This window comes from Sesamum indicum, linkage group LG3 (genome assembly GCF_026168435.1).
Source record: "Sesamum indicum cultivar Baizhima isolate 11 linkage group LG3, ASM2616843v1, whole genome shotgun sequence".
Taxonomy (NCBI): domain Eukaryota; kingdom Viridiplantae; phylum Streptophyta; class Magnoliopsida; order Lamiales; family Pedaliaceae; genus Sesamum; species Sesamum indicum.
The window spans coordinates 4,281,394-4,393,957 of record NC_142659.1 but is presented as its reverse complement, the minus strand read 5'-3'; the positions used below and the strand labels follow the sequence as shown (position 1 = coordinate 4,393,957).

At 33.6% G+C, this 112,564-nt stretch overlaps 4 protein-coding genes, 1 long non-coding RNA gene and 4 pseudogenes across 10 annotated transcripts; 6 read left to right on the top strand and 3 right to left on the bottom strand.

The window, feature by feature from the left end:
• The first annotated feature begins 12,014 nt into the window (after positions 1-12,014).
• LOC105157413 (putative late blight resistance protein homolog R1A-10) lies at positions 12,015-14,933 on the top strand. Its single transcript, XM_088878395.1, has one exon. The coding sequence runs from the start codon at positions 12,109-12,111 to the stop codon at positions 14,719-14,721; it is 2,613 nt and encodes an 870-aa protein (XP_088734521.1). The 5' UTR covers positions 12,015-12,108; the 3' UTR covers positions 14,722-14,933.
• Positions 14,934-24,108: 9,175 nt separating this feature from the next.
• Positions 24,109-31,892, bottom strand: LOC105157412 (putative late blight resistance protein homolog R1A-10; annotated as a pseudogene). The gene is made up of 3 exons (XR_016064720.1): positions 31,257-31,892; positions 24,736-26,991; positions 24,109-24,345 (listed from the first exon to the last, which is right to left on the bottom strand). The product of XR_016064720.1 is annotated as a putative late blight resistance protein homolog R1A-10 (transcript).
• Positions 31,893-40,770: 8,878 nt separating this feature from the next.
• LOC110011758 (uncharacterized) lies at positions 40,771-43,731 on the top strand. Its single transcript, XM_020692926.2, has 2 exons — positions 40,771-41,504; positions 43,217-43,731. Exons 1-2 carry the CDS (start codon positions 40,931-40,933, stop codon positions 43,558-43,560), a joined length of 918 nt encoding a protein of 305 aa, XP_020548585.1. The 5' UTR covers positions 40,771-40,930; the 3' UTR covers positions 43,561-43,731.
• Positions 43,732-56,153: 12,422 nt separating this feature from the next.
• Positions 56,154-59,037, bottom strand: LOC105157411 (putative late blight resistance protein homolog R1B-16). The gene has a single exon (XM_011073821.3). The coding sequence runs from the start codon at positions 58,893-58,895 to the stop codon at positions 56,307-56,309; it is 2,589 nt and encodes an 862-aa protein (XP_011072123.1). The 5' UTR covers positions 58,896-59,037; the 3' UTR covers positions 56,154-56,306.
• Positions 59,038-62,104: 3,067 nt separating this feature from the next.
• LOC148788602 (putative late blight resistance protein homolog R1A-10) lies at positions 62,105-63,672 on the top strand. Its single transcript, XM_088879135.1, has 2 exons — positions 62,105-62,983; positions 63,014-63,672. The coding sequence occupies exons 1-2, from the start codon at positions 62,219-62,221 to the stop codon at positions 63,650-63,652; spliced, it is 1,404 nt and encodes a 467-aa protein (XP_088735261.1). The 5' UTR covers positions 62,105-62,218; the 3' UTR covers positions 63,653-63,672.
• Positions 63,673-72,698: 9,026 nt separating this feature from the next.
• On the bottom strand, positions 72,699-80,889 carry LOC105157409 (uncharacterized; annotated as a pseudogene). Its single transcript, XR_016064941.1, has 6 exons — positions 80,739-80,889; positions 80,444-80,668; positions 78,117-78,349; positions 76,167-78,007; positions 73,193-76,016; positions 72,699-73,119 (listed from the first exon to the last, which is right to left on the bottom strand). The product of XR_016064941.1 is annotated as an uncharacterized LOC105157409 (transcript).
• A 1,353-nt stretch (positions 80,890-82,242) lies between these two features.
• On the top strand, positions 82,243-88,709 carry LOC105157221 (uncharacterized). Of its 2 annotated transcripts, XR_016064952.1 has the most exons (9): positions 82,243-82,387; positions 82,475-82,524; positions 82,612-82,685; positions 83,648-83,781; positions 83,885-83,941; positions 84,037-84,239; positions 84,318-84,415; positions 87,576-88,052; positions 88,334-88,709. It is a non-coding gene; the product is annotated as an uncharacterized LOC105157221 (long non-coding RNA). The 2 variants fall into 2 exon arrangements; XR_847430.3 differs by lacking the exon at positions 88,334-88,709 and having other exon boundaries at positions 87,576-88,138.
• A 937-nt stretch (positions 88,710-89,646) lies between these two features.
• Positions 89,647-98,002, top strand: LOC105157408 (pentatricopeptide repeat-containing protein At3g53170-like; annotated as a pseudogene). The gene is made up of 3 exons (XR_016064950.1): positions 89,647-89,946; positions 96,624-97,692; positions 97,868-98,002. The product of XR_016064950.1 is annotated as a pentatricopeptide repeat-containing protein At3g53170-like (transcript).
• A 726-nt stretch (positions 98,003-98,728) lies between these two features.
• On the top strand, positions 98,729-99,946 carry LOC105157407 (protein ENHANCED DISEASE RESISTANCE 2-like; annotated as a pseudogene). The gene is made up of 2 exons (XR_016064951.1): positions 98,729-98,843; positions 99,103-99,946. The product of XR_016064951.1 is annotated as a protein ENHANCED DISEASE RESISTANCE 2-like (transcript).
• The last annotated feature ends 12,618 nt before the right edge of the window (positions 99,947-112,564 follow it).

The following is a 112,564-nucleotide window of genomic DNA, read 5'->3' as shown; positions in this document are numbered from 1 at the left end:
TTACGAGGAAACACCTTGAGACTAAAAAATTAATTGAGACTAAAACACCTTTAAAGAACTCATCTTCTTCCCAAAATCAAATTATTGAACATTTTATATTCCCGGGAATAGTATTTAATTTTATATTCAACATTTTATTAATTTTATACTCAAAATTGATTATATATTATAATTAATAATTAATATCATATATTTTATTTTAGATAATAATAAATTATGGTACTTTTATTGATGCATTTAATCTTTATACAAAAATAAATTTAATCAACAACTTAGTAAATTATGATATTTTACATAATTAAAAATTATTATTTTCCAGATAATGCATTTGATCGTTTGGTTGGGCACAAAAAGACAAAACTCCGACTGTTAGAAAGTCGAGATTTGGAGTAGCACAAAAAAGACCAAAATGACACCGCTTCATTTCGACACCTTCCAATTTACCTAGGGCTGGCCATGAGTCAAGCTCGAGCTCAACTTGATTTTTAATTTTTTTTATTTATTATTATTATTATTATATTAAATTATGAGAATTGTCAATTTTTTTTACATAAATTTATAAGTAATAAAATCGATTATATAATGTATATTATATTATTATTATTATTATTATTATTATTATTATTATTAGATTAAATAATGAGAGTCATCAATTTTTTATATAAATTTATAAGTAATAAAATAGATTCGATAATGCATACTATATTATAAATATACCAAAATATAGTATGAATTTCTAATTTATTGTTATAAATATAAATTATTTATTAGTTTAGTAGTAATATGGTTAGTAAAATGTACCAAAAAAAAATCATTCTTAACAGTTTAAATTTAGAAAAGTATCAATTATAGAAAAATTATTCTGAACAGCTCGAGCTCGAGTCGAGCTGGCTCGAGAGACTCATTTGCCACCCCTAATTTACCCACCTCTTTTCACTGCAAAACCAGAACTCATCATCCACGATAAAATAAAATCATCTGAGGATATTAATTCATTTTTCTATTTAGTGATAAAAAATTTTATTTTATCATAATTCTAGATTTTAAAGTTTTGATAATAATTATTATTTTATAAAATTATTATTGCTAAGGACTAGTGGTAAAGCCAACAGGGCAGTGAATGCGGACGTAACTACTACCGTCTATCGCGGGGTCGTCCTGTATTGGGGCCCATAAGTCTAAAATGATATGTATTTTAACCGATACTACTAGTTTAATCTCACTATTTTCTTTTATTTTTTTTTAATTTTTCTCTATTTGCTCTGTTTCTCTTGAATTTGCATGCCTCTTCTCTCTGCAAAAATAGAACTCATCATCCACGATAAAATAAAATCAACTGAGGATATTAATTCATTTACCACTAAATAAAAGTATTTAGTGATAAGGTCAATCGGGCAGCAAATACGGACGCAGCTGCTACCGTCTATCGTGGGAGTCGTATTTAATTTCATATTCAACACTTTATTAATTTTATACTCAAAATTGACCATATATTATAATTAATAATCAATATGATATATTTTATTTTGGATAATAATATATCATGGTATTTTTATTTATATATTTAATCTTTATACAAAAATAAATTTAAACAACAACTTAGTAAATTATGATATTTTATATAATTAAAATTATTATTTATCATGACACATATAAACTCTATGTTATATTTTAATATATATTTGTAATGACTTATACTTTTTATAAATTGACAAGTAATTCACTTATGATTTTTTTTAATCTATTTCTGGATTTTACATTTATATCAAGATACATACTATGCATTATGTAATCTATTTTACTACGTATAAATCTATGTCGAAATTTAGTGATTCAAATGAATTAATCTAAAAATAATGATAATAATAATAATAATGATGGTTGAACAATTTTAATTATTTTTATTATTATGAAAAAGCTTAATCAAAAATTACGATATCTTAAAATTTGAGCACTCGGTTCATACCAAATTTAAATATATATAAGACTGTGTCTATTAGATCATATCAGACGGTATGATTAAAATCACATGGCTTAATTCAACGATACACCTACTTGAATGATTATTCTTATACTCGAGTATGATATCTCGACATCCGTATATCCAACAAGTCTAAAACTTTATCAAATGTATTTTCTGTAAGTTTGATCATATCTAACAGTTTGATCTGAATTTTGATGGCCCGATTAACCCATATTGTTCAACGATGTAAGATGATAGTTACATCAATGCAATACTAACAATTATAAATACATAATTTTTTTTGCAAATTGTGAACATATATTAATCTCAACTATATGTATTTCAATTGCATTATTCCAAATAATCGATATTTTTCTATAATTTTAAATTATTCAGTATGATTTTTTTCTGTATATTTTACTAATTATATTACTACTAAACTAATCAATAGTTTAAATTTATAACAACAAATTAAAATTTCATACTATATTTTGGTATATTTATAATATAGTATACATTATGCAATCTATTTTATTACTTATAAAATTTATGTTAAAATTTGGTGATTTTCATGATTTAATCGAATAATAATGATAATAATAATAATAATAATAATAATGAAAGAATATCAGCTTGAGCTTGAGCTCGAGCTCATCATATAGGAGTCGAGCTCGAGCTCAAGCCAAAAAAATCCAAAATCGAGTTCGAGCTGGAACCCGCCAAAAAAGGTCGAGTTAGACTCATTTACACCCCTACTATGTTCTTCCATTCTTCTTAATTTCTCTTTTTTTGCTCAATCTCTCTCGAACCTTTTTTTATCTCCATTATTCCACTAATATTTTTCTACTCTTGTTCGTCAATCTGTCTCGAACTTTCGTTGATATTTGGAGTTATTTTTGTCAAGTAACAACTTTAACCCTTCATTTATCAATTGATAGTATATATTTGTTGTAATTTTATCAATTAAATTAATGTTATAATAATTAATATGTATATATATATGTGTGTGTGTGTGTGTGTGTGTCTGTGTTTGTAGGACTCATCATCATATTAAGATAGATGTATGAGAAGAACCTTGCGAATAGGGAGGATCTTACTACGGATTTTGAGGATGGTGTTACTACTTTATAAAATGGGCCAAGTCTAAACATGCATATGTGAACGGTGAGAAAATTAAGTGCTTTGTCGGAAGTGTAAAAATTAAGTTTTCAAAATCACGGACAAGGTAAATACTGACTTGTTTATGAAAGAGTTTGGACTTCTTATGGTAAAGAAAGGGTGCAGGAGTATTTTTAGGCCGTCACTGCGGCCCCATTTGTGTTTCTTATATTATGGAGGATACGAATACGCCTTGGGTGATGCGGCGCAGATGGATTCTGCCTGTAGAGAATGGTTTTTAATGACATGCCGACCGACTGTCTAGTCTTTTAATTGTAACCAAGATAGTGTGCCTGTACGAGGTCGTATCCTACTGATTCAGAGCCTAGTTCATATTACGGTGAGGGGTTCCCTACGATTATGTATTTGGGCTAACAAATTGATTTCATGATGTAATGTGTGCTGCCGAACAGTTGTTGTGGAACGATTACATCCAATCTCAATTGCGGGCTGTAGTTGAGTTGGTGCATATCAAAGTCGAGAGCCATATTTCTTAGTATATATATGATCGAATATCGCAGTGGGTTGATCATATATTGCCCCGCGCCCACACCCTGCCCTAGGATTACTACTGTACAAGGAAATTGATAAGAGACTTGGGTTTATCTGTTGAGAAGATTGATGCATGTAAGAATAGTTGTATGTTGTACAAGAAGATTGACATTGATGTGGACTACTGCAATTTTTATGGAGAAACTAGATACAAGCCGACCAGGGAGCGAAATCCTAATCACTAGAAGACACCGTATGTCATTCTTAAGTACCTACTGATTACCCCTCCCCTGTAGCGATTGTATGCCTTGAAAGCGACGCCAAGTAAATGACGTGGCACGCCAACCATCAGATGGATGAGGGATCCATGTGCCATTCATTTTGATGTAGAGGCATGGAGGCATTTTGACCAGACACATCCCGATAATGCAGTAGAGCCCGTAATGTTAGATTGGGTTTGTGTACAGATGGGTTTGCACCGCATGGACTGTACAGTTGTACCCACTCGTGTTGCCCCGCTATACTTATACTACACAATCTCCCATCAGTAATGTGCATGAATTATGAGTGTATGTTCCTAACGATGGTGATCCCCGATCATTCTAATTCGGAACAACTGATCCATGTTTACTTGGATCTGTTGATCGAGGAGTTGCAGAATATGTGGCATGTGGGTGTACTGACGCTTCACAGTGCGAAGAACAAGGCAGTCCCAATGCGCCACATTCATGTGGATTGTGAATGACCTACCTACTTATGGGATGGTATCTGGAAGGAGTTTCGCTGGTTTTATGTGGTGTCCAATGTTTATGAAAGACACACGTACATTCTACCTACAGAACAGTAGGACGACATGCTACTTTGACTGTCAAAGACAGTTTCTGCCCCCAGATCATCCTATACCATATGAACAAGAAAATATTTACAAAGAACTGAGTAAAAAAGAAGGTTGCACGGCCAAGATTGACGGGAGAACATATCCGTAAATGGATTGAAGAGTTTAATCCTACAGTTGGAGTTTCATTGTCACGCTCAGACGTGTACGGTAGCGAGCATAAGTGGACAAAGAAAAGTATCTTCTGGGAGCTCGAGTATCATTCGTCAAGGGGAAAAATGGAGAGCTTGCCGTTTTGCTCTTGCTTCTTTTTCGCCTCTCTGATTTTCTTGGCAGAGGCAGACGCAAATTTTGTACGGTACAAATCCAAAACTTGGAAGTTTTCGATATCTGCCAACCCAATTGGAACATCTTTAAGTTCCTCACAATTCTGCAGCTCAAGGCGTCTAAGTCGAGGGAAATGATGAGCTGAAGCTATCCACAAAACCAAATCAGTTCTTCCAATGTGCAAGACTTCAAGACGGCGAAAACCTCCATCCGCTGCCTCCCAGCACTTCCCCATGAATGATCCATCTTTCAGCTTGAGCACCTCCAAATTCTCCAGCAGTCCTAGGATTGACATATTACTCCAATCAAGAAAAGTATCAGCTAACGTCAGGCTCTTCAGTTTCTTTGGGAATCTGTAGGGTGGAGGAAGACCACGCAATTGGCCTTCCGAAGGTGGACTAGGAGAAACATCATTGAGTAGCTTTAACTTTTCAAGATTTTCCAATTTCCCCAGACTATCAAATGATCCACTCTTGCCGTCTATAAGCAAGTCACTATAAAAAAAAATGTAGAATTTGCAATGACCTTTTGTAACGGCCAGATAGTTGTTTCAATAAATGGTTTTTTGTACAAATTTTTTCAGATTCGACCGACATTTTCACACTACGATCAAAAGACATTATCCGCATTCTTGGGGAACATTTTGCAGATCCCAGAGGAGGACCAATTATTCTGGTCTAACAATTTAAAAGTACGAATGATACTTAATTTTATGTAATACTTTTATTTTTAGTCTAATACTTATACTTTTTTAATTTGTATGTAATTTGCAGCCATCGTACTGGTGGGACTGCAACGACGAATCGTTGTTCAAAGTCGTCAAGTCGCGACAGGTAAGTTCCTGGGGAAGAGGTTCGCCGACGCTCATAACCAATTGGTCCGACCGTTGTGGCTGGCCGAGGAGATCTGGAGCTAACTTTTGGAGTACTGGGCGAGCCCAGAATTCCAAGCACAGTCAACGAAAAATAAAATCAATTGGGTAGCCAACCCGGATGCAGTTGTTATTGTCTACCATGGGGAGTCATCCTCCTTTGGGCCCACAAACGTAAGATGGTATGTATTTTAATCAATATTATTAATCTAATTTAATTTTTAAAATTTCTAATCATTTCATTGAACAATTTTTGAACGGAAAGCACAACTCGAATGCTCTGTCAAACAGATGAAGTGTTCGAGAAGTGCTACAAAAACAAAGACGGACAATAGAGCTGGCAGAGGGCAGCGGGGGTCATGCTAAGTAGAAAAACTAATTTAATTTTGGAATTTAAACTTATTATTTTTTAAATCTAAATAGGAGTTGTTTCTGAAGATGATGGAGGAACGTCAGAGCCAGCACAACAATAATCCAGACCCTCCATTATGCTCTCAAGGCTTGGTGGCCCCCGAATGAGCAACAGTTGTGGCTGTCAGCAGCGGATGTCCAGAAGGGGGCCGAGTCCTCGGTCTCGGCTCCCGATGCCCACCACACTGTTGCTAGACTATCTGGCACCAACGGGTCCACTGCTCCATCGCCATCGCAGCCACAACCGCCACGCGCGGACCTTGATGATCGAGTAGCGAGGCTCGAGGAGTGAATACAACAGATGGATCCCATATGGCTTGATCCTCCAGTGCCCCAGTCTCCAGCTGATCCCCTGGTACCCGATAGCGACAACGAAGAACCCACGGTAAATAGGGGTGCTGATTTAGATTAGATTTTTTTTTATTTGTATAAATATAATATTTAAACAATACTTTTATTTTCGTAATTAAGTTATTGTTATTTTCTTGTTATATTATATTTTTTTATATAATATTCAACTTTTAACAAAAAGTTAAATAATTTATTTTTACAAAAATATATATTAAAATAGATTAAAATACAATTAACTATTATAAAAAGAATTTTGTCATTGCTTTTGTAATGACTTTTGGAATACGAATAACTATCAACAAATCACGTGGCTGTTACAAATACCATGTAAAAGACAGTTATTAATTTAAAAATTGACCGTTCAAAAAACCGTTACAATAGCAGTGTAAAAAAGCAATAACAAATACAGTGCCAAAAATAAAAACAACATACGCTTAAAAAGTTACAAAGGCTGTTACAAAAATAGCTGAAAAAAGAAACACAAAGATTGATACAACAACCTTTATACCATAATTAATGACCGGTACAAACAGTATTCCAAATACCACTCCTATATTGAAGCACAATACCTATACGTCACCACAAAAAAATTATTTTATTGGAACAACTATTTTATTTTTTTGTAATGATTTTTTATTTGTAACGACTTTTGTAACGAAAAAGCCTACCGCGGCTAAACGAGGCCTTACAAAATATTTGTAACGGCTTTATAAAAAGTCGTTACAATTTGTAACGGCCATTGGAACGGCCTCTAGCGGCCATTACAAACCTGGTGAAATGGAAAAAAAATAAATTTTTGTACTGCTTTGTAACGACTCTATTGAATTTGAATTTAATTGTTATTGTAACGACCTTTGTCACTGCTTTTGTAACCGTCTTTTTCACTTCTTTTGTAACGATTTTTTGGAACTGCTTTTCGCGTAAATTTATAACTGTTTTTGGCACAGTCTTTGTAACGGCCTAACGATTTATATGTTCTTGGTGTATTACAAAAGCTGTTACAAATGCAGCTACAAAACTATTATGTATTTAATGTATTTTAATATTTATTTTATTTAATATATTTAATATTTATTTTTATAAAATTAACTAAATAAATTTATATAAAATACATAATATTAAAAAAATAATTTAGTTATAAAATAAAAATATTATTAGAAAATTATATTTTTACAAAATACAAAAAAAAATCCTAATCTAAATTATTCTCTCCAGCGGCCGCGTATTCATTATCGTCGTCGTCGCCATCGGGTGCAAGGGGATGAGCTGGAGGCTGGGGCTCTAGATGATTAGGTTAGTTCAGGTCGATGCTTTTAATGTACCACTCAATCATCTGCACCTAATCATAGATGGCGTCAGAATCCCAATAATACGACATCTGCAAAATGGACAAATAAAAAAATATAATTATAAGAAAAAATATAAATTTCAATTAAAATTAAATAATATTATACTTACCTTCAACTTCTAGTTACAAAATAGCTGGTGCTCTTGTGGGATCTACGAGATGGTGGCGGAGCACCAATAGTAATTATCTACAATGTCAAAAACTTTTAACATTAAAAACACATAATGTTAATTATTGATAAAAAGATATTTATTTGTAAATTTCATAAAATTCCTATTCTCCTAAGATTACATTAATGGCCGATCGAATTTAGAATTTTCACCATTTTTTTTAATTTTAATTCCAAAAATATTAATTTGTAATGGCTAAATATAATTTGTCCGTTACAAATATCATTTCCCGCCATTTTTCCCGCCTTCATTTGGAATGGCCATTATAACGGTTTCTTATTGTTTGGCCGTTCCAAAAATTAAATTATCTTGTACCAATTTTTGTAACAGCTTTTGGAAACCTTCATGTTCTGTTATTTTGTAGCGGCTTTTGTAAAGCCCTCTAATAAAATCCGTTCCAATTGCCAGGGTTTTTGTAATACAGTCATTTTGTATATTTTCCCGCTCTTTCTTCCACTGTCATTGTAACGACTCCTTATTTTATCCAAAAGTCGTTACAAAAAAAATCGAGTCATTACAAAAATCATAGCAAATTAGTAACGGCCAATAAAATATAACAGCTTTACACACACTACATATTTATAACGGCTTTAGTAATGGTTATGACTGTTATAAAATAAATATATTTTTATCACCCCTTCAATGACGTCAGCATCTCCAATCCATTACAAAACCGTTACAATGGCCATACGGCCGTTATGAATCCCCCATTTTTTTGTAGTGCGTGTTACAAAGGATGTTATAAAAATAACCAAATCAAATTTGATTACGCCGTTTAAAAAACAAGTCCAAATACATTTTCAGCATTTGAACTATCTTTGTTACGGTCACCGTAGGCCGTTAATATGGCCGCTACAAATATTATGTAAAGTCCAAAATAACCGCGATAGGGGGTTTTATTACAAAAAAAGTTCGTTATAAGTTAAAAAAGTTACTACAAATTAATAACTTAGCAGTTCTAAATTCCGTTATTATAAAATATATTTTTCTTTTTACATTGGATATGTTAGTCAGTAAATTAGAGAAAAATAGATTTTCCATCCCTCTGTGTTATCATTTGAAAAATTGAGAGAAATTATTTTAATAATGTCAAAAAAAAAAATTACAGAAATGGAGTTGTTTTGAATTTCTTGAAAATAAATTGCGGAGCTGCCATTTTTTATATAAAAAAAAATTAGCAGTATCGTGATTTCAAATCGCGGTGTCATTTTATATAAAATAAAATAAAATAAAGTAGTGCGATCTTGGATCGTGGTATTATCCTTATTTAAAAAATAAAAATTGATCAATTGGGTATATAATTTACAATATTATTTAGCGATTGGGTTTTCAAATTCCAAGTAATGCAAAGTGAAAATTAATTAGTTGTGTTTCAATTTTGGGCAAGTGAATATTTCAAAGTACCCACATAAAATACATTTAATACTTTGAAGTTTCTACCCGCAACGTGACCAAAAGCATTAGACAATGGCTAACTTGCTTATTATAATTAGTTGTCAATCAGTATATACAAAAATCAAATATAAAGTATTAACAATTTGAAACGTCCTACTAATTAGATATTGGGATTATCATTAATTAATTACAATTGGTGTACCACAAAATGACAAAACTCCGACAGAAAGACCACTTTTTCCGGCACCTTCCAATATACATGTGTAGCTATATATTGAGAAAAAATAAAAAGGATTATTGAGAAAAAAATCAAGTGATAGTTTTAATTTCCTCTATCCCATCGTAGTAAAATGAAATAATAATTATAACAGCGTATATATTTGTCTTAGTTACTTATATATTTTAAGGCTTAAATATTGTTCTTGGTTTTTGTAATTTTAATATTTTGATACTTCTATTTTTTTATCTTTCTGGAATCACAAAAAGAAATATGATTTTTTATATATATTTTGCAATATTGATACTTTCACTGTTGGATTTTTGCAAAAATCAACAGAATAAATCATGTGGGCCTCGTGTGGTTTAATCAAATTGGGACTTTTGTTCTGATTGGTTTACTTTTGCCAACATAGATGAAAAATTAAAAAAAGAAAACAATGTGGCACATGATTTATTTCCAAAACTTTTACAAAATTTGATATTAGAATTTTTAGAATATTAAAAAGTTACATGAGTCTTTTACATCTCCTAAAAACGTAAAGGATAAAAATATAAAAATCGCAAGAGGCACATGCTTAATTTTGAAAATTTTCGCAAGATTTGACATCGAAATAAAAAAATTACAAAATTATGACCCTGTATTTCAAATCATCGATTCAAATCTTTATTAACTGTAAAGTTAATATATGATTTTATCGGTAGGTCAATTATTGTTTCGTAATTTGTCTCTTGTTACTGAAATATTTTTTTATGTTGATTTGAGTACCACCTCCCCCACAAAATATTTATAATTTTCTAATAGTCAATTCATATGATCTCACACACATAAATGTTAATATTGTCTGTCTTTTGGATTTGAAATTTAATTTTTATTTTGATCCACAAATAGAACGGGTCAATTGACTCCATCCATGTTATGTCAACTCTCTCACATGACCTATCAAATAACAACAAAAAATATGATATAATTAATATTATCAGAATAAATTATGTGGCAAGTTGTTGCTTTGTTAATTCGCATAAATCTACTGGTTCTCTTAGTAACAACGTATTTCTTTTTTCTTTTTTCTTTTCTAAAAAAATATATACGTAACGCTATCTAAGTGATGAATAGATAATAATAGATGATTTGTAAGTATTGTATATAGGGATAATTACGCTTCTCTTTCATAAGGTTTAAAAAATTATATTTAGTATTTTAAAGGTTTGCATTTGTATAACAAATAGGTCCTCTTGTTAAATAAAAATTCACTAGAATTTGTTGATATCAACATAAAAGCTGAATGAAAAAATTGTTATTTACCCTCGATTGACTTATTGCAAGTCAGAAAAAAAATTTCAAATAATTACATCCAAAAAGAATTTGAAATCCATCAATATTCTACAAAATATAATTCAAAATTAGATGGAAGGATTTTAGCTTTTTATTTAAATTTATAAATATGAAAATTATAATTTTTTTTATAATTTATAATTTTATATATAATATAATTCAAAATTTATTTTATGTCATTTAACATTTTTTTTCAGAGATAAGCGTTTATATGGTAGATGAAAAAAAAAAGAAAAAAAAGAAATCAACAAAATGTTATATTTGACATTTTTTATACGTATTCATTTTTAATTGTAATAATTAACTATAATTAATATTGTTTTTGATCATTTGGTTTAAATTATTTAAAATATCTTTCATTCAGTAATATAAATTATTTTTCTTTCTAATCATATAAACTCTTAAATAATGGGTTATTTGACACATTATCAAATTAAGCTAAACAGCATTATCAAATTAAGCTAATGGGTTTTAGATTCAAATTTGATTTTCGCGCACCCATTTATAAAAATAAAGTTTTCACATACAGCATTTGTATGTGAGATAGATGTGTTAATTAAGAATAGTAATACTAAATAATTTCCCTTTCTAGTAGTTCTGAAATTAGAATTGTCATGATATAATAAATTATTTTTTACAGCACTATCATCTAGCGAGTGCCTTTTTTACTAATTCATAATATCTTTGAAATTCTTATGTGCGCATACCAACTTCATATATACTTCATCTATACATTAATATGAAAAACTTCATATATACTATCATCTATTTTAGTTGAATTTTAGAATACATTAATATGAAAAAAATGTATACATTACATTCATAATTATAAGCGATATCACATGAAAGCACGTTGCAGAGTATTTAGACATTACTTACAAGCAAAGTCGCCAATCATTATTATAATATAACACGAGCAGAAATATAATATGTCCATTGGCCACATGATATCATTAAAACCTTGAAACAAAAAATAGACATTGAAAATAAAAAATAGTAGTAATTGCTTAACTTTCCGGAGCACTTAAGCTGTGTTGAATATTAAATAAATTTACTTACATTGTATTAATGTGTGATAATTAATCTTTAATTCTTGATCCAGCCCACCTACCCGGATTCCGATTTAAGGAGCAGCAACAAGTTGTTTTTCTTGCACAAACATTAACCATTTCACATTCTGTTGCTTCTCTTTTTTCCCATTCAACAAACTCAAAATCAAAAGCATCATCAGAGAGATGGCAGTGGCAGCTTATGCAACTTTGCGTTCCCTCTCACATGTCCTTGACAATCTCCAGCTTCCTGCTCGTCTCCGTCGGCTTCATGTCGACACAAATCAAATTAAGAGCCTGCAAGAGACTGTTCAGTTCTTGCTAGACTTTCTTGAAGCTCATTCCCAAAGCATAAGTGAAGAAATTGGAGTTCTGGGGAGGCAAATCGCTAATGCTGCTGCAGAAGCAGAAGAAGTTGTTGACCGCCATGTAGTGGATCAGCTTCGTTTTAGATCTGAGGAAGAAAGTCATTGTATGGCAGCCCTCTCATCTTTCTCTCAAGATATAGACAAAGTCACTGGAAAGTTGGATTCCCTCACAAAAGAGTTGACGAAGATGGTGAAAGAAGAATGGGCAGTCGACGCCCAAGAAGAGCAGTGCATAGTGTCTGTGCCTGTCAAATCACCAAAAGCGAGTGGCAAGAAGACTACTGTGGTGGGATTTGATGAACACGTGGAACGAATCGTGGATAAGCTCACCAGAGGTGAACCTGATCTCCAGATCCTCCCCATTGTAGGGATGGGAGGGATTGGTAAGACTACTTTAGCTCAAAATATTTTTGATCATCCATATACTGTGCACTACTTTCCCAAACGAATTTGGCTCACAATATCTCAAGAATATAGTTTACGGGAAATTCTTTCATCCCTTCTTCATAATGGAAAAAAGCAAGAGAGTAATCAAACTGAGGCCGAATTAGGACAACGATTGTACCAAAGTTTATTCGGGGAAAGATATTTGATAGTTATGGATGATGTATGGAGTGTAGAGGCTTGGAATAATTTAAAGTTGTTCTTTCCAAATAACGGAAAAGGAAGTCGAGTTGTGCTGACTACTAGGGAGTCAAGCTTGGCGATTTCTTTAGGCTCTCAGGGATCTTATTCCTTAGATTTTCTAAATGAGGAAAAAAGTTGGAATTTGTTTTGTCAAGTAACCTTTGCGCAAAAAGATTGTCCATATCCGGAATTGGAGGAAATTGGTAAGAACATTGCAAAGAGTTGCAATGGACTTCCACTAACAATTGTTGTACTCGGCGGGCTGCTTGCAAACTCCAACATGACACGGGAATATTGGGAGTCTGTGGCGAAAAATGCAAGCACTTTTCATAATTCAAAAGATTACGAGGGATGTCTAAAGATATTGTCTTTGAGCTATAATAATTTGCCTGTTCATCTTAAACCATGTTTTCTCTATATGGGTGTTTTTCCTGAAGATTCTGAGATTCGTGTTTCCAAACTAACCAGATTATGGATTGCTGAAGGATTTCTAAAACCAATAAGAGGTAAAAGCTTGGAAGAGGTAGCAGAGAAATACTTAAGAGACCTTATTGATAGAAATCTATTTTTTAGTCTTAAATTTGGGCTTGATGGGAAATTAAAAGAATGTGGAATCCATGATCTTCTGAGAGATTTATGTTTGAGAGAATATGAAAAAGAACATTTCATTTATGCCCCAAAAGTGCAACGTGTTCATGCTCAGGGTATAAAGTTGAACAAATGCTTCATATGTTGTTACTTTGGGACCTCACTCCAAAGGATAGAGCTAGATGAAGTGCATGATTTCTCACAATTGACATCTCTTGCAAGTGTTTTGGTCTGTAACACCTGCAAAAATAAGTATCAAGGTCTTAATAAAGCGAGAGTGGTGAGGGTGACAGTGAGAAGATGGGAGTATGAAGAAGCAATGTTGCACCCTACTAGCTTGCGGTATCTTGAGATCAAGAATGTACCTGATTGGGATTTTTGGTCTCCATCTACAATACCTTTACTTTGGAATCAACAGACTTTTAAATTTTTCTCTAATTCCATTTTGACGAAAACAACTCTACCATATGTAATGTGGGATATGCCACAGCTTAGGCATTTTCTTGGTTCAGCTCATTTTGTTTTGCCTAAGGAAGCGGCTACTCAAGATTTTGTTGTTATGGAAAACCTACATACGCTTTCTGGTGTGAGAAATTTCAGGTGTACGGAGGATGTCCGAAGAAGAATACCAAATATGAAGAAACTACATATTGATTATGATAAAGAGAATGAAATAGAATGGATGCACTATTGTCTCTACAATCTTGTCCGTCTACAAAAACTCGAATCACTTTTTATCAAAGCTAAGTTTCTTCCATTGGAGAATCTCGCCTTCCCGACTTCACTTAAGAAGCTGAGCTTGAAGCATTGTTGTATTCCTTGGGAAAAGATGATGACTGTTGGTTCCTTATTGCCTAATCTTGAAAAGCTTGAAGTGATAGATAATTACTTCGAGGAGCACGAATGGAATCAAGTTGAAGGATACTTTCCTCGACTCAAATTCTTGAGATTTTCTAGCATTCACCTGAAGAGATGGAGGGCTGAAAATATCCACTTTCCTAATCTTGAGACCCTCTTACTAAATTTCATGCTGGAGTTGGAGGAGATCCCTGCAATTCTTGGAGATATACCCACACTCCACTCCATTCATTTCGATGTTTTGGGAGTTCCTGTCATTCATTTGGCAAAGCAAATAGTGGAGGAACAACATGACAATGGAAATGAGATTCTTCAACTTTATTTAAATGGAAAAAGGTATCAGGTTGGTAGTTCCTAGCCGCTAGGACTCAAACATGATATTGTCCCGCAGCACCTCAATAAATCTTATGGGAGGTCTCGTGTTTGTCTTCACTGTTGTCTGCGCGTGTCGGGTGAATGAGTGTAAAAAAAGTGATATTGTCATTGTACCAACTATTTCATTTTACATTTTATTGTCGAATTCACTTTTGATTGAAAAGAGGAAATGTCAAATGAATCTGTTCGACTTGATCCATAACAGTATATATAACACCATGCATGCAATTATAGACATCATCAAATATTATCATTAGTGATTCTTATTTATGTTATCCCTATAAGTGTACATAAGATAATTTTTTGTCAGTTCAAAATGTAAAACATCTAAGTTATCACTGTAAGGGGAAATAGCGTTTTTTAGTCCATTAACTCTGTCCTTATTCAATTTTAATCAATGCACTACTTTTGATAGTTATCAATTTTAGGGTTTTTGAATGCATCATTTAATTGCTTAAGTGTCCGCCAACTCAAACCATGTGTTCTATGTGGTATTTTCGTACATTAGAATTCCTAATTGATATAAATATATACATATTAATTCTAAAATAAAATTATTATATAATTAGTATAAATTTTACAAAAAAAAGATAATCCCCTAGCCCTCCAACCCATCCACCCATCGCCCTGCTCCACCACGGCCGCCCCCAACATACACCCAACTAGATGCCACCCAAAAAAATAACGAAACTCAAATATCTCATACGAAATAATTCAACGACAAATATAGTTAAATGCTAAAAGAAATTCCGAAATAATTTGTGTATATATATATGGGCAGTTCCTTTGAAATTTATAGATATTGGTTAGGTAAAGTGTGAAAGAGAAAGTCAAAAGATTCACACACAACTAATCAAATTCTTGCTACATTAAATTATGTGATTAAGCTAATATTATTCTTAATCTGTGTTGAATATTAAATAAATTTACTTACATTGTATTAATGTGTAATAATTGACCAAAGACGACTAAAGTTGGACCCGAGCACAAGAAACTTAACATTGCAGTTGTTTCTTGAAATCGCTGCGAAAAAAAATTAATTATTTTTTATACTATAAATTACTATGCTTTTAAATTAATATTATTTATTACTGTTAGAAAGCTAACGACTAAATAATTTATCTATACTTTATTATTACTTCTTCTTCTTCTTTTTTTCTTTTTACTTTTTTGGTGTGTTTTGCAGCTTTTTTTCTCTAATATTACATCATTATTTTATTATTATGTTCTTATAAATTTAATCTTAATTTATTATTTTATATATAATTTATTCAATAATAAAAAATATTAATATCTTATTTTAAATTATACTGTTATAAATAAAAGAAAAAGTTATACTATTATTTTCCCTAGGCAGATAACTAAAAAGGTAGACTTGATCTGCTGTCTATTATATTTTTTATGACTCCACATTGATCATACTTTTACTAAGAACGATTAGTTAATAAAACTAACTTATTTAGTTAATTACTAATGATAAAGATATTTTTTTTTTAAATTTGTAACGCTTTTTCTTTTTGTAACGGTTAGGCCTACCGCAGCTAAACGAGACCGTTACAAAACTAGTAACAAGAAAAAAATTAATTTAGAACGGATTTTGTAACGGTTAGGTTGGATTTGAAATAAATATTGTAACGCCTTTTTAATACATTTAGGTTTGGTTTTATAAGATTTTTGGAATGATTTTTGTAATACTCTTTATAACTGTTTTGTATTATATTTGTATCTATTTTTGGCACAACATTTGTAAATTGGTTGTAGCACCCCCTTCGCTACAAGGGCTATATCTATCATAAACGTCATACTTATAGTAATCCCTATATTCATATATATACATTTGCACATAACCATCGAATTAATTTGCATACGTAATCCCAACAGGTCATAATAGTTATTATCAACCCACAATATTATATATATATACATATCACACATCACAAAGTAATTCGTCACAGGTAATCCGTACACATATATTCTCTCTGTACAGACAAAATGTGATTTGTACTCTAACTGACAAAGAGGAGAAAACTGCATACTGGCCCGACCTGCCTGAGTATAACGCGTAGACCTAGTCTTCAACAGTCAGACACCTCAAAGTCTACTCCTGAAAGAAAATGTCAGTAGAGGGATGAGCCTGCCACTCAGTAAGTAAATAACCAGCCCTATCTATATATGTATATCAAACACAACCCAAACAAGATGAACAGGCAACACGCATGAAATACAATCAATTTAATTCCAACATAATCAGCTTTATTATACCACATGACTATCTCATAATAAGACAACCAACCAAACTCCATTTTTCCCTAGTTTGCTTACTAGAAGGTGATATTGTGTTTTTTCCGCCAACTCAATCTCACCGTTATATAAATTTAAGTGAACCCACTTGACAGCCGGCTCATCAATCTCATTTCGCACATAGCTATTTCATTTCGCACATAGCACTTTCTTTTCATATTTTCGCCTTATAGGCTTTCAACACATCAAGGGGTATTCACACCACAATTATATTCAATTTCCACCACTCCCTCATTTCCACATATCACCATTCTTGTAAGCAACTAGTAACGTAAAATAATATACTAACATATTCTCATTTTCAGATATCCACAACATATCAAACAACAAACATAATATTTCAACGCGTTTCCTCATTCTACGTACACAATACCGTCAATCAAACCAAATCATCCATCACTCATATACTTTTAGACAAATCAATGTCAGCATGAACCACAAATTCAGATAACAGTAAAACCACAAATAAAGATGACATATATAGATAATACTAATTATTTACTTACCTCGACCTTACAATGTTTTTATCGATCCAATAGGTAATGGTTCGATCTTTTCACTTTAGCCCTGTATCCTATAATGAGTTATACCACACACAATTATATCGAGAATATCGTAATTTTTTTTAAATATAATATTAAATATTATTCGTACAATTTCTAATAATTCTTTAATATTCCATTTCTATCGAAAGACAAATCTTCGTTTTTCCTCTTTATTAACATACCATTTATTAAATATAATTTTCGGAATACTTTTATGAATTTTTTATCAATTTCTCGCTACTATCCAATTTAATTAAACAATAATACATAGAATTACATATTTGGTTAATCATTCCGATGGAATTGTATAAATTAGCTATAGCAATATTCAAATTTAATAAATTTAATAATCTAATTGACCAATGATATCATTTTTATATCCAATTCGATATTTAATTTGACATTATTTTAAATAGCCAAACTCGTAAAATATTTCGGTTAAATGGTACATCGCTTAATATAAACAATATTTAATAAATGGACTAATTAAATATTATAATTATATAATTAAATAAAAATTAAAATTGGAATTCTCGTACCTCTGTTTTTTTCCGCTTTTTCCTTTCACCAAAAATATAATTGTGTGTGTGTATTTTGTGCAATGTGTGTATATATAAAGGGAAAGGAAACAAAAGAAAAAGAGAGTGAGGCGGTGGGTGTTGTGGCGCCACCTCCACTCTCAATTCTCTCTCTCTCTACTTTTATATATATATATATATGTATATATATTATATTACTTACTTAATGTATATATATTATTTCCATATATATATAATATTATTATTATTTTATTGATTTAATTAAACTTTTTTTAAAATACCCATTACGTCCTTCTTAATTTCTTAATTAATATAATTCGCTCTCAAATATTATAACGAGCTCCAATTTAACCCGTCCAAATTTGATTATATTCTAATTATGGCCCATAATTTATGTACTAATTAACTAAATTTCATAAAAATTTATCAATTAATCCCCCAATTAGGTATTATAATCTTTGGGGCGTCACATTGGTTTTTTTCACTTATTTTGTAACTATTTTTGGAACGGCCTGGGTTTTAATTTGTTACTATTTTTGGCACATTTTTTGTAACGGTCCGACACTTATACATTTTATTCGTGTATTACAAAAGCCGTTACAAATACAGTTACAAAATTCATTATTTTTTAATATATTTTAAAATTTATTTTATTTAATATATTTTAAAATTTAGTTTTGTAAAATTAAGTAAATAAATTTATATAAAATACACATAATATAACAAAAATAATAATAATTCAATTACAAAAATTAAAATATTATCAAAACATTGTATTTTTACAAAATACCGAAAAAAATCCTAATCTAAATTATTATCCCCAGCAGAGGGGTTTTTAGCCTAATTTAAAACAAAAGGAGTTTTTGGTTGAATTTTGAAAACACGGGGAGATTTTATGGTATTTGGCTTTAAGTATATAATAGTGAGAATCTCTTGAGCATTTATTCTTATTGTGAATAAATATTCATACCCTTATTGGGGTATTCCTTTGGATTTCGATACTTCTATTATATATATATATATATATATATATCACAAACCAAAAATAATTTGAATATAACAACCATATTTGAAACCATGTAAGGAAATATAAAGATCTAGAAGAATGAATATGACAATAAATTATATAAAGCAATGTTTATATAAAGATTATAGAAATTATAACAAGGATATTTTATGGAACAGAAATTAAAGACAATTATGAGTGAAAGAAAACTTACTTGAATATCTGAAAATTTGTATACAAAGATTTTACAGAACTATTAGATGTACAAAGATAATGATTATTCAAGACATTCTATTTCTGTAATATGAAAGAAGAAGTGATGAAATACAAGAGGAATGAGAAAGAACTTTGAAGAAGATGAAGAACAAGAGAAAGAACTTGGAAGAAGCAAATGCTAGATAGTGTGTGTGAGAAAAGCTCTCAAATAAGTTGTGTTTTTCTCTCCTACAAATGCCTCTATTTATAGAAATGGTTGATCTTCATCATACACTTGAATTATTTGCTGATTATGGTTGTCCATCAAACCTCCATAATACAGCAAGTGGTCTGCAAAAGCTGAAATGAATTTTCGAATTTTTGATCTATTGATTTTTTATTTTTCTTTTACATTATTACTACATCATCTTCAATTTGTATGGAATTTATTACAACAATGAAATTTGTTACATCAAACTAAACTTTATGGAATTGGACTAAAAATACCAAAACAATCATCTTCATTCTCGTCTCCAAGATGAATTGGAGATGGAGAGTCTTCTCTGTCACTTTGTATTTCTTCAAGAATTTTTTGCATTTCTTCTGTAGTTGTTGCTTTGGCAATTCTTGCTAATAAATTGTTTTTCTTCAATAGAAATTGTTCTTGCTCCGAATTGATCTCTTTGCCAAGAATTGTTGATGTCTTGCACATTGTGGGATTTTGTTTGAACCACTCCAAAATTGCTGTTTGTTCAAAAATTTCTATATTCATTTTGTCCCACCATTTTACACAACATTTCTTCCCCAGGGAGAATATGACCGTGTCTTTGTCAACCTGGATGGGTTTGAACAGAGGTTCGATTTTCAGAATCCAGGTCAAATTAAATTGGATATAGAATTTGAGTAAATTGGGAAGATGTTGCCCTGGAATCATACTGATTTTGAGATTTTCTGTAAAGAATTTGAATGCTTCTTGGACCGATTTTGAAAGAATTTGTAGTTCCGAACCAAAATAATACCACCATCTGACGAACCAATTTAGATTTTTTTCTGGAGAAATTTTGGTGCCAAAAAGGAAATAGAAAAACATGGTATTTTTCTCATTTTGTTTAAGAAGGAAATGTTGAGAGGTTTTGATGTAATCCCAATATGAAATCAATGAATTTTTTTTTTTTTGAAATATTTTTGAGGTCATAGGGACTTTTTTCCCAGTCGGACAAAGAAAAAATGAAATTTATGAAAATTTTTCTGTAGCCAATTAATAATTTTGTATATAATAATCACATTAACAAGAAATTTTTGACCAATTTCTCCAATATTAACATTTTTACATAATAAGGTAAATAATCATAAAGATTTGAACAATGTTCCAACTAATAAATTTTTACATAATAATCACATTATTAAAATTTTTTTGACCAATTTCACCACTATTAATATTTTTATATAATAAACTTAAATAATCACAAAAATTGAAACAATATTTCAATTAATAAATATTTACATAATATTGTCAATAATAAAACACTTAGACCAATTTGCTCAATACTAATATTTTTACATAATAATCACAAAAACTTAATATATTATTTTTTATTTACATATTAATATCAATAATCAACAAATTTCAACTAACACTTCTACAATAATTTGTTTAGATAATGTCTACTGGTACGCCGTCTATACTGCATGGTCGAGGGCGTGGTCATGGTTGTGGCCCACCACTTTTAACATTAATGTTAGAAGATATTAATGTTAATAGTCATTACACATAATGTTAATTATTGATAAAAAGATATTTTCTTGTAAATTTTATAAAATTCCTATTTTTCTAAAATTAATAAAGTCTTCTAATTTTTAAAAAATTTCATTTAGGTGCATAAGTTTCCTAAAAATTGCATTGTAGTCAATAATTTTCTAATAATTTTATTAAAAGTCCTATTTTCCTAAATTACATTAAAGTCCTCTAATTTTCTAAAAATTTTATTTAGATGCATAATTTTTCTAAAACTTACATGGCAGTCCATAATTTTCAAATAATTTTAAGAAAATTCCTATTTTTCTAAATTACATTAAGGTCCTCTAATTTTTTAAAAATTTCATTTAGGTGTATAATTTCTCCAAAACTTGTATTGTAGTCCATAATTTTCTAATAATTTTATTAAAACTCGTATTAAGGTCTTTTTTATAGACCAATTATTATGCTATATTTTTATTTTTTTAAAATTCAGAAAAAATACATGCATATTTAATATAATTACATACGAATTTTAGAAAATTATAGAAAAATGCAGAAAATTACAGAAAATTGCAGAAAATTACAAAAACTAAAAAAAATTCATATATCATGGAAAGTTTCTGAATTTATTTTTAAAATTACAGAAATTATGAAAAACTTCTGAATTTTTTTTTTTAAAAAAAATTACATAAAATTAAAGAAATTTAAGAAATTATGAAAAATTGCTCAATGTTTTTTAAAATTACAGAAATTCTCAAAAAAATTTCAAAAATTTCAAAGCATCATCATCATAATTTTCAAACCTCAACATAATTTTAACTAAAAAAAAAATATAATCAATACATGTCAGAAAATTAACAACATAATTTTAAAATAACAAAAAATGCAATTTAACAAAATGCACAATTAAACATAATCTATATATACATTTTAGAAAATAAAAAAAAATAATACAAAAAAACAGAGCACCTCCTAAATGTGGCGACGGCGGAGGTGGAGCCGAGCGGAGGCAGAAAGAGGCGGAGGCGGAGAGCGATAGAGAGAGAGAGAGAGAGGAATGGTTGGTGGTGGGTGTGGGGTAGACGTTGGTGGGGGGGGGGGGGGGCTTGCATGAGAGGGAGAGGGAGAGGGAGAGAAGAGAAAGTGAGAAGGAGGATAAGGGGAAAAATCAGCCAAGCAACGCTTACATATATAACTTTTGGAACGGCCATGGCCATTCCAAAACCCGTTACAATGAGAGTTACAGTATTTTAAAAAGTCGTTAGAAAAGGAATTACAAAAATATAGCCATGTAAAAGTCCGTTCCAAATTGTGGATACGACGTCGTTTTGTTCATTGCCATTACAAAGACGTTGCAAAGAGAACTTTAAAATAATTAATTATTTTTAATGAAACTATTTTGAAAATAAATTTTTATTTCAACGATTTAATGTTCTGAAAAACATATCATTATACTATATAAGAACAATATAATTGAAATTAACGCTGTTCTTTTTTCCAAAAATTATATGAAAATTATGATAGAGATGAGTATGATTGTGAAAGTACATTGTTGTATTTTTTCTCAAAAAGATCCAGAATTTTGATTTCATTTTTCTGCATTTTTTTGAAAATTCTGAGTAGTGTTTGTTTTTCTTCTCATTTTTCTGTAATTTTATGAAATTTTCAGAATTTTTTACATATAATTATGACAAATTTCAGAAGGGATGGATGTAATTTACTCTAAATAATAATATGTTATAAGGAAAAATAATATTATGACATAATTTTTTTTCTGGCCAGAAGTGAAAATTCTGATGGTGATTACTGATTTTAATAATTTTTTATATTTCTTTCTCAACTTAAGCACTAGTGGGACTTTACAGACGATGAGATGTTTAGATTTTTCAAAATCTTTGCTGGGAAATGACGAGGAGCAGGACAAAGAGGAAGGTTTAGATTAGGTTTTTTTTTATTTTTTTTCTTAAATTTGTATTTTCATACTATTTTTAAATTAATATAAATTATTTTTAATTGTGTTTTTAATATTTTATTGCAGTTCAATTTATCTATCATTTGAATTTATACAATTTTAAAATGTTATAAATCAAAATTGATATAATTTGTTATAATAATATTATAATTATCGAATAAAATTTAGAAATGAATTAATTTAAAATTAAAATAGTTCAATTGATAAAAAATAAGTAAAAGTAAACTTTAAAAATAGTAAAACTTGTAATGGGTATTGTAACAAAAAATAATAACATATAAACATAAAATTGTCTCAAATTCCGTCACCCTCAAATTTAATTTCACAAATATTTGTACATCGAATAGAATTTGTAACGAGTGCAAAAACCCATTCCAAGTATGTTCCAAATTGTAACGAATTCCGTTGCAAGTTTTTGTAACACTAACCACAAGGAGCAGATAGTTGCCCGTTACGAACTCATTTAAAAAAACCGTGTGTATTTGTTCCAAATTAAAATCCGACCCAAAAGCCCGTTTCATAAAATTATTCTTTTGTAGTGAATATTACATTAATTTAACATTTATTTAGCCACAATAGTGAATGATGATATTTTATTCATAAATAATTCTAAAGAATATTATCTGCTATTTGGTTTTTCTGAAGTAGAGAAGATGCTTAATTATTTAATAATAAATTATTATCGTTCAACAAAAATAAGATTGTTGTGATATTATATTTACAAAATAAGAAAAAAAAACATATATTCAAGAAATTATAAATATGAATCCAAATAGTCACTGCAATTAACAAAGAAAATCAAATATATATTTTTGTAAATAGTTGATTAGCATCAATTATATATTATTTTGTTGACTATATATATGCCATAAATATATACTCTATAGAATAAAAGTTGCAATATGCAATATTAAAAATAAAAGCAAATAAGAATGTTTAAAATGTGAAGTGATTTGTTGCAGACACTAAAGGATGTCCTGTTAGCCGATTAAGTGAGATCAGAAGTGAGATCACATATTGTCTTTACTGAGATCTCCAAAGATATATAAGTTTCAAGTTTGTTGATAATTCTAATTAATCAACAGTAGTCACTGAATGTTATTAAATTTGAAATGAGTATATAGTCAAAATACAACAGCTTATTTCATAGTCTCAAAACATACAAGTTTAATCAGGTAACAAACAAGTCGCGGGAAACACACGAAATAATTATTCATTCAAAAAATTAAAGTGCAATATTCAGGGAGTTCTGCGAAAGGAACAGAATGAACTGCGCCCAGCATTATTCAAGCACGAAGATCTGTGATGTGCCTGCACAGATATTTAATAGTCGTTAGTTCTTATCAAAACAAAGTGTCCAAGTGTGTGGGAGTTTGTTTCATGCACTTGACGGCTACATGGTCTATTCGGTTAAATATCTAATAGAAAGATATCATGAGACTGAAAGTGCCAATTTTTTGAAATAGTTATAGAACCAAAAATGAAAATTTTGTAGCTGATGCGATCAAAAGTGTAAAGACCTTAAATTACGAGATGAAAAATGGTATTTTCCTCTTAATAATAAAGAATACCTTAACTTATTAACATGCCAAACGTCCTTGATCATATTGATACTGGAAGTAAGGATATATTTCTCAAAATGGGACACAATTAGCATTCAACAAGGGACTCAAGGAATAACTACATGAAAGTTTTACTTACCTGTGGAGATAGAACCGAGGGTGAGTATCATTCGTCAAGGGGAAAAATGGAGAGCTTGAATCCACCGGCCTTGCCGTTTTGCTCTTGCTTCTTTTTTGCCTCTCCGATTTTCTTGGCAGAGGCAGATGCAAATTTTGTACGGTACAAGTCCAAAACTTGGACGTTTTCGATATCTGCCAACCCAATTGGAACTTCTTTCAGTTCCTCACAGTTCTGCAGCTCAAGGCGTCTAAGTCGAGGGAAATGATGAGCTGAAGCTATCCAGAAAACTAAATCAGTTCTTCCAATGTGCAAGACTTCAAGGCGGCGAAAACCTCCATCCGCTGCCTCCCAGCACTTCCCCATGAATGATTTATCTTTCAGCTTCAGCACCTCCAAATTCTCCAGCACTCCTAGAATTGACATATTACTCCAGTCAAGAAAAGTATCAGCTAAAGTCAGGCTCTTGAGTTTCTTTGGGAATTTGTAGGGTGGAGGAAGACCACGCAATTGGCCTTCCGAAGGTGGACTAGGAAATACATCATTCAGTAGCTTTAACTTTTCAAGATTTTCCAATTTCCCCAGACTATCAAATGATCCACTCTTGCCGTCTATAAGCAAGGCTAGTCGCCCACGAATGCCCAATTTCTTCAAATTGCGAGCCCTTTCAAACACTTCATCTGTGCAACTTTGTGGTGAAATTGTACCAAGTGTGCGAAGCTTTTCACCTTCTTTACTACTTTTCACCTTCGGCAAAGTAGTGCTGGCATTTGTTTTTAAATGCCTTAATTGAATCATCTTCCAAATATCAGCTTTGATTTCCAAGGTACGAGATGTGGTCTCAACCACAAGAGTTTGCATGTTCCAAAGCTTGGAGAAGGCTGGAGGAAGAACTGCTAAACTGAAGGATATGGTGAGATACCTCAAATGAATCAGCTGGTATATGTCACTAGGAATTTTTGTAAATTTGATGGGCTGGACTTCTAGAACTCTAAGCAATTTGAAAGCTGTGGGGATGGCTGAAGTGTATTCTGATGGCAAGCCAACTTCTTCCTTGCAGAAACAAACAAAGGACCGGGCACGAGGACCAAAAGGTTTCGAAGAGAAAAAGTGTAGGATGTTGGAATGAATACAAAGACGACGAAACTTTTGTACTTGACTGATTGAAGGTTCAAATCCATTACTAGACCTTTTAATTTCTTGGAGAAAATTTTCCCTTTCGCTTCCAGCTTCATTTCTGCAAAAGTCGCGAAGCATGTCATGAATGCGGCATGTTTTAACTCTACCATCAGGTCTCCTCTAATCAACTCTTACCAAATTTCTATTGATCAGATCCTCTAAATAGTTTTCTGCCGTTTCTTCCAAGCTGATACCAGATTTTTCTTGTATGAATCCCTCGGCAATCCACATGCGAATTAATTTCCAAACTGGGATCTCATAGTCTTCTGGGAACATCCCCAAATAGAGAAAGCATGCTCTTAGGTGATAAGGCAATTTATCATAACTCAATGCTATAATATTTTCCATGCGTCTCGCAGGGTCCTCATTAAGATATGTACTCACACTTGTAGATACTTTTGTCCATGCATTTTTTGTTGCAGTCATATCATCTGATGCTGAATATTTTTTGAGAAGAATGCCTCCTATGACCACAATTGCAAGTGGCAATCGGTCACACTGCTCTGTAATTAGTTTTCCCAGAACTTCCAACTCAGGAGGGCACTCAGGCTTACCGAAAACCTCCAACCGGAGCAGCAACCAACTCTCCTCCTCAGTCAAGAAACGCAGCTTGTGGGGATGCCTATTTTTATTAGCATACTGACCAACTTCAACATGACGGCTAGTAATCAAGACTTTACCCATCTTATTGCTCTTGGGCAAAGCAATTTGGAGTTTATCCCAATCCTCAGCTGTCCACACATCATCCATGACAATCAAGAACTTACCCCTCTCTAGATAAGACGCAACCAGTCGGGCTAACTCCTGATCATTTTTCTGATACATCTCCTCATCGGGCCTAGTGAACTCTCTTAGAATTGCAAGAAATATATCTTTTCTTGTGAATTCTTGAGAGACGTAAACCCATATGCGAGTGGGAAATTCATACTGGATTGCTGGATCACGAAATATTTTTCCCGCCAATGTTGTCTTGCCAAGACCGGGCATACCAATGATGGAGACGACATCAAGCTGCTGAGTTTCTTCAGTCAGATAACCTATTAATTTTTCTGCTTCGTCTTCAAAACCCACCACGTTCTCTTGTCTTACCACGGGAGCCTGTGTGAATAATTTTAATGGCAAGAGTGATAGAAATTAGAAATCAAAGTAATTCTAAACCTTTAATATCAACACCTATTAGGAATATAAACGAGTCGAGTTCGACCTTTTTGACGAGCTTGAGCTCGATTCTATTTTCTGACTCGAGCTCAAGTTGGTATTTTTTTTTTTTTGGGTGGGGGAGGATTTGATTTAATGATCTTTTAAATAAATATGTACTCTACAAATAATAATAATAATAATAATAATAATTACTGATAAACTTTTAGTTCCATTAATACTTTCTTTTTACCCCCTGAAACTTCATAGCTCTTTTTGAGTATTTGTGATTTAGAAAAGTGTTTTTAAATTTGAGGCTTGTAAAAAGTATTTTTTAGGTGTTTGGGTTCTCTTTTTGATAGGATCGCATTTTGTGCTTATTTTATATAATATTTTGACCTATTTTGTGACTAAAATGTTCTTAATTAAATATTATTTTGTAATATTAGGACAAATGAAATGGAATATGAAGAAAAGCACCAAAATAGAAATCCGGACAAGACTCAAACTCAATTTTTGGCAAGAATACGGAGCTGCTTGGACTACCTCTGATGAAGGAAGAGTTTAACTAGAATTATAATTTTATCTCTATAAGTCTTTTAGTTCAACTAGAAATCTACTTCTAATCCTAGTAGAACTAGGTATCTAGCTATTATAAATGGGTGATGTAATTCACTTTAAGGAACAACTTTTGAACTCCTTTATTTCTCTACGTTTTTATGATATTTTCTTACTTTGCTTTTCATGCGTTCTTCCATTAGCATGCCTAGCTAGCTCTCTCATTCTGGTTGAAAACTTGGTGAATGCTTAAATCCAACGAGTTGTGAGATCTAATTTATGCTGTCTACTTTTATTCATATTGGTAGTTGTGTTGTTCTCTGTGCTTTTTATTACAAATAATCTTATTTATTGTCAAGAATATTTGCCTAACCAATTGAACTTCCAAATTCGTAATTGTTTGTTTAGTTCGATAATTAGTGGTAACACAACATAATTGATTATGTAGAAGTTTTCGATTATGTTGTGAGGAATGCACAATCTAACTTAAATAAATTCTTGTAGGAATTTATTAGTTAGAATTGGGCCTTTCTAGTTCTTAATGCTGTCGGTAAATTAAATCTTGAGAACGTTCCCAAGGTTTGTTTACTGATTAGGGATTTAGTCAACGAACGTTCCTTGACTATCCACAAGGTAAAGAAATGTGAGGTCGTTAGGTCGTACCAATGGTCATAACCAATTTATCTATCATGAATAATTGTTATCTTTGTATCTATGATCAATCGTGATCCTGTCTTTAACTGGAATACTCTTCTCTTATATTTATCTCTTCTAATTTTATTAGCTTTTTAGTTTTATTCTTCTTCACAATCAAAACTCCCCCTAATTATTTTCATTTTTGAAGGAATTAATTTAAAACCAATCTCTATGGATTCGACCCTACACACACATCTACAAAAGTGTTCGTAGGAATTATTTTTGGTGGATTCGACACCCATCACTTTTTATGAACTAGTAAAGGGTGTTGGGGGCATACTTTCATTCCCAAAGCAAAAAGGAGTCTTTATTTCTTTTTTCTTTCCTATTTTTTCATTTCGCTTTTATTGTTTGTTTAGGTTTGTGACTATGTGATTAATCGAAGTGGAAAGACAATCCAATAGAAGGGATGTCAACTTTTACTTATAGAATTTCTATAAAGGAAGTGTTTGCAAGAGCTTCTGAGAAGTATTTTTAGCTTATGTCTCTAAAAAACATGCTTTTGAAGTGTTTGGGTTGTCAACTTTTTGTTCATAAAATTGCTAAAAAAAGTACTTTTAAACAAAATGCTAGAAGCACTTTGAGGGGTGCTTCTAGCTGCTTTGGCTTTAATTTTTATAAATAAATTCAACTTCTTTTAAACTGTTTTATCTCATTATAATAATTTTGATTTAAAATTTACCCTTTTAAATTTATTCAAAATTGTATATCTGAAGTTGATATTAGAGTTTTCAAATAGTTTTATCCTAAAATGTAGGGACAAATCAGTTTTTAATCAATCAAGCTTATTTTAGAAGTATTGTTTTCCAAACACTACTCAATGTAATTAGCTTTTATCTATTTTATATTTTTTTACTACTCATTTTGTATTCTGCTACAATTTTCAACCTTTTTTTATAAAAATCACTTATTTAAAAATAAAAATTTTCGCAAACGCTCCCTAAAATCACTTTTAAATTCAAAAGCTAAAAGTATCTAAAGGGTGGTTCTAGCTGATTTGACTTTTTTTGTGAATAAAATTTAACTTCTTTTTGGATTAATTTATCCTTATTATAATAATCTAAATACAAGTTTAACACTAATAAAATTTATAATTTGACGTATTTAATGTTTTAAAATTTTTTTACTTTATTTTCTAAATTATCTGATTTTATCTAGTTTTCACTTTTTTCCAAACAATATCAATTTTTTATTTTATTACAAGTTTCACCTTTTATACAAGAATCACTTTTATAAAACCAAAAGTTTTGCCAATTAACACTGCCTTAATTAGTCACATACCTTTTTAGGAAACTATTTCTTTGTCAATGAAGCACAATATGAAAATATTACCAACAATTACATTATAATTCAGAAAAAGAATTTTATAAGTGTTAGTTTTATCTAGGATAAATTATAACCACATTTTCTGAAGTTTGACATAATTACAAATACCATCTCATTGTTTGAAAAATTATAAATACCCCCTCTGATTTTAATGTCAGTCTAGCAACGAGCCCATTTTGAATTTTAAGTTATAGTTTTTTATATATATTTTTATTATTTTCTAAAATATTTTTATGAATTAATATTTTCTCCAAATTATTTATTTTATCCACCTTGATCAATTTCTTTTATATTTTTTTATTTTTTAGAATAAATCAATAGGGGTAAAATAATAATATTCACTTCACAATTTAGGGGCTACACAATTATTTTTAATTTGAGAAAGGTATTTATAATTTTTCAAATAATAAAAGAGTATTCGTAATTATATCAAGAGAAGGTAGTTCTAATTTACCCTTTTATTTATTAGCTTACATTTTTCATTAACAACTTGATTATTTTATAATCATACTTAAAATTATGGTGCATAATTAAACATATTACGAGAAATTTAATACGTGAAAAATTAATTTATACATATTAATATATTATAATGACAACTTAGTACTGAAATATATATAAGCACCGACAATTTTATGCACAATATTGTATTATTAATTATTATAGTGATAATTTTACACAATCATTATTAATATTAAAACTATAAAAATTTATTATAATAATAATAAAATTAAAATTCTTATCACTTAATATCATCAGAAAAAATAGATTATTCCTTACATTATAAATTACTACGGCTTAATTGTTATGAATCAATAATATCTACTACGTCAAACAAAATCAATACAAAAAATTAAATTTTGATCACAATTAATCAATATTCTCCATACTTTTACCTATGGCGAAAACACTTGGCATAATTTTTATATGTTGTTAATATTTTAATCTCGCTTGTAAAAATAACTGTTGATAATAGTTATATAATCATAATTTCACAATTATAATTAATTAATATTTATTATATGTGTAATGCTAATATTAATATTTTCATTTGATTTTTCTTGAGTAATATTCCTTCTTTCTTTATCGGAGGGTTATACATAATCTAATGTTGGGAATGCAATTTTAGTTCTATAACTTATGAGGACTGCATTTTGGGTTCTATATGAAAATCAAAATTTTCAATTGGTTTGGTAATTTTAAATGTTTAACAATTTTAATTCTTTTATGGCTATTTTGATCAGAAAAAATTGCATATTACTTATAGGATTTTTAACAATTTAGTAAATTAGCTTATAAGATTTATAGAATTACAATTTAATAAGGGCATGTGCATGTCATATGTAATTTTTTGATCAAATTAACAAAGAAAATGACTGAAATTATAAAACTTTAGGACTAAAATTACAATTTAACTGAATCATATTTAATCATATGTAATTTTTTGATGAAATTAATCTAATAAAAGGACTAAATTAATAAAAATTTTAAAATCACATAACTAAATTATAAAAAACATTTCTTACGGAACTAAAAATATCAACTTGTCTAAATTAAACAATTGAAATTATGATTTTTCCAATAAAGTCAACTCCAATTCAGTTCAGTGTTCTCAAATTTAACAGTCGGAAGGGAAAAAGGGTTACCTCAGATTTCTCAGGCCCTCCATCTCCGACATTGAGGGCGGCGAAGTCAATCCTGGATTTGTCGCCATATATCTCTTTAACCGTTGCGCTAACCTTCTCGATTTGTGTGGCGATGCTGTGGAGCTTCACCGGCGTCTCGAAAGCTCTGAGGAAGTAATTCTTGGCCTTGCTCTCGGCGGCCTGGGTCACGAAGGCGTCGATGATGTCCTCCGCCTCGTAAACCACGTCGCGTATCTGACGGACGAGCTCTCGCAGGCTCTCGTCCTTCCGCCGCTTCTTGGTGGAGTCCTTGAGGAAAGCGTTGAAGACGCGGAGATTACTTTCCAGCTTCTCCACCTGGTTTTTGGCGTCGGCGATCAAATGGGTGTGGTAGATCAGTAGCTGCTGGAGGTTGTCCAGAAGGAATTGCACCGCCGCGTCAGCCATTCTCTCTCTCTCTCTCTCTCTCAACAATGGAAAGAGCTATATTGTCATGGCTTGTTTATAGAGGTGTCTGAAGATGTGTACATATAGAACCTGTACATGCAAGAGTGATCGAACCTATTGAGAGAAATATAAAATTTTCAAATATATATATATAATTCAGCTCGAATTTAGCAATCTCAAAAGTCTCTCGGCCAGTTGCTAACTCCAACAAGATCGAGTATTGGATCGTTGAAAATGAAATAAGCATGTGAAGCTCGTTGGGTGTGTTCCCGACAACGACTTTTCGACGCTCAAATTAGTTTGATCGACGTAAAAATGTGCGATTAAAAGTTGTAGGTCGAAAAGTCTATTGAGTGAAGTATAAAATTTTCAAATATATATATGTATTATTGCATTGAATAAAAATAAATTATATAAAATTTAATGTAAAGATTTCAAATGAATAAAAATTAATGAGATAGGAGTTGGCTTATGATTTTAGTGAAGGTCAATGCCTGGATTAATTTGGGTTTTCAGGTGTCAAGTTGATCTAAAATAAATAACATTTGGTTTAAATTATTTGAAATATCTTTCATTAAGATATTAATATAAATTATTTTTCTTTTTAATAATTTAAATTCTTAAATAATGGGGTTGTTTGACACGTGATCAAAATTAAACAAAACATAATTAAGGTTCCAGATTCAAATTTGATTTTCGTACACCCATTTATAAAAATAAACTTTTCACATACAGAATTTAGGACGTGGGATAGACATGTTAAAAACAGTAATATTAAATAATTTCCGTACCTTCTTTGCTAATTCATAATATACTTCTTAATTTATTTTAGTTAGTATGGAAAAATGTACAAATTACACTCATAATTATAAGCAATATCATATAAAAGTAGGTTGCAGTTGACTCGAAATATATTATTAAGTGTGAGAATATTTACACATTATTTACAATCAAAGTCGTCGATCGTTGTCTTAATATAACACTACCATAAAATATAATATGTCCATTGGCCACATGATATCATTAAAATCTTCAAACAAAAGCAATAGAAAATTATGGACATATTTAAATATTTGTATTACCGAATCATTAATTAAGTCCACATGCATTTGATCGACTGTTGTAGCACAAAAAGACAAAACTCCGATTGTTAGAAAGTCGAGATTTGGAGTAGCACAAAAAAATGTCACCACTTCATTTCCACACCTTCCAATTTGCAAAAAAAAGAACTCATCATCCACGATAAAATAAAATCAAATGAGGATATTAATTCATTTTTCCACTAAATAAAATTATTTAGTGACAAAAAATTTCATTTTGTCATAATTATGAATAAAATTATTATTAGTAAGAACTAGTGGTATAAAATTATCTTTAAAGACATTTATTAAATCATATATAATGACAATCTAGTGATAATAAATAATCATCGTCAATATATTGTATTGTAACTTTAATTTTATCCCTAATTATATATTATAATATTTTTATGTACAGTTCTTGTAATTAAAAATTAATAATATCAAAATTATTATCATTCAATATTTATTTCATTTACTCTTGTGACTAAAGTGATATTGTGTAAGAAAGTATTTACAGATTGTTTACAAGAAAAATTCTCTATCTTTTTTTTTTTAATAATATAATATGAACAAAAACCCTCAATAATTCTAAGTTATTTTGGTGGATGTTAATTGTTATTTTATTATGAATGTTCGAATATTGATTTAGTAATTTTTATACGATCATTACAAAAAAAAAAGTACGAAATTTGTAATAGTTTTTTCGCAACGGCCATAGAGCCATTCCAATACACGATTTTTTGTATAAATTTGTAATAGATGAATTATACTGACGTAAAGTTGGAGACATAATATTAATTTTGTGGAGTTGTAGCGGCCGATGCCGTTTAAAAGACACTATAAAAAAATGCGGGATTTGGAATGAATTTTTTTTTGTTTTTGTTTTCTTTTTGGTCTTTGAAACGATTTTCAAAACACAGAACTTATTTGTTACAGAATTTGGAATGATTTTGGAAATGATAGAAATCCGTCCTTACAATCAGTGTTATAAAAATTTAGGAACGATTATCAAATAAATGTTCCTAGTTGGGACGGTAACTGTAACTGTTTGTGAAAACCGTTCCTAATATTGAATTTATCCAAAAAAAATTTAATTTTTGAAGAAATTAAAAAAGTTGAAACAAGGTGTACAAGTCATTTGTTACGAAGAAATTAAGAAAGTTGAAACATATATATGATCTCAAACTATGTTAATTTGATCTAAAATAAATAACATTTACAGTAAAACCTCTATAAATTAATAACTTTGGGACCATGAAATTTTATTAATTTAGAGAGATATTAATTTATCGATAAATTAATATTTTATTAATTAAAAGAGAGACTTTTTAAATTCAGCAAATTTAGTACATATGTATTGAAAATAAATAAATTCATATATGTTTCATTGATTATATTCATGCAACAATTAACTATTATATTCACAGACACATGTATCAATTTATTGGAATTACTTAAATATACATATTTACATTAATTTGTTGCACTTAAATAACTATTATAACCAATTAAATATATTCATGCATGATGAATGAAACATATACTACATAAATCTCAATATGATAATAAAATAATTCATAACATCCAACCATGTATTCTCATCTAAAAGGCATCGCAAAATCATCCATGAATGATCAAATGCGTAAAGCATTACAGATTTCATATTTTAGTAAATTATCATAATATTTATAATTGTAATATTTATGAATTATTAATTTAGAGTTTTAATGGGACCTAATATTTATAAAGAAATTTTCTGAAAAATTATTATTTTATTATCTTATCGAATTTGATGATTTTTTACAAAGGCCCAAGTCGGGACCGAAGGATTTTATTATTTTAGAGAGTTTATTAATTTATAGAGTATTAATTTATAGAGGTTTTATTGTATATTGTTCTTGATCATTAATTTGGTTTAAATTATTTAAAACATCTTTCATAAGATATTAATATAAATTATTTTTCTTTCTATTAATTTAAATGATTAAATAATGGGGTTGTTTGACACATTATCAAAATTAAGCAAAACATAATTAAGGTTCAGATTCGAATTTGATTTTCGTGCACCCATTTATAAAAGTAGATGATTTGTATGTGACATAGATGTGTTAAAAGAACAATAATATTAAATAATTTTTGTTTTTAGTAGTTCTGAAACTATATAATAAATAATTTAAACCAGCTAGTGACTTCTTGACTTATTCATAATATCTTTGAAATTCTTATACATGCCAACATCATATGTACTTCTTAATTTAATTATTTTAGTTGACTTTTACAATGCATGATCAGTATGAAAAAAACATTGTACACATTACACTCATAATTGCAGACGATATCACATAAAAACACGTTACAGTTGACTCAACTAACATGCTATTATGTATGAGAGTATTTACCTGGCCATTGGCCACATGATATCATAAAATCTTCAAACAAAATAGACATTTAAAAGAAAAAAAAAATAATAGTAATTGCCTGGCACGATGTAACAAAAGCAATAGACAATAATGGACATATTTAATATTTGGATTACCTTATAATTACCAAATCATTAATTAAGCTCACATGCATTTGATCGATTGGTTTAGCACAAAAAGACAAAACTCCGATTGTTAGAAATTCGAGATTTGGAGTAGCACAAAATAAATTATTTTATCATAATTATGAATTTTATATTTTGATAATAATTATTATTTTATAAAAATTATTATTGATAAGAACTAGTTGTATAAAATTATCTTTAAAGATAGTTATTAACTCATATATAGTAACAATTTGATTGCAATAAATAATTATTGTCATTATATTACGTTGTCACTTTAAATGTATTCCGAATCATATATTATAATATTTTTATATACAATTTTTGTAATTAAAAATCAATAATCCAAATTATTAATGTTTATTTCATTTATTCTTGTGACTAAAGTGTTATTATGTACGAGAGTATTTACGCATTATTTACAAGCAAAATTCTTCATCTCTTTTTATAATATAATCGACCAAAAACCCTCAATAATTCTAAGTTTTTGTCTAGGGGATCCCTCTTTTTGGTGGATAAAACTTGTTATTTTACTATGAATATTAGAATATTAAGCTAGTAATTTTTATACGGTAACTATAAAAACAAAATGTGGAATTTGCAATGATCTTTTTGTAACGACCAGAGAGTTGTTTCAAATATACGACTTTTGGTACAAATTTTTTCAAATTCAACCGAGATTTTCACACTACGATCAAAAGACATTATCTGCATCAGATCCCACAGGAGCACCAATTATTTTGGTTTAACAATTTACAAGTACGAATGATACTTAATTTTATGTACTACTTTTATTTTGTCTAATACTTATACTTTTTTAATTAATTTGTATGGAATTTTCAGCTGTCATATTGGTGCGATTGCAACGACGAATCGTTGTTCAAAGTCGTCAAGTCGCGACGGGTAAGTTCTTGGAGAAGAGGTTCGCCGACGCCCATAACCAATTGGCCCGACCGCTGTGGCTAGCAGAGGAGATCTGGCATCAACTTTTGGAGTATTGGGCGAGCCCAGAATTTCATGCACAGTCAACGAAAAATAAAATCAATCGGGTAGCCAACCCAAATGCAGCTGTTACCGTCTACCAAGGGGGGTCATCCTCCTTTGGGCCTACAAGCGTAAGATGGTATGTATTTTAACCTATATTATTAATCTAATGTAATTTTTAAAATTTCTAATCATTTCATTAAATAATTTTTGAATAGGAGGCATAACTCGAGTACTCCGTCAAACAGATAGAGTGTTCGAGAAGTGCCACAAAAAGAAGGATGGCCAATAGAGTAGGCCGAGGGCGGCGGGGGTCGTGCTAAGTATAAAAACTAATTTAATTTTGAAATTTAAAATTATTATTTTTTAAATCTAAACAGGAGTATTTCTGAAGATGATAGAGGAACGTCAGAGCTAACACAACAATAATCCCGACCCTCCATTTTCCTCTCAAAGCTCGGTGGCTCCAAATGAGCAACAGCTGTGGCTGTCAGTAGCGGGTGCCCGAAATAGGGGTCGAGTCCTCGATCTCGACTCCCGAGGCCCACCATACTATTGCTAGACTATTTGGCACCAGCGGGTCAACTGCTACATCGCCATCGTTGCCACAACCGCCACGCACCGACCTTGATGATCGGGTTGCGAGGCTCGAGGAGTGGATGCGACAGATGGATCCCACATGGCCTGATCCTCCAGTCCCCAGTCTCCAGCTGATCCCCCGGTACTTGATGGAGACGACAAAGAACCCACGGTAAGGGGGTGCTGATTTAGATTAGGTTTTCTGATTTAGATTAGGTTTTTTTATTTGTATAGATACAATTTTTAAACAATATTTTTATTTTTTCGTAATTAAATTATTTTTATTTTCTTATTATATTATATATTTTTTTTATATAATATTGCACATTTAATAAAAAGTTCAATAATTTATTTTTACAAAAATAAATATTAAAATAGATTAAATACAATTAACTATTATAAAAAGAATTTTGTCATTGCTTTTCTAACGGCTTTAGGAATACATATAACTATCAATAAATCACGTGGCCTTTACAAATACCATGTAAAAGATAGTTATCAATTTTGAGAATGACCGTTCAAAAAACCGTTACAAAAGTAGTGTAAAAAAGCAATAACAAATACAGTGCCAAAAATAAAAACAGCATACACATAAGAAGTTACAAAGGTTGTTACAGAAATAGTTGAAAAAAGAAATACAAAGATTGATACAACAACCTTTATACCATAACTAATGACCGGTACAAACAGTATTCCAAATACCACTCCTATATTGAAGCACAATCATACCTATACGTCACCACCAAAAAAATATTTTATTGGAACGGCTTTTTTATTTTTTTGTAATGAGTTTTTTATTTGTAACGACTTTGTAACGGAAAGGCCTACTGCGTCTAAACGAGGTGTTACAAAATATTTGTAACAGCTTTATAAAAAGCTATTACAATTTATAACTGTCATTGTAACGGCCTCTAGCGGCCATTGGTGAAATGGAAAAAAAAATAAATTTTTTGTACTGCATTGTAACGGCTATATTGAATTTGAATTTAATTGTTATTATAACGACTTTTGCCACTGCTTTTATAACCACTTTTTTCACTGCTTTTGAAACGGCTTTTTTCAAAATTGATAACTGCTTTTGGCACAGTCTTTGTAACGCCCTAACGATTTATAAAAAACTATTACAAATGTAGTTACAAAACTATTATTGATTTAATTTTAGTTAATATATTTTAATATTTATTTTTATAAAACTAACTAAATAAATTTATATAAAAAATACTTAATATAACAAAAATAATAATAATTTAATTACAAAATAAAAATATTATTACAAAATTATATTTTTACAAAATACAAAAAGAAATTCTAATCTAAATTATTATCCCGAGCGACCGCATGTCGTTATCGCCATCGTCGCCATTGGGTGCAAGGGATCAGCTGCAGGTTCAGATTGATGCTTCTCATGTACCGCTCGATCATCTGCACCTAATCATAAATGGCGTCACAGTCCCAACAACACGTGATTTGCAAAATGGACAGATAAAATAAATATAATTATTTGATAAAAAATATAAATTTCAATTAAAATTAAATGCTATTGTACTTACCTTCACCTTCTGGATCCAAAATAGTTGGTGCTCCTGTGGGATCTGTGAGATGGTGGCGGACCACCAATAGTAAATATCTACAATGTCAAAAAACTTTTAACATTAAAAACACTTAATGTTAATTATTGATAAAAAGATATTTATTTGTAAATTTCATAAAATTCCTATTTTTCTAAAATTACATTAACGGCCAATCGAATTTAGAATTCCCACTATATTTTTTTTAATTTTGATTTTAAAAATATTAATTTGTAACGGCTAAATATAATTTGTTCGTTACAAATACCATTTCCCATCATTTTTCCTGCCATCATTTGGAACGACCATTGTAACGGTTTTGAATTTCTTAAAAATAAATTACACTGTTGTCATTTTTTATATAAAAAAAATTTAACAGCATCGTGATTTCATATCGCGTTATAAAAAAAAAAAAATTAAAAGCACTACAATCTTAGATCGTGGTATTGTCCCTAACTTTTCGAAAAATAAAAGTTCATCAATTGGGTATATAATATACAATATTATTTAGTAATTCGGTTTTCAAATTCAAAGTGAAAATTAATTAGTTGTGTTTCAAGTTGCTTATTATAATTAATATTAATGGACACAAACAAGTTGGCAGCCTGTGGATTGTCAATCAGTATATACAACAATCCAATATAAAGTACTAACAATTTGAAACGTCCTACTAATTAAATAATTCGATTATCATACCATATCATTAATTAATTACAATTGGACCACAAAATGACAAAACCCCGACTGGTAGGAAAGTAGGAATTTGGACTACAGCGAGAGAGACCACTTTTTCCGACACCTTCCAATGTACATGTGTAACTAATTGTATTATTATTAAAATAATTATTATTATTACTAGAATTTTTGCACTTAAAGAATTAGTGACACATATATAATAATGATTAAATGATAATAAATAATTATTATCACTGTAAATACATCACTAATTATTATGTATTGTGACAATATTATGTGTAATTAGTTTTAATTTCCTCTATCCCATCGCAGTAAAATGAAATAATAAATATAGCAGCTTATATATTTGTCTTAGTTACTTATATATTTTAAGGCTTAAATATTTGTTTTGGTTTTTGGTAATTTTGATATTTTGATACTTCTATTTTTTTATCTTTCTAGAATCACAAAAAAATTATGACTTTTTTTTAATATATTTTTAATGTTGATCCTTTCACTATCGAATTTTGTAAAAATCTTCAGAATAAATCATGTGCGCCTCATGTGGTTTAATTAAATTGAGACTGTTTTTTTTATTGGGTTCACTTTTGCCAACATGGATGAAAAATTAAAAAAAAAAATAATGTGGGACATGATTCATTTCGAAGTCTTTCACAAAATTTGATACTAGACGATCAAATTTTTAGAATATTAAAAAGTTACCTGAGTTTTTTGCATCTCCTAAAAACATAAAGGATATAAATATCAAAATCGCAAGGGACATATGCTTAATTTCAACAATTTTCGCAAGATTTGACATCGAAAGGTTCAAAATTATGAAATATCAACAAATTACGAAATTATGTTACAACCCTATATTATATAGTTTTATTGGTAGGCCAATTGTTGTTTTGTAATTTGTCTATTATTTCTGAAAAAAAAAATTGTTGATTTTGATCTTGATCCGTAAATAGAACGTGTTCGTTGACTCCATCCATATTATGTCAACTCTCTCACATGACCTATCAAATAACAATAAAAATATAATATAATTAATATTATTCGAATAAATTATGTGGCAAGTTGCTGCTTTGTTAATTCACATAAATCTGCTGACAATTACTAAGCAACATGCAATGCTGGTTCTCTTAGTAACAACATATATTTTCTTTTAATTTTACTTTAATATTTTTTTATTAATATCAACAAATTTGATAATTTTGACTGATGCAAAGATTTATTTATTAAATGAAAATAAATCTCATAAAATATTAAATTTAATTTCTCGACCTCATGACTAACACATAGACTTACAAATTATTAAGTACTAAAGCAATTCTTGAAAATGCAATTATTTTAAAATGCAATATTGTGGATGATTAGTGTGTGTGCAAATAGAATTGCATGTTCCAAAATAAGCTTTTAAATTAATTAGTCATATATGGGGAGTTCCTTTGAAATTTATAGATATTGATTAGGTAAAGTGTGAAAGAGAAAGTCAAAAGATTCACACACAACTAATCAAATTCTTGCTACATTAAATTATGTGATTAAGCTAATATTATACTTAAGCTGTGTTGAATATTAAATAAATTTACTTACATTCTATTAATGGGTAATAATTGGCCGAAGACGACTAATTAATCTTCAATTCTTGATCCAGCCCACCTACCCGGATTCCGATTTAAGGAGCAGCAAGAAGTTGGTTTTCTTGCACAAACGATAACCATTTCACATTCTGTTGCTTCTCTTTTTTCCCTGCACGTAAATAACCATTCAACAAAAAACCTCAAACTCAGAAGCATCATCAGAGAGATGGCAGTAGCAGCTTATGCAACTTTGCGTTCCCTCTCACATGTCCTTAACAATCTCCAGCTTCCTGCTCGTCTCCGTCGGCTTCATGTCGACACAAATCGAATTCAGAGCCTGCAAGAAACTGTTCAGTTCTTGCTGGACTTTCTCGAAGCTCATTCCCAAAGAATAAGTGAAGAAATTGGAGTTGTGGGGAGGCAAATTGCTGATGCTGCTGCAGAAGCAGAAGAAGTTGTTGACCGCCATGTAGTGGATCAGCTTCGGTTTGGATCTGAGGAAGAAAGCCACTGTATGGCAGCCCTCTCATCTTTCTCTCAAGATATAGACAAAGTCACTGGAAAGTTGGATTCCCTCACAACAGAGTTGACGAAGATGGTGAAAGAAGAATGGGCAGTCGACGCCCAAGAAGAGCAGTGCATAGTGTCTGTTCCTGTCAAATCACCAAAAGTGCTTTCTTCCAGTGGCAAGAAGACTACTGTGGTGGGATTTGACGAACACTTGGAACAAATCGTGGATGAGCTCACCAGAGATGAACCTGATCTCCAGATCCTCCCCATTGTAGGGATGGGAGGCATTGGTAAGACTACTTTAGCTCGAAATGTTTATTATGATCCACGTACTGTGCACTACTTTCCTAAACGAATTTGGCTTACAATATCTCAAGAATATAGTGTACGGGAAATTCTTTCATCCCTTCTTCATAATGGAAAAAAGCAAGAGACTAGTCAAACTGCAGCCGAATTAGGACAGCTATTGTACAAAAGTTTATTCGGGGAAACATATTTGATAGTTATGGATGATGTATGGAGTGTCGAGGCTTGGAATGATTTAAAGTTGTTCTTTCCAAATAACGGAAAAAGAAGTCGAGTTATGCTGACTACTAGGGTGTCAAGGTTGGCGATTTCTTTGGGCTCTCAGAAATCTTATCCGTTAGATTTTTTAAATGAGGAAAAAAGTTGGAATTTATTTTGTCAAAAAACCTTTGCACAAAAAGATTGTCCATATCCGGTATTGGAGGAAATTGGTAAGAACTTGCAATGAGTTGCAACGGACTTCCACTAACAATTTGTGTATTGGGCGGGCTGCTTGCAAACTCCAACATGACACGGGAATATTGGGAGTCTGTCGCAAAAGATGTAAGCATTTTTCGTAATTCAAAGGATTATGAGAGATGCCTAAAGATACTGTCTTTGAGCTATAACAATTTGCCCGTTCATCTTAAAGCATGTTTTCTCTATATGAGTGTTTTTCGTGAAGATTCTCATATTCGTATTTCCAAGCTAACCAGATTATGGATTGCTGAAGGATTTCTAAAACCAATAAGAGGTAAAAGTTTGAGAGAGGTAGCAGAGAAATACTTAAGAGACCTTATTGATAGAAATCTATTTTTGAGTTTAGAATTTGGATTTGATGGGAAAATAAAAACATGTGGAATCCATGATCTTCTGAGAGATTTATCTTTGAGAGAATATGGAAAAGAACATTTCATTTATGCCCCAAAAGTGCAATTTGTTGATGTTAGCTATATGAAGGAAATGGAGGACCGGTGCTTCATATGTCACGATGGGACCCAACTCCAAAGGATAGATCTAAATGAAGTGCATGATGCCTCACAACTTACATCTCTTGCAAGTGTTTTTGTCTGTAACACCTGCAAAAATAAGTATCCGAGTCTTAATAAAGTGAGAGTAGTGAGGGCAAGATTTGTGGATAAGTTGGGGTATTTTCCTGAACAAGAAACTCTGCACCCTACTAGCTTGCGGGATCTTGAGATGGGGATTGATTGCGAGTTTCCGTTTCCATCTACAATAGCTTTACTCTGGAATCAAATGAGTTTTACTCTTTTCTCTTATCTTGATCCCAGAACAAAAATTCTACCATATGTAATGTGGGGTATGCCACAGCTTAGGGAATGCCATAGTACAGATTGTGATTTTGTTTTGCCTGAGGAAGCGGCTACTCAAGATTTCGTTATCATGGAAAACCTACATATGCTTTATAGTTTGAGGAACTTCAGGTGTACAGAGGAGGTCCTTAGAAGAACACCAAATCTGAAGAAACTAGGTATTTACTATGATGAAGAGAACGAAATTGAATGGACGTACTACAATCTTGTCTATCTGCAAAAACTCGAATCACTTTCTATCCAAACTGAGTTTCTTCCATTGGAGAATTTCACCTTCCCCGCTTCACTTAAGAAGCTGCGCTTGAAAGGTTGTAATATTCCTTGGGAAAAGATAATGAGTGTTGGTTCCTTATTGCCTAATCTTGAAAAGCTTGTATTGATAGCTAATTGCTTCGAGGAGCACGAATGGAATCAAGTTGAAGGCAACTTTCCTCGACTCAAATTCTTGAAAATTTCGGACAATGATCACCTGAAGCGATGGGGGGCAGAAAATATCGATATCCACTTTCCTAAGCTTGAGAGTCTCTTTCTAGATTACATGAGGGAGTTGGAGGAGATCCCTGCAAATCTTGGAGACATACCCACACTCCATTCCATTTATTTGGCTGGTTCTGATGATTCTGTCATCGATTTGGCAAAGCAAGGAGTGGAGGCACAACATAGCAATGGAAATGTGATTCTTCAACTTTATATAGATGGAGAAAGGTATCAAGTTGGTAGTTCATAGCCGCTTATTGTACCACACCACCTCAATTAATCTTATGGGAGCTCTCCTGTTTGTCTTCAATGTCGTCTGCACGTGTTTGGTGAATGAGTGTCAAAAAAACAAAATGATATTGTCATTGTAACAACTATTTTCTTTTACATTTTATTGTCGACGTTCATTTTTTATTGAAAAGAGGAAATGTCTTTTGCACCCCTACTCAAGGATATTTTAGGTTATAAGCTCCACCTATACCAAAAAAAGTCATTAAGTACGATTTGGATAATAACTATCAAAACGGGTCTAGGTCTACATACTCGCCATCAATTACTCTAACTAGGAAAGAAAATGACCTCATTACCCTCCCAAATTGCAGCACTTGAAATTTGCGCACCAATACAGTAAGATCGACGGCCACTTGCAATATTTTTTTTATAAAAGTTACATTTATTTTAATGCACAAATACAAATTTATATAATTATTTTAATTCAAAAGTATTAGCATTGATCTTATCAATACATGACTAATCCTATTAATTTATTAACACTGCAGGTCAATAAAATTTGAAGTTAAATTGTTTATTATATTTTACTATAGAGGATATTAAAGTGAATGTATTATATTATTAATATTTAATGGTATTTTGTTAATTGGTATTTAATTTAAAAGTTTATCACAAAGAGTACTAAATATAGGAAATATCCATTAGATTACTAAATACTTACACATAATTTATTGGTATAGTTATACATTTATATTAGACTTATAAACAATATCGATAATAAATTATGAAAATAATTATAAATGAATTCATAGAGTACATTAATTTTAAAATATATTGGCCGGTAGAATGTTTTTATTTTGAATTGAATTATATAATAAATTAACTGTAATTAGATATAAATTTTTTAGAAAAAAAAAAACTATTTTCTAGAAATAAAATGAGAATGATGATGGAAATACATTATTAAAAATCTGTAATACCAATTGAAAATCTTATATTTATCAATGTAAAATAGGTAGAAGTGTTCGCCTGTTATCACTATTGTTTTCTTTATCAAATAGAATTCAATCGAAATTTTGAAAAATCAAAAATTCGTTTGCCAAAATGCTACACTGAAACGAATTGGTCCATTCGATCTCAATAATTATCGAACTTTTCTTTTGTATTTTAAGCAGTGTTTAATAAATCGAACTTTTTATTAAAATACAGGAAATAATTAAAAATTAAATTTTAAAAATAATAATTACACTTTTGATGCGTACCGAAATTCAATCATACCACAAATAGTCGAAAGATTTTCATAAAAATCTTAAGATCATGACAGACACGATATATATAAAATTAAGAAGGGGTACCCTAATACATCCATATTTCCCAGAAATCAGCATCAGCCAACACTAGGCTTAATCCAAAGCCTAGTATAATCTGCATACTAACAACATATAGTACTAACATTCTTGTTATTGAGGGAGCATTTATAACAAGCTATATTGATGTAGAGTAAATTTCGTGAATTAATTATAACAAGCTATATATCAACAAAAAGTCACCAATGTCCGTTAGCTAACTCACAAAAAGTATCCAAACTTGATTTGGAATTATCTCAACACTATTACGACCGTTGAATAGTCATAGCCTAATCATGCTAAAAATTTGGGAAATGGTTACTAGTTACATGATTTGGCCAATCCAACTAATATAGAGGGAGTTAGCTGAAAATCTTTTAGAGTGGCATAGCCTGTGACATGAAGAATTTGCATGTGTGACATATTGTTCCCAATGTTCGTCCAGTATCGAATTAGATCTGTTTTCGGCCCTGCCATATCAGTTTAAATATAAAAATATTGATACATTTGGCTTGGGCCAACGGGATTGGGTGGGGTCCACTCTTTTATTTTGGACCTTTGAGAAAATAATTGAGGTACATCACTTTTAATTTTCAACTGCCATTACTATAAAATATTTTTTTCTTTATGTAGTCAATATTTTAGTCCTGAAATTAGAGAAAATTAGATTTTCCATTCCTCTGTGTTATCATTGAAATAATTTTGGTCCCCCATATTTTATGAATTATAAATTTGGACCTTCACATTATCATTTTTGTACACAGGTGATCCCTGGTCTCAAATTAGTGGAGTTTGAAGAATTATTTGAATAATTTCTACCCGCAACGTGGCCAAAAGCAATGGCTAAGTTGCTTATTATAATTAATATTAATGGACACAAACAAGTTGGCAGCCTGTGGATTGTCAATCAGTATATTTAACAATCCAATCTAAAATACTAACAATTTCAAACGTCCTACTAATTAAAAAAAATCAATTGATAGTTTTGATTTTGTAACTAATTATATTATTATTATTATTATAGAATTTTCTACTTATAGAATTAATGACACATATATACTTACGATCAAGTGATAATTTACTGCAAATATATCACTAATTATTATGTATTATGACAATATTATATGTAATTTTTGCCACTAATAATAACACAGTGATAAAATCATAATTGTTGATAGTTCATATTGATTTTTGGTGAAAGATTAATAATTATAAAATAAATTTTTGTGATCAAGAATTAAATTTTTTTGTTGTATCTCTTTATCGATAGACAAGTACTCATTTAAAGTTAAACTCATGTTTAATTTCCTCAATCCCATCGTAGTAAAATTAAATAATAAATATAATAGTGTATATATTTGTGTTAGTTAACAAATTTGGGGGATCAACTCATTAACAAACACATAATAAATAATAAATGAGTTAACCGTGTTGAAGTTATATATGAATAAAAGCTGATAAGTAAATAAATCAGAAATATTTTTTTGATATGAATAAATTTACCCTTTTCATTATGATAATCTTTCTTGTGCTAACATTTTTCCAAATATATTTTTTTTATTAAATTAATTAGACTTTTTCTTTAGATTAAGATTTGAATAAAATTGACACATGTAAAGCCGGTTGTATATTATTCTGAAACGATGATAATGAGGATGATGTTACTAGTTAAACAAAATGTATTTTGTTACGATTGATATTACTAATTCCTATTATTTTTGTTCACTAATATTAATAAAATTAAATTTAATTAAAAAAATAAATTTCAAACACAATATTAACTCTACAATTAATATTATTATTTAAATTTTTTTAACACACAAAATAATATATATTTAAATATTAAGTTGGTATATTGAGTTGTTTGGTGGATTGATTTGTTTTGTAAATTGAGTTGTTGGGTGTATTTGTTGTATTCTAGTTTATATATGTTTGGTATATTGTGGTGGATGGCATAATGGTAGTGTTGGTGAGGTTGAGTTTGTGTTGTTGATTATTGCTGTAGATTTTAAGTACAACAATTTAACTTAGTTAACTTTCAATTTAAACCTTTAAATAAATTAATTAATTTAAAAGTTTTAAATAAACTAATTTAACTTGGATATTCATAACTTTCAATTTAAAATTTTCAAGTAAACTACTTTAACTTAGTTAACACTCAATTTAAAACCTTAGACAAATTTAACTTAGGTAACTCTCAACTTAAAATCTTCAAGTGGACTAATTTAACTTAGTTAAATGTCAATTTAAAACTTTCAAGTAAACGAATTTAACTTAATTTCCGCTCAGCTTAAAACTTTCAAGTAAATTAATTTAACTTAGTTACCTTTCAACTTAAAACCTTCATCTAAACTAATTTAATTAAATTAACTCTCAATTTTTAAAATTTTTAAATAAATTAATTTAACTTAGTTAGTTATATTCATTAGATTATGGTACGAGGAGGATATGAGGGAGGTAGAGGTCATAGAGTTACGTCATCATCTACCCCACCGTTTGTTCAACCTTCAAGTAAATAGTTTAAATTATTGTCAATTTATTTGATAAAATTATATTATTTTTTAAATTGTATAGAAAAATTTCAAAAGTTGAGTGATGATTGCAGCATTGCTTCTCAAAGTCTCTTGGAGTCATCATTGAGCACATCGCTTAACGATCAACAGCTATGGTTGGAGGCTATTGGAGGAGTAAGAAAGTCCACTTGTGCTTCGGGAAAATAAGACCATGCGTACGGAAAATAAGATCATGAAAATAAATAAGATCTCTCTTTTTAGCTTTGTATACTTTTACATTTAACACTTTTATTTTGTGAATCATGTTGAATTATTTTAATATATGTAGTTTTGCTTAAATATTTATCATATTTGAATTTATAGATTATTAAAGTTAAATCAAATATAATTTTAATAGTAAATATTAAATTTCAAAATTGTGAAAAAAAATAAAATGATTTTCGTTGCAATTATTGTTGCAAAGGAAAAAGATTTGCATCGGATTGTCATTAAAAAAATGCACCAGAATTTTGTGATGGCTTCTATTGCAAATATCATTGTAAATAAAATGCTTTTGCAACGATTTCAAAAAAATATTTTGTTACAAAATTTGTTATGGAATGTGATTGCAAAAATGCATTTGCAATATTGCAACCGCTTTCATTGCAAACGTCGTTGTAAATGAAAATTATTTTGTAACGGATTATGTCAAAATATTGCATTGCAACATTTGCAACAGACTGTTGTTGGAAAAAAATGCGTTATAATATTACAATGACTTTATTATTGCAAACAAAAAATAATTTTGCAACGAAATGACCATCAATTTTGCCACAAATATTCCATTGCAAAAATCATTTCAAATATGAGAAGTCAAATTAACTTTTCAACAACGGAGAAAATATCGTTGCAAAATCTTGCAACGGCAGAAAAAATTGTTGCTATATAGCAGTTGGTGCTTATAGCAATGGATGTTATTTTGTTGCAAAAGTCCATAGAAAATCTGTTTTACCACAAATTTTTCATAAAATTCGTTGCTTGAAATCTATTGCTATAGATTTTTTTTTTGTTGTTGGGTAGTGCATATTAATATAAGACTAAACCAGAATTTTTTTTTTTGTATGAATAAACTAACAACTTAACAAATTGAAGGACTTCAGCTCAGTAACAAAAACATAATAAATACTTAATGAGTTAACTATATTGAATTTATATATTAATAAAAGCTAATAAATAAATAAACCAGAAATATTCTTTTGGTAGGAATAAATTTACCCTTTTTATTATGATAATATTTCCTATGCTAACATTTTTCCAAATATATTTTTTTGATTGAATTAATTAGACTTTTTCTTTAGATTAACATTTGAATAGACATTTGGAAAAATGGATCTCCTCTGCTCCCCAATGCTCCAACTCAACACTCCGAGGACCAACACTTTCAGCCGAAGAAATTCTCCTTCAATTGGACTCCACTCGGGGCCTACGAAAGCTTCATGCAATTCAAACACTTCAAGACTGGGGAATGCAGAACCAATTATCATCATCTTTTCCCAAGGAAAATAGCAAGTGTTTAAGCTCAACATCTAAAGAGAAGTTGGGAAGGCTATATCCTCCAAACTAGAATTACCAAAGTATAAAGAGAGTGATTCAAGCTTATTGAGCAGAGAGAGACAATAATCACCAGAGAACCAACCACCAACACTTAATTTCTTCAAATTTGGAATTCTTTTAACAACCTCCTCGCTACAACAAAAATCATCTACCATAAGTGTACTTAGGTTTTCCAAAATAGTCGAATTTTGCCCCTCCATTAGATCAGGCAAGCTACGATTATAAACATTGAAATGCCTAAGTTTTGGCATCTCCCAAATTTCAAGCAGCAAATTTAAATGATAAAAACCCCAAGATCCAAAATCTGTAGATTCTAAGGTAAGAAAATTGTACCGGGACTGTAAGTATTCAGTTCTCCTTGAACCAATCATATCCTTCAACCTTAAGGTGCCGCAGCGGACTCGCAATTGTTGTTGATTGCGAGCCAACACAAACTTCTTGAAGATGTGTCTTATTCTGTATGCTCATCCAATGACCACACAGAAAGTAGAAATCACCATCATTCAATACTGAAACATTAATTTCTTGTGCTTTAGGGACACAAATAAGATGTTCTCTCTTAAATTCTCTAAAACATAGCTCTCTTAGAACATCATGAATGCCACATGCTTTTATTTTCCCACTACGCGTCCATTCACGAATCAAAATCAGATTTCTGTCAGCAAGATCCTTCAAGTATTCCTTGGCAACTTCTTTCAAGCTTTTACTTTGTCCTGGTTTTAGAAACCCCTCACAAATCCATAATTTTATCAGCTTAGAGGCTTCAATCCGATCTTCTTCCGAAAAAACTCCCATATAAAAAAAACATGGTTTAAGATGAATCGACAAATTGTTGTAACTCAAAGACAATATATTTAACAATACTGATCATCTCCAAAACTGACAAATGAGGTTACACCTATGCAACAAACTCCTAATATTCTTGTGTTTTTTTGGATTTTGCTAGGAGCCCACCAATTACAACAATTGCCAGAGGAAAAGTCCGCGGCAACATCAAGCAATATTTCTTTCCAATTTCTTCCAACTTTCTCGTGCAAAATTTTTTTCACATAGTAGATCCCAACTTTCATCCTCATCCAAAAAATTCATTTGAAATAATGATTGTGAGAACCTAAAGTATGTGCATTTCCAACAACCTTGTATATACACTTGATAAGGTAGATTGTTTAATTTTTGGACCGTCAACTGCTGATCTCGATTGAGTTGGTTGACCAAGTAACGATTAATTTCAGCCTTTTGTGTTAATTAAATTAATTGTAATTTACTTATTTTAGTTTTATAATTTTTTGATCTTATATATGTTATGCATTCTGAATTAGTATTAATATTTATAAATTTATAGTTGAATTATATAATTATATTTATATATACGTGTGAATATATATGCAGTGATATATATATATATCATGTTACGACAACTAAGGAGATGGATGTTTCATAAGAACCTCATCAAGAGGGCAGGTCTTACACTGAAGTTTGAGGATGGAGTTAAGACTTTTATAGAATAGGCCCAGTGTCAGCGTAGTCATATGACAAATGGAGATAAAATTAGATGTCCTTGCCAGAAGTGTAAAAACACAAAGTTCAAAACACTCAACGATGTCAGTTATCATTTATGTATGCAAGGGTTTACCAGAATATTATAATTGGATTTGTCATGGCGACGAGAGGGTACAGGAGCACTTTGATGTCGTGACTGCCCCTTAAGTGCCGGAGGAGCAAACCCCAACTGCTCATGAGGAGAATAATTATTCACTGGGGTGATGAACAACAGTGGGTGTGGAGGATGATTTTTTATGCAGCTGGGGCAAGTTATTCTCACGGTGGTGTCCCGGATGATGGTACGAGGTCCTGCCGTATCAATGTCGGTCCTAATTCATATTATTATGTAGGTGGCCCCTATGATTATCTGTCAAATTAGCAGACCATTTTTTACGATGTAGTGCATACTACCAACCAACTATGTTAAAAAAATAGGTCCAAATACATTTTCAGCATTTGAACTATCTTTGTGACAGTCTCCTTAGGCCGTTAATATGATCGCTACAAATATTTTCTAAAGCCCAAAATAGCCGCGATAGGGGGTTTTATTACAAAAAAAAAATCGTTATAAATTAAAAAAGTTGTAATGGATATGTTAGTCACTAAATTAGAGAAAGATAGATTCTCCATCCCTCTGTGTTAGCATTAAAACATTGGGAGAAAGTATTTTAATAATGTCAAAAAATTACAAAAATGGAGTTGTTTTGAATTTCTTGAAAATAAATAGCGGTACTGCCATTTTTTATATAAAAAAAAATTAGCAGGATCGCGATTTCAAATCGCGTGGTGCCATTTTTATTACAAAAAATTAAAAAGCACTGCGATCTTAGATCGAGGTGTTGTCCCTATTCTTTTAAGAAAATAAAAATTCATCAATTGGGTATACAATATAGAATATTATTTAGTAATTGGGTTTTCAAATTACAAGTTGTTACATTTTTTGTAGCCCAATGACTTATTTAAAAGGCCCACCAGGCGGCCCATTAATCGATCCACCTGGCAGGCCCACTTACCAAGCCATATCGCCCCGACCCGAACCTGTTACTTACACTATTTATTTTTGCTAACCCTAGCCCAAACCATTATTTCCCCCTTTCTCTATTCCTTGTGTCGATTGCTCTCTTCCTTTCTCGAATCCTCTGTGATCTCATTTCCCTTGTTTTCACTGGCAACTATGGTGTCTTTCCTTAGCCAATGAGATGGATTTGTGAAAGCCACCAAGGCTTTCCTTCTTTGTCATGCTTTCATCCCTTTAAAATGGTGACTTTCCCTTCGGCCAAATACACAGAAAACGACTTACCTCTATCTCCTTTCCTCACTTAAAGTTCTGTATTAACTAGATAATCTTTGAGGGGTTTCGTGACCGAAGTTGTTGTGGTTTTTGATAGTGGTGCAATGGTGGGCCGGTTGTTGGTGGGTGCGGTATTTATTGTGACCGTAATCCCTGTTTTTATACTGGTTTGGATCTGATTGTTTTCTGAGCCATATCTGTTCTGACAGTGTTATTTTTTATTTTTCTATTTATTACTATACTTTGTGAATTTTATAATATTTTGGACAGTAATAATTATTAAGGAGTTTTGTACTTCACCATTATAATAGTTTGGTTAGACTATTTTGTTGATTTCCACCCTACACAAGTAATGCAAAGTGAAAATTAGTTAGTTGTGTTTCAAGTTTAGGCATTTAATGGCCAAAAGCATTAGACAAATAAGTTAGCAGCATGTGGATTGTCAATCAGTATATTCAACAATCTAATATAAAATACTAACAATTTCAAACGTCCTACTAATTAAATATTTAGATTATCAACTCTTCTTGCTGAGAAAAAAAAAAGATTATTGAGAAAAAAAATCAATTGATAGTTTTAATTTTATAATTAATTATATTATTATTACAATTATTATATTGTCACTATGAAAATATCACTAATTATTTATGTATTGTGACAATATTATGTGTAATTTTTGCCACTAATAGTAACACAATGACAAAATCAAAATTGTTGATATTTTATATTTAATTTTGGTGAAAGATTAATAATTGTAACATGAACTTTTGTGATGAAGAATTAAATTTTTTTGTTGTGTCACTTTATCGATAGACAGGTACTCATTTGAATTTATACTCCTATTTTATTTCCTCTATCCCATCGTAGTGAAATTAAATAATAATATAATTGGTTCATTTTTGTCAATATGAATAAAAAATTAAAAAAGAAAATAATGTGACACATGATTCATTCGCAAAACTTTCACTAGGAGTCTTTTGCATCTCCTAAAAACATAAAGAATAAAGATATCAAAATTGTGAGAGGAACATGATTAATCTCGACAATTTTTGTAAAATTTAACATCAGAAGGATTAAAATTATAAAATATCAAAAAATTACAAAATTATTTTACAACCCTATATTTCAAATCATCGATTCAAATCTTTATTAATTGTATAGTTAATATATGATTTTATTGGTAGGTCAATTATTGTTTTGTAATTTGTCTATTATTTTTGAAATATTTTTTTATGTTGATTTGAGTAACACCTCCCCCACAAAATATTTACAACTTTCTGATAGTCAATCCATGTGATGTGACATACATAAATATTACCATGTACCGCACCGCACCACACCGCACCACATCACACCACACCACACCACACCGTATAAATTAATATTGTTTGTCTTTTGGATTTAAAATTTAAGTTTGAAATTTGATCTGTAAATAGAAGGGATCTGTTCACTCCATCCGCATTATGTCAACTCTTTCACATGACCTATCAAATAACAATAAAAATATAATATAATTAATATTATCCGAATAAATTATGTGGTAATTTTTTTTTTTTTTTTGTAACACCCGAAGGTGGGGAAAAATTATGTGGTAAGTTGTTGCTTTGTTAATTCACATAAATCTGCTGGCAATTACTGAACACATGCAATGCTGGTTCTCTTAGTAACAGTGTATTTCTTTTCTATTTTTTAAAAAAGCATATACGCAATGCTATCTAAGCGATGAATAGATAATAATGCATGATTTGTAAGTATTGTATACAGGGGTAATTACACTTCTCTTTCATAAGGTTTAAAAATTTAAATTTAATTTTCTTAAGGTTTGCATTTGTATAACAAATAGGTCCCTTCATTAAATAAAAATTCACTAAAATTTATTTGTATCAACGCAAAAGCTGAATGAAAATTATTATGTACCTTCGATTGACTTATTGGAAATAAAAAAAAATTTAAATAATTACATTAAAAAAGAATTTGAAATCCATCAATATTCAACAAAATATAATTCAAAATTAGAATGGAAGGATTTTAGCTTTTTATTTAAATTTATATTATATGAAGATAAATTTTTTTTTATAATTTATAATTTTACATATAATATAATTCAAAATTTATTTTATGTCATTTAACATTTTTTTCCAGATAAGCGTATACATGACAGATGAAAAAAAAACCCAATCAACAAAATGTTATATTTGATATTTTCTATGCGTATTCATTGTTAACTGTAATAATTAACTGTGATTAATATTGTTCTTGATCATTTGGTTTAAATTATTTAAAATATCTTTCATTAAGTATATTAATATAAATTATTTTTCTTTTTAATAATATAAGTTCTTAAATAATGGATTGTTTGACACATTATCAAAATTAAGCAAAACATAAGGTTTCAAATTCGAATTTGATTTTTGCGCACCTATTTATTAAAATAAAATTTTCAAATACAGGATTTGTACGTGAGATAGACGTGTTAAGAATAGTAATACTAAATAATTTTCGTTTCTAGTAGTTCTGAAATTAGAATTATTACTATTATAATAAAAAATAGTAGTAATTATTGCCTTGCACGATGTGACAAAAAGCAATAGACATAATCCACGATAAAATAAAATCAAGTGAGGATATTAATTAATCTTTCCACTAAATAAAAATATTTAGTGATAAAAAAATTATTTCATTATAATTTGAATTTTATAGTTTTGATAATAATTATTATTTTATAAAAATTATTACTGGTTAGAACTAGTAGTATAAAATTATATTTGAAGTTAATTACTAACTCATATATAATGATCGATAATCAAGTGATAATAAATAATTATTGTCATTATATTATGTTGTCACTATAAATGTATCTCTAATTATATACTATAATATTTTTATGTATAATTCTTATAATTGGAAACATAGAATATCAAAATTATTGTCATTTAATATTTATTTCATTTATTCTTGTGACTAAAGTGTTATTATGAAAATTTGAATATTAATCTTTATATGATCAATATAAAATAATACGGGATTTATAATGACTTTTTATAATGGCTAGAGAAACCGATACAAATTCGTTGGAGGGAAAATTAATGTATTTTCTAATTTGGTAATATTATGAGGGATAATATAACTACTATTGAGGGAAAAAGTGAATTATTATTTTGTAATTTGTCTATTATTTCTCAAATATTTTTTTATGTTGATTTGAGTACCACCTCTCCCAAAAAATATTTATAATTTTCTAATTGTCAATCCATGTGATGTGACACACATAAATGTTACCACGCACCGCATCGTATAAATTAATATTGTCCGTCTTTTGGGTTTGAAATTTAAGTTTGATTTTGGTCCACAAATAGATCGTGTCCGTTGACTCCATCCACTTTATGTCAACTCTCTCCCATGACCTATCAAATAACAATAAAAATATAATATAATTAATATTATTTGAATAAATTATGTGGCAAGTTGCTGCTCTGTTAATTCACATAAATCTGCTGGTAATTACTAAGCATCATGCAATGTTGGTTCTCTTAGTAACGACGTATTTCTTTTTTCTTTTTTATTTTATTTTAATGATATTTTATTATTATCAATAAATTTGATAATTTTGATTGACGTAAATCGATATTAGGAACGATTTCCATTGATCGGTGCAATTACCGTCCCAAGTTCGAAAGGTTTCCTGTAAACCGTTCCTAAAATTTTGTAAGGCCAACTGCAGGGACGGATTTATATCATTCCAAATCCATTCCAAAGTCCAGTACAAATAAGTTTTGTGTTCTTGTAACCGTTCCAAAGTAAAATAAATATATATATATATATATATATATTTCAAAATCTACCCCAAATCCCGATTTTTTTTATAGTGTTACAAATATAAGAAAAGACACTATAAGATTAAAATAAAATATTAAAATGATAATAACTAAAAGTAAGAGTGTAAAATAATTTTATATTAACGTATTAATTACAGACTAAACTAGAAATATTTTTTTTGGTATGAATAAGTTAACAAATTTGGGGGATCCACTCAGTAACAAATGTACTATTTAGTAAATGAGTTAACTGTTTTGAAATTATATATTAATAAAAGCTGATAAATAAATAAAACCAAAAATATTTTTTTGGGTAGGAATAAATTTAACCCTTTCATTATGATAATCTTTCTTGTGGTAATATTTTTCCAAATATTTTTTTTTATTAAATTCATTTTCTTTAGATTAAGATTTCAATAAATAACAATTTATTTTCAGCTTAATTACAACAATTACTACTTAAATTGTATATAAGGGGTGACAAAATAAATATAGAATATAGTTAAAAGAAATAACAAAACTCAAATATCTCATACAAAATAATTCGACGACTAATACAGTTAAATGCTAAAAAAAAATTTAAGTAATTTCATCACAAATCAAATGTCACATACATCATATTTGATTTCTAGTGGCTATAAAAAAACTTTTAACTTTGTTCTTCATCAGAGTCGGTAATAAACCGGTTCTTCATTGACTTCTTTCTCATTTACATAAACTTGAAGACCCTCATTTCCTTTCTCCTTTTGGTCTTTGAGTATTTCCACTGCCGAATTCACAGTAGAGACATTGCACTTATTCAAATAAATGGACTGTAATGTGTTTATATCTCCAATGCTTAAAGGGATCTCTTTCAAATATGTCATGTGATGTAAATAGAGCCCATGCAAATTTGGAAAATGGATATCCTCTGCTTCCCAATACTTCAATTCGACACCAGTAGTGTCCAAGACTTTCAGCCGAAGAAATTCCCCTTCGATTGGACTCCACTCTATCCCTTTGAAGCCTGAATGCAATTTAAGCACTTCAAGATTGGGCAATGAAGAACCAATTATCGTCATCTTTTCCCAAGGAAATTTACAAAACAAAAAACTCAACTTCGTCAGTGAAGTTGGGAAGCATATGTCCTCCAAATCAGGAATATCGTAGCCTAATAAGAGTGATTCAAGCTTATTGAGCTGCGCGAGAGAACAATCACCAGATAAACACCCACTAAAAGCTAATTTCTTTAAATTTGGAATTCTTTTAACAACTTCCTCACTGCAACAAAAATCTTTCATCCAAATTGTGCTTAGGTTTTGCAAAATAGTGAAATCTTGCCCCTCCACTGGATCAGGAAAGCTACCAGCATAATTACAGAGATGCCTCAGTTTTGGCATCTCCCAAACATCAGACAACGACGTTGTTTCCATACTATTTAGATCCAAAATCTGTAGATTCCAAAGTAAGAAAAATTTATTTGCAACTATAACGCTCTCGCTGATCAACTCAAATCCTTCAACATCAAGGTACCGCAACTTTGTGTTTAGTAAATATCTTACATCTGATTGATCATGTATCGATACCCATCTTAATTTATTAAGATTTTGATACATATTACTACAAGCCTCGCACACTGATGGACTTACAACTTTTGTTGATTGGGAGCCAACACAAACTTCTTGAAGATGTATCGTATTGATCTCCACCGAATCACCACACAGAAAGCAAGTATAATCACTGATCGGTACTGAAACATGAATCTTTTGTGTTTTAGGGACACGAATAAGATTTTCTCTCTTAGATTCTCTAAAACATAGCTCTCTTAGAATATCATGAATGCCACATGCTTTTATTTTTCCACCACGAGTCCACTTATGAATCAAAATCAGATTTCTGTCAGCAAGATCCTTCAAGTATTCCTTTGCAGCTTCTTTCAAGCTTTTACCGCCTATTGGCTTTAGAAACCCCTCACCGATCCATAACTTTATCAACTTAGAGGCTTCAATCCGATCATCTTCAGGAAAAACTCTCATATAAAGAAAACATGGTTTAAGATAAATCGGCAAGCTGTGGTAACTCAAAGACAATATCTTTAAACAATGATCGTCATCTCCAGAATTGACAAATGAGGTTACATTCTTTTCAACAAACTCCCAGTATTCTCGTGTATGATTGGACTTTGCAAGGAGCCCACCAATTACAACAATTGCCAGAGGAAGCCCACAACAATATCTAGCAATATTCCTTCCAATTTCTTCCAACTCTGGATAAGGACAGCTTTTTCGTGCAAAAGCTTTTTCACATAGTAAATCCCAACTTTTATCATTGTCTAAAAAAGTCATTGTGAAATAACGACTGTGAAAGCCTAAAGGACGAGCAACATCCAACAACCTAGTAGTCACCAAAATTCGACTTCCATTGCTATTTACTGGGAAGAATATTTTAAAATCTTCCCATGCTTTGATACTCCACAAATCATCCAAAACAATCAAATACCTTTTACCAAATAAAAGTTTGTAAAAGCAATCTCCTAATTCAGCTAGGTCTAGTTCATCCACAGCACTTGCTTCGATCTTCTTAGCATTTATAAGGTACTTTAGAAGAACTTCCCGAACGCTATATTGTTGAGATATTGTAAACCAAATACATATATCAAAGCGATAGACAATAAGTCGATGTTTAAAAGCATTTTGAGCTAGAGTTGTCTTACCAATACCTCCCATCCCGACGATTGGGAGGATCCGACGATCAGATTCATCTCTAGTAAGCGCATCCACAATCTGAAGCAAGAGTTCATCAGATCCCACCATAGTATTCCTGTCACTGGGTGAAGGGGCGGCAGAACCCTCAGACGCAGAAATTGTAGGAGGCTGTTCTTGGATGTCAACCCGTTCCTCTTGAACCATCATCAACTTTTTCATGATGGAATCAATCTTACTGATGATTTTGTCGATATCTTGACGGAAGGATGAGAGCGTAGCCATATGATGAGTCTTATCTTGAGATTTTTCAAGAAGTTGATTCACCACGTGGAAGTCAATGATATCGTCGGCTTCATCGGCAACAACAGCTAGTTGCCTCGCCAGATCTTCCAATTCTGGGCTAATTCTTTGGGAATGAAGTTCAAGAAAGTGCTGCAAGAAGAGAACTTTTTGGTGCAAGCTCTGGATCTGTTCCTTGTCCAGATGAAGCCGATGACGACGACCAGGAAGCTGGACACTGTCGATAACATCAGTGAGAGAAACCAAAGATGCATAAGCTGCCACAGCCATTTGAGTGTGTGATTGATTGTTTGTGTGAATGTAATAAAAGATGAGGAAGACTACTGACTATAAATTGATTTTGGTGTACAAGGGATTTGCCTTGCACGATGTGTATATATAGAACCTGTACATGCAAGAGTGATAGGACCTACTGAGTGAAATATAAAATTTTCAAGTATTAAAGGTTTCAGATTCGAATTTGATTTGCGTGCACTCATTTATAAAAATAAAATTTTTACATACAGAATTTGTATGTGAGATAGTAATATTAACTAATTTTTATTTTTAGTAAATAAAAAGATGTACACATTACACTCATAATTGTAGACAATATCACATGAAAGCACATTGCAGTTGACTCGACTAACACCACCAGAAAATATAATATGTCCACTCGCCACATGATATCATTAAAATCTTCAAATAAAATATATAGACATTTAAAATTAAAAAAAAATAGTATTTGCCTGGCACGATGTGACAAAAGCAATAGACAATAATGGACATATTTAAATATATTTGTATTACCTTATAATTACCAAATCATAATTTGCATGCCTCCTCTCACTGCAAAAACTGAACTCATCATTTTACGATAAAATAAATTCAAGTGAGGATATTAATTAATTTTGCCACTAAATAAAAATATTTACTGATAAAACAAATTATTTTATCATAATTATCATTTTTATAGTTTTGATAATAATTATTATATTATAAAAATCATTATTGGTAAGAACTAGTGATATAAAATCTTTATAACCCTATATTTGAAATCTTTATTAATTGTATGGTTAATACATGATTTTATTGGTAGGTCGATTATTGTTTTGTAATTTGTCTATCATTTTTGAAATATTTTTTTATGTTGATTTGAGTACCACCTCCCCCACAAAATATTTATAATTTTCTAATAGTCAATTCATGTGATATGATGACACACATATATGTTGCTATGCAACGCACCACACCGCACCGTATAAATTATACTGTTTGTCTTTTGGATAAATTTAAGTTTGATTTTGATCTACAAATAGAACGGGTCGGTTGACTCCATCCATATTATGTCAACTCTCTCGCATGACCTATCAAATAACAATAAAAATATAATATACGCAAACGCTATCTAACCGATGAATAGATAATAATGGATGATTAATAAGTATTGTGTACAGGGATAATTACGCTTCTCTTTTGAAAAATTAAATTTAGTTTGTTTAAGATTTATATTTATATAACAAATAGGTCCCTTCGTTAAATAAAAATTCACTAAAATTTATTGATATCAATACAAAAGCTAAATGAAAATTGTTATTTACCTTCGATTGACTTATTACAAGTTAAATTTTTTTTCAAATAATTACATTTGAAATCCATCAATATTCAATAAAATATAATTCAAAATTAGAATGAAAAGATTTTAGCTTTTTATTTAAATTTATATTATATGAAAATAATAATTTTATTTTTATAATTTATAATTTTATATATAATATGTCATTTAACGTTTTTTTTTCAGATAAGCATCTATATAGCAGATGAAAAAAAAAACCAATCAACAAAATGTTCTATTTGATATTTTTTATAAGTATTCATTTTTAATCGTAAAAATTAACTATGATTAAGAAATTAATATAAATTATTTTTTTTAATAATATAAGTTTTTAAACAATGGGTTTTTTGACACATTATCAAAATTAATCAAAACATAAGATTTTAAATTCGAATTTGATTTTCGCGCACCCATTTATAAAAATTAAATTTTCACATATAGGATTTGTATGTGAAATTGACGTGTTAAGAATAGTAATACTAAATAATTTTTGTTTCTAGTAATTCTGAAATTAGAATTATTACTATATAATAAATTACTAATTCATAATATCGTTGAAATTTTTATGCATGTAAACATCATATATATTTCTTAATTTATTTTAGTCGACTTTTACAATACATCAGTACAAAAAGAATATACACATTACACTCATAATTGAAAATAAAAAATAGACTTTGAAAATAAAAAATAGTAGCAATTGCCTTGCACGATGTGACAAAAAGCAATACACAATAATGAACTCATCATCCACGATTAAATCAAATCAAGTGAGGATTTTAATTAATTTTTCCACTAAATAAAAATATCTAGTGATAAAAAATTTATTTTATCATAATTATGAATTTTATAGTTTTGATAAAAATTAAAATTATTGTCATTTAATATTTATTTTATTTATTCTTGTGACCAAAGTGTTATTATGAATATTCGAATATTAATCTAGTAATTTTTATAAGATCAATGTAAAAAAATACTGGATTTATAATGGTATTTTTGTAAGGTTAGAGAAAAGCGATACAAAATCGTTGGAGGGAAAATTAAGACGTTTTCTAATTTGGTAACATTATGAGGGATAATATAAAAAAATAAAAAATAAAGAAAATTAGGCAAGAAAGGGGATTTCTATTGAATTTGAGGTCTCGCAAGCTCATCTCAGTAGAACTCCAACTGTAATTTATTTTGTAGGATCATCTTAGAATAATTTATAAGTTCCAAATTGTTTTGTAGGATCAATTAAAATACTCTTATAATGATTAAAATATATATTCTCACATGTATTAACACATGAAGATGTATGGGCTAATTTGATCATAAGAAAATTTATTTGACCTATAATAAATCAGTAATAATTCAATTGAAAGTAAATATAGATTTTGTTTTAATAATTTTTTTATTAATATCAATAAATTTAATAATTTTGATTGATGCAAATATTTATTTATTAGATGAAAATAAATCAAATAAAATATTAAATTTAATATCTCGACCCACGGAACCAAACCTCATGACTAACGCATAGACTTACAAATTAATTAAGTCCTAAAGCAATTCTTGAAAATGCAATTATTTTAAAATGCAATATTGTGGATGATTAGTGTGTGTGAAAATAGAATTGCATGTTCCAAAATAAGCTTTTAAATTAATTAGTCTTCAACTAATTATAATTTGTGTGTGTGTGTATATATATATATATATGTATATGGGGAGTTCCTTTCAAATTTATAGATATTGGATAGGTAACGTGTGAAAGAGTAAGTCAAAAGATTCACACACAACTAATCAAATTCTTGCTACACTAAATTATGTGATTAAGCTAATATTATTCTTAAGCTGTGTTGAATATTAAATAAATTTACGTACATGGTATTAATGTGTAATAATTGACCAAAGACGAGTTATTAATCTTCAATTCTTGATCCAGTCCACCTACATTGTAATTGAATCTTAAGGTTATTCAAAAAAAAAAAACCTCAAACTCAAAAGCATCATCAGAGAGATGGCAGTAGCAGCTTATGCAACTTTGCGTTCCCTCTTACACGTCCTTAACAATCTCCAGCATCCTGCTCGTCTCCGTCAGCTTCATGTCGACACAAATCGAATTAAGAGCTTGCAGGAGACTGTTCAGTTCTTGCTAGACTTTCTCGAAGCTGATTCCCGAAGAATAAGAGAAGAAATTGGAGTTGTGGGGAGGCAAATTGCTGATGCTGCTGCAGAAGCAGAAGAAGTTGTTGACCGCCATGTAGTGGATCAGCTTCGCTTTGTATCTGAGGAAGAAAGTCACTGTATAGCAGCCCTCTCATCTTTCTCTCAAGATATAGACAAAGTAACTGGAAAGTTGGATTCCCTCACAAAAGACTTGACGAAGATGGTGAAAGAAGAATGGGCAGTCGACGCCCAAGAAGAGCAGTGCATAGTGTCTGTGCCTGTCAAATCACCAAAAGTGAGTGGCAAGAAGACTGCTTTGGTGGGATTTGATGAACACTTGGAACGAATCGTGGATAAGCTCATCAGAGATGAACCTGCGCTCCAGATCCTCTCCATTGTAGGGATGGGAGGGATTGGTAAGACTACTTTAGCTCAAAATGCTTTTGATCATTCATATACTATGCACTACTTTCCTAAACGAATTTGGCTTACAATATCTCAAGAATATAGTGTAGCGGAAATTCTTTCATCCCTTCTTCACAATGGAAAAAAGGAAGAGACTAGTCAAACTACAGTTGAATTAGGACAACTATTGCACCAAAGTTTATTCGGGGAAAGATATTTAATAGTTATGGATGATATATAGAGTGTAGAGGCTTGGAATGATTTAAAGTTGTTCTTTCCAAATAACGGAAAAGGAAGTCGAGTTATGCTGACTACTAGGGAGTCAAGCTTGGCGATTTCTTTAGGCTCTCAGGAATCTTATTCGTTAGATTTTCTAAATGAGGAAAAAAGTTGGAATTTGTTTTGTCAAGAAACCTTTGCACAAAAAGATTGTCCATATCCGGAATTGGAGGAAATTGGTAAGAACAACATTGCAAAGAGTTGCAATGGACTAACAATTGTTGTACTCGTCGGGCTGCTTGCAAACTCCAACATGACACAGGAATATTGGGAGTCTGTCGCAAAAAATATAAGCACTTTCCGTAATTCAAAAGATTATGAGGGGTGTCTAAAGATATTGTCTTTGAGCTATAACAATTTGCCCGTTCATCTTAAACCATGTTTTCTCTATATGAGTGTTTTTACGGAAGATTCTAAGATCCGTATTTCGGAGCTAACCAGATTATGGATTGCTGAAGGATTTCTAAAACCAATAAGAGGTAAAAGCTTGAGAGAGATAGCAAAGAAATATTTAAGAGACCTTATTGATAGAAATCTATTTCTGATTTTTGAATTTGGGTTTGGTGGGAAAATAAAACAATGTGGAATCATGATCTTCTGAGAGATTTACGTTTGAGAGAATATGAAAAAAGAACATTTCATTTATTCCCCAAAAGTGCAACGTGTTATTGCTAACGGTATGAAGGGGGACGAGTGCTTCATATGTCGCAATTGGACCCAACTCCAAAGGATAGATCTAAATGAAGTGCATGATGCCTCACAACTGACATCTCTTGCAAGTGTTTTGGTCTACAACACCTGCAAAAATAAGTATCCGAGTCTTAACAAAGCAAGAGTAGTGAGGGCAAGATTAGTGGATAAGTTGGGGCATTCTGCTGAACAAGAAACTCTGTACCCTACTAGCTTGCGGGATCTTGAGATGTTGACTGATTACGAGTTTTCGTCTCCATCTATAATAGCTTTACTCCGGAATCAAATGACTTTTAATCTTACCTCTTATGTCTATGTCAGAAGTAAAATTCTACCATATATAATGTGGGTTATGCCACAGCTTAGGGAATGTCGTATTTTATATTGTGATTTTGTTTGGCCTGAGGAAGTGGCTACTCAAAATTTCGTTATTATGGAAGACCTACATACGCTTGTTCATTTGAGAAACTTCAGGTGTACAGAGGATGTCCTAAGAAAAATACCAAATCTGAAGAAACTAGGTATTTACTATGATGAAGAGAACGAAATGGAATGGACGTACTATAGATTCTACAATCTTGTCCGTCTAGAAAAACTCTAATCACTTTCTATCATAGCTTACAGTCTTCCATTGGAGAATCTCGCCCTCCCGACTTCACTTAAGAAGTTGCACTTGAATTTCAATATTTCTTGAAAAAAGATGATGAGTGTTGGTTCCTTGTATTGAGAGCTAATCTCTTCGAGGAGCACGAATGAAATCAAGTAGCGACTTTCCTCGACTCAAATTCTTGAGAATTTCTCACAATTATAAACTGAAGCGATGGAGGGCACACAATATCCACTTTCCTAATCTTGAGATCCTCTTCCTAGAGCACATGCCGCATTTGGAGGAGATCTCTACAATTCTTGGAGATATACCACACTCCATTCCATTTATTTGGAATTTTGTATTGATTCTGTCATCGATTTGGCAAAGCAAATAGTGGAGGAACAATATAGCTATGTGATGGGTATACATATGTAACCCTTGCAAAAAGACCGAACTACCCTTCATTAATGGCATTTTGGTCATTTCGCGATCAGAATCCGCGCCTTTTGTAACGGGCGGATCGCGAAGGACCCGACCCAGATCGCACAGATTGATTGAAGACCCGGACAATGATAATCGTTCGATCAGAACACGAGCCAGTAGGCTAAGGCCACGTGGCCCAATACTTGATATCCAACTATGCCCTATAAAGAGACCCCGATACGCCATAAATGAGGTAACTGCTGTGCATTAATTGAGCTCGAACTCTTAGATCGAATACATTTCTCTCGATCAACCTAACTTGAGTGTTGGAGGGTCATTGTCGGGGACGTGCCCGACGAGCTCACGGTTCGTGTTTTATTCTCAGGGAACCCAAAACCTGATTTAGGAAGAGTTGGACTATCTACGTGGGATCGTCTCAGGAGATTGCTAATTTCGACCCGGATCAGTTGGCGCCGTCTGTGGGAACGTCTGAGAATCACATCATGGGAAGGTTCATCGAGAAGGAACGCCGGGGAAGAAGACACACCAAGAAAAGGAGGAGCGACCATTCAGTTAACGCAGGTCGAACTGCAGAAAATGATAGAAGAAGCAAGCCGGAAGGTAATCGTGGAGTATGAAAGAAGAACCGCGACTCCACTGGTTAAGGAAACTGGGAGAAGGCAGCTGTTCGAGAATATTGAACCACAGAGAGAGTCAAGAGTACAAGACGGACAGGAGCATCGCAGCAAGCAACCCGCCTCATCTGATGCTGGTTCCAGCAGCCACGTTCGCACAAAAAGAAGAGAGACCATAATATCCCGAGCTGAGGTCGAAAGTGTGGGTAAACAGATACATAGTTTGAACAAATAAATTGACGAGCTGAAAAAACGAGGAGAGATCGTTTCACAGAACAAGAATTCTCCCTTCTGCAATGACATCCTCATTCAGACAGTTGAGCCGGGTTTCAGAGTGCCCGACTTAAGGAGATATGATGGAATGAAAGATCCGCAAGAACATGTGGCCGCATTTGAAATGGTGATGAATCTGTACGGGCAGCCAGCTCCGATCATGGCGAAGTTATTCGCGACTTCACTCACGGGGAAGGCTCAAGAATGGTTTACGAACTTGCCCCGAGGGAGTATCGAGTCTTACGATCAGATGGTGCAGAAGTTCAATTTTCACTTCGCTAGTAAGGAAAAACAGAAGAGATCAGCGACTCACTTATTCAATATCCGGCAAAGAGAAGATGAGGCCTTGGAGAACTTCATGGGCAGGTTTAACAACGAAACTCTAGAAGTGCAAGAATTGAGGATCCATATGCTTGTGAGCATCCTCATCCATGGACTACGGAAGGGTCCTTTCACATCTACTCTCGCACGCGATCCGCCCAGCGATGTCGAACAACTGATGGCGTTGGCGCAGAAGTACATTGTTAAAGAGGAGATGAACGCAATGAAAGACTCCGAACGCAGAGAGCGCGATTACGCACCTAGGCGACCTCATGAGAGTAGAGAAGGGGGTGGCAGCAAGCCAAAAATTGAGAAACAGAAGGAGCCCAAGTACATCCCGAAATACCACAACTACACTCCGTTGGCCATGTCGCGTGAAAAGGCTCTTATGATGGTGGAAAATGCCAATGTTTTGAAATGGCCGAGACAAACGAGATATACTCCCTCCAAAAAATTCTCTAACAAGTATTGCAGGTTTCATCAGGAGAGGGGTCACAACACCGAAAAGTGTTTTCAGTTAAAAGATGAAATCGAGAGGCTAGTCCGGCAAGGATATTTCCGAGATCGCGTCCCCCCGAATTGCAAGATCAGTGGGGAAGGAAAGAGAAGCAGATCCAGAAGCCGAGATCGAGATCGGAATCCAGGTCCCTCAAGAACTGATAGGGCCCCAGCCGGTGGGAATGATGCGCCCACAAAGGGAGTGATATACACGATCGCAGGAGGGCCGAGCTCTGGAGATTCAGGTCGAACAAGAAAAAGGTGCGCTCGAACAGTGGAATCGAGCAGGGAAAGAGAATTCGTGCTGAAAGTGGAGGATGAAGAAGCCATCTCGTTTGATAGTTCTGACAGATTAAGGGAGGGCGGGGTTCAGAACGACCCGATGGTAGTTAAGCTAGATATCGCGAATTTCACTGTTCACAAGGTGCTAATCGATAGTGGCAGTTCAGCGGACATCATTTTCAAGAGCGTGGTGGACAAGATGGGGCTAGAGAACGCAAGGCTCGAACTAGTAAAAACCCCGTTAGTGGGCTTTGGAGGAAGCGAAGTGGCGTCACTGGGAACGGTCGAGCTACCAGTGTCCATGGGAGAAGAACCGAAAAGGAAGACTTTGATGGTCAAATTTCTGGTAGTGGATACCTCGTTCACATACAACGTCATCTTAGGTCGGCCAGGGCTGAACTCTTTTCGAGCGGTCATTTCCACATACCACATGAAGATGAAGTTCCCCACTGAATACGGGATTGGAGAAGTGTCGTGTGACCAGAAGAAAGCTCGGAAGTGTTACAATATATAAATGAAAGGGGAACCGAAGCCGAAGAAGCAAAAAACTAGAAAGGACGCAGAACCCCGACCGTACGAGGCCGAGCACCTGAAGCCCAGTGAAGAATACAAGGCGATCCAGCTCGCGCCCGAAGAGCCCAGTAAAACGACCTGAATAGGGTCCAGCATGAAAGATGGAGAGATGGCCATGATCGAATTTCTGAGGAAAAATGCTGATATGTTTGCATGGAGCCCGTCAGACTTCACAGGGGTCAATTCGGAGGTCATTGTACACCGACTGAATGTCGACCCGATGGCTCGACCAGTACAACAGAGGAAGAGGTCGTTTGGCAGCGATAAGAACGAAATCATCAGACAGGAGGTCGAAAAGCTGCTTAAAGCCAGGTACGTATCAGAGGTCCAATATATCGATTGGCTTGGTCCCAAAATCCTCTGGGAAGTGGCGCATGTGTGTGGATTTTACAGATTTGAACAAAGCTTGCCCAAAAGACCCGTACCCGCTACCCCGGATCGACATGATGGTAGACTCGACCACAGGTTTCGAAATCTTCTCAATGATGGACGCTTATCAAGGATATTACCAGATTCGAATGGCTGAAGAGGATAGAGACAAAACCTCCTTTGTTACTGAGAAGGGGATTTATTACTACAACATGATGTCATTCGGACTAAAGAATGCGGGGGCGACCTACCAACGGTTGGTCAATAAGATGTTCGGTGACTTGCTGGGAAAGACCATGGAAGTATACGTTGATGACATGTTGGTCAAGAGCAAGAGGTCGCAGGACCATATCGGGGACCTCGCACAAGCCTTCAACATTATGAGAACATACAGCATGAAACTGAACCCGGACAAGTGCACCTTCAGCGTGAGAGGAGGAAAATTTCGGGGATACATGGTCAGTGAACGAGGAATCGAAGCTAACCCAGAAAAAATCCAAGCCATAATGAAGTTGAGGTCGCCAACTTCGATCAAGGAAGTCCAGAAACTTACAGGCAAGATCGCATCACTGAGCAGGTTCATTTCTCGGTCAGCCGATAGAAGCTTGTCGTTCTTTAAGGTCCTGAGGAAAGCAAAAAACTTTACGTGGACCACAAAATGTGACCAGGCTCTATATGAATTAAAAGAATATCTTACCAAACCCCCTTGCTCGCAAACCCTAAGGATGGAGAGGTGTTGTTTTTGTATCTGGCGATATCCGAGAATGCAGTTGTGCTGGTGAAGGAAGAGGAAAAAAGTCAAAACCCAGTTTACTATGTAAGCAAGATGCTCCAGGGGGCAGAATCACGATATTCAGAAATGGAGAAACTTGCCCTTGCCTTAGTAGTGACAACTCGAAAACTGCGACCATATTTCCAATCGCACAAGGTGGTGGTATTAACGAACCAACCTCTCAAGCACGTGATGTCGCGACCCGAAGCCTCCGGAAGGTTGATCAAATGGGCGGTCGAATTGTGGCAGTACAAAATTGAATATCAACCTCGAACAGCCCAGAAAGCACAAGTGCTAGCAGATTTTGTGATGGAGTTGTCCGGCGACAAAAAGGAGCCAAAAGCGGCCGAACAGCCTTGCCTGAAATGGATGCTACATGTGGACGGATCCTCCAACGCCAATAATGGAGGAGCAGGCATACTAATCCAAGGACCAAAGGGGATAGAGATCAAAGTCGCGGCTCGCTTATCATTCCCAGTGACGAACAATGAGGCGGAGTATGAGGCACTGGTACTGAGTCTGGAGCTCGCACATGAAGCTGGTGCCCGGGATCTGGAGGTTCTTAAAGACTCCCAATTGATTGCTCTGCAGATCGAAGGAACATATGAAACAAAAGAGAGGACAATGACCCAGTACAAAGAGATCGTTCAACGACTAATGGGTAAATTCGAGAAATGCTCCATTTTGCAGGTCCCCAGGGTTGAGAACGACAAGGCAGATGCCTTATCAAAATTTGGAGCTGCAATGGATGGAATTCGAGATCGCAAAATCACAGCTCTAGTGCGCGAGCGATCGGCCCTCTCGAAGGGAATAGAGGTCCAGATGGTCACAGAGACGGGGTCATGGAAGGACGAAATCGTGAAGTATCTTGAGGACGGTACCCTGCCCATTGACCCCATTGCTGCGAAGAGGGTCAAATTTCGAGCTACTCGATTTACTCTGCTAGCCGACTAGCTTTACAAGCGAACGGTGGATGGGCCCCTCTTGAAATGTTTAGACGAGGAGAGAGCCCTTTATGTGATGCAAGAAATCCACGAAGGGAGTTGCGGAAATCACTCAGGCGCAAGATCGCTGGCACAGAAAATCATGCGAAAAGGGTATTTCTGGCCCACCTTGGTCGAAGATTCCAAGAACCTGGTGAGAAAATGCGAGAGCTATCAGAAGTACGCTTCCTTGATACACTAGCCTGCGACCCTAATGGAGCCAATCAGAATAGCATGTCCATTCGATCAGTGGAGAATTGACATTGTAGGACCTTTCCCACCTGCCCAAGCTCAGAAAAAATTCATCATTGTGGCGGTCGAATATTTCTCCAAATGGGTCGAAGCGGAGGTTGTGGCAAAAATCTTTGAGAAGGAAGTTATCAACTTCATCTAGAAAAACATCATTTGCAGGTTCGGGATACCCAAAATACTGATATCCGATAATGGAACTCAGTTTCAGAGAAGAAAGATTGCAGAGTGCTGCAAGGAACTGAAGATCGCACAACATTTCACGGCAGTCGCAAACCTACAAGCGAACGGACAAACCGAGGTGACTAACCGGACGATCTTGCAACATCTGAAGACGCGCCTTGAGAACAAGGGTTCGTGGGTTGACGAACTGCTTGGAGTTCTGTGGGCTTATCGCACAACTCCGCGAACTGCCACGGGCGAGACCCCTTTCTGCCTAGTATACGGGACAGAAGCTATCATTCCAGCAGAAATTGGGGAGGAGTCCCATAGGATCATGTAATACGAGCCCGAGGCCAATCGAGATGAGCGAAACTTCGATCTCACAGTAATTGAAGAAAAGAGAGGTCGCGTATGCCCGGATTCTGCACCATAAGGGATTGATGATGAAGAGCCATGATCGCAAGGTTCGACCACGCCAACTGCAGATAGGAGATCTCGTGTTGAAAAAAGCAGAAGCCTCCAAGCAAGTAGGAAAGTTAGAGCCGCCATGGGAGGGACCATACAAGGTAACCGATATAAAAAAGAAGGGCACATACAGGCTGCAAGACATGTAGGGTCGAGACTTGCCGCGCCCATGGAACATACAGAACCTGAAGAAGTTCTACGCGTGAACAAAGAGGTCGAATTCTGGAGCCTGTGAAAGGCCATCAATGAAGAGATCGAGGTATGGAGCCTGTGAAAGGCCATCAACAGAGAAGTCGCATTTAGGAGCCTGTGAAAGGCCATCAACAATGAAGAGATCGCATCCTAGAGCCTGTGAAAGGCCATCAACAAAGAAGTCGCATTTAGGAGCCTGTGAAAGGCCATCAACAATGAAGAGGTAGCATCCTGGAGCCTGTGAAAGGCCATCAACAAAGAAGTCACATTTAGGAGCCTGTGAAAGGCCATCAACAATGAAGAGGTCGCATCCTGGTGCGTATGAAAGACCAACGAAGAGATCGCATTCGAGGGCCTGTGAAGGGCCACCAACTATGTAAAGGGAAGATCGTGTCTCGAGTATTGGGCATTATTATTACTGCATATATCAATTATTCAAAAACTTGTATCCGTTGTAATTTACCCGAAGTAATTTATAAAACTGTATACATTTGTATGCCTAGCTTTGAGTATACACCTTTCCATGTCTTTATCATCATCTGCTATTTAAATCTTCCAAGTGTTAAACGCAAACTGAAAAAGACGCGTCCAATCATGCGATCTGAAAAAGACGCATCCAACCAAAACGCGAACTGAAAAAGACGCATCCAACCATGCGATCTGAAAAAGACGCAGCCAACCAAAACGCGAACTGAAAAAGACGCGTCCAATCATACGATCTGAAAAAGACACATCCAACCAAAACGCGATCTGAAAAAGATGCATCCAACCAAAACGCGAACTGAAAAAGACGCGTCCAACCATGCGATCTGAAAAAGACGCCTCCCACTAAAGTGCGAACTGAGGGGGACGCGTCCAACTGTGAGATCTGAAAAGGACGCACCCTGAATGTGCAATCTAAAAAAGATGTACTTCACACACCGACTGAAAGAACGATCAAAAGAAGATAAGTTTCACGCGATCAAAGAGACATGCAATCAGCAAATAAAAGGAGCAAAGTATACAAACTGCTAGTTGTCAAATCTTTCCACTGATTGAGTGTCATTTACAAGGGCAATCAAAAACTTACGCCCCGATGTTCTATTCTCAAGAGTTACATCAAGAAAACGATCTATAGGATTTACAATTCAAGAATTGGTCAGGTCAGAATCCTATTACAAAAATCAGAAGACCGGGACTAGTCATGCATCGGCTTCCGCTTCCAGCTCGTCTCTCAAGGCCATGAACTCATCATCCTTCAGCTCAGGGTCGGCAGGCAAGGGCTGGAGGCCGCCATCAAGTGAGATGTCCAGTTTACTGCGGTCAAAAGACTCATGAAATCCGCCAAGCTTTTCGATCTGAGACTGGCAGGTCTCATAACCCTTGGCGAACGAGTCCGCAGACTTGATCTCAAGAGCGGTCGTGAAAGTATCTGTCTTCAAAAAATCACGAACCGCGGACATCCTAGAGTTGGCCAAGCCTCGCTGATATTCTTCGATTGGAATGCGACCAGCTTGGCCTTCTTCCACTTCGTGCTTGTGGCCTTCAATGAGACCGACCTCGCGCCCAACCTGGAACGCCTCCTTCTTGGCCTTCGCCAGAGCCACCTCCTTCTCAGAGAGAAGAATCTCTTTCTCTTTCCTGGCAGCGTCGAGCTCGGCTTCTAATTTCTGCACTTTCTCGCCAAGGACCAGCATGCTATCCGTGTGCTTGAGGTCCGCCTCGTCTCGCTCCGTCAGTTGAGCCTTGAGATTCTGCAGCTTTTGGTTAGTTTGAATGAAACTCTTTCGATAGTGGGTAAACTTCAGACTGAGACTTCGGAGGAAGGTCATAGCCTGCGAGGTCAAATACAGCAAATGAGAGAGTAGAATGAAGAGCCAGGCAGCCAGCCAATAGAATACCTGGATCAATGAATGAGCCCCGAACTCTTCGAGCCGAATGGGGTTGTTCGCCACCAGCGACCCTTGATCGCGAACGGAAATGAAGGAATCATAGAGAGCAAAAGTATCATTCCCTGCTTCGCCGTAGAGAGCCGAGCTCGCCATGTCATCCCATTTTGGAGGCGGCTGGTTACCTCGAAGAGCCGCCTGGCTCTCCTCCCAACATGTAGCGAGCTGGGCCACCCTCAAAAATTTGCCCCGATCTTCGTTCTCGCCAGTCTTATCTGCGGCTTCCTTAGCCATCCTGCTCAACATGTTCGAGCTATGCAGTTTGGATTGAGGGTTGGAGGTTTCGGCAGGCTCCTTCCCCTTGCCTTTATCACTTGGCCCTGGCTTGGATTTACGCCCATGACCCCATTTTGGTGAGGACCGCTTCCTCTTTTTGGGTCGCTCCCTAGAGGGAGGACCTTGACTTTCTTGTTCGACCCCTTGGTCGCCACTGGCCTCATCCAAGTTCAATTCTAAGGTGACCTCCAGGAGTGGAAGGCGTCTCCTCACTTTCGACCAGGATGGGTTGCTGGCCGGCGGGGCTCGCAGATACGAGAGCCTTTGAAGGAACTGGGGGGCGAATTAGGAGGAAGATCCGAAGAACCGGCGGCCTCTTTCCCCTTCCTCACTTTGTTTTGGGCCGCGATCCTCCACATAGCATTGCGCGAACTCATGATTATATTCTCTGCAGAAATAGAAAAGTTAGTACGTGCGAGCACACCAACAACGAAACAGACAGAACCGGAAAGAGAATTCACCTAAAGACTCTTCGATATGGAGGGATGCTGGAGAGAGCCCAGATAATTGCAAAACCTTCTCAGTAAGAAGCTTTTTGGGGTCGTACTTATAAAATGTTAAGCTCCTTATCTGATCGCCCTCCAGCCCCCCTCCACTTGTTTTTGGAACAGGCTTATATTTGGTCCATTCATTTTTAAAAGGCCAGACACTTCTAGGAGGTCGAATGAAAATATAGCGATCTAGCGAGAGCCCTACATTCGACTTCAAGGCGCTCAAATACCCACAGTCGGGCTTGGCCGAGAGATAGAAAAAATCTCTACTCCCAGAACGTTTAGAGGTGGTGAAAGAGTACAAGTTCCAAAAATTATCAAAACTGGGTTCTATACCGAGGAATTGCATTATTACAACAAAAAGGACAATATGAGTAATAGAATTGGGGGAAAGTTGCATAGGGCATAGCCCCAGTTTATTCAAAATTGCGACCACAGGGGGAGCCAAGGGGAATCGCAGTCCAGCATCGAGATGTTTGATAGAAAAGGCACTGAAACCCTCGGGAGGACGATGCATGCGATCGAAACTGGCAGGAAGGATAATGTCGAAATCAGAAGGTATATGGTATTTTTCCCTAATCTTGAGAATGGGTGTTATAACTTTGCTGACTACAGCCTCCCAAGGGTTTTTAGCGAGCTTGTCCTGGCAAGGGTCGAGGGGCCGGCATGTTCGTCAGTGAGCTCTGAAATAGGAAATTTTTTGTTCCTCTTGGAAGAGGTAGAAAACGACCCATGAGAAGACCCAGACACAGACTTAGACGCGGACTCTGATGCAGACCCAGACACAGACCTAGAAGTAGACCCAGACGCAGACTCAAAGTGAGTCGCAGAAGACCCCGAGCCAGGTCGCGATTTAAAATTCGAGCTAGAGCTGGAAGACATCGTACTTTAAAACAGGATGGTTCTGGAAGCTGCAGATCGAATGCGAACTTGAAGTCGTGAGTCCTGGTCGCTCGAAGTCTATATGTGGGGCAGGTATGAGAGTTTGAATGGTTGGCATATTTATAGGCCAGCCCGCTTGGGGATGCGCGCCGAAGATCAACCGACGAGATGTCGCCACGTGTCCGCTGGGACAGCCGATCAACGAACGCGACTATTCGACTTCCTCAAAGGCAACGGTCTTGCACTTTGCAAAAGTGGGGGGAGTAATGATGGGTATACACATGTAACCCTTGCAAAAAGACCAAATTACCCTTCATTAATGGCATTTTGGTCATTTCGCGATCAGGATCAGCGCCTTTTGTAACGGGCGGGTCGCGAAGGACCCAACCCGGATCGCACAGACTGATTGAAGACCCGAACAATGACAATCGTTCGATCAGAACACGAGCCAGTAGGATAAGGCCACGTGGCTCAATACTTGATATCCAACTGTGCCCTATAAATAGACCTCGATACGCCATAAATGAGGTAACTGTTGTGCATTAATTGAGCTCGAACTTTTAGATCAAATGCATTTCTCTCGATCAACCTAACTTGAGCGTTGGAGGGTCATTGTCGGGGATGTGCCCGACGAGCTCACGGTTCGTGTTTTATTCTTAGGGAATCCAAAACCTGATCTAGGAAGAGTTGGACTATCTATGTGGGATCGTCTCAGGAGATCGCTAATTTCAACCCGGATCACTATGAAAATGAGATTCTTCAACTTTATATAGATGGAGAAAGGTATCAAGTTGGTAGTTCCTAGCCGCTTATTGTCCCACACCACCTCAATTAATCTTATGGGAGGTCTCCTGTTTGTCTTCAATGTCGTCTGCACATGTCTGGTGAATGAGTGTCAAAAAGCAAAATAATATTGTCATTGTACCAACTATTTCATTTTACATTTTATTGTCGATATTTATTTTTGATTGAAAAGAGAAAATGTCGTTTACACCCCTACTCAGAGATATTTTAAGGTATAAGCTCTACCTATACCAAAAAAAATCATTAGGTATGATTACAGTAATAACTATTAAAATGCGTCTAGGTCTACATATTTGCTATCAATTGATAGGACTAATGTATTGGACTTAGGATCAGAGTAAGAAATGAAATATATATAATGTAAACTTGACATTTGCGCACCAATACAGTAAGATCAATTTTAATGCACAAATACATTATATACTTATTTTAATTCAAAAGTATTACCATTGATCTTATACCAGACTAATCCTATTAATTTATTCACATTGCAAGTCAATAATATTCGAAGTTAAATTGTTTAATATATTTTACTATAGAGAATATTAAAGTGAATGTATTATATTATTAATATTTAATGGTATTTTGTTGATTTTTATTTTATTTAAAAGTTTATCATAAAGATGGAGGGTAAGTGAAGATTTCTTCAATTAATTAGGGGTAGATGATGAAGGTGGCATATTTAAGAGATGTAAAATGTATTTATCTCTAAAAAAATATGAAATTATATATATAACAATAATGACATTAATATTTTTATTAATCGTTCGTAAATTTAAAGTGGTACGAAGTGTGTCCACAATAATTAAATATCGTCAAACTATGTTTAATATTAATTTAATAGTAACATAACCAGTCATGATATAGGAAATATCCATTAGATTACTAAATACTACACATAATTTATTGGTCTAGTTATATATTTATATTAGACTTATAAACAATATCGATAATAAATTATGAAAATAATTATAATTGAATTCATAGAGTACATTATGTTTAAAATATATTGGCCTGTTCATCAATAAGAATGACTGAAACAAACAAGATTGCAAATTCAAGAACCAGACCTTGTTGTTTTCAGCTGCTGCAGCCTGTTCATTAGCTCCTGAATAAAATAAGAACACGACACATAATTAGCTAGGCAAAGGACTATCAACACCACAATTCTCTGTTCCCTCAAGAAACTCAGGCAAACTTCTTGTTAGATAATAATTATAATACAATTTCGATCGATTCGTGATAAAATTTCTTGTACCTTCGATTGAGTGTAGAATCCAGATGAACTATTGGGACGCCATGGTTGCCAGCGGAAAGATAGCGACGCTGATAGAAAATTCTTACCCAAGGTTTGGTTGTAAATCATAATTGGTTCAGACCCAATTTGAGTTACATTTTCCCACCCACCTTTCCCTTCTTTATTACCACTATTATTACCCACAGGCCAACAAGCTATATATTAGTTCATGCAACGTGTTTTCTTAATGCAACAAGCTAGTCTATCGACCTCCGCGGACACGTCGTCGATCAACCGATGGATGGCCTGGCTTGTTCCTGGCTTTTATAATATCCAAATTGATCAAGCTCTGCCAATGACTTTTGGGCAACAGGGAAAAAGTGTGACAAGATCGGGTATTTGTTGATCTGAAACTGGGAAGTGATGAGCATCTTCGGCTTCTTCAGGGTTTACTTAGCCTCCTCAAAACTGTTAGCTAAAGATTTTTCCACTGATGATGAGACAGTGGGCAAATTGACACTCACAATTTCCCTGCCACTCCCACAGGAATCAGCTATACCACAGGTAAACCCCATTCTGGTCCACATGAGTAGTTGCTAAGACATCCATATTTGGTGATAGAGACAATGCGGTCACAGACACATCAACATGTACAGTATCTATTTGTCTAGCTAGGATTACATCCCAAATTCTGAGAGTCCCATCCATGCTGGATGTCAAAAGCCATTTTCCATCCTCACTAAAGCATACGTCTGTTATACGATCCGAATGACCTTCAAATTTCCGAACCATTCTTAGTGCAACAACATCGAACAAACGAATAACTAAATCATCTGCTACAGTAGCTAGAAGACCATTGTACCGGTGATATACAATCTTGACTAATGCACAATCTATTTGCCATCTGGATACGTCCCTTAAAATCCCAAACTTTTACATCTCCACAGGAACCAGCACTTATCATGATGGTATTGGTTGAGACACAAGCAACACCAACCACTTCTACATCATGAGCACAGGGTTTTCTTTCTGACATGCCTCGACTAATTCCTGATTGAAGATTAAATCGCTCAATCCAGCCACCTGCAGTCCTAATACTGCAAAATTGCCACATGCACTGATCGCACAGGCCTTAACTGGTGTTGGATCCTCTGGGTGTGGTGATAGAATGTGCTTGCCGATCACAAAATTTTGAAGCCTCCAGACATATAAGCTTGGGCAGTATCCACGTGGCATGTAACTACATTGCACCAATCGCGCTCCCTGATTTCAGCAACATCAAATGCAATTACGGGCTTAAGTTTTATTTCTGCTTCCTTGACTTTCTCTACTCTGCTGATCCTGTATAACAGAGAACAGCCAAAAGGCACGATCCTGGCCAGCAGAAAGGATGTGTCTTCCATTGGCATAGAATCTGATACACAGAGGAGGAGCACTATGCCCACTTCTAAAACGTAGGAGACGAGGAGGATCCCCCTCACTAGTGTCAAAAATCCACATTTTTATGGAGTTGTCTGCTGATGGCTCGCGCGCAAAAAAATGAAGAGAAACTACAGAGCAATCATGAGCCTCTTTAATGACAGAGTGAAATCTCTTTGTCTCAAGATTCCATATAGTTATGACACCAGATGAACCACCAGACGCTAAAAGAGGCTGCCCATCTGTGCTGAAAGATAATGCAGTCACAGAAACTAACAATCTCAATATCACGAAGAATGTTGTGAACATGAATCTTTCCATCAGAACAGCCAACAGCAACAACATCTAGTGCTGGAGAAGAAACACAACAGCAGATCGTTAACTTTTTTCATTGTGCTAATGTCCCATAGTTGCAAAGAACCTTCTTGACTTCCAAGAAGTACCTGTTACAATACATTTCGTGAGAGGAAGTTTTACAGGAAACTAATGCAGCTAGTTATAACCATATTTCCTGCTCGAATGCGCGCTATGTTAATGGTGAAAAGAGGGTACCTGCTCAAGATAAGTATCCGGATGCATTATGCAGGTTGTAGTAAACTTGTTTCCTAGTGAAATGTGACCACCTGGAGAAAGATTCTCAGTCACTCCTTTAAAAGCCCAGATAAAGATGTTGCCTTCAACATCGATGCTGATGATGCGTTCACCGAGAAGAAGCAACTGATTGACCTTAGCATTATGGCTTTCCCAAGTTGACAACTGTAAAATTTGAAGTACTATGTGTATTCAGTTTATGTCAGGCTCCAAAAAGTGTCATCTGAAATCCACCTGTCACTCTTTATCCATATCCAAAGCTGTAGCACTCACTTATCCAGACCAAGAATTTTGAAATTTCAGCCAGAACAAAAACCTAAAGAAGGAACATTCAATGGACAATTGAAAAAAACATATTCACACTGTTGTCCCAGTTCACATGGGCCATGCAAGGTAAGTCAGTCTGTCAAACCAACAGCCTTTAATGATAAAAATTAAAGTCAATTTTCTTTGAATTATGATAAAAATTTCCAAAAAAATGTTTCAAGAATCTAATTGGTGAGGTCAAAATCAGCATTTGTAGATCCTAAACTCAAAACCAATTATCATAATTTCTGGACAGCATCAACCCCAATGTATTATGAGATTAGAAATTGGATAGGTAGAAACTACTTTAGGTGTAGAGCAGTCAGTTTCTTGAAGGCCATATTACTGTGACTGTCATATTTTGATGTACTGTCATGAGAAGTCGAGAGAGAGAGAGAGAGAGAGAGAGAGAGAGAGAACACAAAAACAAATCATCCAATCAGTAACTCAGATAAGCAAAAGTTGCAGTATGTGAGCCAACAAAGCGTGATTTCACACATATTCCTCGGCAAGAATAATTGCCAAGTTTTGTGGTCAAAAGGATTAGAACGTTGACTTTTTGCATGTTGCACTTTTGGAGTAGAGTCCATAGGCCCACTATTTTTCTTTCGACAAATAAATATTAAACCGGATATATATACTTATTAATATTAAATAAACATGTTAAAAAGCCTAAATAAATATGTTCCTTTTAGTAGAAAAACAAAAAAATAACAAAATATGAGAAAGACCAATAAATTAAACTATAGAAAATTATTGATGGATTAAACTATACATAATAAAAAATAGTGTATAAAGATACAAAAGAGTTTAAATTTAAATAGAAATAAATACTAAAAAAGTATTAAGTAAATTAAACAAATGAATGTTAAAATATTAACACCAAATAAATCTATTTCTTCTTGTACAAAAATTAAATCAAGCAAGTCATCATAAAATTTTTAATCAAAGTAAAGATTAAAATATCTCAAAGTTCAAAATTCTTTTATAAAAATTTTGCTACAAATGAACGTAGTTAAAAAATTATTCAATAAATATAAATTAAAAAATTCAATTAACCTCTGTATTATTATTAATTTAACACATGACTACAAAATGTTCAATTAAATTAAAATATACAAAAGAAAATAAAATTCAAAGAAAAAAGAGCTCGAATCACATACATTGAAATACATATACTTATATTACAAAGCATATACTGATCATATACAATATTTAGTATATATATATATATATTTAGATACTTCAAGAAACTAATTACATAAAAGCTAAAATATAAAGTCATTCTTTTCATTCTGTAAAACATCATTAGTAGACACAAAAAAAATAATCTAGAAAAGAACAATAAAATTAAACTATAAAATAAAATTTAATCGATGAAACTGTAATATATATAAAAAATTGGTGTATAAAAAGATACAAAAGAATACACATTTAATTGAAATAAAACTTAAATATCAAATTAAGTATAATCATACAGATAAATATGACTAAATAAATGTGTTCCTTCTTGTAAGAAAACAAAAATGAAAGACGGAAAAAAAAACAAAATTAAATTATAAATTAAAAAGATGAAACTGTAATATGTTCGAAATATAAGTTATCCCCAAATATTATAATGCACTCCAATTTATTATATTTCAATTATGACCTATAAATTATTTACTAAAATTTATCAATTAATCAATCAATTATGTATTATAATTTTTGGGGGCGTTCTAGATCAACAAGAAATACAAAATTGTGCTTTGCAACGTTATTAAACAAAAGAAGTTACCAGATTTGCACTAAAATGAGGAGTTTCAAGAGTTTATATACCTCAACTGACTTGTAGATCTCATCAACATATTCAACAATTCACGTCAGCAGCATCAATGACGACTATTTGCACCTCTGGATGCAGCCTGCAAATGAAAGATCAAATAAGAAGGGAAAACTACACCTGGATATTACAGAAGGCTTGGAAGGTTAATTGTATTGACCTTGCAGAATAGCAGTGAGAGTTGAAGTAAGAGTTGGAGCTTTCTTCTTCATCAACTTCTCTCCGGCCTTCTCCTTGAGCTCTGCAACTTCTGTAATATCGGGACTAATTTCAATTATCTCCTCTGGCTTAGGTTTGGTGGTTGCTGCAGCTTTTTTCTGAGCACGGCAGCTCTCTTTTCCGGCAGAGCTCCACTGACCACAATGGCTCCATTGGCATTTGCAGCCTGTATTTCATCAAACAACAAAACATCATCAATAAGGGCGTGTTCATCAATAAGAATGACTGAAACAAACAAGATTGCAAATTCAAGAACCGGACCTTCTTGTTTTCAGCTGCTGCAGCCTGTTCATTAGCCAGTAACTGAGCACAAAACTCCTGAATAAAATAAGAACACAACACATAATTAGCACGCAATAGATCATATTCAGAGTTCAATCTGTTCATTCACTTTCAGTTAGGATGAAAGAATTTGTTCAATACCTCGTAACCGGTCGAGAAACCTGAGGAAGCTGCTTCCCCTCGCCCCACCAACGGGTAACCACATTTCCTATGTCACCTAGTGCACGACGATTCTTCCTTTCTGCTCCCACATTCTTCTGCTTAAACTACCTCTCTGTAAATCAGATTAACAACACATGTCAAATGAGATGGGGGGAATTTCATCAAAGAGCAAAAGCAAGAAATGTATGGGAAAAAAGATCATCTTGATGAGAATCCGAAACAATCAAAAAAGTCATTGAACTATTGAAAGAAAACAGAATGTTCATGATGGCCAAGAAACAATCTTTGGAAAAGAACTTCGTCCATGGTCATTGCAGTAATGAAACTCAAATCGGATTTGCATATAAATGAAAATCCACAAGAACCTCAACCCAATCAACATTATAAAGAATCTAATAGAGGTTATCGAGGTTATGATGAATCTAAGACAATGACAAGACAGAGTTGTGGAAGTTTCATCCAGAAAACAATAAGCAAACAAAAGAAAAATCAAGAACCATATATAACCTGATCAAAGTGAAGGAACCATGATTTAACATACACTCGCTTATCATATATATACCTCTTTGATCGGATTCTTGAAAGCAGGTCTAATTCAACAAAAGGGGTGGAATAAATAAACAATAGAAAGTGTCAAGGAGAGCACCAACACCATACGCATCAAAGATCAAGAGAACTTAAAAATCATGATAGTAAGATCCAAGAAAGCTTTAAAAACCATCTGAATGCAATGGCCCGTTATCTAAATTATTGAGAAATCCATAAGCATTCAACACAATCATTGAGCACAAATACATATCAATAGATGCAAGAAAGTTTCAGATACCTTTGTTCTGCTGCTGAACAACTCTCGAAGCCATTGCTGAAAACACACCTTGATAAAGCACTGAACCCTCTTTTCTTTTCCTCCCTCCCTCTCTCTCTGTGTGTGTGTGTGATGGAAAGCACAGGGGATGAGAATGTGAGAAGGGACGCCCTTTTGAAGCTGAAGAGAGCGAGCTTCTGTCCAACGGTCTTATTTTTTTCAATTTGTAGCCATTCGATGAAAGTCGATCCGACGGTATTGATTTACTGACCGAGACTTGACCACAACGGTAACTTTTTCCAGTCTCAACGGCTAAAAAGCGGCAAACAACGGTAACTTTTTCCAGTCTCAACGGCTAAAAAGCGGCAATTGTACCGTCGGATCGACTTTCATCGAATGGCTGCAAATTAAAAAAAAAATAAGACCGTTGGACAGAAGCCCGTTCTCTTCAGCTTTAAAAGGGCGTCCCTTCTCACATTCTCATCCCCTGTGCTTTTTATTGAGCCCCCCCCCCACACACACACACACACAGAGACACAGAGAGAGAGGGAGGGAGGAAAAGAAAAGAGGGTTCAGCGCTTTCTCAAGGTGTGTTTTCAGCAATACCTTCGAGAGTTGTTCAGCAGCAGAACAAAGGTATCTGAAACTTTCTTGCATCTATTGATGTGTATTGTGCTCAATGATTGTGTTGAAGGCTTATTAATGGCTTTCTCAATAATTTAGATAACGGGGTTTCAGCGCTTTTTCAAGGTGTGTTTCAGCGCTTTTTCAAGGTATCTGAAACTTTCTTGCATCTATTGATGTGTATTGTGCTCAATGATTGTGTTGAAGGCTTATTAATGGCTTTCTCAATAATTTAGATAACGGGGTTTCAGCGCTTTTTCAAGGTGTGTTTCAGCAATGGTTTTGGGTGTCGTTCAGCAGCAGAACAAAGGTATCTGAAACTTTCTTTCATCTATTGATATGTATTTGTGCTCAATGATTGTGTTGAATGCTTATGGATTTCTCAATAATTTAGATAACGGGCCATTGCATTCAGATGGTTTTTAATGCTTTCTTGGATCTTACTATCACGATTTTTAAGTTCTCTTGATCTTTGATGCGTATGGTGTTGGTGCTCTCCTTGACACTTTCTATTGTTTATTTATTCCACCCCTTTTGTTGAATTAGACCTGCTTCCAAGAATCCGATCAAAGAGGTATATACATATATGATATGCAATCTTATTAAGCGAGTGTATGTTAAATCATGGTTCCTTCACTTTGATCAGGTTATATATGGTTCTTGATTTTTCTTTTGTTTGCTTATTGTTTTCTGGATGAAACTTCCACAACTCTGTCTTGTCATTGTCTTAGATTTATCGTAACCTCGATGACCTCTATTATATTCTTTATAATGTAGATTGGGTTGAGGTTCTTGTGGATTTTCATTTATATGCAAATCCGATAATCTTAGTAAGCGAGTGTATGTTAAATCATGGTTCCTTCACTTTGATCAGGTTATATATGGTTCTTGATTTTTCTTTTGTTTGCTTATTGTTTCTGGATGAAACTTCCACAACTCTGTCTTGTCATTCTGTCTTAGATTTATCGTAACCTCGATAACCTCTATTATATTCTTTATAATGTAGATTGGGTTGAGGTTCTTGTGGATTTTCATTTATATGCAAATCCGATTTGAGTTTCATTACTGCAATGACCATTGACGAAGTTCTTTTCCAAAGATTGTTTTTTGGCGATCATGAACATTCTGTTTTCTTTCAATGTGTTCAATAACTTTTTTGATTGTTTCGGATTCTCATCAAGATGATCTTTTTTCCCATACATTTCTTGCTTTCACTCTTTGATGAAATTCCCCCCCATCTCATTTGACATGTGTTGTTAATCTGATCTACAGAGAGGGTAGTTTAAGCAGAAGAATGTGGGAGCAGAAAGGAAGAATTGTCGTGCACTAGGTGACATAGGAAATGTGGTTACCGTTGGTGGGTTCGAGGGGAAGCAGCTTCCTCAGGTTTCTCCACCGGTTACAAGGTACTGAAAATTCTTTCATCCTAACTGAAAGTGAATGAACAGATTGAACTCTGAATATGACCTATTGCGTGCTAATTATGTGTTGTGTTCTTATTTTATTCAGGAGTTTTGTGCTCAGTTACTGGCTAATGAACAGGCTGCAGCAGCTGAAAACAACAAGGTCCGGTTCTTGAATTTGCAATCTTGTTTGTTTCAGTCATTCTTATTGATGAACACGCCCTTATTGATGATGTTTTGTTGTTTGATGAAATACAGGCTGCAAATGCCAATGGAGCCATTGTGGTCGGTGGAGCTCTGCCGGAAAAGAGAGCTGCAGCAACCACCAAACCTAAGCCAGAGGAGATAATTGAAATTAGTCCCGATATTACAGAAGTTGCAGAGCTCAAGGAGAAGGCCGGAGAGAAGTGGATGAAGAAGAAAGCTGGCTCTTACTTTGCCTCTCACTGCTATTCTGCAAGGTCAATACAATTAACCTTCCAAGCCTTCTGTAATATTCAGGTGTAGTTTTCCCTTCTTATTTGATCTTTCATTTGCAGGCTGCATCCAAAGATGCAAATAGTCGTCATTGATGCTGCTGACGTGAATAAAATGACTTGGCTGTTGTTGAATATGTTGATGAGATCTGTCAGTTGAGGTATAAACTCTTGATGCTCCTCATTTTAGTGCAAATCTAGCAAGTTATTTATGTCGTTAGCGAAGCAGAATTTTCTATTTCTTGTTGATCTAGGACGCCCCAAAAATTATAATACATAGGATTAATTGATAAATTTTAGTAAATAAATTATATGTCATAATTGAAATATAATAAATTGGAGTGTATTATAATATTTGGGGATAACTTATATTTTAATTTAATTTAAGAAAGACATAATAGCCACCAACCCATACACCCTCGCCTCTCATTCTGTTCCTTTCTTTTTTACACAACACACACAAGTGAAAAATTGAAATTTCTCTCGATCGATCGAAACAGAGGTATGAAATTGTAATTTTAATTTTTATTAATTTGTATAATTATATTATTTAATTAGTTCGTTTATTAAATTTCTACACTAAGACATGATATGTAGATTAAATTTCTAATTAGTTTCTTAATTATATCACGATCACATCACATATTCTAATAATTTTTATGTTAACCCCTATAAGAAGGGAAAATTCCACTTTACCCTCTTCTACCCTAATTTTATCTTTATTTTCTTACTCTCAATTATATTACTTTACCCCCCTTACTTTATAAATGCTTCAATCTTGCACACTTACCACAAAAATAAATAAAAATTGTAATTTGGTTTGACGAAGTTTATGAAAAGTAAAAATGTTGTTTGTATCATTCTCCCACCTTTAAATGGTCTCCTGAAATTTTGACTGAATTTTACAGTAATATTAAATACTTAAAGAGAAGTGTTGCTCTGACCTTCCTTTATTTTATAAAAAATGAAAAGTAAATAGAGTTAAACACCACATATGCTAGTTAACATCCTCTGAGTCGAAACTAATGACAGAATTAAAAGCAAAAAAAAAAAAATAAATAAATCAGTAGGAATCAATCATATCCAATTAGTATTGGTCTACATATGCCAGAAAAGTGTTTGGATTGGCTTTCAAACAAAATAAGTATTGAATGATGTAATTTAACACGAAAATTTTATGAGTTTGACTATTTAAAATAGTGTTAAATTAAATATCAAATCGAATATAAAAATGATAACGTTGGTTAATTAGATTATTAAATTTATTATATTTGAATATTAGCTAATTTATATAATTCCATCAAAATTATTAACTAAATACGCAATTTTACGTATTGTTGTTTAATTAATTTATATAAAAGCGAGAAATTGATAGAAATTTATAAAAATGATGTTTTATATAAAAGAAATATCAAAGAGGAAAAATGAGGTTTTAAGAAATATAATGTTATTAAAGATGAGATTTTAATGATAACCTATTTATGAATATTATTAAAAACGATAGTTATTAAGTATTTTTATGTATTTTTATGAAGCCTAAGTATAGTTATTAAGAAAAATTAAAACGAATAATAATATTATAAAAAAAATTATTATATTCTCGATATACTAATTGTATGTGGTATAACTCATTATAAAATATGGGGGTAAGGTGAAAGGACTGAGTATATCAATAAAAATCGTTGTAAGGTCGAAGGTAAGTAAATAATTAGTATTATCTATATATGTTCCCCTTTTGTGGTGCTACTACTATATAAATTTGTGGTTCATACTGACGTTGACTTATCTGAAAATATATGAGTGGTGAATGATGTACGTAAAATCAGAAAATACATGCAATATTATATTTGTTTTATGATGTGTGTGATTGTTTGAAAATGAGAATATATTAATATATGATTTTACATTACTAGTTGCTTACAAGAATGGTAATATGTGAAAATGAGGGAGTATTGGAAATTGAATATAATTGTGGTGTGAATACCCCTTGATGTTGTTTGAAAAACCTGTAAGCCAAAATAAGAACTATGATGCGATATGAGAAAGAAATGAAATGAAAAGAGCTTTGATGCGATATGAAAAAGATGTGAAATGAAAAAGGGAGTTTAATTTATTGTTTTATTGCGAGTTAGCTATGTGGTGCGAGTTAGATGATTATGTTGGAATTAAATTGACTATTATACGCATGTTGTCTACTTATCATGTTTGAACTATATTTTTATATATATTCTATGCCTATTATAACGTTGGGATTACGTGTGCATATTGATTAGATGACTATGTGCATATTTATATATAAACACAGGGGTTACTTTAATGTTTAGGAAAACCCTAGTAGCGTTAGAGGGTGCTACATTAGGTGGTATCAGAGCAGGGATTAGATTTTCTAGGGACAGTAGATGAAATGTAAATATATATGTGCATTTCATATACGATGGAAGCGTCAAGGGGAAACACTGTTGGCCCAACTAAGTCCTCAAAATCTGTGCAGGGTCATGATCATCAAGGATTAGAATCCCAAAATAGAAATCCACAACCAGAAATAAACCCTTTTATGCAACAGTTTCCGCCACAACTCCAATCATAGGATGTGGTTATTGATAAAAATTATGAAAGAGGAGTAGACAGGGGGCGAAAGTATTTGCAGGTACAACTAACCCTTCAGAAGTAGAAGAATGGTTGAGAAACAAAGTATTGGACATAATTGAGTGTACTTTTGAGTAGTGGACATTACTTGGAATGACTTTTTGAAAGAATTTGCTGACATTATACTCCACCGGTCTATAGAAATCGTAAGAAAGTTGAATTCCTTGAACTAAAGTATTCGATTTATCTGTTGCCGAGTATGAGTTGCAATTTGTGAGGTTGTCAAAATATGATCCAGAAGAGGTGAGTACCAATGAATTGAGGAGAGACAAATTTGAAAGAGGGTTGAAATTCGAGAGAAATAGCAATTAAACCCTCGAGCGAATTTGAGTAATACTATTATTGAATCATCAGAACTACTTCGATATCTCTTTTTTTGTTTCTATCACCAGAGTTTCTGTGAATCCATAGATTTTTTCATTCTTCTATTTCGTCATTCCGAACTGCTATTTCAATTCTTCCATTTTTTCTTGATTTCTCATCCCTTTATTCAGTCAATTCACAGCCACAACGATACGAAAGGACTTCTATTGAAACCCACACTAGTAGGACAAATGAAATATATCTTTAGTTCATATATATCACATACCTTTCTTTCATAATAGATATTCGGATTTGAGAATCAATCCATTTTTGTAGGAATCCTATTTTTCTTAAATTCTTTCCCTTTATCAGGATAAAGTGGTGCAGTTTTCTTTAGGGGTTCTGGTTCACAGAGAGGTTGGTATAGAGGCCGAAGAGTGAGTCAGACTAGCAGGTCTCCTTCAGTGCTGGTGGGCCTACTTCAGTTGGATGCGAAGAAAGACTACTCCAGGCAGATCGTTCAATGGAAGATCTATTGCTTCTTGTGCTAATTGCTGTAGGCGACACACTGGTGAATATTGGGAAGCCTAGTATGTTATCATTGCCATCAGCTGGGATATATTGTCAGGGACTGTCCCACATGGAGAGATAAATACCAGAGGACCTCAAACTTCAGGTTTGAGCAAAGTGGGGGAAAACTCACAACAAGCAGGTATGAATAGAGGGCGAGGTAGAGGTGGTCAAGGTAGCGAAAATATTTCCATGACATCAACAGGACAAAGTAGTCAACTTCAACCACAAGCTAGGGTGTATGCAATCACAAAAGAACAAGCTCCTATGCCACCCGAGGTTATCACTGGTTCCTTCTCTATTTGCGATTCTAGTGCACATGTGTTGATTGATCCATAATCTACTTGTTTATTTATATCACATAATTTTGCGTCCCGTTAAATCATTATAAAGAATCTAATAGAGGTTAAATCTAAGACAGAGTTGTGGAAGTTTCATCCAGAAACAATAAGCAAACAAAAGAAAAATCAAGAACCACATATAACCTGATCAAAGTAAAGGAACCATGATTTAACATACACTCGCTTAATAAGATTCTTTGATCGGATCCTTGAAAGCAGGTCTAATTCAACAAAAGGGGTGGAAAAAATAACAATAGAAAGTGTCAAGAAGAGCACCAACACCATACGCATCAAAGATCAAGAGAACTCAAAAATCATGATAGTAACATCCAAGAAAGCTTTAAAATCCATTTGAATGCAATGGCCCGTTATTGAACTCAAAAATCATGATACCTTTGTTCTGCTGCTGAACAACAACTCTCGAAGCCATTGCTGAAACACACCTTGAAAAAGCGCTGAACCCTCTTTTTTCTCTCTCTCTATCTCTCTCTCTCTCTCTGTGAGGGCTCAATGAGAAGCACAGGGGATGGGAATGGGAGAAGGGACGCCCTTTTATAGCTGAAGAGAACGGGCTTCTGCAACGGTCTTATTTTTTTGAATTTGTAGCCATTCAATGAAAGTCGATCCGACGGTATATGCAATTGCCACTTTTTAGCTGTTGAGACTGAAAAAAGTTACCGTTGTGGAAAAAGTTGCCGTTGAGACTGGAAAAAGTTGCCGTTGAGACTGGAAAAAGTTACCGTTGTGGAAAAAGTTTCCATTGTGGAAAAAAAAGAAAAATAATAAAAAAATCCATCAATTTTCATTCCAAAATATCAAATTATTAACTTTTACTCTAAAAAATAAATAAGTTTCGATATAGTTCATTTAATTGAACAATTAAAATATTAATTTATTGATAAATTAATATCTCTCTAAATTAATAAAATTTCATAGTCCCAAGGTTAATTTATAGAGGTTTTACTGTATGTTGAAGTATGGAGTCTAACCCAACATTACATTCAGGCCCGACGATTAGATATCTTTCCTTTTTTTTTTTTTTGTTAGGGATAAAATTTATAATTTGGCAATGCTTTTGATATGCCTTAGTGTAAATAGTTGATGGATTATATTTTAATGTTTTTCACTGAAAACAATCAAAGTAGAAATCAATTTTGAATGACACATTCCAAACACGAGATGGATTTTTTCAAGAAATGAATTAAAAGAGATAAATTTAAAATTGATTATCGAAGTATTCATAATACAATATGTAAAACTCAACGGAAATGACTTTTCAAAATAAATTAAGATTACATAAAAAGTGTATTATAAATATTATAAAAAATAATTTTCACTGGTGATATTAATTCCATGTGGAAAAGCCATTTTATAAAATGCTTTGAAAATTTTAAAAAAACTCAATCAAACACACTCCTATTTTTTTTAAAATAAAAACCTTATAAATCCTAAATATGATTATATTAATATTTTATAAATTTTGTTAATTTTTTTACCAAATTATTTAATCGCAATCTAGCAAGGATATTGGAATGAAGTCCTTCAACCGTCGGCGATGGAGCTCCTCCTCCGCAACCCAGCCAACCTCCGCCGCTCCTCCTTCAAAGTAGAGTCATCGTCCAAGAAAATCCCAGATTGTGACAGTAATTCTCGGTCCCAGGGCCTCCAATTTCGCAAGTTGTCCAAGAAGGACCTCTCAAGAATCTTGAGAACGGAGGCGGCCATTAAAGCCATCGAGAAAAAGGCCAATTCTTCCAAGTACAAGGCCTAAGGCTGTCTTGGAAGCTTTGAGTGATGCAATTAAGCAAAACCGTTGGGAGTCTGCTCTTAAGGTTGCATGCTCTGTTGGAAAAAATAATTGGTTTCAAGTAATCGAAATAATATTTTGAAATATTTCAATCGGATTTAGAAATCAAAAGCAATAAAGCCACGTTGGAACAAGTAATATAACGCAATTAGAAACGCTATTTACGACAAGAAATTTAAATCGAAAACTTACAACGAGAATTGTTATATCGTAACAATTCTCAGTCCAGTTAAAGTCGTTAACTTAACCGAATCGTAGAATAGCTGCTTGCCTTGAAGAAAATATACGCCCCGTATCAGCAGTGCACTGGGTGCAACGTAATTTCTCCCAGGATAAGACGGTTATAGTTCTTTCGGTTTTAGCACTATACCGAAGAACACCTCGAACAACACTTAGAAGCTTATTGAAACACGAGATTCAAATCTTTAAACAAAATATAGAAGCCGAAAGAAAGAGCTTGAGAAAACTCAAAATGAGAGCTTGTTGTTTTTGGTGTGTTTTCTCAAATGACAAATTTCAGCTATATATAGAGGGGCCATTTCTTCCCAATTAATGCAAAAATTGAAATCGGCCATTATGGCCTTCAATTTCAATTTGTGAGTTACAGTAGTAATATCCATGAACGGCCGAGGGAATAAAGAATTGCAATCAATCCAAATAAAATTTGAAACAGTAACAATGAAGGATGATTTTGATTAAAGCAATAATTTGAATATTGAAATGAGACTAAGTCCAAATGTGCTGCGGTAAATCAAAATTCATTTTTCCTCCCTCATCCAAATCTTTGAATTTCAAGAAAACCTTTAAAAATTTCAACAATCCCCCACAAATTCATAGATTTGAACTCAAGTTTCTATGACTTGCTTTCAACAATGGTACCTTCCGGTTTGAACCACTGTCTAAGTTATCTGACGTCAGTTATCACCAGGTCAAATGGAACTGAGCCTTGAATTTAAGCCTGTGAGTATGACAATGTCTGTCAGTAACAACAAGCCACCAGCTTTGTGTTGATCTTTAGGGTTGACACTTAGGCCATGTGTCCTGATCCTATTCATGAATGCTTTCAGGAATAACCCAATTCCTTAGTTGCGGCCAAACAACGACATTCACTTAGTTGGGCGTCTCCAGGGATGCACTGCTAGCATCTCGTCTTATAAGACTTGACCCCATTCAGAGATGAACTCTTACTATACTTGCAATAGCAGCACCTTACAGAATTTTAGGGGACAGACTCCAGATACAAAGTATTAGTCTATTTGGTGCTCTGACATACCCTTACGACTTGTTGATACCACATTGAACCTTCTTTGTGGGATCTCCACTCAAAAGGTTGGGTTGCCGTCGTAGATATATCACTCATGGGTTTTCAGTCCCATCCCCAATCTGGACTTATGAACTTGTGACAGATTCAATCCTTTCGTCAAGATCAGCCACATTGTCCTTTGTTCCCACAAAGTCAATGCCCATTACTCTGTCTGACACTAATGCCCTTATAGACTTCAGTCTAACTTGAATGTGTCGTTTGGTCTTTGGATTGTATTTACGACTCCTTACCTTTGCTATTGTGGTTTGGCTATCATAATGTACAACAATCGGTGGAAGAGGCTGACTTACAATGGGAAGTTGTGATAGCAACCCAAATAGCCATTCTGCCTCAGTACCAATCGTATCTAATGCACATAACTCGGCTTCAAACGTAGATCAGGTTATCAAAGTCTGTTTTGCAGACTTCCAGGAGACTGCGCCCCCACTTAAGGTAAAAACATATCCTGAGCACCCATTACTCCCGGAGTTTTTGGCTATCCAGCTAGCATCACTATATCCCTCAAGAACAGCAGGAAATCTGCCATAATGTATGGCCAGTGACACCGAGCCCTTTAAGTACCTTAGTATTCTATCCAAAGCACCCCAATAGTGTATCTAGCCAGCTTAGAGACATAAAAAGATATATCTGGTTTTGTGCCATTTGCCAGATACTGTAAGCTCCCAATAATTTGGGAATACCTTAGTTGTGCAACCGAAACACCACTTTCATTTTTGAATAAAGCTACAGAAGGATCATATGGTGTCTTAGCAATTCTACTATTTTGATAACCAAATTTCTCAATTATCTTCTCAACATAATGAGCTTGAGAAATGGCTATTCCATTAGTTGACCGAGTCAACTTGATGCCAAGAATCACATTAGTCTCACCCATATCCTTCATTTCAAACTTATTTTTCAAAAATGACTTGGTTTCGGTAATAATATCTAGACATGATCCTATTAACAGAATATCATCCACATACAAGCATAGAATTATCATTTTATCTCCTTTAACCTTGCAGTATATACATTTGTCATTCTCATTTACCGTGAAGCCGAACGCAAGAATAGTTTTATCAAACTTTCCATGCCATTGTTTGGGTGCTTGTTTAAGTCCATATAGTGACTTAACAAGTTTACAAACTTTATGCTCGCTACCATGAGCTACAAACCCCTCAAGCTGATCCATGTAAATTTCTTCCTCGAGTTCACCATACAAGAAGGCTGTTTTCACATCCATCTGATGAATCGGGAGATTATACACCGAAGCAAGTGCTATAAGCACCCAGATTGTAGTCAATTGAGCTACCGGAGAATAGGTATCGAAATAGTCTATTCCTTCCTTTTGTTTAAACCTTTTAGCCACCAATCTGGCTTTAAACTTATCTATGGTCCCATCAGGTTTCAGTTTCCTTTTAAAAATCCACTTACATTCAATAGTAGTACACTCCGGAGGGAGATCGACTAGCACCCATGTTCCATTAGAAACAATGGAGTCCATCTCACTTTTGACAGCTTCTTTCCACTGCTTGGCATAGCATCTTTGAAAGTTATCGGATCATCCTCGATGTTGTAAGTAACAAAGTCACTTCCAAAATCCTTGACGACCCTAGCTCTCTTACTCCGTCTAGGTTCATCTGACTCCTCATGAGTCTGATTAGAACTACTAGAACTAACCCCCATATTTGACATCTTTTCCACATGTTCAGGAATAGATGTGGAGGCAAGTGAATCATCAAGTGAAACATTTGAAGGTATTCCTGTTTTTAAAGGAAATACATCTTCTAGGAATACAGCATCACGAAATTCGACTATTGTGTTGACCTTAATGCCTGGAATTTCTGATTTAATAATCAGAAATCTTAAGGTATAACTTGTCTCCACATAGTCCAAGAACACAGCATCGACAGTCTTAGGACCCAATTTCTTTCGTTTGTGTTCTGGGACTAGTACTTTTGCTAGGCACCCCCACACTCAAAAGTATTCCAGGCTTGGTTTCCTACCTTTCCACAACTCGAAAGGAGTACTCGTATTGTGTTTTAGAGGGACTCTATTCAGAATATGGCAAGCCGTATTCAAAGCCTCTCCCCACAAATACTTTGGTAACCCAGAGGTTAGTAGGAGACTGTTAATCATGTCTTTGAATGTTCTATTCTTTCGTTCAGCCATTCCATTAGACGAAGGGGAATAAGGAGGAGTCTCTTCATGAATAATGCCAAAAGTTTGACAATATTCATTGAACTTACTCGACTCATATTCTCCTCCTCTATCGGACCTTAGTCTTTTAAATTTCTTACCAGTTTGGGTTTCTGCTTCATTTTTAAACAAAATAAATTTGTCTAAGGCTTCATCTTTATTTTTCATGAGAAACACATAACAGTATCTACTGCAATCATCTATAAAGGTGATAAAATATCGTTTGTGGTCCCTGGTCAAAACTCCATTGAACTCACAAATATCAGTGTGAACTAAATCAAGTATTTCCGAATCCCTTTCAATTGACTGATAGGGTTTCCTAACTTGTTTAGCTTCTACACAAACTTGGCATTTGTGATTTCGTTCAATATTTTGACTAGGAATTAAATTCAAATTCATCATTCGTTTGATCGAATTGAAATTTAAATGACCTAACATACTATGCCACAGAGTAGAATATTCAACATTCAATATAATAGAATCAGAAACATCAATTTTATTATTATCAACTCGAACTTTGAACAAGCCATCGTCTAAGTAGCCTTTACCAATAAAAATACCAAATTGTTGAATTACAACTTTATTAAATTTAAAAACTAATTCATATCCCTCCCTAACTATTACAGAACCACTAATAATGTTTCTTCTGATAGTGGGTACATGATGAACTCTTTTCAGCGACAGAATGCGCCCTGAAGGAAACTTCAAGTCCACGCTCCCTATCCCAAGTACTTCAGCTGTACTGGAGTCCCCATGCTTACTGTCCTTCCACTGATGGCCTGATAAGACACAAAGAGAGATTTATCAGCACAAACGTGCACATTCGCTCCAGTGTCAATCAATCAATCATACGATTCGTAAATAGTCAAGAGTTCGGGTTGTACAGATACATACCCATCAGTTGCTCCTGAGGTGCTAGCACCGCTAGAACCTCCCACAACCATATTGACAACTGTCTGCCCAGTCTTGGCCTTTTTATTAGGACAAAGCTTGGCCCAGTGTCCAACCTGCCCACAGTTCCAGCATGGTTTGTTTGCTTTTGGTTTCTTATTTTTGGAGGCCTTGCTTTTATTGATGGCTTTCGAATTCGAGTTAATCTTATTCACTTTCTATTTCCCCACTATAAGATTGGCCTTTAGTTGATGTTCAACAGGCATCTTGTGCATTTGATTTCTATGTTCTTCCTCAATACTGATAGCAATCATAAGATCATCCAGAGACAATCTCCCTTTCTGATGCTTGAGTGTCATGCCAAAATTTTCCCAGGATTTGAGAAATTTGTCCACTATGGACATGACCAGAAACTTCTCGGGAAGCTTCATCTCAGCATCAGCCAGAGCATGCTCAAGGTTGATAATCTCATGAGTCTGTTCAGCTACAGACCGGTTCTCAACCATTTGATACCTCATGAACTTGGAAACAGAATACTTTTCGAGCCCTTGCTCTTCAGTATTATATTTTCGGTCCAATTCATCCCACAGAGACTTAGCAGTGTAAGAATCGGAACAGTAGACATCGAAGAGCGTATTTGACTGGGCTGACAAAATCGCTCCTCTGCCTATTTGATCCCTTTCTGTCCACTGCGCTATCTCAGCAGTTTTGGGATCAGTATCAGTAGGTTCAGGTCTGATCACCTGAATCACTGACAAAAGTCCTTTCATCGCCAACCAAATTTTCATTCGTTGTTGCCAGCATTTGAAGAATTGGCCCGAAAACTTGTCCGGTAAACCGGTCAAGTCGACCTTTTGTGTGATCGAAATTGCAATAGAAATCGGCTCGGCCATCTTTAGTTTTAGGAAACTAAAAGTAACGTTTCAAATAAAGAATTTGCAAATAGCGTTTTCCAAAACAGTTCCAACGACAAAATCCGATTTTTCAAAACCTGTATATTTTCTTCAAGATTGTTGGAAAAAATAATTGGTTTCAAGTAATCGAAATAATGTTTTGAAATATTTCAATCGGATTTAGAAATCAAAAGCAATAAAGCCACGTTGGAGTAAGTAATATAACGCAATTAGAAACGCTATTTACGACAAGAAATTTAAATCGAAAACTTACAACGGGAATTGTATCGTAACAATTCTCAGTCCAGTTAAAGTCGTTAACTTAACCGAATCGCAGAATAGCTGCTTGCCTTGAAGAAAATATACGCCCCGTATCAGCAGTGCACCAGGTGCAACGTAATTTCTTCCAGGATAAGACGGTTACAGTTCTTTCGGTTTTAGCACTATACCGAAGAACACCTCGAACAACACTCAGAACCTTATTGAAACACGAGACTCAAATCTTTAAACAAAATATAGAAGCCGAAAGAGAGAGCTTGAGAAAACTCAAAATGAGAGCTTGTTGTTTTTGGTGTGTTTTCTCAAATGACAAATTTCAGCTATATATAGAGGGGCCATTTCTTCCCAATTAATGCAAAAATTGAAATCGGCCATTATGGCCTTCAATTTCAATTTGTGAGTTACAGCACTAATATCCATGAACGGCCGAGGGAATAAAGAATTGCCATCAATCCAAATAAAATTTGAAACAGTAACAATGAAGGCTGATTTTGATTAAAGCAATAATTTGAATATTGAAATGAGACTAAGTCCAAATGTGCTGCGGTAAATCAAAATTCATTTTTCCTCCCTCATCCAAATCTTTGAATTTCAAGAAAACCTTTAAAAATTTCAACATGCTCCTCCTTTTTCGGCAACCGAAGTTTTGCGTGAATTTTCAGTGTCTTGTGTTTGATGGAACTTTGAGATATGTTTAAGAAAATACTTGTGCTTTGAATGCCTGTGTATACATTTAAAAATTTGTTCTTTTCTGGGTGTTTTGGATTCTGGGATTGTGAAGCATGATGTTTCTTGCAGGAAGGTTTTAACTGCTCTCTTTTGTGTGTAGTTTTCTGGGATTCATAAATGTTGCCAAGCTGCCAATGATAAATTCTACGTTTTTAATATTGTGCTTTTGATAGAGAAGATTTGTTACATGAAGTAGAGTTTCTTTTTTATTTGTGTAGATGAATTTCTTTAGCTTGAAAAAATTTGCTTCATAGTTTAATCCAAGAGATTGTGGTTTTTGTTTACTCCTCTTTGTGTACAAGTCAATCATGTAGTGTTAAATTTCTGAATAAAAATTTGGTGAAATGTGGATAGTGTATAAATGTTGCCTGTTTCTTTGACTATAAAATTTGTTTCTCATGTTTGTAGATATTCGATCTTCTACGTCAACAACATTGGTATGAGCCAAGATCTCAGACATATGCTAAGCTGCTAGTGATGCTTGGCAAATGCAAGCAGCCAAATCAAGCTAGTATGCTTTTTGAGGCCATGCTCTGTGACAGCCTCCAACCTACGGTTGATGTTTACACAGCACTTGTGGGTGCCTATGCCTTCAATGGCCTTCTTGACAAGGCATTTAGTATTGTCGAAGATATGAAGTCCGTCAACAATTGCAAACCTGATGCTTTTACGTACTCTATCCTTATTAAATATTGCATTAAACTCCATCACTTTGATATGATTGGGCTGATTCTAGAGGAAATGTCACATTTAGAAATTGAATGTAGTACTGTGATATATAATATCCTAATTGATGGATATGGAAAAGCTAAGTGTTTTGAATTAATGGAGAACTCATTGACTGACATGATTCAAAGTGGCAAATGTTTTCCAGATATTTTTACTTTTAACTCCGTAGTTGGAGCTTACGGTGGATGCAGAAGGATTAATGAAATGGAGAAGTGGTTTGATGAGTTTCAGCTTATGGGATTGAAGCCTGACATAATGACATATAATATTCTGATCAGATCGTATGGGAAATCTGGCTTGTACCAAAAAATGGGATCTGTTATGGAGTTCATGAAGAAGAGATTCTTTTCTCCCACAATTGTTACCTACAATATAGTAATTGAGATATTTGGAAAGGCTGGGAATATCGAGAAGATGGATGAGATGTTCCTGAAAATGAAACACCATGGTTTGAAGCCTAATTCTATTACTTAAAGCAGGGCTCTTGGGCAAAGTTGATTCAATCTTAAGGCAAGTGGAGAATTCAGACGTGATACTTGATACACCTTTTTTTAACTGTATCATCAATGCTTATGGCAATGCCGGTATGTAGAAAGGATGATGGAGTTATTAATGGCAATGGAGGGGTGTGGATGTAAACCAGATAATGTAACCTTTGCCACAATAATTCAAGCCTGTCGTGCCCAAGGGATGATTGATATTGCCCAGAATTTGGAGAGTAATATGACTCATGCTAAAATTACTTCAGGTATCTTGTAAAATCCTCCTGTTCTGCAGAAATTTATGCTTCTTGCTGCTGCTGCATCAATTATTGATTCCCCATTTCTTGGTGGACCATAAACCTTGACCTTGATGGATAATTCAACCTGTGTGCTGACTGACTAAAGAATGCTGATTATGATAAGGTTTTAACTAATGTTCAGGAGGAAGTTGATTGGATGGAACCAGAGAAACCATTACAGAGGATGATTATCCTGTGATCGTCGACTGAGAAGAAGTTCTTTACCTTCCTCACATCTTGAGTGGAAATAATAATATCTATGGAACTCTTAACAAGAGATGGAACATTTTGGAGATCTCTCTACTATGAGCTCACAAAAAGATGGCATAGCTCCAAATGCCTGGTTGCTGACATGTGCAGCCGTTCTTCTTGTGCACTCCATGCACCGTGGTCTCCTGCTATTCATGATTCAGTTGCAGCTGGTGGGTTTCTTTCTGTTTATTTCACTGCTATTCAGCTAGACCTCATCAAAGATAAAACAAATCTACTTATTGGAAATGGCAGTTTAGGCTAGCAATTGTAGATCCAATCAAATAAATAATTGAAACTGCTTGCTTTTCTGCTTTATCGTCAAGATCTCCACTGAAAAAGCAACTGCCTGCGTCAATATAATCCAAAGTTAAGTTCTTTGTCCCCTTTGAATGCATGCTAATGTTCCTTTGTTTGCTATCAAGGGAAGGTCTAACGAACCCACCCCCTTCCCCCCAACCCCCACCCCTGAAATAGAACTTTCACTATCTAAAACAGAGTTGTGGGATAAAACAACTCTCATGCACCTGGAATAACATGCTTGCGTTCGTGCAGGTGAAAGTTGTGGTCCATTCTTATCGAGGTATTTTCTGCCAAAAGGCTTACGTGGGCCTGAATGTAGCTGATACTATATATGTGGTTGATCTTGCAAAATTGGTATGTATGATAAATATACTAAAGCAAACTGTTTGAAACATGTTCCTAGTTCTCTTGCTTGAACGTGCTTTTGATGTCAATGGAATTGATTCACGCAGTTGTAAATGCCAGGATGATGTGCAAGGAAAGGAAGTCACAGAACAGTAATAACTTTCTCTCCATGTGGTGTTAACATTGAATCAAGGCAAAAAGTTTATAGTTTGGTATGCTGTGTAAGTTTTCACCCTTAATGGTTCTTGTTTTGATAATTGTCCCATTGCTTTCTGGTTGTTTCTGTCCGTGGTATTTTGATTAGTTTGCTGATCTTTGTTGCTTCGTTCTCACGTGCTTGGTTATAGTCAATATTCTTTGCTTCCTAATGCAACTGTTAAATCACTTGCCATCTGAATAAAGTTTCCTTTTAAGTTTGCTTGCTGCAAATTGTTTATTCCATCATTCCCTCTTTCCTGATGACTATGAATTTCTGGACAGGTGATTTTGTTTTAGTATGGCAAAGCTTGTGGCAAATAAGGAGCATGAGTGGGTTGAGTATGATAGGAGGTCCAGTTCCACATCTTCAGCCAGATGACTATTCATATGGTTCGACTTCTCCTCCCGGAAACGCTTTCTTTGTTAGAGTACCACAATACCTAAAAACAAAGGTCAAGAACCCTGGTCGAGACTTTCTATTGAAGCCACGAGGTTTTAACTGGATTAAAGACCAACCAGGATTTCAGAGCTGCGAAATAGGTCCTAAAAATCGTGTCCAGAGAGCTCTTGAAGAGGAATGTTCAAACGGTCATAAACCTTTTGTTTGGGTTTTCAATCTACAAGTCCCAAGTAAAAGATAACTACAGTGTTGTTGCCTACGTTATGGTTATGGAACCTAACTGGGACGATTCATTGATTAGTCGATTCCTGAAAGGTGATGAAGGATTTATGACTTCAAGATTAAAAATCATAGCCAACATTGCCAAAGGCTGTGAAAAAAGCAGTTGGCGAGCCGGCTATCTGCATTATTGGCCGATCACTTTCTGCCAAGTATTGTGTAGGACAAAACTTTATAGAAGTTGACATAGATATTGGATCTTCAATGGTTGCAACTGCTGTTGTTCACCTGGCACTTGGGTACTTGACAACACTTACTGTTGATCTAGCTTTTCTTATTGAGGGTTAAAGTGAGTCTGAGCTTCCAGAAAAAATCTTCCGAGCTATAAGATTCTCTAAGCTTGATGTTGCTTCAGCAAGGCATATTGAACTGACATCTGAAGATAGCATGGAGATATGCCTCTCAATGGGTAGGGTCAGGTCAGGTTCGATTTTCCCATTTCATTAAAGTCAACTCAAGAGCCATGGGTCTCAACAGCATGCATCTCTAGACCCGACCAACATTCAGTTTTTGAGTAGGATTAGACTCAGACTAATTTTTTTTTTCAGATTTACTAATTAATTTAAATTTCTTTCTTTTCATTTTTATTTTTTTTCCATAGTTTATCAATAAATTTAGATATTGAGACCAATTCAGAAATAACTCTTTTTCGATAGAATTGTTTAAATATATCCTTTATTATACTATTTACAACATAATATGAAAATATCAAATCTACATATTTAATAGTAATTTAATTTAATATTATAAAATTTTAAAATTTAATTTAATCACTTCAAGTCTCCATACAAACAATATTGCCTATGAAGATATTAACAAATATATCTAGTATGATAATATAGTTATATAATCAATTCTTTTTAGTTATTTATTATTTAAAAGATATGCATGGTTAAAGAATTAAACGATAGATAATGTTATGGTTTCTTAAATTTTTTAAATTTATTTAATTAAATGTAGATCGTAGGGGTATTCAATTCGATTAACTGGACGTACCGAAAGTTTGGTTAACTGAACTTTTGGTACGGCGAAAAAATCAATTGAATTGGAAAAAAGAAATAGACAGTTTTTGGATCTAAATTGGGTATAAAAACCCATGGATATTGATGGGTAGAGATCTAACCGAAACTCATTCTATATTTTTTAATGGGTTTGGGTCTGGGTCTAGGTCGGAATTTAAGAATATCTATTAGGTTTGGGCCTAGGTCTCTATATTATATTATGAGTCTAGGCAGGGTCTTACCCTACCCATTTACACCCATACATGGAGAGTATGCGCTCAAATCTACCTACAAGATTTTGGAAATCCATGGGACAAGAAATCTCTATTGTCCTCCCAAGTGCTCGAGATAGTTTTTCAAACTTGTTAGATTATTTAGAATTTGTGAATATCTTTCTTATTTGTACATGACTTTTCTTATTTGTTTGGGGTAGGTATCTTTGAGGTTGTCCACTAAATTATAGTTATCACTTAATTCACCATTATATATAGAAGTGCAATAATCAATAATATACACTATAATTTTTTTTCTTTTTTATATTTTCTATATGGTACAAGAGCAAGTTGTGAAAAAAAAAAAAGAAAGAGGATTGAGAGAAATTATATATATATACTTAATTATATATATATATATATATATATTTTTAAAAAAAAGAGGAGAGAAACCTAAACCCTAATTACTCAAAATCCCATATTCTCGGCTGCCACCCCTAACCTCCGCCACTTGCACCGTCATGCCGTGCCTCGCTGTTTTTGCGCTCCAATGTTTGTGCTTCTGTAGCCTCCCTCCAATGGCTCCTTCCCCAGAGCCTATGCTCGCTCCGCTGCTCCCAAGGGCCTTTGCTCATGTCGCTATCCCAATCGCACGCACCTCTATTTACACTCCCGCTTTAAGTTGCGCCTCGCTATCATCGCTAAAGCACCGCCAATCCACCGTTCTCCAGTAGGTCATTGCCTAAGTGATCTATTCTCAACTATTTTTTTTTCTTTTCTCTTCCCTAAGATGTTACCCTAAGATTTATTTTATACCCTAAGACAATTTGGGATGCGTTACATGATATGTATTCTCATGAGAAGAACATGTCTTTTGTTTTTGAACTTTATGAGTAACTTTTCCCTCAAACAAGATGGCCGTACTTTTCCCGACTTTTTTTGCCTCATTAAAGGGGACAACTGATGAGATTCTGTTATATCACCGGTTAAGTTGTGATGCTCAGACTCGAAAGACTCAGTGGGAAGATTTTTTTGTGGCGAAGTGCTTGTCTGGCCTTGACAACAATCTGAAAGTGGTTTACGATCATCTCCTAACCAGTGACTATGTCCCTACATTATCCAATGCTCTGTCATGTCCTCCGTGTTGCTACTCGTTCTTCTGAATCTTCATCGAGAACAACCATTGAATCCTAGGCCATGGCAGTTCGTGGCCGAGTTCACGGTTTTTCCCATGGTCGTGGTGGTCGTGGTCGAGGCTCCAACACTTCTACTAACTCTCGTTACTCCACCATTATGGTCAAACCAATCATGTATCTGAAAAATGTTGGCTAAAGTATCACAAACATAATAGTTTTTATACAATTAACAATGGTGGAGAGCGTGAAGCACCAGAGCCTTCTACGAACGAGTCAAACTCAGTTACCCTAAATCATGAGGAATATGAGCAGCTGCTCTATCGCACTATTGCTAATTGAGCTACCCAGCCACAGTTTCCTCTTCGAGTGCTTTTGTTGCATCTCACGGTGGGTCTAAGATGCTAGATTCAGGTGTTACTATACACCTCATTGGTAATCGATCTCATTTTTCCTCTCTATCTATTTCTCATACTTCCCTCCTCATTCACCTGATTGATGGTTCCTACTCTCCTAAATTTGGCTTACAGTTTATCCCACAAACCATCTTACCCTCGCTGATGTTCTCTTTGCCCCAAAGTTTCCTATTAATCTACTCTCTGTTAGTCAACTTACCAAAATACACAGTTGCTCAATAACCTTCTTACTGTGTGTTCCAAGATCTACAAACATAAAGGACAATTGGTGGCGATCATGAGCATGGTGGTCTGTACTTTCTAGATACATCTACCTTGTGGATGCTTGTGGTCTTTCTATCTCTGTTTTCTCTCTTTAGTGGCATTTTCATTTGGGACATTTGTCTATACCTACCATAAAGAAAGTCTTACCTATTGAGTCGACTAGCTTAGAATGTGAGTCATGTGAATTGGGAAAAGCACCATCGTGTTAGTTTTCCACCTTGTGTTGACAAACATAGTTCCTCTCTTTTTACTTGAATTCATTCTGATTGTTAGGGTCCATGTCGTATTGAGTCTATTGGTGGTTTTCGGTACTTTATTACCTTTCTTGATGATTACTCTAGAATGGCTTGGGTCTATTTACTCAAGGATAGATCTCAGGTCCCTACTACCATCACTTCCTTTTATAATGAGATAACCCTATTTTCGGTTAATTTTCGTATATCTCGTGCTCATGATGCTCTTGAGTTTGTCCATAAAGTAGTTTTGGACTATTGTGATCCCAATGGCATTTTACATCAAACCTCTTGCTCATATACCTCTCAACAAAATGGTGTAGCAAAACGCAATCATCACCATCTCTAGATGTTGCTCGGACTATATGGCACAATTGCATGCCTAAGTTTTATTAGGAGATGTTTTTCTCACTGCTTGTTATCTAATTAACCGAAAGGCAGCGGCATGAGCACCTCTGTCTGCGCTCCTGCTTTGAGTCAGCCCTGAGGCACCGCCAATCCCCATTCTCCACTATTTCTTTTCCCTCTTCCATCAGATCTACAGTTTGCTTATTTGTGACTGAGATGTTACCCTAAGATTTGTTCTCTACTCACTCTACATGTCTGTATGTTTCTTCTGTTTTTGCTAATGGCCACTGTCGAACTAAAAAATACTTTTAACACCACTGTTAAATTAAATAGTCAGAATATATCCTCTAGTCTCAAGCCTTTAAGTTGTTGCTAGGCACTCAAAATAAACTAAAGCATATACCGACTTCTCCACCCACCTCTACTGATGTTACTTTCTCTACTTGGCAGCAAGTTGATTACTTAGTCAGGACTTGGCTTCTAAATAGTATGAAGGAATCTGTTAGTGTAAATGTTGTTTCTAACTTCTGCTAAGGCAATGTGGGATGCGTTACATGAAATGTATTCTCATGAGAAAAACATATCTCGTGTTTTTGAGCTATATGAAAAACTTTTCCATCAAACACGATGGTCATATAGTTCTCATCTATTTTGCCTCATTAAAGGGGACATCTGATGAGATTCTATTATATCACCTATTGTGTTGTGATACTCATATTCAAAAGACTCAGTGGGAAGATTTTATGGTGGCGAAGTTCTTTTCTGACCTTGACAACAATCTGAAAGTGGTTCATGATCATCTCCTAACCAGTGACTCCGTCCCTACATTATCCAATGCTCTGCCTTGTGTCCTCCGTGTTGCTACTGGTTCTTCTAAATCTTCATTGGGAACAACCACCGAGTCCTCAACTACGGAAGTTCGTGGATGGGTCACCGCTCTTCCCGAGGCCATGGTGGTCGTGGTCGAGGTTCCAACATTTCTACCAACTCTCCTTGCACCCATTGTGGTCGAACCTGTCATGTAGCAGAAAAATGTTGGCACAAATATAGCAAACTAGAATGGGCTAATACAGTTAACAGTTGTGAAGAGCCTGCAACACTGGAGCCTTCTATGAATTAACCAGACTCAATTACCCTTAGTCATGACCTATGTTGGTCAAAACCTTGTGATTTAGCATAGTAAAAAGCAAACCACAACTGCTAGGTCAAGCGCAGAGGCTGAATATCAGGCTATGACTCATGCCACTAATGAATTTTTGTGTTTAAAAGATCTGCTGAAAGAGTTAGGTTTCATGTACGGTGACCCTGTACCTATGCACTATGACAATCAAGCAACTATAAACATTGCCAATAATCCTAGTTTCCATGTGAGGACAAAACATATTGAGGTCGATTATTACTTGTTCGTGAGGCTGTCATGAGTTAGAAAATTTGCACTTCCTTTGCTCCTTCTTCAAAGCAAAGAGCAGATATTTTTACCATAGCTTTGGGAGGAAAACAATTTGTTATTTTGTGTTTCAACCATATGCTCACTTGTAGGCATTGACTTGCTTTATGCTTAAAAGATTCGTGCACTAGCTAGCCTGACTGGACCTCTAGCTGGAAAAATCATGAAAGTCATACTTTAAGATAGACATCGACAAGCCTTAGAAAGCATATGGACATCTATCAAACCACCTCCAATTATTGTTCCAGCAATCTATACTTAACTAAGCTAGAATATCTTATTACCTTAGTAATGCTTCTCAGTTATGGTAGGTAACAGAAAAATTGTAGTTTTATTTCTCATGCACTTGAAAATATTCTTTCTTCAATGTCATCTTACACCCCTTAATCTTTCTAAACCATAGAGTCCCTGGATCATCACCTATCTGCTTCTCCATGTTTCCTCTATCACCTTACCACAACCATCAGATTGCCACCACCTAGCTTCAAATCGAGATTGGTTCCTCCTCCTGCATTTTTGTATTCCCCCCTCCCACGAGATCCCAATGAATAACCAACATGGCATGATCTGAGTACATCATTCGCTAAATGAGTAACGAGAGTATAGGGGAACCGCATGCAATTTGTATTACTGCAAGCTTTGTTTAAATGTGCCCACAGTAACTCTGATCTTTCACACTAATTGCACCGAACAAATTTTGAATCGCGGAAACCTCAATCACAGTACACTGAGTTGGGGCCATCCCAAAATCATCTATTTGCCACCGGTTGTTCCATACCCGCCTTTTCATGTTGAAACAATTTTTTGTAATCCTCAATATATAGCCACGGAGCATCAGCCTGAGAACTCAGCTAAAGTAATCTCTCCCAAATTGCCTTCCGCCTTGTTGTATCCCCCTCCCCATAGAAACCGTTAGCAGATTGGGGCTCAGACAACACATTGATATCGATATGATTTAGTGAAAATGGCCTAAGTTGCACGACCACCTCCTACTTTCAAAATAATGCAAGCACCCCCCCACCAATCTATGCGCTTCTAGAACAGAAATCCCTTACATATCCAAACAATCTCGCACCCTCTCAAATCTGTATTTCCCACATTTTGTTTTAGACTAAAACACCAACAGAGGTCTAAGCCCTCGACGCATTCCCCAAGCTTACGAGCTATCAAAACCGCCGCCAAGGCACTCATGCCAAACTTGGTCGTGCTGCCCGGTAGCCTCTACCAATGGATGGACCTATGAATCTTCATTAATGAGCGCCCTCTTAAATGACCACTCCCCCATCATCATGCCTTGATGCTCTCACCCGTATTCATCGTCTTCCTTGCATCAACCACATCGACGCCCCTCTCCTCGCCATAAACACGACCAGCACAACAACCAAAGCATCCCTCCCTGTCAGTTCCAAAGGAGATACCACTCGCTAGTTATCATAGTTAACTTGAATTGAATGGAGACCCCCACACATGTCTAAAGCAACAATAGAGGACAATGACCGATTAATTGAGCCGACAGGGTGAATTTGGGAAGAAAAGAAGTTCAACTCATGGATGTGAACCCAATGAGTGATGTAGTTAGGCCTAAACACATGGGCTAAAATTGTAGTATATGCTTCGTCTGTTTAGAGAGATTGCCTAGGAATTAATTTCACGGCCCTCTATATGTCAGGGATGGACTAGGAACTAATTTCGTGGTTGGGCTGGGAGTTAATTTCATGGATCCCTATATTGGGGTTGGGCTGGAAATTAATTGATTATAAAATTACCAGAAAAATGAATCATTGATTATATATAAAATAATTATAATTATGAGAACGAAAATATAATAAGTTTTAATGACTTTAGTTATCTTTTTTTTTCCTACAGTATGACCTCAATTTATAGAGGGGTGCAGAGTAAAATTCGTGAATTAGTTATAACAAGCTATATATCAACAAAAAGTCACCAATGTCCGTTAGCTAACTCACAAAAAGTACCCAAACCTGATTTGAATTATCTTAACACTATTATGACCATTGAATAGTCATAGCCTAATCAGGTCAAAAATTTAGGAAATGGTTGCTAGCTACATGATCTGGCCAATCCAACTAATATAGGGGGAGTTAGCTGAAGATCTTCTAGAGTGGCATAGCTTGTGACATGAAGAAATTGTTTGTGTGACATTGTTCCCAATGTTCGTCGAATATCGAATCAGACCTGTTTTGAGCTTTGCCATATCAATTTAAATGTGGAAATACTAATACATTTGGCTTGGGCCAATGGGATTGGGTGGAGCCCACTCTTTTATTTTGGGCTTTTTTGAGAAAATAATTTAGGGACATCACTTTTAATTTACTCTGTTTAAATTTTTAATAAGTAAAATAACAAATATGGTAAAAAGTAATAACTTAGAAATATATACAGTAAATATAAAATAATATGTCAAATTTGCTACAATTTGCTATGTCGAGACTAAATATAAAAAAGAAATTGAATATCAAATTCTAAAAAATCAAAATCAAAAAATATTAAATTAAAATTCTCAATACAATTTCCATATATATCAAACTTTTTACTTCGATTGATTTATCAAAATGTGAACACCCATGAAATATAGTGGACGACAATGTTTTGAAAATCAAACTAGTGATTGATCCAAATAAGCAATTAGGTTATTGAATCACTACTCCGACTGATCGAACATGATTCAGAAAATCAGTTAACCCAAAATATATTACATACATGGATTTATATTTGTAACATATCAATATATTAAATATCAAATTATTAAACTTATTTGGTCGTTAGATGTGGCTTTGTCCCACATTTAATAAAAATAAGCAAAACTTAAATATTTTAAACTATAAATATGAAAAGTTTAAACCAACTTATTATCCCATATTGAAAAAGTACAAGCTAAAATTTAAAGACTTTAGACGATATATATAGAAATTTAAACCAAGCTTATTATCCTACATTAAAAAAGTATAAATTAAAACTTAAACATTTTATAATATAAATGCAGAAAAGTTTAAGCCAAACTTATTATCCCACATTGAGAAAAAATAAGAAAAATTTAAATACTTTAAACTATAAATATGAAAAAGTTTAACCCAAGTTTATTGTCCTACATTAAAAAAAACTATATATATGTTATGCATTCTTAATTAGTGTAATTTAATATTTATAATTTTTTAGGTTGAATTATATAATTATATTTATATATATACATGTGAATATATATATATATATATCATGTTACGACAACTAAGAAGATGGATATATCATAAAAACCTCCTCAGGAAGGCAAGTCTTACACTGAAGTTTGAGAATGGGGTTAAGACTTTTATAAAATAGGCCAAGTGTCAGCGTGGTCATATGAGGAATGGAGATAAAATTAGGTGTTCTTGCCAGAAGTGTAAAAACACAAAGTTCAAAATGCTCAATGATGTCAGTTATCACTTGTGTATCCGAGGGTTTACCAGAATATTATAATTGGATTTGTCATCGCGAGGAGAGGGTACAGGAGTACTTTGATGTTGTGATTGCCCCTCAAGTGCCGGAGGAGCAAACCCTAGCTGCTCATGAGGAGGATAATTATTTACACCGGGGTGATGACCAATAGTGGGTGCGGAGGATGGTCTTTTATGCAGTCGGGGCAAGTTATTATTCTTCTTCTCACAGTGGTGTCCCGAATAATGGTACGAGGTCCTGCCCTATTAATGTCGGTCCTGATTCATATTATTATGGAGGTGGCCCCTATGATTATTTGTCAAAATTGGCAGACCATTTTTTACGATGTAGTGCATACTACCGACCAACCATATTCAAAAAATAGGTCCAAATACATTTTCAGCATTTGAACTATGTTTGTGACAGTCTCCTTAGGCCGTTAATATGGTCGCTACAAATATTTTCTAAAGCTCAAAATAGCCGCCATAGGGGGTTTTATTTTTTAAAAAAAATCGTTATAAATAAAAAAAGTTGTTACAAATTAATAACTTAATTGTTCTTAATACGGTTATTATAAAATATTTCTTTTTTATAATGGATATGTTAGTCATTAAATTAGAGAAAAATAGATTTTCCATCCCTCTGTGTTATCATTAAAAACTTTGGGAGAAATTATCCTAATAATGTCAAAAAAAATTATAGAAATGGAGTTTTTTTTAATTTCTTGAAAATAAATTGTGGTACTGCAATTTTTTATATAAAAGAAAAAATTAGCAGCATCGTGATTTCAAATCGCGGTGCCATTTTTATTAAAAAAAATTAAAAGCACTGAGATCTTAGATTGTGGTGTTGTCCCTATTCTTTTAAGAAAATAAAAGTTCATAAATTGGGTATACAATATACAATATTATTTAGTAATTGGATTTTCAAATTCCAAGTTGTTACATTTTTTGTGGCCCAATAACTTAGGCAGCCCACCAACCGACCCATCCACACAGGCCCACTTACCAACCCATATCGCCCCGATCCGAACCGGTTACTTACACTATTTATTTTTACTAACTCTAACCCTAACCATTATTTCACCTTTTCTCTATTCCCTGTGCCGGCTGTTCTCTTCCTCTCTCAAATCCTCTGTGATCTCATTCTCCTCCTTTTCACCGGCAACTATGGTGTCTTTCCTTAGCCAACGAGATGGCTTTGGGAAAGCCACCAAGGCTTTCCTTCTTTGTCATCCTTTCATCCCTTTAAAAGGGTGATTCCCCCTTCGGCCAAATACACAGAAAATGACTTACCTCTATCTCCTTTCCTCACTCAAAGTTCTGTGTGAACTAGATAATCTTTGAGGGTCTTCGTGACCATACGATAGTATGAGATCTTCGTGATCGAAGTTGTTGTGGTCTTTGTTAGTGGTGCAGCCGTTGGTCGTTGTTGGCGGGTGTGGTACTTATTATGACCGTGATCCCTGTTCTTATATTGGTTTTGATCTTACTGTTTTCTGAGTCATATCTCTTCTGACAGTATTATTCTTTATTTTTCTATTTATTACTATACTTTGTGATTTCTGCAATATTTTGGGCTGTATTAATTATTAAGAAGTTTCGTACTTCATCATTATAATAGTTTAATTAGACTATTATAGTGATTTCCACCCTACACAAGTAATGCAGAGTGAAAATTAGTTAGTTGAGTTTCAAGTTTAGGCATTTAATGGCCATAACCTTTGGACAAATAAGTTGGCAGCCCGTGGATTGTCAATCAGTATATTCAACAGTTCAATATAAAATACTAACAATTTCAAACGTCCTACTAATTAAATATTTGGATTATCACCTCTTCTCACTAAAAAAAAAAAAAAAAAAAGATTATTGAGAAAAAAAAATCAATTGATAGTTTTAATTTTGTAACTAATTATATTATTATTAAAATTATTAAATTGTCACTATGAAAATACCACTAATTATTTATGTATTGTGACAATATTATGTGTAATTTTTGCCACTAATAATAACACAATGATAAAATCAACATTTTTGATATTTTATATTTAATTTTGGTGAAAGATTAATAATTGTAACATAAAGTTTTGTGATCAGAATTAAATTATTTTGTTGTGTCACTTTATCAATAGACAGGTACTCATTTGAATTTATACTCCTGTTTAATTTCCTCTACCCAATCGTAGTAAAATTAAATAATAATATAATTGATTCACTTTTGTCAATATGAATAGAAAATTAAAAAACGAAAATAATGTGACACGTGATTCATTCCGAAAACTTTCACTAGAAGTCTTTTGCATCTCCTAAAAACATAAAAAATAAAATTGCAAGAAGAACATGATTAATCTCGACAATTTTTGTAAGATTTGACATCAGAAGGATTAAAATTATAAAATATCAAAAAATTATAAAATTATTTTACAACTCTATATTTCAAATCATCGATTCAAATCTTTATTAACTGTATAGTTAATATATGATTTTATTGGTAGGTCAATTATTATTTTATAATTTGTCTATTATTTTTTAAATATTTTTTTATGTTAATTTGAGTACCACCTCCCCCAAAATATTTATAATTTTCTAATAGTCAATCCATGTGATGTGACATACATAAATATTACCATGAATCGCACCGCACCACATACATAAAATTATGTGGTAAGTTGTTGCTTTGTTAATTCACATAAATCTACTGACAATTACTAAGCACATGCAATGCTGGTTCTCTTAGTAAGAACGTATTTTTTTTTATTTTTTAAAAAAGCATATACACAACGCTATCTAAGCGATGAATAGATAATAATGGATGATTTGTAAGTATTGTATATAGGGATAATTACGTTTTTCTTTCATAAGGTTTAAAAATTATATTTAGTATTTTTAAGGTTTGCATTTGTATAACAAATATGTCCCTTCGTTAAATACAAATTCACTAAAATTTATTGATATCAACACAAAAGTTGAATGAAAATTGTTAGTTACCTTGGATTGACTTATTGTAAGTCAAAAAAAGTTTCAAATAATTACATTCGAAAAGAATTTGAAATCCATCAATATTCAACAAAATATAATTCAAAATTAGAATGGAAGGATTTTAGCTTTTTATTTAAATCTATATTATATGAAAATAATAATTTGATCTGTATTATAATTCAAAAAAAAATTATGTCATTTAACATTTTTTTCAGATAAGCGTTTATATGGCAAATGAAAAAAAAATCAACAAAATGTTATATTTGACATTTTCTATACGTATTCATTTTTAACGGTAACAATTAGCTATGATTAATATTGTTCTTGATCATTTGGTTTAAATTATTTAAAATATCTTTCATTAAGTAAATTAATATAAATTATTTTTCTTTTTAATAATATAAGTTCTTAAATAATGGGTTGTTTGACACATTATCAAAATTAAGTGTCTTCTTAATATATTTCAGTTAATTTTTACAATATACACTTTACACTCATAATTGTAGGTAATCTCACATAAAAACATGTTGCAATTGCCTTGCACGATATTGTGACAAAAAGCAACGGACGTATTATTAAAGGCTGGCCCGCGCGGACCAGCCTTAGTGTTATGGCTGGTCCCGCCAGCCCTTAATAAAGACTGGCCGCGCGGGCCAGCCTTAATTAATGGCTGGCAAGATGTCAGCCATTTTATAGGCTGGCTGTGGTGTCAATTTTCACCACGAGTCAGTTGCGTTATTTGCGCTCAACGTAATTTTCATATTTGGTAAAGACTGGTAGGTTTGAATTTAAATGCTAGTAGGTTTGAATTTAAATGCTACTATGTTTGTTATATATAAATATGGCATCCACGACCTGCTTCAAACAACTGAAGCAGCAGCTATTGATTCACGTCTTTGCTATTTCAAAAACAATGTGAAAAAATTTTTTACTTGCTAATTATGTTCAACGTCCTCAAGATTATTACATGTCTCAATCGACTTAAGATGATTGGTTTCAATCGGCTCCATATACGTCAAATCAAATACAAGATTATTCTTCACAAGTACATCTTGATATTGATCTTAGTATTAATTAATCATATGCACAAGGATACAATATTTCACTAATTCAATTTTCATCGTTTAGTGCATATCGTGACAATGTGGAGTTTAGTTCCGCAACAACATCAAGTCGGTTCGGTGGTGATATGAGGCACAAAATGAGTCAATACAAAATGTGGGTGAGAAAATAAGAAGACCTCGACGTCAACGCCACAGACGCTATTGTGGAATGGGTGGACATTTTTTACATTTGAAATTGTATAATTCATTGTAAATTTTACGATTGTACAAAAAAATATACACTATTACATTTGTACACTTAATTGTAATTTTTTAAATCAAGATACTTTTAATATTATGATTTTTTGGACTTTAATATATTGTTAAAAATTAATTTTATATAATTAATTTATAACAAAAATTAATTAAACAAAATAAATATATATATATAGGCCAACTCGTGATATCAAATCGCGACTTGGCGATTTCTTAAAAAAAAAAAAATTTTTAATCGAGTCGTTACAAATCACGACTCGTTATAATAATATTAAAGTATTT

Coding starts and splice junctions, on each gene's coding strand:
- LOC148788602 (XM_088879135.1), top strand. CDS start 62,219: ATGGCAGTAGCAGCTTATGCAACTTTGCGTTCCCTCTTACACGTCCTT. Junction 62,984..63,013: donor ACCAAAGTTTATTCGGGGAA/AGATATTTAATA, acceptor GATGATATATAG/AGTGTAGAGGCTTGGAATGA.
- LOC105157411 (XM_011073821.3), bottom strand. CDS start 58,895: ATGGCTGTGGCAGCTTATGCATCTTTGGTTTCTCTCACTGATGTTATC.
- LOC105157413 (XM_088878395.1), top strand. CDS start 12,109: ATGGCAGTGGCAGCTTATGCAACTTTGCGTTCCCTCTCACATGTCCTT.
- LOC110011758 (XM_020692926.2), top strand. CDS start 40,931: ATGGCAGTAGCAGCTTATGCAACTTTGCGTTCCCTCTCACATGTCCTT. Junction 41,505..43,216: donor TGTAGGGATGGGAGGCATTG/GTAAGACTACTT, acceptor TTGTATTGATAG/CTAATTGCTTCGAGGAGCAC.